Raw genomic sequence first — 143,049 nt, forward strand, 5'->3', positions numbered from 1 at the left:
ACACATACTCAGCATGCTGTCTTCCTGTCCCAAAAGTTTGGGCACTCAGTATTTCCTTGTTTATAGTGAGGAAGCAGGAAACATGGAAATGTAAAGCATATCTACAAGCTACAAACACCTCCAGCTGCCCTGCCCCTGCCCCAGGCTGGACAGATGTGATCTGGGAGCTCCAGAAGCCCTCGCAGCACCTGAGACACCCCTTCCCTACCAGAGCAGGCACACTGGCTCCGGCAGAGCAACGGCTGGCGGCCTCCCAAACCCGCTGACACATCGAGCCAGTTCAGAGCACGCACAGAGAAAGCTCCAGTCTCTGCAGACATGCCCAAAGGGTCTTGCTCAACACAGGAAGGCTGTGATGGCAAGAGGTGATGCCAGCTCTGCATCAGAGGACCACAACCTCATCTCATCCCTCAGACATGGAAAGCCCCTGGATTTATCACCCTGGCTGTATCACCCTGTTTAAGCTCTGCAAGTGGGTTGTGGCACACACCTCGCCGGCAGGACCGGACCATGCCAGAGACCTTTAGGCTCCAGTCTCAGGACAGTCTACCTGCAACATGCAATTGATGCTCCTTGTAATTTTACCAGAGCTGGTGCCATTGCAAATGCCATTCTTATCTACCTAAGTACAGATCCTCTCTTGAATTGTTAACAATGTAATGTAGCAATTTGTTACATAAGCTCATTAAGTTTTTTAATGTATCTATGTTAATAGGAACATAAATATGGAAATGTTTGTTTCAAACCTGTTTCTGAAAGCATTAGCTGGGAAACTAGTCTAAGAAAAAGCAAACATGACCCAGGAATACCCAGGGATTTATTCAAGGTTTACGTATCACTGTGATGGATAGAGCAGGAATGGGGGTGTCAGGATGCCTGGGTTATGCTCCTTGCTGATCAGCTCTGTGACCCTTCAGAAGCACACTCTCAACAGAAAATCTTTAACTGAAGATTTGCACTGTTCTTCCTGTCCTGCCACACTACAGTGACAGTCTACTTTTATTTCTATTATTTTTTCTCTTCTTGCAGGTGCACGATTAACACAAATAAAACGACTTTGGTTCTCCAAAGAAAACAGTGACATTGACTACAGCCCAAGCATCCCCAAAATGCATTAAAAAAGGTTCAGTTGTATTTAATCCGTATTATTTTTTGCATAATTTATAGTAGTAACTGCTTTTTCAGTGTATTCATCTTTGACTTAACCCCTTTAATTTGGTGGTGTAACATGGGAGTACATTCACACATCTCATGATCCTGCTTCACAAGGAACAGGCCGGTTACCGAGCTCTCAGACCAGGCTCATCTGCTCTGGTGTCTTCATGATGGCTTCACCAGGAACAGCTGTATAAGGTATATTCATTATATAGGCACATGAGATACATTTATACTGCCATTAATACATCACCACCACACTCTCAGTGCCTGCAGATGGAAGTTAACGTTAAATTACAATGCTATGAAGTTAGCTGCTCCATATTAATTCTCCATGTAAGGCTGTGCTGCCAGAAGATGCCAAGTCCAGTCTGAAGGCATCTGGGTGCCAGATGAGCAATTCCATGTCCACATTGAAGCAAATTCCCTCCGTTGGTTCAATTTTATTGTAATTTTTAAGGAGTGAATTGGCTGGGGTAGTGGTGAAGGGTGTACTATAGCAGGACAAAGCATTGTGCTACACCATGTGCTCCATCTCAGCAGAGATAAATGTGTTCTTACGCTCCTGGTGCTCATCAGGTGCATGATGCTGGAACACTGGGGCAGTGTCCAGATTCACTCATAGTGAATGTAGCTTCAGGCTGCTCTTCTGCAGGCAGCTGCACCAGTGCAGCTCACCAGTGCCAAAAGCAGAGGAACTTTCTCTTTCTTCTCTTCCTTCTCCTTTTTTTGGGCTCCCAGCAGCAGGATCCAGCTCCTGGCATCTGTTGGACCCCTCCATGCATTGCTTCTGTTGTGTGAATTTTCTGCCAGATTAGTGACTTAAAGTGGCTGGGGGAGGGCTCCCATGGAGACCAGACACGCAGCAGCTAGACCCAGCCGTCAAGCCTTCTTGCTCCACAGCAGTTTCTGCATTGCTTTTCCACGTCAGCCACCCAGGATGATAGAAAGCACTTCCCTCTCCCATTGCCTTCCTTGTCAGGTGGAGAGGGAGGCTGTTTCTAAATCTCAGCTTTTTTAACAAACCTTTCAACATGCCACAAACACTGTAAAACCCCTTGGTTAAGGAGGGTCCTTCACAAGAGATATTGTATGGTTTTTTATATATATAAGGCACATCATTAGTGGCAGACTGTCCTGACTGACAGATGCGGGTGGGTGAAGGACCAGGAATTGCTCCTGCTCTCTCTCGGCCCCTGCCAGGCTAAGAAGACCCCTTGGCTCAGCCCAGCCTGGTGTTGACTCAAGCCAAGGATTCATTGTTTGAGGCCAGAACCCGTAACAGGGAGGGAATGGGCCGATCCGAGCCCTTCTCACTATTCCCAGCTTTATAAGCTCTTTCTGACAGTGTGGCACCGGTTGGAAATACCTGACCTTAAACCCAGCCATTTCTAGACATTGTATTTGTGATCAACTTTCTTCTCGGTGTAAGTGGGTCTGGAGGCACCACTCCGGAGCCCGGAGGGTGGGAGCAGCAGCAGCACCCAGGCATGCACTCGCCTCTGCATCTCACTGCCAGGCTTTCACATGCAAATGCTGCCAAGTGCTCTGCAGCCCCCACCCCTAAAATGGCCATCTTGTGTCATTGACATCGATTGTGAAATATTTCAAGTTGTTAATTAGGCAATAATGACCAATGAGAAGGGCATTTCCTGGCTGTTAACTGGAGACTCCTGACCTCGAGGTCAGTATCAGTCACCCAGGAATTATTAAAACATGGAGGAGGAGGAGAAGAGCAGGCCAAGGAGAGCAAACCCCTCACCTTTTCAGGTGGTGAGTGCTCTCCATTGTACAACCCAGCAGGGAAGGGGCAGATACCTGTGCCTTACCTGAACCCAGGCTCAGGCTGCAGCTCCCTGTGGTGTTCTGGGCTCTGCCCCTCTCTTCCAGTTACTTTCATCCCAATTAATCTCTGTGGTCATGAAGAAATGGGACATTAAATATTCAAGGATTTATTTTTTTTTTTTAATACGGCTAAAATGTGAAGACACAATTAGCAATAAACTGGGCTCCTGCTGGGCCTGTGTGTACTAATCCCTCCCCACTTCTAAAGGGAAGATTTACACCTACTCTTCTGGTTTAAAATTGGGACCTTTCTCCCACTTAACCCTGGTGCTTGCTCTGCTCTCCCTTACAGGTGGCTGTATTTCAGTACAATGGCTTCTCAGGGTTAATTAAACTAATGTGAATTACTGTATTTCCTAAGGGGTGACCATATGAAATAATGTGTTTGTGTTTCTACAGAGAGAAGCACCTGAGTGCAAACTACCTCTGGTTAGAGGGTTGCCAGCAACGCATTAACCTCTTCAGCCTGGCCCTGGGCCAGAACTCTCGGGCCAGGTCTGAAGGACAAGTAGCAACAAAAATCAACATCCCCATGCCCTACTTATCCACCCAGAATCTGGCAAATGTACACCACTCTAAGTATACTTAGAAGCGAATGAAGAGCCAGAAAGGAGCAAAGAACCAGTCAAACTGACACGGAGTGGGAACCCCCCCTCTTTTCCTGGCAGGGAGGATGCTGTTGCTGCCTGGGTGGTGGCCCAGTCACTTGTATTGATACCGGAGTCACCAGCTCATACAACCGCAAAGGGACAGAAGTCTGACACTGCGGCTGGGGGACTCTCCCTCCCTCCTCCAAATCCTGAATATATTTCTTCAAATTTTTCTAGGTAAATCCCCTTACGATTGTACCTTGGTAAACACAGACAGTAAAAATAAAACAAATGAGAACAATTTATGAGAATATGTGCAATTGTTAAAGGCAGAGCTGCTGCATCTGTTTTGCTCACATATGGAGTTGGCCAGAAACGTTTGCCAGTTCCTGAGGACCTCCACAAGTGACCGCTCTGAGACCTCTTCTGACTAGTAGTAGTAAGTGGTCATACACAGGCTATTAAGGAGTAGATAGGGTGTTTTAAATTCACATCCTTAACCCAAAGTAGCCTTCATGGTGAAGATTAGCTTTTGGCTAAAGAAACAGTGGTAACATAATGATATAGAGGTAATTGTCAGGCTCAGACCTTTGAACGTTCAGACTTTTTGGGGAAAAAGATAAAATTACCTAAAAGCTCAGCTCAAAGTTTGCAGGTTTTTTTGGTTGACATATCCTTGGCAGATCTACAAATAGGCAAGGATTACTGCACCTTGCTAGAAGCAGGTAGAGTTGGGCAGCACAAAAACTCCTCAACAGCCTTGGTGAGAAGATGACAACCCAAGGATCTACAGCATTGCCAGCTTTGGCCTACAGCCTTAGCTGCAACTCCATGCTCCCAAACCAAGCTACCATCTTGGACAAAGGAAGAGATATGAACACAGAGAAAGTCCATTACAAAACAAGCAGCTTAGCACCGGGTACCGCAGCTGCTTCCTACCTGTGGACAATTGGACAACTCTCCCTAGAACATCTCCCACCAACCAGTAGCCAAAAATAATACTGAAAAATTAACCCACCAAGCAAACATTTTTTTTTCCATAGTATTTCCTATTCCTTTTTGCCTGAGGCATGCTCTGAACAGCCCTGTTTAATATGCACCGTATCCAAATGTTCCGTCAGATCATCTCACCTGGATGCGGGCGTGAGTCAGGGTGTTCCTCTCCTTTCCTGTCCAGCTTCATCTCCCATTCCTAGAAAAAGCAGGTAAGTCCTGTTATCCTGTCTGGTGAACCTTGATTATTTAGTGTGATTTTTCAAGCCAATTGTGATATGTTGGCCTCAGAAGTACTAGAATACAAGTGGCTTTTTCTGGAACACTTCTTGGGGATCAAAATTCACTCACCTTTTTTCCCTAGGTGATATTATTCCCTTGGGTGGATGTGTTAAACCAGCAACACCAGCAGCAGAATGAAAGGACTTGTTATAGTCTGGTGCAAGGACGTTTTCCCATTCTTCATGAGGAGCTTAAAGCCCTTGAAACTTATTAGGAATCATACAATGCAGGATTTATATGCAGCCTACATTGATGAGCTATGTTATGCTACCTTTTAAAAAAAAATCATAAAGCGATCCACACCCAGCACAAATCAGGGGAATAAAGGCTTTTAACAGACAGTTGCTGCTTGTGAATTCTTTAAAAAATATTCCATCCTGTCTCTACAAAAGGTTGGTGAGGAATTTACAAACGTCTTAATCCCCCTCTAATCCTTTAAAATGCCGAGCTGTGATCGCACATGCTGTTTTGTGATTATGTGTCTTCAAGGGCTTGTTTAGATACTTATTAAGAGATACCAACTCACTTCTGTCATAGAAAGCCAAAATTGCTTGATATGTTTTCGTTGCACTTTACATTCTTCTGAAAAGAAACATCAGACCTGCTTGGAAAGGCAAGCCATCCCCATGCTGTCTCATGCCACTGCCACAGCTTCTGGCTACAACCAGGAGTTCTTCTCCATCGAGGAGGCCACATCAAGTTTGTTGAGGATGCAAGCAAGCAAGAATGCTCCTCTCCTTGCTCTCTGCCTCAGCTTCTTCTCCTTTTCAAGTGAGGATAGCAATGGCTCATCTAATTTTTTAAAACATTTTAGGACCTACATAGAAAAAGCTCTAGAGAAAGGCACAGCATATTATTACATTGTTTGGTGGTGCCTTTAGCAAGCACTTAATGGAGTCTATGACTGTTTTAAGTTGTGTGTGATATTTCTATGTGCACAGATAACCAGGGCAGAGCCGACTCTTAACTGCTCATATGTGTTTAATTAGAGCTGCATTTTTAATCCTTTTAATTTGTATCTCTTTCTTAATAACCTCAGCTTGGCAGAGGTTGAAAAGGAGTAAGTTTCATTTGAATATTGGGTAAAACTTGGTAACAGCAGAGCAGATTGTTTAGCAAAAAGGTTACAGCATGTTCTTTAAAGACTATGGGTAACAGTTTGGCTCCATTAAACTCTATAGCTAGCTAAGCCTGGGTTTTCATCCTTTGAAAATCATTTCAGAGAAGCTTAATAAAAATACACGGAGCTCAGTATATCATCCAACCTTGCTATGGAAAGTTTAACTATATCAGTGGGGTGTTATTTGCCTGTAATCTCAAGGCAAGTAAGATCAGAGCAACATTGATTATTTTTTGCAGCACAGTTCTGAAAACTTAATGCAATCGTGTTATAAATTAATGTTTAACTTTTGCCCAAAAGGAGAAAACATCATTGCAGACTATTGCAATACCTGCAGATGAAAGGAAATATCCTCAGATGCTTTCTACATCCCCAGATCATTCCTACAGGAATGCTCCAAGCTGAGTTAGTGAAGATAGTTTCAATAATCTCCAAATCTTGAACCCAGAGCTAATAGAGAGGAATGAACCTATTTCTCAAGCACTTGCTGCTTTGTTTCAGATAAATTTGAAACTTAATTTCAGGAAAAAGACCTGTCATTAAACACAGTGTAACTTTAAAAGATGAGCAGATAAAATCAGCAAGTTTTAGTTGTAAATACTATCACGAATCTTACCCAACATAGTGGTGGACCTCAGCCCTGTCAATATCACAGGAAGACAGACCAGATTCCTCAGCCAGATGGCTTCTGGTTTAGAAGAAACAAGGCAAAGAAATCACATAAAACCACAATGACTTTCAAAGTGACATTTCAAATGTATTTTGTGGCATAATCTGTTTCTTGACAGTTTTGCTGTGCCATCAAAATCCAACGTTTTGGTGTTAAAAATGACCACACTGGAGAATTGTCTGTGCCCTTCAGACAACAACTGTTCAAACTCCATCTAGAACACACAAATAGGTATTTGCTGGTTTTGGTCTATCTGACTAACTATTAATGGAGGCCAGTTCTCAGCATGTTTAATTTTGGTGATCTCCAGACACTTTCCAGCAGATGCTAGGGATCACCACATAGTGAATAAGAGTTTATTTTTCTTTGTTATCATGCACAGGTCACTTGGAAATAGCCCATGAGCCCCAGAGGCTGCTGTAGCTGGCTGGAATGCAGCAGTGTAGATTAAAAAAAGGCCAAGTGTAAAAGCAATGGCTTAATTTGTGCTCTGGCAAATCGCAGCATCCTTATCCTCAGGACAACTATCACGCCGACAGCAGCAACACAAGCTTACAAATAACCTCATTTTTCATTTCTGAAGATGTAAGGAGATAGTCCAGGTCATAGACAATCCTCAATCCAAGTCCCTGTACTGAAGCTGCTCACCACTCCTTCACTTTTGATATGATTCAATATGAATTCTTGTTCCAGATGCAGAAGACACACTATTACTTTCAGACAGCATTCCCTCCCCTGCGAGTGCCTATGCCTATACTTAAATATAAAGGCATGTCTCTGCATGAAGCTTGTTGCAGCTGTTGCATATCTGCATTAAGTGATCTTCAACAGTCATTGTGTGAGCAGCATGTCTGCACCACTTTGATTCTCTCTGACTACTCCAATTTTGTCTCGGATTGTTGTGGCCACATAGCGCTGGGATGTTTTGAAATCAATAATCGGTGCTCTGGTCAAACTTCTTGCTCAACATTGCTTCACGTCTGTGCTGTCCTTGTTTGATGGGATATTTCATGCTGGGTATTATATGATACTTCCCAGAAGGCATCAGACTTCTCAGACAAAATTATATAGTTTTCATAATTCTTTTGTTCATCCCATCACTGTTTTTTTCATATGGACCATTTTCTGACATTGTTGAAGAACAAGGATAATCCTTGTGATCATGAAATGCCACCATCCTAGAAAAGCATGCAAAGCTTACCACACCAGCGGAGGGTTGCAATGGCTTTGTGCAGAGGGGTACAGGGCTATTGATACTTGTAGATACACTGCTTCCACTTCTACTAGGAAAAAGCTAATGTGATACTGAGAGTTCAGCTGTCAAGGAGAACCTTTTATCAGAGAGACAAATCTCAGAGGAGGGTTTTCACAATAAGACATACTGCTGCAACGTGGATAGGGGCTGCACCAATGAATATACTTTCTCAGGAGGCAGCAGGAGGTATGGCCCCATCTGATGTCCTTGCGTTGGGGTGCAAAATACTGTGTGACACAGAACTTTCAAAATTACACATTTGCATGTGCAGGGGGGCTCAGAGTTGTGTCCTGCCTTTCTAAGTACAGGTGGTGGTAGTTTGTCTGATCTTCCGGAGTGAAACAGCAAAAGATTTCATTATTCTGGTTGTTTGGCAGTGGAGAAGTCGTCTGTCTCTGGCACAGCTGCACTGATGAGTGTGACCCCAAGAGGAGTGTCCAGTGCAGAGGTAAACTGACAGCGACACGGGCTGTCCCTCCATCACACCAGCAGTTGCTCCTAAGGACCTGCCTATGTCCTTTCTGCTGTTCGCCTTTTCCACTGTACTTCCAAAATCTGTACCTTAACTATCTAACCTTGTTAGTGATACAAGTTCTCTGGATACCTACCTGCCTTGAATTCATTTTCTAGCAATATTTTTTAGACCAGCATTCAAGCCAACATTATCAACTACACCTGCGTCAGAGCACAATGGCAGCTGTTAGGAAAGAAACATGAGAGGATGACATCTACTGACTCGCCCAGCCAACAGTGCTAAAACACTGGGTTTTCTTAGGTTTGGTTGTTAGTGGGTTTTTTTTAAAGTAACTCAGTGCTGGGTGCTGGAACCTCTCAAAGACACAGCCCAGCTTCTGGTAACAACAAATTCTACAAACTTCCCAAAGTTTGACCCAGAACTGCGCTGATGGTAAGCACCTCTACCAGAGCTGCAAGTGCTCCTCATCTCCCCGAGATACACACACTCCTACTTTCCTGCTAAATCAATGCAGCTGAAGCCCATTTCCAAAGCAGACTGATAACACGTACTCAAATACAAGAGGCTCACATCAAGCATTGCTTCCAGATGCAAATGTCTGTAGTTTGAGCGAACACAAAACAACCTTCAACGATGGGAATGGAAGCTAATCACCACTGACTGTGAGAGGTATGGGCAGTCCCAGCAAAAATGCAGTCTGCTTTCAGTGGCAACGTGACTGCCATCAGGACGGCAGCTGCTGGAGAACTGCCCTTCCAGGATTGCGCTGTGCCGCCGCTTAGCAGAAGTTTGCTCAGGCCTCTAACGCCAAGAGAAGATAGAAGCAAAATTTGCCAGACTGTACCATGACAGGTTATATCACATGTGGTCAACATGACAGAACATGGTAAAAGCAGAGCAAGTGCCTCCCTAATGCCCTACTGCCTGAAATGGTCTGAAACCGTGCGACGATGCCAACAGCTTGAGTAGGATGTCAACCTGGCAAGCAAGCCAGATCATTGTGCCATCTTCTCAAAAAATCCTTCTCTGCCTTTGATATGTTAATCCTGCATAAGGCAAATTCTCCCATTAGAATATAGTCCATTCTGGTCTCTATGCAATCTGCATTATCCAGTTCAAAGTTAAATTAAAAATCCCAACCTGTGTGAATGTTGCAATCATATTATGAAATCTGTAAATCTATTTTTAATGTCTTAATGCTGCTCTAGTTGAACAAGGCAAATAGACTGGTGCATTGCATTTGCTTTCCACTTTTTTAGATTCTCATGCACTAGTTAAATATTCACTCTGCATTGTTTGCATTTCCAGTACTGCAAGACCCTAAAATAGAAGACAAGTTTTTCTTTCCCTCTTTTGTTTTTAAAATTCCAACTACGGGCAACTTGACTTGAGGATCTCTCCAAATCAGATGTGGAATACTAAACAACATTGCAAGGAGAGCTGCTGAAAATGTTTCAATGTGATACAGATGTCAGAAAATAGGATTTAAATCCCAAACATGCAGCTATTTGCAGTGGTTTTGGGGGTGACAGAACCAAATATTTTATTTAATTTCAAATTTAAGATATATTAAATGTTAATTCTATGAGTAGCTTGTTTTTAAGAAAGAAAATATTTGAACATAGCTGGAATAATTCAAGCAATGGGCCCAGCTCAACTATGCCAAATCAACAATTTTACAGAACATTACTTTGGGGAGTAGTTTGCACTTTTAATTCTGATCTGGAATGGAAACAAGTTCTGAAGCACTGGAATTTTCTGTGGAACAAAACCTTTATTTTCTGACCAACCCTCTTTGAAAAATCAGTGTATTAAACAGTCAAATAAATCCTGCTGTTTTCACTTGAGAGTCATCTTATTAAAAGACGGGCACTGTCTCTCCACTGTCTTCTCACTCTAGAGATGGTTTCCCTCTTTTTCCAGTCCGTCTCTTTATTACTATTAGTATTTCTCCACTCATAATTATGATGCATTCCCTGATATCAAGTGCATACAAACTACATACGTATGAAAACAACTGAGAAAGAAAGAAAGGACAATGGAGACAGTAGATTTCTTCTGTGATCACAGAGTCTTCAGGGCAGACACTGCAGCAAACGTCTGTTACCCAGATCGTATGCAGCAGCTGGACCCCTGTGCAATGCTGTAACATCATCTGCTTACTGTTACATGGGGAAATTAGTGCACATTTCTGTAGGTGACAGAAGGGAAAGCTTCAGCCGTGCTGTTATTATCTACAGCCATTTATTAAGCTTGAAAAATGAAGATATTTACAGCACAGGGAGTTTCAGAAACTCTGGGCAGCAGAGAAAGCGAACAAGAGCGTTCAGAGGGGAAGGAGTTCAGCTTTGGATTTGCCGAGATGTCACACGGGGCGCTGGGCCGGGCCTGGCTGGGCCTGGCCTGGCTGGGCCGGGCTGAGCAGCTTCGCGCCTTGGGCACCGCCGCAGGTCCCGGGTTCAGCCCCCGCCTGTCTCCGGGCTGGACTTCTGGTGCCACCGCATGGCCAGTGCGGCCAAGTGCAGCTCGGGTTTAGTCGCTGCCGTGTTTTGGCCCAAAGCCAAAGAGCGGGGAGGAATTAAAAAAAAAAAAAAAAAATTAAAAAAAAAAATCTTAAGGAATAGATGCAGTTTAGCGACCCAGCCTACTGCAGTTTCAGCTCAGCAGCTCGTCCTTCAGTTGGACGTCGATGCATTTACAGCACCAGATCCCCCGCCCGGGGATGCCACGGACGCGCCTCGCCCGCTCGCTGCTCTGGAGGCTGCGTTCGCCAGAAGCACGCCCTCGTATGCATTTACAGGCACTTGTTCTCAGGTAGCTGGTGCGGGTGACACTAAATCTTCACCCGTTGAGCCAAATTCCAGCTCTTTCCTGCGGTTTTTAAGCACGGGAGCGCTCGCATGGTTCTGCCTATCGACCTTGCCCTGCGCAGCTGGCGGCAGCCGCTGCAGCCAGTCCGACGGGTATGTTTGAGACTGTTTAATGATTCCTTAAAGAATGGAAACATGCAAACCAAATGAGCTATGAGTAGCTTAAATCTCAATAGGGAAGTAAATGGCTACAGCTTAAGAGATCCAACCAGCCCAGCATGCCCGCTGCTGACCACAATTCAAATGCAAGCAGATTCTGTTTCACTGAATTAAACAAGAGTGCTTGTTCAAATATTAGGAAAGCCAAGAAAAAACGTTCTTGGAGAAACAAGTCCTGCTGTGCTGGATCAACTCCATGGACTAACTAATCCAGGATTCTGTCCTAGGAGCCACCAGCACCCAATATCTCTGAGAAAGGTGCAAGGTACAGACACCTCATCTCACCTCCCAACCGTAGGGATGTTAACAGTTAAGGGAAACATTTACAATAATATACAAGAACTAGGTAGTCTTAAGTGGACTTGAACAGACAATGCAGTTCTAATGACTGAGTTTTCATCTTTGTTAGTGTAATTTATTGGTCTCAGTCAGATCCCAACAGGGCAGAGGAAAGACGGCTTCAAAGGACAGTTACGGGCTTACTAAAAAGACATGTAATCACATTAGGAATACCCTGTTCTCACAAGTAACATGTGATGCAAAGCCTGACTGGCAGCGGCTGCTCGAACAGACGGGATGGGAGCTGGGACGTGGCACTCTCAGCACTGGACCGGGAAGGGGAGTCGCTGGGGGGTGAGAAGAGCATATGCAGATACTGCGGTTGGCCTCGGCCAGTGCTAATAATCATTTCCATTCATAAGCATAAAAGAGTCAAGTATTCCCACCCCCCCCATGCCATTTAAAAAGTATCTGACCTAATTATTACTATCCCTGTTGTGTAAATTCAGCACTTTGTCAGTCTGAATAAATGTACATTAGCCTTAACATGAGTTAAACAAGTTTAAACAATGAAGGAAGCTTTGTAAAGCTCCCTTGCTTTTTAACTTATTTGACACCACACTAAAGAGCCCATTTAGACTAAAGAGTTCAGCACATTTTGGGACACATTAAATACCCAGGTTGAGACTAGATATTCCCTTTTTCTTTTTTTAATTTGTCCTACCTAGTTGCTAAAGTCAGCATAATTGAGCAATAAGCTGCTTTGCATTTCTTAAGCTTTGTAGGCAAGTTGAAGAAAGCTACACCCATCCCGTTCAGTGCAGCCCTTTCAATGCTAATCCAATAGAAGTGGATACTAAGTGATTCCTCAGAATTACTTTTAATTAAAAAAGAGGAAACTCATGGCATAAAAATGTGACATGCATGACTGTTAGGAAAACTTACACTGTCAAATTCTTTCTATTCCAGGCTAACAACATATTTCTTTCCAGAGTCAAGTCAGCCTTTGACAGCCCACAGAAAAGCATTCCTTGTCGTCTGTTTACAAATTACACTGTACCCTGATATGGATATCTTCTGTCCTCCAAACCTAATAATCAAGTCTTAGGACATCCTCATACAGTGGGGAAATAATTTACATGGGAGAGAAGGAAGTGAAAGGTTGAACATCCATCCAAGATCACAGAAGGAAGAGGGAAACACCTTCCTACCAGTAACATGGAAAAGAAAGAGATTGGACATCTTGATGTTCTCCACTGTGGATACAACTCTGCTCTTTAAAAACTGCCACACAGAGAGCAAAACAGTAATCTGTACAGCAACAAGCTCCGAGCCTGTCCTGACCCAAACTGCCATCAAATTCAGGACGTGGCCTGGAAGATGGAGAAAGTTCAGCTGGGTGAGGCAGCCTGTCTTGGCTGCATAATAAATGCAAATCAGCCCCAAAGAGCAATCAGGGCTGCAAAACCAGAGCATCAATCACCCTGATCATTCTCTATTCCCTGCTCTCCTGATCATCATCAAGCAAAGCACTGTCTGATTTCTGTAGGCAGCAGAAAGGAGGAGGCAAATGAGAAGAAACAAGGGAAGAAGTGGGTGGAAAAAGTAGTAGTGCAGTCTGACAGATGAATGCTTCTGCAAGGGGAAGGGTTGTTTTTCACCAAGCCACTCCCTTAACTTTTGAGAAAACCTCTTAGAGATGTCATGAATACTACACAAAGGTGGAGTTCTGCTGGATGTGCTACAAAGAGCTGGTAGTGCAACATTTTAAAAAAAAAAAAAAAAAATTTAGTCAATGTCATAGTGAAATTGGTTCTTAACCAAAAAAGGTCTGTGGTCAGTCTGCAAATTGAATTCTGTTACTGACCTGCAAGAGATTTTTCATCCACATGAAGTTAAGTGCTTGACAAAACCACAGCTCTGAAACTGCTAGCAGTACCTCCACAGTAACTGGGCAGTTGGATGGGTATTTAGATTAAAATCCTGGTTTATAGGCAGAATTCCCATCAGTTGCAGATGGATTAGGATTCCATCCCTCTTGCTCATTTTGAAGGTTGGTAAAGCTTAAAACACAGAAAAAAACAACTCAATTATCATTTCTAGCTGTCAGGAAGGAATTATATCAGTTCCATCTTACAGAAGGAAATCTGCGCTGTCTAGCAGTAATCAGTTCCATATTTGTGAAGCCTTCCAACAAAACACTTTTTGTCTATGATTTGTATTCATTTTAGGACATACTGATTTCAGACCCTCTGTGGATTGTAACGTATAAACAGCCCTTTTATTTTTAAATGCAACTAAGAAACTATTTGGCAGGGTCACTGCAGTTCTGAATCTGGAGCAAAATATACCAACTGCAACTGGCGTCTAGGCTGCAAAGCAAGCAAGACAGGACACTTAAAAGACAATTGTGTTCGTTCAGTTTAGCTAAGAATAGGACATTAATAAGAAATATTTTAATCTAACAAGCATCATGTTTTAAAGGGAACTTTAAGCTTTCTTTGGTCAATTTGACAGGCATGTGATGATCTCATGGCATGGAAGTTGGAGACTGAAGCAGAGAAGTTCTGAGATTCCAATAAAATCTCCCAACCATCTTAGCAAACCACATGAATTTTCCCACTGTATGCCTCTTAAACTTTATTCCCATTAGGGAGAAGATAATTCTACGATTACTTCTTAAAAAATAGTCAAAGGAAATAAAATTTAGCATATCCTTACCAAATGAACTCTGTCCCTTGAAGTTTACTATTGGCTAACTACAGAGTTACCAGCAGGATGTCACTAAATTCCCGTCTTTCCAGAACAGGTACTACACGTCCCTCTGCTTCAACTCTGCCTTCCTGATGGCTGTTGGGGGTACTGCTTTTTGTCTGAAGGATTTTAGTCGAATTTTCTAGAGATTCAAGGCTGCTACACCCTCACTTGTACCAGCAACGTTATAAAACATTGTTTAATTTCAACTAAGATTCACAGAGATATAAAACCCCTGAAGACACGCCGGTTTTGGGGGTCTGGTGGAAAAAATGGCCTGAGAGTCAAGACCTCCAACAGCAATGGCCTTACAGAGGGACAGGCTGCAGAGCTTGGGCGCTACCTGCCAGCAGGTTGATCAGCACGTACCTCCAGCCTAACTGCTTGTAAAAACACACGGGAAGGAGCCGATGGCGGCGGCAGTATGGCGAGATCAGATGTGCAAAGACTGGAGGTACTAGAGGTTAGGGAGTAAAGGAGGGAAGTCACCTTTTACTGTGGTGTGCAGGAGCCAGGAAAGAACAACCCACCCCAAACCCACCTTTGTCAGCTCCAGGACGGTAAGTGTGCAGGGTCAAGGCGTGCAAGGTTCACTGTCCTCTGCGAAGACGAACAGCCACAGCGTCAGCACCTCCGGTCCTCTGCCCAGATCAACAGCGGGCTCGGGCCAGCACAGGCTGCTTTATCAGCGGCAGCAGCGCAGCGGAGCTGCTCCACAGCCTCTGCGGCGACAGATGCTGTTGTGGATCACTGGGACAAGGGGAAAAGGTAGTTTTTTGATATCACGTGAAACAGAAATATCACATCTGATTTGGTGTGACTAGGGAATAAAGCTGCGGTATTGAACACCGGTACCAGGCTGGTCGCTGCCGAGTCTGAATGTGTGAACACCCTCAGGTTTTCAGTTTTAGAGGTGCCGATATCAGAAGGACTGAACGCGCTGCAAGTGTGCAGGAAGACAGACAGTTCACAGGACTGTAAATCAGGATACACAGCTTTACAGTCCCTTTTCACTAGTGCATTCTGGGCCAGGTTTCACGACCAGCATTTGATTATTGGGCTATGTGAAGGAAGTTGATGAATTTCAGTCCAGTTCCCAGTGGGCAGGTTCCACATGACAAAAAAAAAAAAATACCCGTATTATACAATTGACACTAATTGGATCCTTTTTTAAGCTCTTCAGAAGAGAGGCCAAGGCTTGAACATCATGGAAACAGAACTAACTGTTCTGTGAACTCCCCAGAACAGAGACACATGGATGCAATGCTGTGGGAGACTTATGTGGCATCTCAAAAAATATAGGTTTCAGATTCTAAGACTTCTGCAGTCTTCAACTTTCACCAACATTCAATTCACCTACATTAAAAGAAAATTAAATGGCCCTCCCCCACAAAAAGCAAACCACAACAAAGCAAACATCCTCCAGCAAACTATTCGCTTGAATCTATTAAAACCTGCCAAGTCAACGTTCCAGTCTCAACTGCCTAACCCAGCCTGCCAACAACAGAAGTCTCAGTTTTTTGCTCCTCTATTTTACATTAACAAAAGTCAATTGTGGCGATGAATTGCATCACATGCCAACAATATATCACATTCCTTCACAGCTGTTTTTTGTAAAGGAAGGAAAAGACCTCATCAGTCACTGACAACACTTCTATAAACCATAAACATTTAAAGAACACTTAAAGTTAAGATGGTCAACTACCAAACAAAATCCTAACGAAGTGGCATAGCATGAACTATCAATTCCAGATAATAAACCCATGTGTATATGAAGAATCTCTACATTAACCAAATCACGGTAGTCATGAACTTATTTTAATAGAGGAGCAGGTCAGATTAAAAAAAAAAGTCACTATTATGCCCCAATGAGCAGGAAAGCCTGTTATCAAGGCAGCAGGCTGGACTTTGCCTGACGTATTATCAAGAAAAGGGAAGCAAACCTGCATTTTATGTTTTCTTGTATTCTTTAACTAAGTAATAGCTAAATCAAAAGCATTAAGTTAATTCCCCTGAGGATTTATAACTGATTTAAATAGAAGAAAAATGCACTCCTATAAAACACTCATACGACTTTAACATGTATTGTCAAAACAGAATTAGACTGTAAATAAAGGGCCTATTATAGTATATCTTTTAGTGCAGTAATTTCATTATCTGTAACTAACAAATAATAAAGGATAATAACAAAGAGGGAAAGAATACGGAACAGGGAGAACAAAGCTGATTACTAGACATGCATACAAAATGTGGCCGGGTGCTTCCTGGAAGCTCAAGTAAACCTCAGACTGTTTGATGTGATGTATATATTCATTCACATCTTTAGAAAACAAAAATGCTTACCACCATATAAATTCTACAACAAGCTAATTTTTAATTATAGCTATCAAAATAATAATAAAACCCTAGCAGTTTCATTCAACATGCTTCAGTCATGGAGACCACCTATGCAAATATAAACACAGTATTTGAATCCCCAATTAACTATTGCCAATTATAAATGGGGACACTTTAAAAATAAATTATGAGGATAATTAATCATTTTCACGCACAAAGGTAACAATGTAACATCATGCAGTGGTTTTAAAAGCCTCTTACTTTCTGTATTTCTGTTCTGGTTAGTTTGGCCAAGATTATAAAACATTTTAATTTTAAAAGAGGAAGAGAGGAAGGTGAAAAGCTTCCATCCCTCCCTCTTAATTTCATGTAGATACTATTGGATTAAAATATTCAGCCACTAAATCATTGCTATGGAACGTTAACATTTTAAAAGGACTCCTGCATTTGACAAAAACCTGACTAAAGGGGCCAAAGGAAAGCCCATAAAAAGTTATTCTATTCCATCACTGACAAAATAAGCACTTGTCAACTGAACATGAAGTGTTATGGTCACATGGCAAGAGGAAGTTTTATTTAAATCAACATCACAGGAATAAAAAGCATAAATATAAAACCAAAACTGAGTAACATACTATGCTTAGCATCTTTCTGTAACAAGCAATTAACAGTCAAATAGTTGTTTGCTGATAAGAATTTTATGTCAGAAAATAAAACAACGTGTACTACAGATGCTGTGAATGCAGCACAATTCATTTGCCTGCAAAGTGAAAGAGAAACATTCTCAGAAGCCAGCTCCAGCCTTGCAGGGTTCCCTCCATTAGCCACCAATAGGTTTGACTCGCAGGACACTGGTGCCCAACCATTTCTCCCTAAAAAGCCAGTTAAGATCTGCTTGCTTCTATTCTGTGACCACTCATTTTTCTCTCACCCTGTGCAAATGCTCGTATTTTCATGTAAGCTGCTGAATTCAAAATGGCAAATTGCTCCTCAGAGACATACACAGAACCTTACTTTTTCAGCAGAAAAGTAAAGTCATACTTTTGTTCCACTGTATTCTGATCCTCCAGCAGAAGAAAGCAAGCTCAGACCTGATGCTTCTAACTTTAACACACACACCCACAAAGAAAACCCCCAAAACCCTTTTGGGGAAAACCAGCCTTACGTTACAGGGTCATCTCCATAGATAATGATTTACAAGTGAATACTCTGTTATTAAAACCAGGCTACAACAATACGTACAAGAAGAATGTTGTACAAACATTTTTGTGATTATGCTTTCAAATATTCCATCAAGAGGTAAATTACTTGACAATACCTACAGAACCTTTAAAGAAACATAGTTCTACTGAGGGCCCAGTGAGCTAGTACAAAAGAAAAGCATTATTGCTCTTTTTACTGTCAAAAAGTTTCAAAAAGTTTGAATTTCTGTACTAATACATTAAAAACTATCATTACAGTTGTGGCAAATATCAATACAAGAGGAGAGTAGGCAGATCCTTCTGCCCTCACTCCCACTACTGAGGACACTGGCTAGTGCGACTGAGAACGACAGCATCCTGCTGGGAGAAGGAAAGAAAATTTTTTGTGCAAATAACCAATCATTTCAGAATGAGGTCTGCTGATACAACATGGATTCTGGTGATCTATTTCCTATTTAGCAGAAGTTGCAACTAACACAAGTTCATTAGTTATTCACAAGTTTATAAACAACTTACAAACTGAGTAATTTCAGATAACATCAGATTACAACAGAAGTTCTGTATCAAGAGTTGTACAGAAAAAGCCTTAGGGAAGGAAAGCAGTAATGAATGTTACAATCAGGCTCATCGTTTCAGAAATAGTATGCTGTGTGAGTAACCCAATTGGAACACTCTTCCTTTGAACGTTTTGCTGAGCTGTGTGATGTAAAAATAGATTTGTATGCCTCAGATTTCTCCTCACTGTCTGCAATGGATCTCTTCGTAGTAGTAGAAGAAGCCTTATTGACTTTTCCTGGTACAGATGAATTTCCATTATCTGACAGAGAAAAGGGAAAAGAATGAAGCATGCATAACAGCTTACAACTGATAAAAGTATTTAAATAAAGACAGAAAAGAGTATTTAAAAATAATGTGTACAGAGATGAAGAATATACATTTTTTCAGGGCTATTGCAAATATATCCCATAACAGTACTCAACAGCAAACATGTTCCTAGCTTTTAGAATTTATGCTCAAAATACATTTAGAAATCTTGGAGAGGGGCATTCTTTCCTACTTGTGTAAATCCCTTGCACTGTAATTCAGTATTGACAACATTTATTCCTCTAAGTGAAAAATGGCTCTGAACTCTAGTCTTAAGAAAGAAACATGAAAGTATTCCACCACCCTGAAGTACTGTTTAGAAATTAGCTACCAAATGACAAAAGCTAAACTTGTGACATACTGTCCTCAGAGAATCTATCTCCTCCCTTTATTCTTTCCAGAGTCATTTATGACCAATAACAATGGTCTGCATCATTTTATATTTGGGATAGGAAAATGCCCATCCCTCTGTTTCTGATACCATCGCTCTCAGTGTATTATATCTACTGCTACAAAACCCCACCCCTTTCTTAACAACTATTTAATCTTCTCCAGAGTTGAAGGACAGTATTTTAAAAAACACGTGCCAAGTCTCTTCTGCAAAGAAATTAATACATAGAAGTCTGCAGAAACTCTACATATTTAGTTTAACTCCGGCACAACAGCATGTAAATAGCTAGTGGGGAGCCTGTCTGAAAATGCACTTAACTGATTTCTGCATGTAGTCATAGGAATTATATGTACAATCCTAAATCATCACACATCAGTCCCTTTTTATATTTGGAGAATGCTGCTTTTAATGGCACCAATAGTTGTCTGGAAAGAATTACCAAACACTGGATTTGAAAGAATGAGTATGTATGCTGCAAGTCCAGAAACCTTAGGGTGCCATGTTCACAAATTAATTCCTATGCTACTGGCAGTCCTCAGTCCATGGATATTCCTTTATTTTCCTTCTCTGCTCTTAATCTCTTGTTGGTCAATATAACTGCTGTCAGAAACATAAACCAATGACCTGATATTTCAAAAGGCGTATTTTTTTTTTTTTTTTTACACTCTTGGAAAAGAAAAATACATCAAACATTATTAGAATTACTAGGTTCCTGAACATCCAAGAGCAACTAAAATCATCTGGAATTAAATATTTTTAAAAGTCTATCCTTTACAAAAACAGACAGTAGGGGGCAGGTAAGTAATTTCTGATGGAAATTCTCCCAGCTTCTCACACAGTTTATCTGCAGTTCATCATTTAACTATTCTCAGATTCTTCAGACAAATTATACTGATTTTTTCTGTGGCTGTAATGTACATGATTGAATACTTCGTACAGAAACCTCAGACTGACTTTAAAAATGTACCCATTCTTACAGTTCGGTATAAAAATACCAGTATGAATTGGAGACATTAAGTAACATAATATGTATCACCTAAAGGGCCCTATCCTCTGAACTAAAGGACTGACAAGTTTACTCATAGCTGCATGACTTCTGTAGCTACATCAGTACATCCTGAAGTTATACTCCACTGGTCCCAGTGACACACAGCAAATTAGCAGCTAAAATGGAGGACTAAAAGTCAAGTCATCAGCTTGGGAAATTTTAATACACTTCACTGAAATAAACTGCCATAACAGATTTCTTGACCACTTGTACTTCAGGAAAACAACCACTAATTCTCCTCACACTGCCTCCTAGCCAATAAAACAGATATACCAAACCCTCAACTATATCACTGGGTGAGTAAGACTCTCTCTCATTCAAGTTGGTTCACACCAACTTAAAGCAATATTGGAATGACATAAAGAAGAAAATCTGGCTTGTTTCACAGTGAAAAAAATGCAATGTGGTGAAAAGTGTTTATTATTTTTATTAGTTATCTGCATGACTACAGCACTTGTCAGTCACAAGTGTGAGCAGAGACCCTGTTTTCTGTATTTTGAGAAAGTGACTGGGTAGCATAAGGAAAAACGGGCAAACAGAAGCCCTCACACACTTTCAGTAGAGTCAGTTTTGCAGATTGAAAAGCAAAGCTCTGTTTTAGGAAAAAGTTAAATAGACTACAGTTTCTGTTGAACAATGAGATTTGTGCATGTTCATAATGCAGCCTCCTACTCCAGCTTGAAAAGGCAGCCTTTTAGGACAGACTTTTGAAAGAGGGGGTTCTTTGAAAAAGTGAGCCACAACATTATGGCTCCCTTGAAGGCAGAAATTGACCTTTTACTACTGAGAAAAAAGGAGGTGAGAGGGTAGCTTCCGAAACCTACGGTACGAAAAGCTGGAGAAGGATCTCTCCTACAATATTTTTCAAAGCAGAACTATTTGTCCACATTTTTTGCATTTTAGTCTAAGAATCAACACCAACCTGAACTTTTGGTGAAGATAATCTGCCTCTTTTCCCCCGAACTGGAATTGATACAATCCTTTCCATTCTTAGCCTTTGATGGACCTGGACAATCTAGGAAATTAAAAAAAATTAAATCACGAATCTGCTTCTTGAGTCAGAAGGCTACACATTATTTGTAGCTGTGACATTACCTTCAGCGGTATCTTGCTGAGAAGCTGATTCTGCTGGCTTACATTTCTTTGACTTCTGAAACAACACAAACAGAAATCTGGTAATGTACTGAAAGGATATACAATTCCCAACATATATGTGATAGATACACAATTTCATTTAGTGCATTTTAACATCTTACACAGTGGAACTCTTCCTTCCACAATATTGATCCACACTTTTCCTATTATTTCTATATGAAAAAATAACAACCTTGGGAACCCTGAAGTTACCTTAAAGAAAATCGTGCAGGCCAAAACCAAACTGTCTGGATATGGTATTTCAGTTTGTATACTTTGCAGAGGGTGTGTGTGTTATCATGATACTCCGAACCCACATGGCAGGTCAGTAAATTGCACGACATTAAACAGGACACAGTTAACTCTAATCAATAAAGACATTTTTCAATAAAAAAAATTTCAGAATAATCCTGCCTCTCATATCCACTTAATTTTATTTAGTTAGTAAAAAATATCCCTCCTGGGTAACTTTCAATAACTGGGCTCTTTGTGGCAGGATTGCTTGGGAACAAAAGACGCAAATAGTTAATCTAAATATTTTAAAAACATCTGTGGACCAGATTTTCCAAGTTAATTTATGTTTGTCCAGATTAAAAAACACAAAAAAACCCAAACAATAGCAACTAGAATCCCATTAGTGGCTTTGATTATATAAATGCCAAGCTGAAAAAGAAAAGATATATTAGAACAGTCATTGCTGTCATTATCACAAAAAATGACTCTGTATACATTCAGAATGGTGTACGTATTTCGAAAAAGCTACACAAGATCAAAGAAAATAAATATATTTAAATGTGTTGCAAAAATTAGGAGAACCCGTGCTCTCAAACATATGATTAATGCTTGAGAAAAAAATGCCATACCACATGTTGCTGCAAAGCTTAGCCAGAAGGTGGTGGCAGAGGGTTACTATTCTAAAGGCAAAACTTGGCTCTCCTGGTGTTCTTCAGTGTACAGGAAAAACCTCTTTTCAGGGTGCTTCCTCCTTTTTTATGGGTGGATTTACAAAGCGAAGTTACCTCCCAGTATCTGGCATCTGAATTATGAGATGTTTGTAAATATATGTATGCATATATATTATACATAATAAATATATATTATACATATTTCATTATGGGCACATATGACAGTTGAGCTTGAATAATTTTTTATACTAGTGCTAGCTGCATCTTCCTTATGTTTTGTCTCATGGGTATAAAGAAAGGGAGTTTGTGCTTCCTGCTCCAAATACAGTAGGTCCACTCAGACTGCTCCCCTAGCTGAAGGAAGAGGCTGATGCAGAGGTCTGAACAGCAGTGCCATCAGACCCCAAGCTAGAAACTGTCTTCTGATACTGGGAGCTCACAGATCTCAGATTAGAGCAAATGGTGCCAGTGATAGCAAAGACTAGTTCTAGCTGCAAAAAGATCAGCTGGTGCAGAAAAGCAAAGTAGTGTTGCAAAACCAGATCAGAACTTGAGGATAAATGCAAGATGCCTGCTGAGAGATTTGCAAATGCTGTACCTGCCTGTATTACAAGTCACCACTAAACAAACAAAAAATATTTTCATATTGACCCAAGGCATATAGACCCCAAAGACCAAAGCATGATTTCCTTTTGTCTGCCACCACAAGCGACTGTGCTGACACCGTCAGAGACAGAATTGCTCAGCACACTTGGGTACTAGTTCTTTGTTGCGCAGAAGTTGGGGACAGCACCAGCTTTCAGACTATTTCGGATTATTTGAACCAAAGCTATAGATGCTTTGTTGGGGCCACCCTCCTAATGGAAATAGAGTGCAATCGACCACTACTTTTGGGGCTGATGACTCATCTACTGAGATCTGCAATATTCTATCATAAAATGATCTGTAAAATTCTTTCAAACATTTAATTACAAAGTACTGAACACCCTGCAAAATAAAAAATCTGAAAAAACAGCACGAGATTTACAGCCAGAAGCTATAGGGCACTAAGCACAGAGGCTATGAACAGAGAGGAAACAGAATAGCAGGATTTGTATGGGTCTCTTGTTGTATTGCACAGGCCCAGTGATGCTGTATGGGTGCAGATGAATAAAGACACTATGATGAGAAGGAATCATATGCTCACTGGTAAGTAACCAAGTATTTGTTTCAAAACAGTCTAGGAAAACATTTGTATGACATCTAATCCTACAGGAAGACAAAATTTTGTGCAGTAATAAGGGTGAGACGATCAACCTTCATCTAAAGTCTCAGTTGCTGAAAGTGTCAGACAATGATGATTCATGCTCTTGAGATTCAACTAAATCTGGGTGCACTCTGGACTGAGTCAACACTAAAGTTTTTGCTTGCTTTGTCATCCTCCAAAATAGCAATGCCAGTTCAGAAAAAAATAGCAATGCTGAAAAAAAGTCCCACGCGCAGTACCACAGAACTACTACTACTTCAGAGAGTAGTAGTATACAGTAGAGTATATAAGTATATAGTAGAGCTGCAGTGACTTTATTTCCATGGCATTTTGCCTGGTCAGATTTAAAAAAAAAAAAAAAAAGGCAAAGACCTCAACAGTATGGTTGCCAGTAATCACTCAGGTCTATAAGAATCACAAAACATGACAAAATTTCCAAACAGCGTTCTTACGGATTCAGACTAGGAATCTACATATCTCAATATTGTGTTTCTGACAGTGGCCAGCAGATGATGCTTGGAGATCAAAAAACTAATAACCTGCTATCAGGAATTACATGAAATACAGGGAAGATTTTGTTCATTACTAGAATTAACTAATACAAGCTCTTTGTTCGAAGAAAAACCTAAAGTATAGGTGGCATGCTGTCCATTTTACCCATAGCATTGAATTCTGTGATTTTCAGAGCACTATGCACTGCCTGCTAGTCAAAAGAAAGCTTCAGTACATACAACTTCAATATGTTATTAACAAAATATGCACACAATCTCATTACTTTTGAAGTAACATCGACGTATAACAGAGCTTACTGAGCAAATCCTTCCGTCTGTATAAAGATTAGCAGACAAAGCTATGCAATCTAAGAGCAAATTGCATTATAGACAAGAATTCTTTCAATTTTGTTTTAAACAATGTATAAAAATATTACCTTTTCTAATTTACTTTTAAGTCTTCTATCCTCCATCCTCTTCTTCAATACTTCCACATCTTCTTTATTACCATTAAGGATAATCACATCTTCCTCTTGAAAGGGAACACCACACTTCAGGAATAAAAAAAAAAAAGGACAAAACTAGTGTTTTTTTCAAGATCTTTATGCTGGTGAACCTTTGTTAGAATTAATACTGTGTTTAAGCTCTCCAAGGAGCTCTCCAATCCTTCCCCTTGCTGCTACGTCTTTTCCAATAGTTCTTTTTCTTTTAATACAGTATAATACATCTTCTCACTGACAGCATCCCTCTTCACAGAAAGGAGAGTAAATACTCATCTTACTAGTGAATCATGAACTTTTGATAAACACATTTAAAAGCAGCTCACATACCAGTCTGCACAGCAAATTCTAAAAGAATTTCAGAAATATTTAAATATTTTGTTCTTCTTCAAAGCCCTATTCCATGCAATAGGGCTATGGAAATTGCATATTTATTTCACTATCAGTCCCTTATAAACAACACTCTTAACTAATTATTTTTTTTCTTTAAAGAAAAGGTCCCGTTGTGTATTTTCTGTTCATGGGTACCTTGTTTTACTAGCATAAAATGTACAGTGACTAGATTAAACAAAGTAGTCCTAACTAGAATCCACTGATTTTTCTGAACCCCACAGCTAAACCCCAAAACATTAAAGTACTTTCTGATTGTTTTTAGTCATGAATGCATTTGATTAAAATCTAAGCATTATGCCCTTCTGCTCTAGAATCTGTCTTTCAACTTAGAAGCAGTTCCTTTACACTGACTAGGAACACCACCAAAGGTGTTATTCCTCTACATGTAGTACAGACAGCACCAGGGAATTTTTCCCTCCAACAGCCAGACAGAAAAACTTTTGTTTGGGATTTTTAAAAAATTGTTTTTTAAATTTTTTATATTACTATGGGGATAAAAAGGAGTCATAAAAGCAGCATTATTCATTAACCCAGCCTTGCCATCTCATTGTCCTTCATCTGATTTATTAAAGTTTCAAAGTATATTTATAAATTAATCTGGATAATGCATGTAATGTGCTTCATGTGATTCCACATTTGTTTTCCGGTTGAAGACACAGATGTTTCACTGTGCACTTTTTCAATCATTTGGTGAAGTCAGCACATTGATTATGATGTTTCCTAAGATCTCAATTTCCATTTTTTTTTGTCATTTTGTTAAATCCAGAAGCTTTCTGTTAATCTGCAAGATTAGTTTATAATCCTGCCTCTGTCATTACTCTTCTGTTTTCTAAACAAATGTTTAGAAAGGTTACTCATGCATTTGCAGTAGGAATTAAACAAATGAAAGGACATATGGGACAGTACTTTGACTAGAGTCTGCTCAAGTGATGAACACAGTTTAAAAAATGAACCTGAACACAAGTGGTCAGAGAGATTATGAAGGAGAAGCAAGGGCTACAGAGATGCATATTACGTAAGTCCGGCAGAATAGTAAGTCACACACAAGAAATGGGTGAGTAGCCCAAATTTTTCCATTGCTACTCAATGAGCTAGTGTTAGAAATACCAGCTTGGTATGATCTCAGACACTTGCGAGTGAGAAGTCTAGAAAACCAAGACAGACAGTCTTCGTACTAAGGGAGGAGCGACTGGTAGCTGTCTTGATTCTAAAGCAGCCCTACACATTCATTTCTAGTGGGGTGTTTTCTGAATACAGCATGAAAGACTGGCACCCCCCTACAGGCTAGTGATTTAAAAAGTAATTTCTGCAATAATTTTTAAAAACATATTCTGTTAAGCATACAAAAATAAGCGGACATTTTCTCCAAGTAAAAGTTTATATCAAAGGACTCTAAATTCAATAAATGTTGCCTTTTGAAAAAGCAAGCAAATCCAGGTTCCCATCTGGAAAACACAGGTGGAACTGTTCTAAAATGAGAAGTATTTACAAGAAACAGGGAAATAAAAAACAGTGTCCTCCTTCCATTCACTGAAACAGATAATTTTTTGCCATGACAACAGCCAGATTATATTACAGAGACCATACCCTTCCAAACATACTTCAGTGCAGCAAGTTATAGGCATAGAACCAACTCCACCTTCCCAGCTTTCACTAACTCCAGTGGGTATGATTTGTTGTTGCATCATACATGTTCAAACATTTTTTAATTGTCAGTACCGTTGGATGCAACGCTTTAATTCTGATTTTTTTTAAAAAGCTCACTATCGCTTCATGCAAAAAAAAAATGAAAAGATTTTTATCTCGACATTTTAAAATGTCGAGATAAAAAGCAGAAAGCAATTTCAGTCTTGCAAATTCAGAAAGATTGTTCCTTCAGATTAAGGTCTTCTGGGGCAGATGTTTGCTTTATGATATCACACGGTCTCCCTTGCTGTACCTTGTTTGTATTGGGACTTTAAATACATATGAAGGTACTTGCTGCAGTTCCTTGATGTTTTTGCAGCATCTCGAATAGAAGACATTCCTAAATGAGATTGAACTTGAAAACTATTCTGAAATGGACAAAAGCATTACAACAGCAGCTTGCAGATCTGAATGCAAGATTCAATCTGTAATTGAAGAAGAGCTGGACATTAACCGAAGTAGATGCTGACCAAGCAGCATAATTTTTGTCTAAAAGCCCTTTCAGGGTCCAATTATAAAAGCGTGTTCAAAACTGTTTATATCTAAATGGCTTAACATGCTTGTATGAAAGCAATTATTCAAAGGGTGTGCAGGTATGATCAAAAAGTCTTCAAAGTCTGATACTCGTAAATTTACATACCCTACATACCCCATGGGTACGTACATACACACACACAAAAAATCAACTTTACAAAAAAACAAAAAACCACCAGAAGACTTAAAACGATAAGAACAATGAAGGTATTATGTGCTGTAAAAGACGTTTGTTTAGGCATAATCTTTTAAACTTAAACTAGTTAAAGAAATAGAGAAATTACTTTTTCAAATAATGAAGACCTTCCGAATTTCAAGTAATTTTAATATGGTAGGATAGTTTCTTATTTTTGAGAATAAAATACAAGAGGTTTTTTTTAGTAATAATGAAATCTTAGTTTAATGTGATTGCCTGAATTCTAACATTTACAGTTTCTTAATAAGTTTCAGCTATGTAAGACAATGGCTGTACCTTACTTCTTGCTGTAAACTGCTTTTGACAGTGACTTTTTTTTTTGTGCAGCATCTAAGACTACTCCAGTCATGATACAATACAAATAAACAACAGGCAAATATGTTTTCATATCTAAATGTTTCCATCAATGTTACAGTTTAATGTCTTATGGGAAACCTGATACCTCTTTCCCAAATTATAAATAGTAAGCTAATTCCTGCAGTCCACCCAAATATGACCATTACTAGGAAATGCATAGACATGGAATACTTTTCCAAAACAATTCCCACCAGATTATGGAACCTATATGACCACAACCTGACTGTCCCTCTTTAAACAGGGTAGTACTCAGAAAAAGGATTGAACAGACATCCTATTCAACCAAGGACCATATCACTGTTCATTTACCAGCTGCACAAGTTCATGTATTAAAGATTATCGTCTCTTGTAACAGTTAACTAAAAACATGTTTTGAGATACCCTTCCAGAGATTTATTCATTAGAAGTTCAGTAGTGTAAGATTTGATGAACACAATTTTTGACATTGCCACCCTACTCAGACATACAAGGGGTCAAACAGTAGAGTGGAAAGTCTCCTACATACTAATTCACAGAATGTGAACTTTCAGTAGTTGTAGCACCTACTAAAAAACCCACTGCCCAATCAGAAGCCTCTATTTAGAGAGTTTCCTTTAAAGTCAGTGATAATTTTTTATCAGTCATACCTGCAGCTGTGCCTTAGTTTACTTTGAGGTTTTCTTTCTATGTATTTCTGACCAAGATGCTATTTTTATCTGAATGTGTCGAAAATATATGAGCCTTCTTACTTGTTTCTAGAACCCCAAAGCTTCCTAATTCCAGTAAATTTACGCTGCTAACTTTTCACTTATTAAAAACCCCAAGAACCTTTATAAAAGTAGTAGCACAGTAAACATCCAGTTTCAGGAGGTATTTCATTGATTATCTTTTAAGCTGCCAGCTATTAAAAATGACCAGAGGCAATTCTTTGCTATTCTTACTTGCTGCAAATTGGAAAGTTTCAGCAGGCAAACAGTTAAGAACTGGAGGAGGAGGAGGAGAGGGTTCGTTTCCTTTCCAGTTCTCATCATCCAGCATGCTGCCTTAGCAGTGCAGAGGTTAAAGCCTCTGAGGTAAAGCAATACTATTTATAATCATCAGCAATGTACTCTACATATTTGAAAGTCTGATTTCAGTCCTTTAAAGGCTGTCTCAGAAAGAGTGGCAACAGAATTTGGAGAAGCTCAAGTTTTCTCTCATTATTGTGAAGCAGAGGACATTTCTGAAGCCAAACAGCACTACTGCAGAATAAATATGCTAAGCATTGCGGGAAGCCAGATGAAGTCCTAAATGAAAACATTCACGTTAATATTTAACCCCTTTCACTTACACGAGATCTCCACACAAGCAACAGAATGAAGAATGCTGTCTGAATTCTGCTGAAGGACAATGGGACTCTCTATTTATTTTTATTATGCTGCCGTCTCCTGGCTAATTTTGTACAAGGTAAGACTGAATAAATTAGATTGTAGGACTTCGGGTTTTTGCTTTGCCTTTATTAAAACATAACACGTTTTCATTTTTGTAAAGTAACAAGTATTTTCTCTTCAGAAAGTCCATTTAACTTAAAAAAATACTCAAATCTGCAATAAGGTTAATTTTTCTCTTTTTTACTTTGTCAGATGTACAGCAGGCTGGAGGTCATTACTACTACTGTTGTTTGTATTATAAAAATCACAATACTTATGAATAGTTGTTATGTTCTGTTGCAAGCAACTTAATTTTTTTACAGCCCTATAACTTAAGGGTTTAAATAGCTTTCATAGTATTTGTTTTAGACTGTTGAGGTCAAATACACAAGGAAAAAAACTTTGACAGGAAAACCAGACAAAAAATAGCAAAGATGAACAATTAAACCTCCACAGATCTGTTGAATATGTATCAGTAAATGCCAATGCAATATTTTAAAGAAAGAACGCTTTAAAATTTCTAAGGCATTGGGTTTGACAAGGAAATTTTTTCTTTTACTTGATGCCTGTCACAACACAGAAGCAGAATCGGCATCATTACCCAGGCTTAAGCAAAAAGCAAAGCAAAGCAAAAAGCAATTAAAAGCGTTGATTTTAATATTAAGTTTTTAAAAGACTGAATTAGCATTCACTTGTTTACAAAATGTCTACACTAATGCCTGCATAAACACCTTTCAGACAAAAAAACAGACATGAAAAGATTTGGAAATAAGGAGTTAATGTCTTCTAACCATTTTATTAGAAGATGGAATATTCCCAGGTCATACAAACTAAATTTTATCTAAACTTTAATATTAAGCAAATACAAAGAGTACAGACAAAATAGAATATTTAGAGGTGCAATGATGCAGTCCAAAATCCTACTGCAGGAAGAAACAGTGAATTGTGAAATGATTTGTTACTATGAAATACACAGCAAAGTATACAGCTAATGGGGTCTTGATGAACTGAGATGATATTTCACAGGCTTGTTTTCAGGCATGAACATAATTCCAGTTTTCTCTAGAGTTTATCTTTTTAACTGAGATGGAGGAGCTTAGGCTTACAACAATTTTCTGTTAATATCCATAAAAGAAGCCACAAAGGTGCTTGAAAATCCCTGCAAGCAGGTTGATCTTTGAAGAATGTCAAACACTACTCTCAGCACTTCTGAAAATTAAGACAACTGCATCCTCCAAATTTAGAAAACCTACCCACAGAAAAGGTTCAGTTTCAGAGAGCCATTCTGATAACAATAAATACCTGTAATGGCACTCTTGCATAATAAAACTAAAAGCTAAGCTAGTCACAGACTGGGGTATGCCTGGACAGTGGATCTTCTCAACAGTATGACATCTTGCTCTTCAAGGGCAGGAGAAAATACAGTAGCATAGTACTTGACAGCAGACAAGAGCACAGGGGCTAGAGGATTCTTCTAAGTGGCAAATTTCATACACGATGGGACTAACAGCTGCAACCGTAGCTCTAAATCTGGTAAAACACTAACAGGAAGTCAGTGCTTTCATTCTATAATATACCCCGAAGCTGAAAGATGTCAAATTCTCTTCTCATAGGCAAGGCTTCATCATTTAGTCATTCCCCAGAAACATGTTAACACTGCAGAAGGAATTGTTTCTTCTTATCTGATAATGGGGCGTTTGTATACTTTTATGCTGCCATATAAAATATAGCTTCTAGATGCCACAGAGTTCAATAGGAAAAATCCGTAGTAAACACTTAACAACCTGAAACATCCCTGGAAGCTATTATTTGAAGGGTAATAAAAATTTAAGTGTATGAAACGAACAGGTTATAGCTTGGTTCCCTAGGGAACTATCCTTTGCAACCTATCCACAAAGATGTATTTAAGGAAAAAACCTGACAAGTGTGCACGTATAAAGTCCCAAACATTTCTAGAGCTGCCCAGTGTCTTCAGTGTAATTCTTGTGTCCAGAATGAACCTTCCCTGTGACATACCATTGAGATCTCATCACATTTACTGATTCAGAGCAACCTCAATGTTCCTCCTGTAATTATTCAGCCAGAATAAAAAAGTTTTTCCGACTCTAGGTCCGCAAAAATCAGTGCTTCCCTAACAGACACTCCCTCTCCCCAGCTTCTGCTATTGGGTACATAATGGCCCTCATGCAAATCTATTCTCAGCCCTGGTAGTCAGCTGGTAGCAGGCTACAGCACTGGCGTATTTCATTTTTACTGCGAAAACCCTGGCTTTCACCTTTCAGTGGCGTTCCTTTTCTCCTCCTTTCTGCACAGTATTGAAAGCTTGACATGGATTTGATTTGCTGAAGTTTTTCGTTCGAATGGATGAAAGACTCACATCAAGGTTGTTTACCCAGTAAATGTATCCCTTAGGAGCTGTGACAAAAAAATACTCTGCTGGGATCTGATTTCCTAATGTTTTTCTTTGGCCTATGCATTCAATGCAGACTGAAGAGCACTGCTGACAGAACATACAAGCAAAATGGATGACCCCTCCACCTAACATACAACACCACTTTTTGGAATGCTAAGAGGAAAAGCGGCATTCTTCCTGCATGAAATCCAGTGCATACCAGTAAGGACAATAAGATAAATACATTCTTTCCCAAAGGCCTAATAAGATTTTTAAATTGTGGTAATATAAAGTACCCATTCTCTTGGTTCAAATTCTGTACTCTTAATGCCGTTTAAATTCTATGCCTCATTTGTACTTTAACTACAATGCCCTCTTTATTTTCAAGCTTCTAAGACAGATGTATACTGAGTTTTCATTAAAAAGTTTTCTAATGAAAACCTAGAGCCTTCTAATCACAATAGCATTCCTATAAAGAAGCTACCTTTACAAAAATATGCTTTTTCTCTGTTCCTATGTAAAACCAAATACACTGTGATGTTGACAGATAGAAAGTGCGAAATATTTGAAGGTGAAATACAAATTTTGTTAAAAACAAATTAATTGAAACAAAAATAAGAAAAATAATTAGCTTTAAAGTAAAACCTTTCTTAATCTAACTATTAAGCTTAATGGCAGTTGATGGAGCCTTCCCCTAGCCCTAGTATTTTTTCTAGGATGTTACATACCAAATGCTTCAAGGATAAAGACTTAATATAATTGCTGTGGGATTCAGGACTGTTGCACTCATTCTGCTGACTTTTCAACGACGTATACATAAGAAAAAAAAAAATCACAATGGAAAAACTCCTGTGCCAATACTGATGTAAATTACACAGTTATCTCTGAATGCTAATACCAGCAGCAGTGTACTTATCTCAGGATATGCACATATGCTAAAAATAAGAAATGAGCGTTGTCCACATGTTCTGTTTTCCAAAGCACTAATACAAAGATGTCAGAAGGGGAAAAAAAAAAAAAAAAAAAAAATATCTCTCAAACACTCAGAAACACTTCCTGACTTTATAAGGATAAAACCCAGTGTATTTTGTGGATTACGTTTTGTTTAACAGTTTTTCTGCTTATTTAATTTACTGAATTCTGGTCCTCTGTCAGAACTTAAGGTTTCCCAGGCCTTAAGGAAATCTCAGCAGCAGCTGTCCCTTAGCACACAGTGCTCACACATCTTCCCTGTTCCAAAACTAGACCTTGACCAAGCACTGGACTCACCTACTGACACATACATTGCCTCAAAGTAGAAGAAACTTCTATCCGATGGACTAGCCCCCCCCCCCCCGGCTCAAGTAATACAGTGTACAAAGTCATTCTGAGTTCTTTGGATAATTTTGTTTGTCCTAGAAAGCCTGCTTCATGGCTCTGCAAGTACATTTCCAGTGGCTGAGTACACTGCAGCATGAGCATGGACAGAGTTCCTCCTAGTAACTGGAAAGAGTACTCAACATTTATAAATGCATCACTAACATGTCATCTATTAAAAAAAAAAATTCAAAAAGGTTGTCTCCCTGTCTTTATCTCCCTTTTCCTTTCAGATAATCTGAACGCTTAATTAAACTATGATGAGAAGACAGTATCTGGAAAATAAAAGATGAACCCACTTGATGCAACAAAATCAGGATTTTTAGTGTGCATTGCTGTCTGTATGTTCATCTACACTTTTATCTACCTAAAGGATACACTTTCTGAAGAGCCCAATGAGCAAAAATTTAATGAAAATATAGTAGAGTGTGGTTTTTACCCAGATGAACTTTGTTCAGCTCTTTTTGTGGGGAAAACTGCTGCCTTTAAAATTGGAAACTTCTGTCAGAATAGCTATCAACCTAAAACACTCAGCTGCATTCAGACTTCATGCAACTGCTCCATGGTTTTGAAGACTCTGCATTTTATCACAAGACCACTCTCAGATGAAGAAGGAAATTTCTCATTGGCATACATTATCACAATTCACAAGGAGCTAGAAATGTTTGTAAAGCTGCTAAGAGCTATTTATATGCCTCAGAATATTTACTGCATACATGTTGATGAAAAGTCACCAAAAGATTATAAAGCTGCTGTACAAAACATCGTTAATTGCTTTGAAAATATTTTTATTTCCTCAAAAAGAGAAAATGTTGTTTATGCAGGATTTTCAAGATTACAAGCTGATATTAATTGCATGAGAGATCTAGTTCATTCCAAAATTCAGTGGAATTACGTTATTAATCTATGTGGTCAAGATTATCCCATTAAAACAAATAAAGACATCATACAATACATCAAAAGTAAATGGAATGGTAAAAATATGACTCCCGGGGTAGTTCAACCACTTCATATGAAACACAGGACACAGGTTAGTTACAGAGAATATGTACGTTCTGGAATGTCGTATGTGTATCCAACAAAGAATATAAAAGCTAAACCTCCATATAATTTGACAATATATTTTGGTAGTGCCTATTACATACTTACTAAAGAATTTGTAGAGTTTACATTGACTGATGCACGTGCAAAAGATTTGCTTGAATGGTCAAGAGACACGTACAGTCCGGACGAACACTACTGGGTCACACTGAACCGTTTAAATGGTAAGATGTATCTTATTTCTACTATGAATAACCCCTGGACCAACAGCATTGTAAGGTCTCTGACATGGAGAGCTGGTGAGCCCCAATTCAGAGCCTAACAGTATCACTTAATTGAGTTGCGTTGCATAAATATGGTAATTTCTCCAGCCTTGATGCTGCCCTTTCAAGAAGTCACATCTCCCGATGGCTGAGAAACGAAAGCTTGATTCCAGAAAAGTACTACTTATGGTGCAGACCATTAGCTACAAGGCTAGAAAAATGTTGATTAAAAGAGTAATTTTTTTTTGCTACATGAAAGCTCATGCTCTCAAGGAATAAAAAAAAGCAGTAAAACTGAGAATTGTCTGTTCTCATGATATAAATATCTGTAGATAAATACTTAATGTGGCTACATTTAAAAAGTCTTCAGCAGTGAGAATTTTCCCTGTAATAATTAGAAAGAAATCTTACCAGAACCTTATGTTTTTAAAGATGCTCCAGGGGCTACACCCAATGCAGACTGGGAAGGAAACATACGAGCCATTAAATGGAAAGATCAAGATGGAACCATACACAAAGGCTGCAAAGGTAACGTGGATTTTGATCATGAACTCAAACTTCTGACTAGCATCCACTGCAAATTACGTATTACACTTTAAAGTAGCTATTAAATGCGCCTCGGTGGTCATATATATTTTATTTTGGAAGTACCAAATAAAACAGAAAGCCACCCTACTAAATTACTCCTCTGTATCCATTCTAAACAGCTTCTGATATATTCCTGCAAAGATTGTCACAGTACCCACGTACTGATAACCATTCTTTCAACCTCCAATTACCAATGCATTAACTTGACTGTCAGTTTTCAGTGAAGAGTAAGGGGTTTACTTGACAAGCATGTTTGTTAGATATTTTCATCAACATTAGGTTAAATCTTTTCAATTTGAACAATAATAAAAAAGGAAAAAAGTGCTGACCACACGGAAAGCACACAAAAAATATTTAAAATATGTAACTGTATAAACCCAGCACAGTGAAGTACTGCATGAGAGTGACACTATTTTTTAAAAAATGAGTCTGTTCAGCTTTCTGCTACTTTCAGATACCTTCAATTTGTCTTTGCAGGTCATTACATCAGAGACATTTGTGTCTACGGACTAGGGGATTTACAGTGGATTATTGAGTCACCTCATTTGTTTGCCAACAAATTTGAGCCTGCAACATATCCACTTGTTATGGACTGCCTAGAGAGACGCTACAGGCTTAAAGTACTGCTCCAGGCAGAAGTCCCCATTGAAGATCACTGGCGTTTTCAGGAAGAGAACTACTTCAACATGAAGCTGAATGTTTAACTAACATCTAAACAAATGTTCAAAATACTAACAGAAACCATTAACATTTTTAGCCATAGACTCCACTTTGTGCATTACAGCATGAGGGTAAGCACAATACTGTACTACCAGTCTGCCAGTGAAATTTATTTATTACAGTAAGATAAAGAGCAACAACTGCTAATGGGTTAATTCTCAAAGAAAATGACATGTTTAAATCTATAACTTACTGAAGAGATGGGGGAATTTCAGAATCCTTTAAGTGACTTATTTAACTGGAAAAATACATATTCAATGTCTGCAGCCAAAAAAAGGACTAATTGGTATGAAAATAATAAAATGGAAGCAATGACTGAACAAAGATAAAAATATGAAGAGCACAAGCTAATTAAAGTCATGTCTACTGTATGTCTTATGAATTATTTTGAATAACGATGTTCACACTAAAATACGAGAGCTTGTAGATAAGCAAGTGAAAACCAGTTTCAGATACAGTCCATTTCACTGTCCTTTTTTTGTTTCTCCCCATGGCCAGCTGCATCTCTAATTTCATTGTGTAGCATGGCAACATCACTCTTGCACGACCCAGGCTTTGCTCCTAATGAAAAGGGTGTGTGTGCCAATAACAGTAGCAGGGATCCTGCAATATATGTTCACCTTTAAGTCCCTGTTTCTGAGTCTCTGCAGGAGTTTAGGGCCAAGGAACAAAGGAAAACTGAGAAGCCAACTTTCAATCCCAGTATACCTGACTGAGGGAAACAAAACTTCCCTGAACCTTGCAACAGTGTGCAGCGATTGGAGTTAACACCTAGCAGCACCAGCACAAGCATCTCATTTCTCAAACCCTCTGCAGACCAAAAGCAGCACTGGCTGGTAAGGAAGTGGCTTTCAACACACAACACAGGCAAAACCAGGGAACAGTAATAAAAAAAGAACAAGGATCCAGCCCTTTTCCAGGCAAGAGCTGCTTCTTCCTCTTCAGGACTCTTTAAATTTACAAGCTTACTTGTTTAGAAACTACAAATTATAAATAAATGTCTAGGAGCAATTTAGATGTAAGTTTCAACATGTACCTAAAATATCACTGTTTTTATAAGAAAACTGACTTTCAGATTAAACATTCTTCCAAAAAATCAAATGAATCAACAAAACAATCCAACAATAGAACATGAAAGTTGCTTATTACAAACTTATTCCCAGGTTCCTGTAGTGCTCATTTTCCCACATGAGTTTCTTGGAATCGTAATTTCTTTCAAATGAACTTTAACCTAAAGAAAGACCATCTGTTCCCTATTTATTTACAGAAACTTACAAACTCAACCCTAAGGCCTGTACTCAGTTTCATGTATAATTCAGGATTTATCTTGTGGCTAAATATTGTGGGAGATGCTTTTTTATGGAAGGAAATAAAGGAAAAAAAAGGCAGCCATGCAACATGTTGAGCTTGTTGAGAGTCCCTCTGAAAACCATTACTGAAACTAATGGGTCTCTGGCATTTATTAATCATAGCAATATTCATAATTAATTTCTCTCCAAACCACACCCAGTCCACTGCAGGGCACTGCCAGCACTTATCCACTTCATGTTGTCTTTTAAAACGTGAATGGAACATATCTTTTTACTGTCACTCCAGCAAATCCAGTATCTTGCTTTCACCTTTTGTCACCATCACAAAGAACAACTGTTGTGTATCACTTCTGAATTGAATTAAAATAATAAATTCAATAGCAAGGCACTATATAGCATGGGCTTGTTTTGCAGAAACTGAACTACTCAAACTGGGAAAAAAAATATTTGCACAAAAATCCCTCTTAAAATATAATTTAGGTATGACTTTACCCATGTCAATCCAGGAATATCATTGAAGCGTGATCTTTCTTCCTTAAAGGATTTAGTATTTTAAACAAAGTGTTTATATGTGTAAAACTCCCAGGAAAATCGTAATTAAACCAACCCATTCTCAGTCATTAAAAAACAGTATTCTACTTGTTATTCTGAGTGGCCAGAAGTACATTATATTATTGAAAGATTTTTCTACTTCTAATAATGGTAAAAAAATAAGTAATAAAACTGTGAAAGCTGAGAGCATTTAAACACACAAAAAAGTGTTCATTAAGTTCTGTATGCATTATGTTATGAGTAGATCGATCACAACTTTTAGGTCTCAGCAACCAATGTTTATGAACTTTTGGTGACTGCTGATCTAAGAGCATATAGTGTCAATGTGACCTTGTCCAAGGAAACACTTTGCTCTATAACATACTGCACACACATTAACTCTGTATCTGGAAGATGTATGCATAATTTCTGTTTCAAAAAGCCTGAGGCACATGTTCAGTAGCTCTATATCCAAGTTAAACATTTGATTAAGTGTTTTATATGTCAGACTTTACTAGTTAGGGTACTGTTTCAAGTGTGTATTAGCCTGTTGACTCTGAAAACAATTGCAAAATAAATTTTAAAGTGATACAAGAAATTACATTTTAAAATGTAATCTTGTCCTTAACTTCCAGAGCGACTGCCTGAACTCCCAGAAGGACTTCCACCACAGATTCAATAACCACTATGCTGTCTCCAAACTACATCTAGCATACTATTACACCAATAGTAACTTCTTAGACAGAAGAGTCAACATCAAAAACTGGCAGTGGTGCCTTTTTCAATCCACTAAAAGTGAGGTAAAGAGACACTATACACTGCTAGATAATTATTTTATTCCATCATTTCCAAAACCATCATTTTTGTCAAACGGCAGACTTCCAAACAAGAAGGCACCAAAGATTGCCCATGCAAGAATCAGGAAGCCAGTTAGAAGTTCCAATTACTTTGGGCCCCACCAAAACCTACAGACCAACACAGCTTAGCACTAATCTACAATCTTCAAGATCCCACCAAATACAAGAACAGTGAGTAGAAACAGTCTTTCTTGTTCTTTTAATTTTAGTAGTCTGTTGGAGAATCGATCACAACAATGAATGAGAACATCCTATTCGAAAGTGCAAATTTTAAACTGACGGTTTTCATGTCACATATTCTTCCAGAACAGGAAGCAGGAGGAAGCAGAAACCTCCTGATCTTCAGGGCTTCTGCTACAGAATACAAATCACCCAACTCCATTATCTGGAAGCAAAGTTGTTTCTCTTCCTGCTGATTGAGTCCTATCCTGAACAATTTAGCATGTGACTTAGTACTGATAGTTTAAATTTTCCCTTCTCACTATACAAAACCTCAAAAATATGGCTCAAACAAAATACACTTCTGTGTACAAAGGTATTATAAGCTTTATTTGTATTTGTAAGTTGCTCTGCTTTAGACAAAGCTCTTTTTCAGCTCTTTTCAGTCTAAATAGTTAGAAGCTTCAAAATTCATCCCAAGCACTTCATCTAACAAGCTTGCTCCCCACTAAACCACCACTAAAATATTCTTACTGCTGTTTCAATAAAATCTCTGGCCAGGGAGTTTTATATTTTGGCAAGACAGTTCAAAGCACTTACCATGCAGGCAATAAGAGACAACCTCTCTCTCTCCCAACACTGCTATAGTGTCTGTTTGTTTACCTTACAAGTTTTCACATTTTAATGTTATTTTTTTAACTTGACTCCTTCAGTGTACTGCTACTTAAGATGTGAAGCAAGAAAGAACAGTTTACTTCCAAGGGAGGTAAGTCACTTTACAGTTGCCTTAGTAAAAGTCCTCCATCCATGACAGTTTCCTTTCACATTCTTGCCCCCTTCCCTAGCACCAATACAGTCTTTTTAACAATTCCAGTAAAAGCAGATGTATTTAACATTGTCAGCTCTTCATGTAAAGTTTCTATTGTGGCAAAATATGTTTTTTTGAAAAAGAACTCTTGTAGAATGACTGCTTCACCCTCCCTGTACCTAGACTCCATAAAGCCTTTCAAACCTAGTACTACAGCAAATACTGTCGAGATAAAGCAAGGAACGCTGAATTCTTCATCTTGGCATTTTCCATTTCCTTGAATTAGATGAAATCTGCATATGCATTCATTTTTTTCCTAAACACTTATTTCAAGATCTGCCTATCACTGGACAAACAGATTGTTCTATTTCTTGTATGAGCTGCCACAGAAAAAAATTAGAAGAAAACTGAGCAGTGAGACAGCTGTCCATGGGACGTCCCACAAAGTGGTAAGCATTCCCATGAGCCAAGCTAGAAGGCCTGGAAAGGAAGCAAAACTCTGCTCTGAGCACAGAAAAGTAATTTCCTACAGTTCATGAAGCACAACATTTTGTGATATGCATCTTGTGGCATGTAAATACATGTTCATTATCTAGTTCAGATGATCTAGTTTAAAGTATATGAGTTTGAAGGTGAGGACTGCAGAACTGTTGTTTGGTCTGCTGAATATCTGTATTCTCTGGTGAATCTTTTCACTGCATCATTATAGCATCTGTTTGACAAAGTCCTTTGGGAAACCGTTGCTGTTTACAATTTAGCAGACTATCAAGAATGCTCTGTAGGCTCACAGGCAAAATTAATGCACAAGAATAGCTTGTTTTGAAAGAGCTTTCTTGAATTTCACAGTACTGCAGAAGAGAACTGCCACACAGCTCCTAGACTGACACTTCTCCAGTCTATCCATGCTATAAACCTCATCCCCTGGGATGATGTGAAAACACACATTCTGCTAGCTGAAAAAAAGAGACTGAATACACAGCATAAACAAGCAAATACAGGATTATTCTTTTTGAACTACTCTCATCATGTCACTCTCTGAAGTCACACAACAATGCCTCCGCACAGACGTGGCGGGGGCACACAGGGTTGGGCATCTGGGCACGTACTGGCAGACAGAAGTTGGCAGTGCCATGAAAAAAATGCTGTGGCCCACATGGATCCCATAGGTTGGATTTTGGTTCAAAAACCATACTGTAATTCTTAAAATACAGCAGTTAGCACCAGTAGAAATAGTATAAATACATATTATAATATAAATGTAATAGAAATAGTATAGTATGGCAATCCACAGCATTCAAACATTCTATACTTCAGATATTTTCTGTGTTTTGAAATAACATGTACCAGAGGAGGATTCTATTTATTAATAAACAATTTCTAATCAGAGCATACGTACAATACTTATTTTTTTTTCCTTCTTCATTAGTTCTAGTTCATTTTACTATATGCCCCATTGCTGCATAAAGGTAGAATGTGTTGGGGGAATGCTGCTAATTAATGCTTTGGATATAAACAAACTGTTAGCTACCAGAAAGCGTGGCAACCAGTTCCCTGTCATCTTATTTAGAAGAGTTCTGGTCCTCTTCTTGATTCTGAATGCAGAATGAGAATATTATCAGTATGCATCCAAAGATCTACCAAATTGCTCTTTGACCTGAATCAAAGGAAACATGTACTAAAACATGTTCTCCCAGCTGGTTACCATGGTCTTTGTGCACCAACTGGATTATATTATATTCACTTCATGATTTCTAGAAGCATCCTTCTGAATATTGTGAAGAATTCACACGAATGTGGAAACAGTTGCTATGATAAATACTGATTATGAAAAAATCCTGAAAACATAGGATTAATTTAGTTTTTATAAGATTATCAGACTGACCAAGCCATAGACAAAACACCTCATTCCTGCATTTATCAAGTTACATCCATCTATCAGCAAAATTTTAGAGACAAACAAAAAACCTCATTAAAAATAAATTAGTATCTGCCAACAGGAAAGCTGAGCTATTAGAACTAAACCAGTATTCTATAAAAGAAAATTAGCATTGAATGCAACAATATGAGGCTAAACCCAACTAACAATATTCCACATCACCTGCAACAACTTACCAAGAAAGTTTTTCCTTCACAGGTCTTGTTTCATAAAAATATACTGTTGTTTTATCAAATACCAGAGTGTTTGCTGAAACATAACTCTGCCTAAATGTGGCAACTATCACCACAAATCTCACTGATAATAAAAGCAGTGATAGGAAAACTTTTATCATTGCCCCTAACTACAAAGAAACCGATATAATGAGATCAAACTAGCACTGTAAAATGAAATGCAGTCAGTATTTTCTACAATAATTCATGTAATTGCTGAAAATTCTATGAAGAGTTGCCCAAAAATACAACAGCAAATGTCCTTTAAAAATACAGTGATCAAAACATAACCTAAAAATGTAATCAGTTTAAACACATAAAGCGGACACTGATAAAACATAAACCACATGCATTCAGGAAAAAAATCCCCAACCAAACCAAACACCCAAAACCCCAAACCAAAACCGATCACCCTTTCTTAAACAGAAGTTATAACCAAATATTTGAAAACATTGAATTTCTAAAGTAGTTATTGCAAAATCAAACTGTCTCTGAGAACAAAAATGTTCATTTTTATACCTACTTAGAAATACATTTTTATTAAAAAAGGCCATATAGAATTACTTCAGGCCATCATAAACCAGAACTTTTACAAGTTCCATTTCAATTTGCATATCCAGATAAAAAAACCTACTTCACAACAGTGGATATGAATGCAATTGTATATATGTACACACAGGCATTACCTATATCTGTATCTCTATCTGTGGAGGTCATGTATGACTCCACTGCTACTAAAGCTAAAGAAAAACTCACCTTGTGACAAACTTCTGATTTAATTTCCTTGAGAGCACGTTCAGAGAACACACAGCCACAGTTTCTCAAGAAGCAAAACCTTCAAACAAAGGACAAGACATACAGTCATTTTTAAGAAACCCTGCATCTCAAAGATATATGTGTAGTTCTTATTTAACACAGAAGCAACACTACAATGGCCTAGCAGGACACAGCTAACTTTATAAATTTTTGCAGCTAATCAAGGTATCGGCACCTTTAAGTAGACACTTACTAATTTGCACAATGTTAAGAACTGAATGAAAAATATTGGGTACATTAAACCACAACACTCACTTTGTTATTTCATTCTCCGTATAATTCAGCATAGGTATATGACAATCTCTCAAGGGGATCTTAGTAAAACAAACTCCTGAGATGTTGTTGTACCTTTGCTACAGGTATACACAGGCTTCTCTGGAATCACCACTACTATCTGTTTTATTACAGAGTTATCCTATTTGAACGGTTCCACCTTCCACCAAGCTTACTAGTTTCACTTTACTCTGACTCAAGCTCTCACAAGTGACCCTAGCCAAGGTCTGTCCTCCCATGTCTCTCCTGTCCACATGGAAGATTCCTGCAAGACTGTGAGAAACAATTATGCACGCAGTTCATGTGACCCCCTTTCCTGAGAGCTACTGTTAATCCCCTCTTCTCTATCACACTCAACTGAATTAAAAAATAGTAAACTGGCTCTGATAAAAATGGGTTTACTTTCCAGGTTCTCTCTTTAATTCCACCTGAGTACCTCCTGGCTAGTTACTCTCAGGAAGAAGAAATACTTTGCAACTATCAACCTGTGAACCTGGCCTCACTCATCAGGGTTAACATGCAGAGAAAAAGAAACTGATAATTTGCCCAAACCAGGATGCAAAGAAATGCCCCTCTTCAGCCCAATAAAAACAGATACTATTGCAGGATTAGAATAGACATACAATCCATTTCTATTCTGATCCTAACACAGGGAGAGGTAGAATTGCTTGATGTGACACAAAGAGAGGTCTCATCCAATATCCCTCTGCTTGCCCATACCAATCTCCCGTGGGTTAGCCCCCAAACAACTTTTAGTCACTTTTTCTCTGCAAACACTGCCCTCTCCTCCTTTATTATACATATAAATTCATTTAGGAGAGGGTTAACTTTTTATCCTTCCTCTTGAATGTGAAATGAAAGGACACTTAGTATTCTCCCAAACTTCCTCCGACAGGACAAATATTCCCCACAAAGGCTTGAGTAAGTACAGGAGTCGCAACATTATTGACTCAAACATTTTTACTTGCTCTATATTCAGTTTAGCATAGTACTCACTTCTAAAAACAAAATCCAGAAACTTACTGACCTATGTCTTCCATTCATTTCCAATCCCACCACAGGGCATATAAAGCGTGCAGACTGGAGGTCATCGTATTTGTCACCTTTTATACTCTCTTTATCACCACTCCAAGCTGGATTATCTGCAAGGCTTAGTTCTGTTACATTCTGCAAAATAAAAACACAAACCTTAAGCTGTTTACTAATGATTTTTGAGCCACGATAACCTTCCCTAAGATTTTTTTCACTGTGTTTTTTTATTTTTAATATTTTTAGTATATACTGAGAACACAAGTAAATTGAGGTTTTGTAACATGTTTTAACTTTCATGGCACCTGTTTACCTTAATGCTCTTGATATGTGATGCAGCTTCCATAGGAGTTTTATCAGATGATTTGTCCAACAAAAATTCAATGATGGCATCTTTGTTATACAACCTGTAACATAAAATTTTTAGTAGTCATGTTTGATTCTCATAACATTCTTTTATTTATAGATTAGTACCTTTTAATATAATGGTCTATATAGAAACATTCATACCTGCCTAGCTCACAAGCTACAATTGGCCGACATAACTTCTCTTGACTCAGAGCACAGTAGTACCATCTTGCCACCAACTCAGCACTTTTGTCAACCTGAAGAAAAAAACATACTCATGATTTTAAAATGGCTTTTAAATTTACAAATTATTTAAACATAAAATCAAGTAATACTTGAAACATTAATCAAATCCCTGGGTATCTCACCAAGCCTACTTTCTGCATCACATCCAATTTAATAAAACCTTCTAGCAAAATTCATGACCAGTTTGAGGATCTACCTCTACCTATTGAACAGATTTCTACATCATGGGACTTGGGACCTATCTTCCTAACTCCATTTTCTTATTTTTTGCCACTTCCACTTGTGCCCTTCCCTCTTCATTCTTTTTTGTTCTTCATATGCTCTCCACTAACTTTTTCTCTCTAGTTCTATGTCTTGCCCCTGCTTGGGTCAACTCTCAGTTCCACTCCCTGTAAGGAACAAGATAATAAGAAAAGCTAATTTGTGGATGTCAGGACTGAACATCCAATTTAAAAACATAAATTTTATGACACGTTAGGCCATAAAAGAAAGGCTAAGGTTCACCGCTACTCTGATAGTTTGGTGTGGGGAGGAAAAATATTTTATTTTATTTATTTATTTTACATCAGCGAGTGTAATTTCCCTAAGTTTTCTGACACTTTCTGTGATATTTTTCCCAATCTTCATCCACCTATCAACACATATGATGTCCCTCTATATCTATTATCCTAAAATATCCTAAAAAGAGAGCCCAAGCAACGTTCAGAATGCAAGCAAATAGAATGCAGAAATAGACAATGATCTGGTCACACTATTAAACAATCTATAAAGTGTTGTCAGCAGACACCATATCCCTAAGGTGAAAAAGGCCCCCAAAGCCCATGCGTTCAGCAGCATGACTTATGGCCAAAAAGCCCTCCAGAAGACAAAGGGATCTCCACTGTAGCTGCCACCAGCGCCAGGTAGTCACCCTGAAGCGGTACCAGCAGACCGGCCCAGTGTCGCACAAAAGGGCGCTCTCCTCCACCCTGCCAGCACCAGAAGCGCCACGCGCGGCTCACAGGCACTCCGGGACCGGCAGGACTGACCAGGCCTCTGTGGGGCCTCTCTCCGCCGGGCCGAGGCCCACAGTGAGGGCCCAGGCTCACGAAGCCGGTCCGACAGCCCCCTGCCGCGCTCCCCGCCGCCCTCACGCAGCCCCCTCCAACCTTCTCGATTTTGCGGGGCCCCTTGACCAGCTCGTGTCGCTTGGGGATGGTGCCGCCATCGCATCCCATCTCGCTCCCCGCAGCGCTACTTCCGGGCCCGCTTCCGCCGCAGGGTGCACACTTCCGGGGGAGGGAGGGACGTCCGGTGTGCCCTGAGCGCGTCATCGCGGCTCCATGGCAACCAACGGGCTGGGGGCGTGGCTACAGCGAGCGGCTCCATCTGGCCGGTGCCGGAGGGGCGCGGAACGTACCACTGCGCGCGGCGGGAGGAGCCGCCGCCTCTCCTGCACCCGGCCCCGCTGCAGCGGAGCAGGGTTCCCCTTTTTTTTTCTTTTTTGTGAGGAAACCCCGCCCCAGGACACCCACTTTGGGGGATTTATGGCCAAATGAGGCGCTCCCGGGTTGGGCCGCGGGCTGCTTCCCGCTGAGGCGGCGCCTCTCGCCCTTCCCCGGGCTGTTGAGGCGGGAGGGGGCGATGGCAAGTGACAAACACTCGGTAGTTCCAGGAGTGAGTTTAATACAAAACGTACAAAGCCAACGTGAAATGCAGTTACTGCATTTAACTGTGCAAACAGTAATATTTACAAATATCGACGTTTAAATAACGGTATAAAACATGGTGACTGCCAAAGTAAAAATAAAACAGGAAGATGAGGGAGGTGGTTTTTCCTCAGCCACAGGCGCGTGGGCACTGGCGCAGTGCAGGTCAGCTGTAACTACTCAAACCTAATTGTCCATTTTCAGGGCAAAGACACAGGTACAGCGCTGCCAAGAAAGGCTAGACTTTGAAATTTCATATAAAAACTTTAAAATAAATTAATTAGAAAAAATACAAGTAACACAGGTGTACAAACAATACACCTGTACAGGGCCTTCATTTGTTGTATTTCAGGTCCAGCAAATCTGGGGATAAAGTTAACGAGCTACCCAGACCCAGGGCGGTAAGGGCCTGAGCAGCCTCACAGCGCTGGTGCTCTGGGGGCCCAGCAAGAAATAAGGTCACCTTTCCAGTTGGTAGGAAGAGCTTGTCCAAAGCCTCTGCGTATTTAGTGACTAAAATAAATTCTGTTTCAGTTGGAGCAATGCTCTGAACAGCTTCAGGCTGCGACAGAGGATGACCGAGGTGTGCTTCTCGCAGATTTTCAGAGCCAGGACTCCTCCAAGTCAGTTTTCCTCTGTGCTCAGGTACCAGCCGGAGCATTTCCCATTAACATCTAAGGCTACATGTAGTACCTGCCAGATTTTGTCTCATAATACATTCATCACATTTCTAAATTAAAACAAAAAATTAGCTTTGCAGCTGTTTAAAAAAAAAAGGTAATTGCAAATGTTGAGTAAAGTCCTCAGGAAACAATTGACGATGGGATATCATAAGTTACAGCACACTGTGCAGCAAAATTTAAAGAGAAACTTTACATACCTGAATAGAAAAAAAAATATTTCTCTGACCTCTATAGAAATTAAAGAATAAGAAATCAGCCAGATAATAAAATAATTTTGCTCTAATACACAGCAAACATTCCTGCCCAGCTACTAAGATGACATTTCCAGGCAGGATCTGAACAATGGAGAAGAAAGTACTGATTTAATTCTACAAATCCTCTTCCACATCTGCTGTTGTGGGGATCTTCACCTGCTAAAAGTGCCCCAGCACTCAGGGAACTGCCCAGTTCTTAGAGGTGACTGCAAGTTGGTGTCACTGAGCTGCTTCTGCCCCCCCTTGGCTGCCATGTGCCAAAGGAGCAACAATGGAGAATTTGTAAAAACAGCAAAGTGTCTTTCATTCCATCATTGCTCTAAACTGCTGTGTGTACTTAGACAGCTCCTCAGTTTGATCCTGAAGTTCCCTCATAGCATTTGCATTTGGATATTGTATTGCAGCATTTTTTGTGGCGAGAGCCAGATTCTTCAAGAGGCTGCAAAACCGGCTGCTGCTGTGGAGAATGTCATTCCGAGCATCTCTTTCTTGAGTTTCCTGGCAGAGGGAATCCACTAACTTTTGTCCCACCATAATGATCAATTTGCTGTGGGATATGAAGACTTCGGGTGGCTGGTTATTGCTCAGACTATTAGTAAATACACCAATTGCCTTGTGAAGTGCACTGAAACACAGCTTACAGTGTTCTGGGAGAGTGATTTTCTTTGCAGAGTCCTGCTTGCTTTGAATTACAGTCTTTTTTGCAGATGGCAAAACCTGGAAAAAGGTTAAAAAAAAATCAGACTCAGGTTGGTGGCACACTGATTGTCTCTTTATTTACTCTACCCTCTATTCTTCACATGTTTCTTCACTTACAGGGAGTTTTGTTAGTTAATAGCCTCCAAATTGCCCCAGCCCATGATTCTTTTACAATAATTTCTCTTTCCATAAATAATGGACTTCAAAGTGGTATTTTCTCCTGATTGCTTTTTTTCCCTAAACAAATGTCACTAAACACAATTTCAATAATGCATAGCACGCAAAGTGCTGTAGCTAAACATGAATCCTTTATAGAGTCTGGACTTCAAGCTTTCAGATAGTACAGAACATTCAGACTTGATCTTTAATAGTGCTGACTTCATGAGGATTATGAATGATTAAAACTACAATAACAAAAGAGTCAATCCTTATACTACTGCCTGACAATATATTTTGAAATACTAACTCTCACAGCCTTATCCCACATGACACACAAAGGCAAGCAAATAAATAGTACTACTTTAAACTAGAGTGGTTCAGGAAAATAATTGTTTTGCACAGGTTTTCAGCAGTAATTCTAAGAACTAGTTCTGCAAAAATGAACTATGAGAGAACAAATAGATCCCTATGTACAGATATGTGTGTCCAAATGCAAATTATTTTGAATTTTAGCAAGCACAGAAATCAGGGACTAGAAGTCCTCATAAGTAATAGTTTTCAAAATCAGAAATACCTTTGGTTTTGAATCTGTACTCTTCTTTGCTACTTCTTTCCCTGAAATGATTTTCTGTGCCTGTTACAAATCAAAATGAAAGCAAAGTTGAAATGGTTTACATAAAATATTGAAATATAAATGTGTTTTTCTCTTATTTCAGGAGAAAACAACTCCTTGCCATGCAGCCTTCATGTTACAGACAACAATGGTACATTTATGAGAAGCAACTGTAGGTTTTTTCCTACTAAAAATTTATTGCCTGATCCTACAAGATCTAAGACTGAAACCAACATCAACAAAACAAAACATTTTCTAAATTTTAAGGACAAGCCAGCATTTCTTTGTGAAACCAAGAAAGTTATATTCTTAGTAGACCTTCAGTAATTCTAAGGAGAATGATTCTAACAAACATCCAAAATTATTCTAACAGATTTGATAATTCACAGTAAGAGTTTAATTTGTTAAATGAAAATTTTCTATGAAAGCATGCTTTCCAATACACCTCATATTAGAAAGTTAACATTTCTTGTATAGTTGTGTCAGAGTCAAACAAACAGTACTGGCAAGAAGAGAACTAATAGTCAAAAGAAAAGAAACAAATTGCTAACCACCAGCTAAAAGCTGCCTCTCAAATGAATTTAAATGGGCAAGCTAAAGTTTTTTTCTCAGTGCTGGCTGGCTGGGTAAATTCTCAAATGCCAGTTCTTTTTATTACTTAAAATTACTGATCATTCTACATGTGCCACCTAGCACTCTAACAAGATCCTGAATTCACATGAAGTCTGGAATTTGCCACTAGTGCAAAGGTAAAATAGTGCCAACAGCTTAACATCTGCAAATGATCAAGAATATAGATAGTGAAATCCAGTTATACTGACCTGTAGCTGAACATAATCACAGTCCTCAGTGACATTTTCTTTTGGTTTTTCAGAAGAGACCTGAGTTTGGTTGTGTTTATCAGGACTATTTTTTTGAAGTGAATCTATTTCTGTTCTTCTTGGCACTGTGATTTGTTTTGCCATTTTGTGTTCTGGATTCGCTTTTGATTGCTTCAGTTCTTGTTCCTTCTCATTCTTTTTGAAGAGAAGCTTTCCATTGGCAATTATGATGGATACAAACCTCTTGATATCATCCGGAATCGTGCGGGCTACCATAACAAAGCGATCAAGATCATCTGGGTTGTTCTGAGGTTTCCTGAGGACCAAAGCCTCTAGTGACCAGTTGCAGCTGTTTAGAGCTTCTCTTGTTTCTGTTAAAATTTTGAATGAGTTCATAAGGATTTCTAGCTGTTTTTTAATTCTGGTCTGAAGGTTGTTATCAGTGAGGTAAGAGGCATTTACCTTTATGGCTTGAGCAAAGGCCAAGAATTCTCCCAGTGATACTTTTATATGATCAACTGCTCTACGGATTTCTTCAATGCTTTTCTCTAGGTGTTCTTGTAATCTCCATTTACTACTCACAAAGATCATTAAACTTGCAACTGAGCTGGATACACTGTGCTGCAATCTAGTCAGTGTCTCTATTGCTACATCAAGGTCCAGTTTAATTTCTTTGACAGGCTCTTCTGATGATGACAAAGAAAAAGACTCAGCAGAAGAGTCTGAGGATGTGGAGAGCGTGCTGCTATCCACACTAGAAACAGATAATCTGTCTTGTTCTAATTTTAATCTTGAGAGCTCTGGAGGAGCACTGTATGCTTGGTCTCCAGAAATATCGCTGGCTTTTTCCATCTCTTTCTTGGACTGCACAGCGGTGGGCAAACCTTTTGGAATATCATAAACATTCTCTTCAGAGATCTGAGTCTCAGTCTTTGGCGTCAGGAGACTAGGGGATACATCACAGCTACCATTTTGTGGCAAAAGGAGCATGTCCCGTGACGATGGAACATCATAAAGATGGATATCTGGAAATGTTAATTTCCGTTGTGTTGGTGGAATATCATATAATTGTGGATTTACAACTTTGGCTTCAGTATTTGTGGTTAGCGCCTTGTATCTGGCTGGTGGTATATCGTACAGCACCTGGTTCTCCACGGAATGGCCAGAAGGGTTTTGTTTTAATCCTGTTTTTTCGGGTGATACTGGAATATCATAAATCCATTCTGACTTTCGAGGATTTGGCAAGGTATTGTAATGGTCCCAGCACTTTTTCCAAGATGCATTTTCTGAAACATCAGTTTCTCTTTTGGGAGGGACATCATATAACTGCAACAGAGCACACAGGATTTATAAACTGGGGCTTTAAACAAGAAAGGAAAAATAAAACTGAATTCTCAGAGCATGTAAATATATGCAACTCCAGTAATGTCAATGGAACTGCACCACAAAAAGGCTAGCCTGTATTTTTTATTTTCTTTCTAAAATGCACAAGCTGCACATATGAAGGTTAAAATATTTTGAGCACAGGTGATTAAATCATACAGCAATGTCCCCAGCCAATGAGATCTGTAGGCTCTCTCTGGCTCCTTTGGGGTGGGAAACTCATAATTTTCTGGAATGGCTACAAGAAAAGTGAAATGCCAGTTTATTAGTAGCCAATGTTAAGCACTCAATTTTACAGAATGAAGGAGGTAAGATTTTATTAGCCTCTGCATAAGAAAACATTTGATTTTGCATTATCCCCACCCCCATTCATATGCATACCCTGACAAAAAAATAAATCACCAACAGACACCACAGACTATTCTCAAATAACTGCAATGAGTTTAAATTTTAACTTGATACAGGTTTGCTAAGATGGATGCAAGTCTTGCCCAATGTCTTAAAAATATGCGTATGTACAGCTGAAGTCTAAGCTGGAAAATGTGAAGGCAGGACCACTTCTTGTGTAAGAAAATCCAGACTAATACCAATAGGCACTTCAGGAGAGTCTGCAGCATCTGGATGCCTTACAAGCATGAAGCACAAGCATGAGGGAGTGCAAGGAACTATAGGAGTGTGCAGCAACAAGAAACAACTGAAGTTACTGCTGTGTAACAAAAATTTTAGAAAGAACCGGCCAGGTCAGCTTCCCCATTTGCAAAAAATATGTGTGAGAAGGAGAGCCCAGACAAGGGTGTTTCAGACCAAAGCCAGAATTTTCTAAACTGCCCATGAACAAAGAATTCTAAGAAAATTTGATTTTGGAAGCAACGATAAACCCTGTCTCTGAAAGGAAATCTGTTCCCAGGCTGTTGCAGCTGGTTGGTACAGTTACTAACAGGCATGACGATGTTGGGAATACCAGCTTCAGTCAGCAATTGCTCATCTGCCAGCACCCCAGTTCTGGGTAGCACCAGTCTTATTGTCACTGCTGAACAGGCTCTGTGCAAGACTGGCTGCTCCAGTCGTGGGGCAGCGGTGAACCTACAGCACTTCTCTTTAAATCCACAAAACCAGGAAGCCTCAGATTTCCTGTGCTGGGACGGTCTGCCCTGAGATCCAGCACCTCAGTCCTGGGCCAGTGTGATAAGGAGTCTGTCAAAATTCTCTTGGATCCTAAAACCATTCAGGAAACCTGAAATATTTGGCACTCAACTAATAAAGAGTTTCCATCAAGGCATTTTCTTTGTTGTGAAATTTCAGATCAACCCCTTCTTCAAGGATGGTACTTGTCAAACAGTGGGGAAGAGATGGGAAGCCTGACCCCCCCAAAGCCAGGTGTGCTTCACTCCCAGAAAGGTAGCAGGAGAGTGCTCGATGGAGTGGGGACAGTTAGTTTCTATCTGCTTAAATATTACAAAGGGTCATTCAAGAATGTAGGGTATTGAGTTTGCTTTTCACACTGTCATAAAAAGAAGTTCAGGCAAGAGATCTTGTTGCCTGCAGTCTAAAAAGCAAATGCAAATGCAGTGGTAGCCCTAGTCCTAGTCGGTACCCTAACTATCCAGGAGACAGGTCGTATTTGTCTCTTTAATATGAAGGACAAAGTACTGCGCTGAAGATGTGCTGGTCTTATCCCCGTGATCACCTTGAGGGAGGTTCAGCACATATGCCCAACATCATAGCAATGAGAGATTATTCTCTTGTATTCAACAAATCTTACTTACGTTGCCCACTGGTGAGGCTTTCTGGATAACAGCTCCCGCTTTTTCTGAGCTGGATGGGATGTTGTAAAGCTGCTTCTGCTCTTCCTGGAAACACTCGGGGGATCTGACCAGCACAGAGCCCTTTCGCGCAGTGGGAGGAGTGGCACCACTCTGGTCAAAGGGGGAAAAAAAAAAACAGGTTGACTTCAATCCTTTTTAGACCCCACTGAAGACTTCGGTGGAATCAAAGGCTTTCAGGTCACAGACTGCGTAGCTCCTAGTTTGGACAGCGTGGGTCAAACAGCCTGCTGAGAGCTGCTGGAGCGCCTGTCCGCAGCGCTGCACGGGGGGCACTAGGCAGCCGCATCTACACGCCTGGCTTTGGTCTGAGCAGGGATCACCCCCTTGGACAAAGTGGGTAACACAAAGACGCTTGTGGATAACTTGGTAATAAATGAATTAGAGCGGGCTCAGCCATGCACTGTCAGGTGCTGCCAGGGAGCATAAGGTGCACGGGGAGGCTCCGTGGACGTGCTCCAGTCCCACACACACCTTCACGTGTTAGGTGATGGGCTGGGGCCTGGCATCTGTCCCATCCTGGTGACCTGCACAGGCTGCAGTGAGACGTAGAGGAAACGTGGTGACATTCGCTCTCCCCAGGGCAGCAAGAGCAAGATCGTGCAACAGGACACTTCAGCGGGAAATGCAGTCAACATGTTGCCCTTACCCTGAGTGCATCATGGCTACATGATCTAATCCCTTGCCTTTTGTTGCCCAGGACATTTAGTTTCTTTTTGTACGTGCATTAGTGACTCTTCTGTAAACATCTTGAAACCTTCCTGATAGAATGACACAGAGACAAAGCACATTTCCTGATCGATAAACCAAGGCAGAGTGGTTGACACTCTGATACTGAGAATTCATCTGTGCCCTGGAAGTCAGTAATGGTAAAACTGAAAGTGTTTATTAGAAACGTACCAAATTTTAGACATGCTTCTCTAAATGTCTAAAAAATTCAAAAGAGAAGTGCTTTAGGTTTTGAACTTCCCTAAAAATATATGATTTTCTGCCAAGTTTTACAAAAATCAAAGAGGGAAACAATAGAATTTACCTTAAAGTCTATTTTAAGGTCCTACAGGGTCCTGGCTGCAGAGGGGGGACCATGGCAGGACTCACCTGTGTGAGCAAGGACTCCCGGCGCTGTGTGGAAGGGACATCATACACCTCGCTCCTGATATTTGGGACTGAAGCTCGGCATGCTCTTGGGAGAGTAAGCAGGTACTTAGAGGGGGAGAAAAACCAATAATGAGAAACGTGCAGTGAGCAGTAAGCTCAGGACATCTTTGAAAACTCAATTAGTTGAATAGGTCACCACTGGAGTAATCACTTTCAAGTGATTAAAAACCTTTCAGCTTTTCACTGATGGTGAGAGACCAGAACTAACCTTACAAGAAGGCATGGTACTTTTTCCCTATAATTCTCCTTTGCCTGCGTTTCTGCTTTATTTCAGATAAGATAAGAATTGGCACATACAAATCAAAGATGATTCGCCTTACTAACCAAGGGAGGGAAAAGATTTGGAGAAAATCCAGCTTCAGTTATCACTTAAATCTTTAGACTACCCAAAAGCAGAACCACTAAAAAATGAAGGTGGGGGAATTTCTACTTCTCCAGTCTCACAGAGCCATATTTAGTGGGAGTAAGAGCAGCAAAAAGGTACAGGCTAAGGTACGTTATTCTGTAGCTATGGTATTATTCTGTACTGACTTATTTGGTAGGAATAAACATAATTACCCTGATGTCCTGTCCTGCTCTGTAAACAGAGAAGACCAACATGGGAGTTACATTATTTAGGTCAATTACAGACTAATTCTCCTGTTTGCTTAAAACATAATTTTAAGAGCTATGACCAGATGTGTGGGACAATTAAGATGCCAAAATATGAATGTTGGGAGAGAACTTTTTTAAAAAAATCAACCCCAAAACCATGGAGTTTTGTTCATTTAGCATGGGTTTAGCCTGTCTCTCTGCAGCTGGTTTATAAATGGAGTATTGTAAACTACTGGCCCACAGAAACACCACTGTATTACAGTAAATTACTTAGAACTGGAGATAGTGTGAGTGTTGTAGTGACTGAATTTAGGGGAAATATGGTAGAGGAACAAGACTCCTGCTTTACACTGCTTGCTTTGTCTTTGTGAAAGATTTTAGCTCTCATCTGAAGAAAGGGAATGAGGAGTAGACACCAATCCCCTCACTACTCTGCGATATGAGCTATCTTGCTTGTAACGGAGGCAGAAAAGAAGGGACTTTCCTGAGCAGAAAGAGTAAAAAGTAAGTGGTATCAAGAAAGCCATCCTTAGCCCAGGTCTGTTTTCAGATGGACAAATCTTACTCAGTATACAGCAAAAAGTAGAGTCACTGAACATCATACCTTACTGTTTTTTAAAGTACTTTCAGTCACAGTAAAGCAAGAAGGTGCCCTGTGTATTAGGCAGAAGTGAGGAGGCTTTTCTATGGGGTGAAAGCACACAGGTTTTGCAGGATTTTGTTTTGTTTTATTGCTTTCAATCAGCTCCCTCAAAGACTTACAGTGGCTTTACCCAGCTGCTCAGAGGACAGCTGAGTATGCCAGGATCTTCGCCAGTTGTCCCATAGGATCTACACAGGGCGGTCCGGAGCGCTGCGGTTCATCCTGCACTCGCACAGGCTGTTCCCCCTGAGCCTCCCTGTGCATCTGCCTACGGGTTGTGACCACCGTGGTACAGCTGGTGCAGCAACAGCTGTGATGTTGTGCACGAGGCAGCTCAGGCAAATCTGAACTTTTAAATAATAGAAGCAGGCTAGGACTTTTTTTTTTTTTTTTTTCCTTCTTCCCCCTTTCTCTGTTAGAGTAAACAAGGCTTAAGTATATAAACTCATGAAATAACAGAGACAGAAATAGCCAAGGAGCTCTTCTGTTGAGCCATTCATTCACATAAAGAATAACAGATGACATCATCAGCCTGATTTGCTGGCACAGCATGGAAAATTTGTATCAATCTCATTCAATTTGCAAATGCCACCTTTAGGGTTAGGAATGTGGAGAAATCAGATCACAACAAGTGCAAAAGGGTCTTTTGTAGCTATTACTCAGTTTGAGCTTGCAGTTATGCTAACTGTACACAAAGGCTGAATGTGCAGCTGCAGCACTGAAAATTCAGTCACCAGAGGTGGACCAAGTTTGTCTGTTTTCCAACACCCGTTTGCCACACAGAAGGAACCAGCACCTCAGTTTCCGTAGCTTGCCTTTCAACACAGTGAAAGGAAAGGTGGCCAACTGAGCCCCATAAATCAAACGGCCATTAAATCAGCCTAAAGGCTATATCGTTCAGGGCTGAATTTCTTTCCTTTTCCAATTAACATTTCTAACATGATTTTCATTCACGGAATAAAGAGCCACCCAGGGCTGAAGAGCTCACGGGACTGAACAACAACTTGTACCTGAACTCCCTCTCCATCTGATCTATTTACCTTTTATTATAAAAGATTCCTCATTTATTTTATGCTGAAGAAAGCACAAGGTTTCTGATGTTAAGACACTTGATGCAACATTTAGTCAAATTAGATGTTCCACGTACATGGTCCATTTGAACGCCCAATGCAAGGAGTGGGGAGAAAGAAGAGGCCAGGCCAGGCAGCTGCAATAAAACCCTTGGCAATCTTGGTTTACAACTCCCCTCAGTAACTGGGGGAACTGGTGGCTGCTCTCATCCCTTATACCCTGGTCACTGTCTCAGCAGCAGCAAAAACAGGCTGGGAGAGAAATTGATTCAGGCCACCCATCCAAGTCCTGTGCCCTCCAGCATGTCTACAGTATGTGCTGCTACTTTGTGCAAGTGCAGTGACAACCTTGAGTAGCAGAAGAGAGAGGCAGCAGCACTCTGAGCTTGTTGAGGTGCTGGAAATAGTAGAAACTAAACCAAAGGCAGCAATCACACAACAAAGGGTGTTTATGTGGTGGTGTTTTTTTTTTTAATTACAAACCATCTTCCTGTGCAGACGGGTGCAAAGACCCCACATGTGCCCAGAGGACTCTGGATAGACACATGCTGTAGACCATCAGAGGAGAAAATTCTGTGTCTTATTTTAACTTTAGGGTAGGTTTGTAAATAATTTCTAGATTCTTCTAAACAAATGGTGTATTCTTTACTTCCTGCCCTATTTTACAGCTGCTATAAACTGTCAAAAGAAGTGAGGGACTACAGAATATAGAGACTCATCTGTTGCCCAGAGCAGCATTTCTCACATGCTATAAACTGTAGTAGAATTGATGGGAGTTTCCTAAACACCATTTATTTGAATGGCTTTGCTGCAAATTCCACTGAAACGCTCAGGCCAATAGCCTTTATTATTTTCTCACTTCCAATGATTGTTTTAATAACAAAATTTGTTACTTTTACAGCTGCTTATATTCTTACCTGGTTTGTTGAGCTTTGGGTCCTTTCACTGAGCAGCTGTGCAGCCAAGGCTGGTACCTGATATACTCCTTGGGCAGACAGGGTAGAGACCCTGCCTGGAGATTTAACCCACCCCTCCATCTTCTCATAGGTAGACGACAAGACAGTAGACTTGGGGACAGAAGGAACCTGGTAGATGTTTTGTTGGGCCACTGGCGATTCTGTGGAGTCACCCCGGGTGGAAGGAGGCAGCAGGACAGCCTGAGAGGCGGTGAGGAGCTGGAGGCGGTTAGCGGGGGCCAGGCCCTGCCTGCCGTGGAGGGAGCATTTCCACCAGCCCTCACTGCCAATGACGTTTTGGTCCAGAACCGTCAGGATGTCTCCTTTGCGGAAGGCCAGCTCATCTGAGCACTCCGCTTTGTTGTCGTACAGTGCCTTTGCCAAGGTATTCTGCAGAGAGGAAAAACACCGGTGTTGCACTGTTACACAAACGAAAGTGGTAACTGGTTTCCAGTTTGGTGTTTATCTCCACCGTAATTTCAATTTAATTCAAGTACACCTGTTCTCAAACATTTCTCAGAGCATCGGTTTCAGAGAGTTAAATGTTTGTAGCCTGTCTCTGCTATGTTCAGTGCGGTAAAGAAACAGATAATAACAGTACTACAATGTATTTCTTCACCACCTTCTCCCCCCAAGGCTCTTGAAGAGCGCTACTAACATTCATTACTTAGACTTATTACTTATGAACATCACTATATGAAAAATAGGTGTTTTTCCCATTGGCATTCTGTGAATTCTTTGTCAGAAGCTGCAAAGAAAATGCATCAACCATCCAAAAAAATCAAACTCATGTCTTCCCGCCTGCTACCCAATTTATCAGAGAACTTCAAATGTACATGAAAAAGGCTAATTATTTCTTACTGGAAAAAAAACCAAACACCCAACCTTGTTTATTTTCCTGTAAACATTTTCTTGTCTCAGAGCCTTATAAAGACAGACCTCTCAGTAACATAAGGGAGTTAGTAAGTGTCCAGTGTAACACCAGCGGCAGAAATACTGCTGAAGAGCAGCAGTGGGCTGCAGTACTTGTGAAGACTCAGACTCCAGCTAGCTGTGTCCATGTCCACCCCAGACTGGAGAGTTGGATCTTACTGATTCGGAGAATCCCAGGCTAATGATCTATGTGACACATTAGCTCAGGAAAAAAACTGATTATGCACACATTGACACCAAACAAATAGCTCCCCTGGCTGGTAAGCCTTCATAGCAGGTCTGTGCATTTGTGAGCTTATCTTCAGGTAAGCATACCTGAAACAGTGTCTGTGTTTCTTCTCTCCATCACCTGTATCTGGATACTTCTGTCTCCAGTATATCTTTCAGCATCTTCATGGAGTGCTCTTATTGTAATTTTTTTTTTTTTTTGACAGAAAACCAAGGAAGAACAGAGCAAACTACTTTCCCAAGATCACAGAAAATCTGTGAGATAGCAAATATTCATATTTGCCAGCTTCTTCACTACAGGGCAACCCTACCTGTCTCAGCTGAAGTCTATAAATTTCTGGCAATCGTGTGTAGGTCACCGCATTTCATTTTTTGCATATTCGTTTTGGGTATTTGCTTACTCATTACAAGATGACAGTTAAAAAGAATGAAAAGTAGGAGCAGCAGGTAGCTTTATTCACCCGAGGCATTTCTGCAAAAGGTAGAGAGCTGTGGTCATAGTATTTTTCAGTACAAGATACCATTTGCTTTCAGCTTTAAAATAAGACTGACTGCTTCCCAGTCAGTGGGACACTGACTCTGTTTCAGTAGTAGTTTCTTATCAGAAAGTGCAAGTAATGTCCAAAGAGATAGTACCCAAATAGGAAACATGATGCCTTGTATTTCTGTCCAAGGCATTTGCTGTAAAGCAACAGCTGGCTTGAAGTTGCAGCAGAAGAAAACCAATTTGTCAACTCAGCTGATGAAAATGGCCTGTTGTTAGGGTGGCCACGAACAATGGCCTTTTTATGATACACTGGCTTGTCCATCAGCAGCTGCCAGAGATGGACAACAGTCCCATTTACCTCATGTCCTAGTCTGGTTAAAACAGTCTTCTTGCCCTTCTTGCCTTGAACGTGGGAGTTCGCTTTCTATTTGGACAATGCCAAATGCTCTGAGCCACCTGTGTTGAAGTCAGGCCTCCAGGAATCCCACCACAGAGTACAGCCTGGGGTGGGCTTGGGCTTCACATGTGTTGCAATTTTAAAAAAAAAAAAGTAGAGGAAACCCTAATTTTCCTATTATTCATCAGCAACACTTCTAGATCTGGCTTAACATTTGATCCCATGTTGCCAGATGCTGTACAGACACACTGAAGGACAGACCCTCTTCTTCAGACCTGAAGAGGATGGGCAGAGGAACACTCCCCCTTTTGCAAACAGGCAACTGAAATGTGAAGAGCCTTATCCACGCACACTCAGGAAATCAGTGGCAGAGCCAGGAAGCTTGAACTCAGGAACTGAGCCCCTGTCTAGTGCATTAGACAAGACTGTCCTTCCTAGTCGCACCAACACGAGTAAGAGGAAAATTTGGTTCACTGTGTGGTTTTAAAAGGCATCGAAATGTCAACATTCCCCCAGCTAAGTCTTTCTTGGGGAAACTAGACACATTGTTGGGCCTAATTTTTTAATCAACCCATGTATGAAACTACACAAATCTATTTTTAAATCTCATTTGTTTTGGAGTAAATACACTGATTTTCACTAGGTTAGAATTTGGCCTGTACACATCAGTGAGGATTTCTACAAATCCTAACTGTAGGGTACAAACTAAGTTATGCAGAGTGAGGAGATACTCTTCCTATTCACAACATTCAAACATGACTGCAGCAGGTATTTGCAGGAGAAATAATTCCAACTATTCTCTCATCTCTTTGCCTAGACATTGCTAGGTCTGCTTTGCTGCAAAACAAGTGAAGCGAGAGAACAGCCAAGTCAGAGAAAGCAACAGGGAGGTCTAAGCTCCTTCAACAGCCAAGCTATTCCACAGAAAGGCTGTCAAAACTCAGCTGACCAACATTTAATTTGACAAAGTCAGATGTGTATATTCAGGGGCACCCACACTGAATAAAAAGTTAAAATTTAAACTCTTACCATGGAAGTCCCAAACCTTTACAACTGAGGGGTCTCTTTGCTTGAATTGCAGCACACATTCCTTTGGTTTTGCCAAAAAAGCTGTGCAAACATCCAAGGGCCAGTAGCCCACAGAGAGATACCAATTCAAAGCAGAACACTGTGGTTCAAATTTTGAAAGGTGGTCCCCGAATTATGGAGCTCAAATTAGGGCATGTGGGCTCACATCTATAGGTGATATGAATACCCAGGAACCTCTGAAATCATCTCAGTTGCAAGCCAAGCAGAGGATTAAAAAAGAAAAAAAAAAATAAAAATCATAGGACACTTGAAAACCTGACCTAGCTAGAACAAATCTGTTCATAGATCATCCAATATCCCATCCACAGGGCTGGAATTTAAAAATTTAAGACCTTAAATAGAGAAGTGATGGAGACAGGCCCCAACCTCCAGACTATAGAACATGAATGAATTGGAAGGTTGTCAGACTCTGCAAGTCAGCAGAGCTCTCAAACAGGAGAGGGAAAAAAAGAAAAAAGAAAAGGTTCTTCCATGTAAGGCAGTGCTAAATTAAATTTCAAGTTTCAGGACACACAGCCAATGCTATGGGGTTGGAGAGCAAATCTTTTCCATCCACTCGGTTCCAGTATTGCATAAGTGCACAGCAACATAATTCAAATTTTTCAATATTTTCTTTCAAGAGTTCCAGCCCATCACTGACATAATAGACCAGCCACTGGTACAGATACAATTCCAGGTGACAGTGAAAGGCATTAGTGATCTAGATGGCTAGCAGCCCTTGGTAACACTTCTTAATGCATTTTAAAAAGGATATAGAAACTTAGGAAGGTATTTTAATTAAGATTTCTCATCCTTTTGACTTGGAACTTGTCTCTGAAGGAATTTATAAAAGGTAGAAACATGTGTAACACAGAGTATATTAGTAATTTGTAACTAGCAAGCAAACTACAGGAAGGTCCCAGGGAAAACTTTCAAGGACAGCCTCTTGTTGCAGTGCAGTATGAGGATGGGGAAAAAAAAAATATATCCAAACCACCAAGACAAAACAAGACATCCCTACCAACACCTTCCCTGAACAGACTCTTCTGTGTATTTGCAGTTCCCACAGTCTGGTAGAAAGCCACAGCAATACATTGAAAAAAACCAATACAAGCAGCACCACACCACTGAAGTAACTGATTTCTGCTCAATTCTTATCTCCACAAAAACAGAGAAGGAATATTTTCACAAGGTGTAAAAACAAAAGGTCAAACAGGTCTGCCTTTAGATTTTACTCTGTGTTCTCCTTTCCTCCTCTATTTACAGGACTAGTGTCCCCTTTATTTCTTGTTTCCTTTCCAAGCATTCTGGTTGCTCACCCAGTCTCTCAGGACCTGGCTGCACCAGGGCTGGTGTGGAAGAGACTGAAGCATTTCTTTTTACAGTGTTATTACCACAGGAATGTAGGCAATACTGTTCATATAAGCTTCATTAATTGTTAGGAGTCCCAGCTGTGGATTCAACAAGTATTAGCCCAGGATGCTGACGCAGATGTTGAAGATCAGCCTAATACTGGTAAAACAAACAGTAACGAACTCTTAAGCATAGCATGTGCTGATGTGTTTAGCTATTTTATAGGATATACATACAAGCAAGCGTTGAACTAGCTAGCTTTGGTACTGGGAAGTGCTGTAGTTCTGGCAGCAAAGAACTTGCTATAGGGTAGCTGATTTTGTAGTGGAGTTTGAGGTGATACCGAACCCCACAGCGCTTGAAAAAACCTGCTGGAGCCACTGAGCTGGGTCAGTTATGAAAGCTAGATGAGTTATATCCACGTTCCACTGAAATTAAACCCCTAGCAATACTTGTATGAGGAGGGTATGGGCCATGCTGAGTAAACCAGAGCACTGTGAGGTTGGGTAAGGAACCGCCACTCTCCCGTCTGTGCCCTGTTCCTTACTGGCATCCAGCCCATAGCCAGCTCCACAGCTCAGCATCCTACGGGCTCCATCTGCTCATGTTAAAAAACAGAATTACTGAGAAGCCACTGGATATCAAATCTCTTCCAATTTGCTTTCCAAAGAAATCTCTTTTTCTGAGACACTTTTAAGAGAACTCATCCCAGCCAAATGATTGTGATCCCAATAACAGTAGGAACAATTTTATAGACAAAAGTTGCAGGTTTATGGCAGGTGAGCGCCTGATCCAACAGCACAGATAGCTAAGGTCTACCAAGTCTCTCTCCAGTTACATGGAGTGAGGTTATTTGTAGTACAGGCTCTGGCTCATCTAACGTGGGGCCATTTGTCAGAAATTGGGCCCTATCTACACTTTCTAGGACATACGTAAAGAATCACTGTGGCAGCCCCTTTCTATCATGTAAGCAGAAGGAGCTCTGACCTGCCATTAGCTATAAACAAATACTGCATTCCCAGGATCACAGAGACCTTATGGGATGCTTAGCTAGGAGGAAGCTGTGCTTTGGGGCTAATGGGATCTGCATTTTTTCTTTATTACCAGAGAAGCGGAAACTGGCTGTCTAACACTATCATCCACAAAATGCCATCTAGGGCCAGCTGTGTACAGTTCTTTGTTATTTTATGTGATCTTGTTAATGTGTCCTTACAATAACCAACATGTAATAAGTACTAAAGCAACACAGATGAGATCAAAGTGTTTTTCCTTCTTTGACATTTGTTGCTCCTTCCCCATCAGCAGCCCTGAAAAAAAAAAAAATCTAAGACAAAGAACATCTTAAAAGCCAGTTCATAGCCCCATGAGAAAGCACCTCATCAGACAGCACTGTTGCTTGTCTCTCACTGAGCAGATTTTACCAAGACGATGACAGAGCACAGACCTAGAAAACAGAGGTTGCACCCTCTGCAGCCTCTTCCTGAGACACTGTTCTTCCCCATACCTTGAGTCCCTGACCTCGTTACAGCAATGCAAGTTACTCACATATATTGAGCCAACCATACTGAATAGATTTACAGCACAAAACCTCTGGTAACACAGGTTCAGTTAACTTAGGTTTGAAGACAAGTTTATGTGTAGCTGGAAGTATGTCTCCTTTTATTGGATTGTAGATCAGATGTTAAGATAGTAACTCTCCCTACAAATCAGACTTTTTACATCTTTATTGTTTTCATATCTTTATCCAGCAACGCTCCCACCATAAAGCCTAACAGCCCTTGGGAGTCTTTGGAATGAAAGCTGTTAACTCATGTTTATTAACGAAGAGAGGGAAAATTTTAATTAAGAGTCAGTAAAGCTGATAATTACATAAAATTGTACAATTCTATAATATAAAATTCTATAACCTCAAAACGGCAGTACTCAGACTGACATCTGTGCTCTATATACACAATAAATATCTAAGGCAAAAAACCCCCCACTATTACTAAGATCTCCTGATCCCTCTCCTATCCCAGTGCTTATCCTCAGCCTATAGTACTATGCAACAGGAAAAAAACCCATCCTTATAAAATATATGGAAATGTTGCTAGAAAAATCCTTCATGTTATCAAGTGATAATTTGAGCATCTTGCCTCCAAGCCTGCCAAAATAATTTCTCTACCCTCCCTTCCCACTCAAGTTTGTATTTGGAAATGTCAATTCACTACTACATACTATTTCACATGATACAGAGGTACTGTAGTACTTCACAGCATTTCAAATAAAAAACCCAGTATTTTTTATCTTCTGTCTTAAATTTGCTTCTTAAAAAAACTATCTAAAAAAAGAGGTAGTTTTAATCATGGGAGTTTTTGTGGATGAAGATAAATATTTTTCAGCTGCATTTTGCACATTAAAAAATATCTGTAAGTACTATTACTGCAGGAAAATGGGCCTTAAAATACTTGAGGAGAAGGAAAAGATACTACTAAATGCAGTGGGCTGTGTTTGCTGAAGTTATGCTCATGCATCAATGACACCCTCTGACATGTTTACGGAACTGTTCCCAGTTAATCTCTTCACCTCCCAACAAAGCTGAAGAAATAAACATTCTCCGTTGCCCCGTTAGCTGGGAAAATGCTTCTCAGAGGAGTCCCTTTTAAATAGCAGGCCAAGCTGAGCCAGTTTAAGTTTTGCTCAGTCAGTTAACAAGAGACAGAGTTCACATGGTCAACATACACAGAAGAAAGACTATCTTAAATATTCGGATCCTTCATCTACATGCATGTGCCTTCCTTCTAGCCATGGGACTTGCACGTCCCATTATGTGCAACCGTTTCTGTGACTTGCAGAAGGTCCTTCTATGGTATTTTTTGTTTTGTCTGCATATTTTGGAAAATCAGTGTTCTGGTTGTACAAAAATTTCACATCTTTTTGTACAAGCTTCAACAAGGAATGGATATCAGGACTCGCTTTTATTGCCTATTCAAAGTGTTAATTGGTTTTTGTAAGGTGGAACTGGGTGCTAATCATTCAGGTTTTAAACTCTGAATGGTCAAATCAGTTTTTCATAAAGAACAACCAGTTTTAAAACCAGGCAGAACCACTTAGATGGAAATTGTGCAGCTCCACATTAGGCAGTGATGTAGGGGTGGGAATTACAAGCTGGTTCTGTTACTTTTCTCCACAAATGTGGTTAATCAAATCCTAGCTGTGTTAAAACCAGCAGAAACTCCCACTATTTTCAGTGTGATCAGGATTTCACTCCCATCCATAGCATTTTCACATGTGTGGCCCAAGTTAAAGGAAAAATAAACTACCATTTCCTGATATTTAAAGAAAATAGGTATTTCTGGGTTTTGGTTCCTCCTGCTAGCCAAAGTTTTTTTCCCCATATACACCAAATTACTTTTTTGGCTTTTCTAAACCTTTTAGCATCTTTGCTGTATTTTACTACAACACTTATTTCCAAACATGGATTTAAAGACGTGGAAAGCTGCGGCGACTACAAGCTTTCTCCTTCTGCCTCCTAAGCAATAGATGCTTCACAGAGAGTCGGGAGAGCAGGGTCCTTGCTCTCCTTCCCCTGCCTGCCCAGGGAACAGGCAAGAAATTCCCAGGACAGGTTGTCAGGAGCAGATTGGTTCACTTGCAGTGACTGCTGTATATTCTTGCTCCTGGGTGCACAAGCATGGCAGGATGTGGCCCCTGCATCCCATCGGACCTGTGGCCCAGCTTCTGGAATTCCCTGGACGTGGCAAGGTGACAGCACCGCAGAGGTTGGGGGTAGGTGTGCTCTGGTTCAGCAGCAACGCCACAACTCCCAAGCTTCCCTCCAGCTCTCTAATTGCCGTTACCTGTCCCAAAACACTAATTCTTTTTCAAGACCGCTCTTTTGGACCAAGTTGCGTTTATCTGAAATTTTAATATTCCTTTGGGAAGAGGAGCGGATGGTGCTTCACCTGCCCTGATCACTAGCGAGCATCACCACTCCCGAGCAGCAGCTGCCCCTTCCCTGCCATCAATCCAGGGACATGGGACCACGCAGACCCGGCCCCGAGTCCCAGCTGCCAGACATCAGCTGTAACGCCAGGCTGACAGATTCAATTCGTGCCACAGCCAAAGAAATTCTGCTTAGCACAAAGCAAGCTAATGCTATGTGTCTGTACGCAGAAGTCTGGGCAAAAACATTAACATATGACTATAAAATTTATTTGATCCATCCACTTACTCCCCCCCTCCTCCCAGAGGAAAGCCGTATTTCCTAAAAATGAACACTGCCACCACTCCTTTCCTCCTCTGAGCTTCAGTTCTCTTTGTAAAGACCTCCAGGACGTGGTCAATCATTATCCTAGAGCGCACAGACTTTCACAGACTCATACTGAAATTAGTTGACGTTTTCTTCATCAAAGAGTGACTCAAGTTGTGAAACATTTCCATTACCCGTTTTCTAGTAATTAGTGCAAAAAACATCATCTTTTTTGAGATAATGTACAGCTCAAGTGTTAATCATTTAAGCTCATTATTTCCAAGAAAATATGGGGTAAGAGATATCCTAACAGCCAGCCAGGGTCAATTGTGGTTAACTCTTTTAATAAAGCATATTATTGCCTAATATGCATAGTACAAAACCACGCTACTGTTCTTGATAGAGCATTTTTTTCAGTTTAACTCAGATTATATTTTTAAAATTAAGACCATGTGCTCTGTTAATAATGTACAAATAAAATCAACAGCATGCTCTGAAAAGGGACCCTGGCAAATACAGATTTTACACTACATACGTTTCCTCTACACACAGAGTAGGTAAAGCCATTAAATTAACTGCAACAGAAATAAGATGATCTAGTACTTACATTGACCTTCATTTTGTTGTCACCTATGTATTTCCCTGTTACTCCATCACCTAAGGAGGAGGATGTGATCTCCCCCAGCCCTTTCTCTCCAAGCCCAGATCAGCAGATGAGGCAGGAGCACTGGAGAGTCTGGCTAGAAGCCTGAAGAGCAAACGCCCAGCCTCCTTCCACCTCCTGCTCCCTTTACTGGGAGCCCCAGAGCAGAGCAGCTATTGGGAACGAAGGGAGCTAATTACATAGCAAAATTATCTCCAGGGTGCAATTGGCCTGCAGCTGCTGATGCTAATGAGGGCCTGGTGGAGGACAGACAGATGTCCCTCCTGCAGACACCCCCGGGGAAATGCCTGTTCTGCTTTGCAACTGCCTCTTCTTAACAGGAAAACGCAGGGCAGTGGGGCAGAGCCAGAAAGCGAGGATTGTATTTTGAAGTGCATTTTCCACCTTTTGTGGCACCATTTTTTTACTCCTTTTTTTTTGTACTTAAAAGTGGTTTGTTATTCTTTGAAATTTTCATGTTCAGGTCTCTAGAAACAGATCTCCTTTGTAGTTGTAGTAATCCCTGCAAAATAATCTCGCTTCAGAGGCAGAAAACCTGAGGAGGAAAGCTAAACATTAACTCAGCTGAAGGATTTTGTTTCTTTGATTATTTAAAAAAAATCTTTACTATTATTAAATAATAGCATTATTTAAAATTGTTTGTAGTTGCTATTTACTCAGCAACAGCTCTGCCCAGGTTATGCTTAAGCAAATGCACAGGTTTTAGCGCTTTGTACTTGTGAATATCTTGGGGTTTGCAAACTTGTGCTGGTTTTGCCTCTGTACAACACTGCCTTTTCTCTGGCAAGTGTCTTTTCCTTCCTCTTTCCATGGTAGCTTTAAGGCAAAATTAGACACTCACTCCCAAACCCACAATCATGTAACTAGAAAAGCAATCTTGAAGATAAAATGCTGAATTGAAAATGCTTTCTCAACAAAATCTACACCTCTGGGGTGGGACTAGGAGCAGACAAGCAGCTAATGCAGTTGTTCAAATGGGAAAGAACTCCTGGCACCAAGCAGCTCCTTTGAATGCCTTCGGGGTTTTTTTCTCTCTCTCTCTTTTTTTTTTTTTTTAATATTACAACCAGCAGTTTTACTAGTTTGAACACTCCACGCAGATGATAAAGATCAGCCATTCACTTGCTACCCTGGAATTTTTCAGGTGCTACCAGCATTTGAAATGATCCAGAAATACAAGCAACAAAGCCACAACTTGCAGCCACAAAACTACTTTCAAATACAATTAAATGTTCTCTTAAATTAATCCCAGACAGGATGCCTGCCACGCCGGGGTAGGGACACCCTTCGCAGACCCTGGGTGTCCCACGCCAGGGCAGGGACAGAGACGTGGAAGAAAATGGGCAATAATCATGAAGCAGCAGCAGCAGCCAGAGAGCTTTTCCCCCAGCCCCAACCTCCTGTGCCATCATCACCTCCTTGAAGGTACTGGGGTGGACTGAGTGTACCCTGCACAAAAATAAGACAAGTTGAGACTAGGAAGGGGGAGAAAGGTGCTTGCTTCATTGTTTATGGTTTATTCTTTCTCAATCACCCAAATCCCTGATTAGAAGTTTGTGTTAACTGGCAATAAATTAAATGAGGTGAAAATTCCCTGGGTCTTTTGCCCATGACAGAGCTAAAGTTTTAAGATTTCCCCAGGAAAGCTGGGCATCTAGTCCACTTCCACCTGACTGCATCCCTGAGAATAGCCCCAAATTTATTGTTTGAGGCCCAGGAAAATGAGAACTTCATCGTTCTCTCCAGTAATTCCTCTTGGCTATTTAAGTAACTCCTTGCTCAATATATTAGCTCTGGCAAATCCTATTTTTGCTCCCAGGTGTTTGAGATGGCAACTGGGGGGTGACAGCAGGCAGCCTAGAGCCACGGGACTGTGGGTGCACACATCCCTGGGGTGCAGAGATGGTTACAGAAACAAATCTCTCATTGTTCTTCATGCACTTGTTTGTGGACAAGATGGGAATATATGAACTGGGCATTTTGGAAGGACAGACAAACTTCAGATCAACTTAATGTCTGTTTAAAAAATGCTCCTATTTTTCCTTTGGCAACAGCACAGAAAATGTTGTCAAACAGTATGAGAACTATTTCCCAAGCACAGCCCGTCATGCTAACTGTGTTTTAAATTGCACCAAGAGGTGCAATGTTTCCTGTGCAGACTGTGTCGCAGGTGTATATGCAACAAGAAAGAAGTAACATCTTTTCTCAGGCTGTGCTCATATTCTGAATTCATTTTCAGAAACAGTTTTCCTTGTGAAGGTGGAATAGTTGGGGCACAGTGATAACTGCAAAGCGTTACCTGTCACAGTAAAGCTACCGATGGTTGGCACATGGTGCTTCAGGAAGTCCAGACAGTAGAAAAACCACATCCTTACTGTTTGCATATATAGTATAACACTCAACTATTATAATAAACAGTAATGCTAGGGTAGTAGGAACCTTATGAACAGTTCATAAATTATGCAAATGTATGTAATAAATTTATATAATAAATTTGACTTTCAGTTGTTACTGAGCTGAATTTGTCTGGGTGCTGTGGCTGTGTCTAAAGATCTCACAGCAGAACAGGAAATCAGCTTGCTGCCATTACATTTACTTAGCCATTGGCAACCCATTTAACAAAACTGAAAATATCATACCTGGGAATAGAAAATATCTTCTCTTTATGGAAATTAAAAATGTCTTGCATCAATTGCTGATGACTGAACATGAAAATAGTCTCTTATCTTTATATGCCTCCATGGAAAATTTTGAGTGCAAAAGAATGACTCATGGAACTTGTACTAAGGTTCCCCCCCACACACTATATTTTGTATCAAATTTCCTGGAGGCAGTTTATTTACAGTAAACACTGAGATCATAATCCAGGATGAAAATAATAATCCCATTACACTGCTTATTAGACTTGCAGACAGTAGGACAATCAAGGCACTGACTCTGAATCAAGACTTCAGCATTCTCTAACCTGTATAGCTGTAGCAGGTTATTTTATCTATGTATATATATAAAATTATACTAGATGCAATATGAATACACAAATAAATGTAAAAAACCTTATAAACTAGGTCCAGTCTTTCAAAAGAAACAAATATAGTACTTCAAAAGTTCTTCTGTTTTACATGTAACATAGGGAAATTATCTGTCATGCAACGGGTCACCTAGACTGTCAGTGAAAGTCTTTGACAATACAACCATGTGTAATGTTACTACAGGATAGCAGTGAGACGGGTGGAACCTTGAAATTATATATTTATTATTTCACAAATGTGTTTATTCACAGGTATTGGCTATCTGGGGATCCTGCTTTATTCAGAGTCCTCCCAAAGAGGACATTTCTTCCAGCTAATAGTTTTGTCACAACAAAAAGCGCGGGGAGACATTAGGTACATGAGCATCGAGACGGGAACACCAAGCATTTGCAACATCACCAATTTAAACCATCATGCTGAATTTAAACATCAAACCCTATGCTAGGACACTTTTTTTCTTAATTGTTTATATGCTATACTCAAAAAACCACACATACCTTGGCAGTTCTGTTGATTCTTATGTTTTTATCCATTGTTGTCATTCTCCAGCAGCGTCACTTTGAGCAATACAGATAATTATGGCAGGATGAAGAGACTTCAGCTTTGCACAGCCACGGTGTGTTAGGAACTATGTCTCAAGAAAGCACATCGACAGCTCTAACCCGAAAAGCATTTAGGAGTTTGTAGAAAAGATTCTCATGAAAGATAATTTCTGTGACAACAGGTGAGATTAAAAAGGACAGAATGAAAAACTGAAAAACCCTATTGGTGTCTGAAAGTGAGGAGAAAAAAGTCTGTCTGCAAGTGGAATTTTCCTTGATCTCTCTGTCACCAACTTGTCGCAATTAACCGCAGTCAGAAGTCTCACCCTTCTGTTTTGCTACATGTTCCTGTATTTCCTCTTTTAGAAATGTAACGAATACAAGAATACTACGTACCACAAGGGGCTGCACAGTGCTTGATAGAAATAAGACTGCCACAATCATATCCATTCAGGATTACGAAGCCAACATTTTTCATGCCTTTCAAAGTCTCAACTTTTAAGGCACCAATATAACTTTTTGTTAAAAAGGGGCTTTGCGAAAACCTGATGTATTATCATCCATACCTGGGGGTGAATGCTGTGTGGAAGGTGACTCCTGGCTGCACCAAGGCTTAAACATGTACACAAGGAGATGCGTGGGCTGTCCGGCAATATCCTGTGCAGTGAGTAGAGCAGTTGTACTCAGCGTGTTTGAAGGGTCCCTTACAGCCACGCGGAGAACTTCCTAACCTGAACTACAATTATCTTAACCACTTTTCCTTTACTATACTTCAGTTTTTCCTGGGATTCAGTCTCACGGGGCATCTCTGGCGGAAACACAGCTTCTGTGTCCAGGAAATGAGAAATATTTATCCCAGACCAGTACCCCCTCTTAAGTAGAAAGCTTGAAATCTGTTTCAATGGGTGGCAAATAAGCAAATAATTCCACAAGTGGCCTTTTAGGAAAGACTTTCCCTAGTCATGTGCTAGTTACTGACTGCCAAGTTCAGCAGGAATGCTGAAGGCTGAAAGATACAAAACTGTAATTATGATGTCTCCAAAGTTGCTTTGCTTTCACGTCAGCATGGCTCGTTGGCCTAACGTGTTAGCTGTGGCATCACCTTGCCATGTTTCTGTGACAGCTTCTTCCGAGGCCAGGCATGCCAGATGGATACAATGGACTCTAGACAGGTGATGGACTTTCGTAAGGTGGTAAATCCTGAGTATGACCGTGCTTCTCTGAGCAGAGCAGCTTGCTGGGGTGTAGCTACCGAGAGGTACAGACTGCAAAACTTGAGAAGAGCAGGCAGCTACACAGGAATTTTAATTGATCAAATACAGCTTCTAGGTGTGAAGCTTCTCTGACTGTAGCAGTAAGCATGATCACATGGAAAATGTTTACTTAGGTACTTCAACTTGCACGGTGAAAAGATGTATTCCCCTTCAGTCAAACACAGATCTAACAGGATGCTACGTGTGTGCACAACCCTGTTCTTCAAGATGCAGCTCTGGCCCCTCGTTACTGTGCTTCCACGCCTGCTTGCTCTGAATGCCGTGTAGCTGCCTTGCCTCCTCTCCTGCTTGTCCCCAATCAACCACCTTCAACTACCAGAGTACCACTGGGATGGTGTAGTACCAAACTAAACTATTTCACTCCAGGGTTGCATTATCTACCTAAATAGGATGAGTTGTTTCTTCCAGCCCTTATTTCTTAAACAGAACCCCCCCCAAACTTCCAGCCTCAAGCAAGATGATATAGTGTGAAAAGAAAGGTAGGTGCCAACGTCAGGATGTTTTTGCGTTAAGAGAATAAAACTATTTCTACACTGCAAGTTAAAAGACCACAGAATTAAGGAAGCTTGAGGCAAAAGCTAGCATACTGTGAACTTATCAACCACAGCAGTAGCTTAATACATAAAACACAGTGTTTTAAAAATACAAGAGTCCAAACACCAGTAGCAAATGTGTTACTTATGGACAGCTTCTTTAACAGAATTGAAAAAACTGTGGCACTCTAAAAAAAAATTGCCACTGCTATCAATTTAGCAGGCTGGCTGTAATAGCAGAGCGAGTACAGCACGCATTAATAACTGTGTGTCAGGACTTCCCTTTTCCCTCCCACCAAGCTCTGGTTCTCCTCATCCCTCCACCAAAACTGCCATCTCATGCCTCCTACGTTTCTAAAATTTTAGAAACTTGAAGGGAGGCAGAGGCAAAGCGAAGAGGATTGCTAAGCCGAAGAAATGTTTTGCATAGCAGTAGCTTCTAAGAGAAAATTAAATTTAATTCTCTAAGTTAAAAAAAAATCCCACATTCTATACTGTAAATCTATAGTTGTATCCAATTCAGATGTAACACAACAAACGAATTCATCAAGATTTAACATGTCCCCAAAGACACAGCCTTCCAATATTGTTAATTTCTCCTTTTGTTATACAGAAAAGAAAACTAATGCATTTCCTTCTTTATATATTAAATAACTTTTTAAAAGGTAATCTTTATTTAAATACAGACAAATCCGGCACCTTCATGAGCCCTTGACAAGACATTTCATCAGTGGTAGCGGAAAGTTAATCCGGCAGTGAGAACAATCTTACATTTAAAAATCCTCATGAAATCAAGTGCTGAATTTCTGACTACAGGAATCCTCCCAAATGTGAAGCCCAAGAGCACTCTATAAGGATGCACAGGCAACTATCTGTAAAAGTAAGTAGTGAGTTTTCAAACTTACAGAAGGTTTAAGCACAGTTTCTTAATGATCTGCACTTCTGTTGAATAGGATGAGGTCTGGGAAACTTGGACTATTAGAGATAACAGGGAGGAGAAATGGTGAGTCTGGATTTTTGAATAATTAAAAAAAATGTAATTCAAGTTCTGTGTAACAGACATAGAATGAAAATTCCTCAATAAAATGAAGCAAAGTGACATTTCTGAGGTACATATATAGAAATTAATATGCACAACAGTTTCTTTGAGAGGATACTAAAGGTCTCTATGGCAAAATTATTATCATTTTCACATGCTGCAGCACTGTCACATTTTACAGTTGCAATGTGGATACTCCTTGAAAATACTATGAATTCACTTTGAGGTCCCACTTAAGATAAATTCAAAAGAAGACAAGATTTCAAGTCTGAGCTTTAATACCAGAACTAGAACACCATATTTCTTGCATTCATCTAAATAGTTTAAAATCCTGTTTCAAATTCTTATGGCACAAGACTGGCTCAGAATTGAAGGTCCACTTGGCCAATTAAAAAAAAAAAAAAAATTCCACCAAAAAACCCCCAGACTAAAAGATACAAAACAGAGCTTTACAAAGAATAAATCAGAACCGAAGGCAGCTTAAGGCTTCATTAAAATATTTGCCAAGTTCTGCTGTTACTTGTGTAATCCATTCTTTAAACAGACTTCAGTGGGATTGCACAGATACAATGCAGAGCAAAACTGGCTCATACTGCCCAGTTTGAGCAAGATACAGTCACATTATCTTTCGCAGGATTTAGAAAGACAGGAGAACAAGTTTAATCCTTCCTGCAAGGATCATTTTATTCTCCCCCCCACACACTCCTTGAGTACAATTAGAGATGACTTACAAAAATTAATGCCACACACACTATTAAAAAAATTAGCGTGGGGCAAAACTTAAGTCTCAGTATTTTGATATTTATCTGCCATGTTTGACAGAATTAAAAACCAGACACAGCACGGCTTTCATCTAGGCATCTGTTGGCAGTACAATCAATACAAGATGATATAACGAATCTGGATAATCGCTGTTTTATAGAGCTGTCCTTAGTCTGTTGTTGACCTTCTGTACCAAAATCTAGCCCTGTAGTCGTCACTGCAGGTCATGAAGCCAGGATTGGTAGGAGAATGGACAATACAACGGACAATGCTGTTGTGCCCAAGAGAAAGAAGATTTCTCCGTTCAGCAGTTCTTGAATCCCAGCAGCAGAGACTGATGGTCCTTTCATCTGGAAGCAGCACATAATCTTCTGTGTGGTTGAAGACAGCTTGTGTCCTGTGTACTTGTCGTCCACTCAAACCAGCTCCTAAATATATGCAGCAAAGTATTAACCCAAATAGGATCAGTTTTAGGAAGTTTCCAAAGACCTAAGAATAAACCTCCCATAAGTATAAATTTCTGCAGTCTACAAAGGAGCCGTATTTTCTCAGTCTACCACTTCCACGTAGGACAGGTGAATAATCTTTTGTAGTTATATACATGACATATTCTAAAATTTCTTAGAGGACAGAAAGATTAACTACTCCAACTATGTCAATCAAGTCCAACCACTCAGTATGAGTCCAATCACTCAACTTTAAGAGCACTTTTGCCTTCTACTTTTTGTATGAGGCTTACAGCTATAACTAAGGGGAAGGACCACAAATACACAGATTCTCATTATCAATGACAATTTGTTTTTAATGTACCTATTACGTGGCACATTATATGACCCACCTTAGCCACACCTTCCCTCCATACCCTTCAAATAAAATGTGTTTCATACGTAGACATTTACTTTGCGATGCACACACCTGCACATTACCTGATACTTTGGAGAAGTTTACCAGGGAGGTGCTGCACCCTGCTGGTTGAGAGCAAAATAGAGCTAGCGTACAAAAAAGGAACTTGCACATCCCCAGAGCTGATATACAAAATTTTCAACATCCTCTCCTCTTTCATACTATGACTCCTAATGCTTAAGCACATTACTGCTTGACCTAAAAGCTTCCCCTGTCACATGGCTGCTATCAAATGCAAAGCTTTTACATCCTTCACCATTTCTTAAGCCCCGCTGAGATCACAGCATGGTATTGTCTGCATGCTCCAAATAGGACTACCTTGCACACAATTGCATCCTTGGAAAAAAAATTAGAAAAAAAAAAAAGAAACAAACCAGCTGTAGCTATTTTTCAGACTACTGCCATATGCCAGTAGAGACATCTTTTGCACAAGAGTCTAATCATTAAAACAACTGCCCCAAAGTAGGTTCAATTCCCCCTGTCTGGGCAGGTACTCTGCAGGAACGCAGCTGACTCTAGCCAGAAACAGATTAGGTGTTAGCTTTGACCTTTCAGTTTAAACTGTGCCCCTAGTCTAGCAATAAAAGTCACAAAATCAAAATGATCACCAGCAAGAAAAGCGATGATGCTATTTTAGTAATTACTGTTTCTAAACACTAAAGATAAACTAGAGCCTCTGCACAGATGTCCTAGTCCTTAGGGCAGTGTTCCTTTTTACTTTTCCCTAATTTAGTGGTAACTTTACTCCAAAGCAATGGAGTAATCATGTCAGAAAAGTCTCCAAAAATCTACTCTGACTGAATACGTTTACACTGGCTGACATACAAGAATCACAGCTTTTCTTCTGGAATTAGTCTACATTGAGTGTCTTCAATAATTTGGGGGAATTTATCCTCAAAGCAGCAGTCGCCCATTGCCTTTAAGAATTACTGTTCTTTTGACAATATTACCACCCCTGCTGTGGTTCAGTACCTGCAAAAGGTACTGAAAGGTACTTGGAAGGTCACCTGCCACATACCTGTGTATTTGACCAGTGTTCGACCAGTGGAGATCTCCCATAGTTTAGCCACAGAGTCTTTTCCACTTGACAAGATATACTTTGAATTTTTGGAAAAAATAGCAGAACAGACTTCAGCTCCATCATGTGCCTTCTCAAAAGTAGTGATACAGCGATTTGAAACACCATCCCACAGTTTGATGCATCCATCCTTACTTCCTGTTACATACATGTTTGCACTTGCGTTGTAATTTACTGAACATATAGCATCAGTGTGCTGATCTTGAGGATTGCAAGACACAAAACACTGGAAAGTATTGATATCATACAGTCGTAAAGTAGGGTGCTGGGTACCAACAAGTATGAAATCTCCAGAAGGGTGAAAAGAAATTGAGCGCAACATCTCTGCTTCCTGTTTGATCAAAAATACATAATTGGTGTAAGGAGAAAAAAAAATAAAATCTGAAATGCAAGTGTCAATTCTGGTGGCATTAAAGTGCGAAAAAACTAGTTAAATTATCAGTTAGCACAATGTTCTGTTTTTGCAAAATAGAAAATGCTTCCTACAGGATTAAAATGACAGGCTACCTTTAAATGTATTGTAGTTTTTGTCCTAAAGCAGCCTGCAGTGCCCACTCATTTTTGGGATATCACACAGAAGTGACAGGAGGCTTTGTCAGCCAGTCACACACCCCAAAGCCCACCATCACATAATGCCACCCTCTCCTCAAAACCAAAGATAATATAATTGACTTCAAAGTTACTCATATTAGATTTGGTCTAGATTAACAAAAAGCAGACAGGCACCAGATTTAAAGAATATAGGTATCCATTATGCACAAATTCTTAATACGTAGTTACCTTAATGTCTGCAAATTTTGTAGCTGCATACTCCTACATACACCTAACCACTCATCACAACTCAGCTCACTGGTACCTCAGTACTTATACATTCAAGCTTTGGTTGCTCTGAACTGGTATTGTATCTAACCTGTATATATTTGAAGGCTCTTTTGGCAGAAGGTTTTGAATAATCAAACAATTTAAGTGTGTAGTCCCTTGAACCAGATGCTAGGATCTGTTCTGTTGGATGAAAAGCTAAACATGTAACTTCATCCACGTGATCATAGAGAGTCCGAATAACAGGGTGATTTTCCATGTTTTGCTGTGCTGTCTCATTCATCATGACCTACAAAGAACATTCAACAAGTTAGAGTGTTAGAAACCAGAATGTGCTTTTGACAGGAAAAGTAGGTTTTATGCTTGCCAGAGTGGCCAAATAACAGCTATGTTTCTGACACGACTAGGCACATAATCACTATTATCTTAATTATTTGAAGGCCCACTATATATTGTTATAAGATCCCTGTATCTTTACAAAGGTCAACTGACTTGCTCAAGGACAAACGAGTTTCAGTAGCAGAGAACTGGTGCAAGGAAACATATCACCTTCATAAACAGTCCAAACCAAAAGACTGTATTGCCGTAAGGCTTAAAGGAAGTTGTACCAATTGCAACTTTTACTCACGCAGGATACTGCTGAGAATTTGGTGTGCACTCTGTGCAAAAAAAAAAAAATCCCACTTCTAAATTGCTACCTGATAACTGTATTGGAGAAAAAAATGAAGCAAATAAATATGGATTCTGTGAGACAGTTCTGAAACACACAGCCACTGGAGGCTGTAGAAGCCAGAAGTGTGAGTTCAAAAATGAACTGTGTTCATATAATATAGCAATTATCAGCAACTACTTGAAGCAATTTCTGGCTCAATTCTCTAGGCTGCTGCCAGAAGTTACACAGGTATACTTGCCCTATTTCTTCTTCCTTTTCTTCAGGGGTACTTTATGAGCCGCTGTTGGAGTAGGAAATACGGTGAGACAGATATTTAGTCCAACCCACTGGGCCAGCCACAAGGCACAGACATGGCATGAAACTGACAGCACCTCAAGAATTCACAAAGTGGTTACGATTCAAGTCATATTTTACCTCAATAGGCATAGCACTTTTGGCCAACATTCTCTCTGTATCAAGAATTTTTATTGAGGCATCAGCAGATCCTGTAGCTATTAACTGTCCATCTCTGCTATATGTAGCTACACGACACGGTCCTTTATGAGATGTGACATAACAAGTCTCATATTCAGAAGCCTCAGGAGACATGGTCTGTACATCTGCATCAAATTCCAAGTCAATTCCTGTGCCTGGAGCTACCGTATCTGACCGTCCAATTGCATATTGAACAGCACTGTCATCATTCTCCATTCCTGAAAAGAGAGAAGTTGATGCACTTAAACCAGGTTAACCTTCTCCTTAGACAGGTAGACTGTGGCCAGATCTATGCTACAGACTTCTGGACCAGCTATGAGTCAGGTGTTGAGAGGCATGAGAGGCAGCCCCTGTTGAACAAAGCTAAGCTAGCAGAACAGATTTAGTTATACAGCAGTAATTCTCGTGAGAAATGAGAGATACTTTGGCTACACTAGAGCAGAACTGTGGAAATACAACCAGCAAATATCATAGAACGTTAAGTGCTGATAAATGCACTGACAATCAGTTACTGAAGCTATCGACAGGCCTCTAAGTCAGCTTTTCACAGAGGGAGAAACAAGGCCCAACACTATTACATGAGATTTAACTGAAGCGTTTACTGGTTCTTTTCCTTTCTGTTTTATTGCACTGAAGGAAAAAAACCTACTTCACAAACAACTATCCCAGCATTGCAAATTAAAATTTTCACTCCTCTTCACACCCACTCTGCAGATTTTGATTTATATATTTTTTTTTTATTTCCAGGATGCATCTACAGAACAAAGACAGTTCAGCACTGGAAGCGGTAACAGGGCAGACACAAGAATTTTTCAGCTATGTGCCCAACGGTGATCATCAACCGATCAAACACAATCGAGAAGTTTTTGTTGCTTTCATCTACAAATTACAAGTCTAGCATTCTTATTTCAAACAGACACAAGGCTTCACATATTTATACCCTTGGAACTCAACTAGTTCAGGCAGCAGAACCAGTTCAGTTACAATATAGAGAAGACATGATGTTACAGCTAGACCTCTTCCAGTAACTTAGTCAGCTTGTTTCAACAGCAGCTCAGGTATTCTGACTACATCCTGCGGCACAGATATACTTTCAGAGAGAAAGATACACAGAGAGAATATGCAATACCTTTGCTGAGACCCTACGCTGTGAAGCTTATTTTCTTGACACTGATATATAAAGGCTAGCAAAGATTGCCAATGGAAGGGCTTGGATTGCTCCCTTTCCAATCTGTCAAGAAGAATCATATAGAAATATTTCCAAAGTTGGCAGAAAACTGTGTAGGTCAATTTCCTATTACGTCTGTGGACTCAGTGATCCCATTTACTGGAGCGTATTTTTAGAAGGTTGCCAGTCACCCAGGACCCTGAGCAGGTATTCTTATGTGTTACAGAAATTCAAACAGATTTTGACAACACTCAGCGATCTGTTTTGCTTTTAATACATACTAAAGGATGAAACGCAGAGCTAGAATGCCCTTCAAGAAAATATACAAAGTTATGCTATTACTAGACATAACCTTTGCATAAAAGATGTCTTTTCAGTAACGCTAACCTCTTAATTCACAAGGATTTAAATCAGGGATTTAGAAACTGGATTTTTATGGTAGCTTTTTATTCCAGCTTACCTAATTTAATTAGGTGCAGCAGTTGTTCAGATGGTGCACAGACTGATTGTGGTTTTATCTCATTTATCAAGCCATTGGCAATATTTATATATCCATCATATAGCAGCTGACTAATTATCAGTTTATAAAGTTGCTGACGGTCTTTCAAACTGACTTTTGTTCTATACATTGTGAGCAAGGAATGCCTTGGAGGGGCCTGAAATAAATAAAGAAAAAAAAAAATCAAATACAAGAGAGTTGCATGAAACAACCACAACCTTTAAATAAAGCACATCCAGCTGAATTTCAGTGCAGACACCAAATACCACCATATTTTAGGTAAGAATCAGACACATAAAAATGAAAGACAAAAAAAAAACAGAAGGAAAAACCTGTTGCACTTGTTTGCTGTAGAAATGAAAATCTCGCCAATAAACACAACACAAACTGTATTAAGGAGCAATAGAGAAGACAGCAATAATGCGGCATTAGTTAGCAAAATGATTCTGTCAGTATGTCTCGCTCAGCCTCGCTAGCGCCGGCGGACCCGGGCACTCGGCAGGCGATTACGGTGGAAGGTGCAGGGCAGTCAGACGGCTGGGCAGCCTCACACAGCTCCGACCAGCTCCCTCCCTTCCAGCCCGGCAGAGCGCATCCTCCCCGCACCTCCTCCCGGCCGGCAGACGCCGGTCACCCGCCCCTACACCCCCTCCCAGCCCCGGGCTGCAAGCCCGGTAACCGAGTCTGGGGACCAATAACCGGGCAGGGAGGGGGCGTGGGGGAAAGGGACTGAATGAGGGCGGGGAGTGCTTAGCCGGAGCACAGCGGCCACAGAACGCGGGCCTCCAGCGGCAAGGGGGGCCAGGCAGCTTCGGGCGGGCGCTGCGGAGGGCGAGACCCGGTCCCGGCAGCGGAGCCGAACGCGAGGGACAGCGCGGAGCGGCCCCGGTACCTACCGACCCTTCCTTCTGCCTCCCTCGCTCTCCCCCTAAAATGGCGACCGGAGCCCTGAGCGCATCGATTGGCGGCGGCGGCAGGGGAGGAGGCGGCGGCGGCGGCCGGGACCGAAGAATGCTCCTCCGCGAAGGCTGCTGCATCGAGCGCCCGCAAATCGATTGGAGGCGACTCTTGAAGGAGAGAATTGCAGCATCACATGACCGTGACACCTCGCGCGCGCGCCCGGGCACTGGCAGGTCCCGCTGTGTCACGTGACTGGTGACGCGCCGAGGGAGCCCCGCGCGGCGGGAGGGGCGGGGGCGGGGGGGGAGCGCCGGGCCGGGCCGGGCGGAGCGGGCAGGCACGGCCACCGCCGCGGCGTCCGGGGGGCCCTCTCCCCCTTCCCCTGTCCGGGGAGACCGAGGCCGAGGCCGGCAGAGCCGCGCTCAGGGCGGGCTGTGGGCGGCAGGCCCCGCTGGCCGGGCAGCCCGGGGAGCGGCGGGGGGGCCGGCTCCTAAGGGGAGGGTGGCCGATGGCGGGAGGTGGGGGCCGGGGTTCTTTAGTGTCCCAGCTGCAAAGCTCCGGAACGCCCCTTCCGCTGAGACACCGGGATCCCCAGTCACGGGGACGTGAACGGGCTGTGAAATAACAAGTTGCTGGCACTGCTGCTCAGCGCCGCAGGCCTGCCCGGCGATTTCAGCCGCTCGGGCAGCACTGTCGCAAGCACCCACACTGCCACACTGCACGGTCTCTCAGCTGGCTGAGAGCCTGTCCCAAGAGCACACCACCCCCCTCCCAAAGTCCTACTCACGTCAGCCTCAAGAAACGGCAGTCGAAGTGGACGCGGGTCAAGGAGGGGGGATGCCATGCTACCCATGCCCCGTGGCAGCTGACGTCTATCACATGCTGCAGCGACACGACGACCTGACATCTTCTTTTTACCTATCCTGTACCACTTGTAAACACCAACACACACACCAGGGTCGCCTTCGCACTTGTTTTCAGCACCGCAGAGACAGTTAAAAGTTGCCTTCAATCACAGTTCTCCAAAGGCCCGAAGTACTGAACCTAGTTTTGGCTGCCGCTTATCACTCAGCGGCCGAGGTCCCCTCACAGGCGTGAGCAGGACCACGCAGGCAGCCGGCAACCGAGATGGCACAGCAGCCTCACGCTCCTTTTACGCTGCTACTCACAAACTGCACTCACTGATTGTCCACTGCCAGCGTTGTCCCGCTGCCGCTCAGCGTCTCCTCGAGAACCTGTGCGGTTTTGGAAGCTGCCACGGGCTGCGGGCCACGGCCGGCGTGACGCGAGGGGTCCGCGGGCTGGCGAAGGTACCTCAGGCCAGGCGTCCCCCGGCACGCTGCGCTGTGCCAAGGCAGGCGTCCCCTTCGCACTTGTCCTCAAGAGCCGACGGCACGTGGAGCGCTGCCCTGGGCCACACGTCCAGGCGAACGCGAGGCAGAGGCCTGCTTCACCCCTCCGCCCGTCCTCCCGCTCCGCGGGGCTGCGAGCTGCCACCCGGGGCACCTACCTCGCCGGTTGGACACAATGGCCCCCGGACCCACTCGCGCTCGGCTCCACGCGAGGTGGCAGCACCGCCTCTCCCTCGGCCCGGGTCGGCGGGTGGTGTGTGGAGGAGAGGGAAGCGGCTGGTGCCTCGCAGGATGCGGGACTAACCTGACGCCCTTCCCCCCGCCGGCGGCGGCACGCTCCCAGGCCTCGGTGGCTGCGCGGCAGGGATGGGAGTTGTAGCGTTGCCACAGGTGGGTGGTCTGGGCGTACGCGGTTTGCGTAACGGAAGACCCGGCCAGGCAGAGACTTTGCGGAGAAAAGTGTGTAAGCGGGGCGCCGATCCACGCAGTTGGAGTACGGAAGGAGCCAGCGGCGGAGGGACGGTACGTAAAATACGCATGTAGCGCAAACACCGCCCTCAGGGCGGGCGGGTTGGACCTACTCGGGATACGCAGCAGGCCGCCGTTGCGCATGCGCCCCAGAGGCTGGCGGCGACGAGGCTCGGCCTCGCAACGAGCGGAGCGTGCGGAGAGCCAATCGGCGGGCGGGACGGGTGAGAAGGAGCCAATCAGCGGGCGCGGACGGCGGGAGAGGGGCCAATGGCGAGCGGCGGTAGTTTAAAGGGGATTTAAGGGAGGCGGTTTGAATTCAAACAGCCGCGGCAGCCGGAGGGAGCGGAGGCTGGGGGTGAGTGGGTGGCGGAGGGGCGCGGGTAGGGCCGCGGTACGGGGGACCGTGCCCGCCGGAGGTGCTGGCAGAGACAGGGACGGGCCCGGCCGGGGCGAGGCTGGCGGTTGCGGGGTAGGGCCGTGAGGCGGTGAGCTGCGGCGGGACGGCAGGCCAGGCCGTTCCGGGCCCTGCCTCGGGGCCTTCCGGGGTGGGTGGCGGGGAGCGTCGTAGAGAAGAGATCCAAGACATAGTGTTTTCTGTGGAACTGACCCCTGTTTGCTACGTATCGTCTGCAGATTAAGCTATATGTAGCTGTTCTTTTCGGGCACTATGGACAAGAATATGAAAGAGAACCATTCTGGATATCCCAGTCGTGCTACAAAGGTAAAGGACTTACTAAGTTGGTGGGTGCGTTTCTCCTGATCACGCAAGAGCTACAGGTTTCAAACTGTCTGTGGTAACGATTAAATGTACTAAAGAGCAAAAAGGGGAAAAACTGTCGTGAAACAATGTTTTCCACGTGCAGGAAATAACTGCCAATTTAGTCTTTCAGGAGCTTTCTGTTGGAGAGAACAGTGCCTGGGCCTGGCTTTTTTTTGTTGTATGTCATACCCGAATTGGGAAATCCTCCTCATATGTTAAGTATAATATAAGATCCCTTAAAAAGAGAACAAATGTGTGTAGTCAACTTATTCCAGATATGGCTTCCAAAAGCAAGCAGTGTGTTAATGTCACTATTGAAATGCTCGTGCAGTGGTACTCAAGATCACCCTGGATACATATTTTTTTCTATATAGAAACACAGGCACTTTCTCACTATTTTGACTTAAAACCAAATAGGTCCTGGTAAGGTTTCAGAATAGCCTAAGCAAAGATTCTTTTTAATCAAGCTGTCAATATGTTATTTTTAGTGAACTGAACCAGGAGACTAAATAATACCTAGGGGAAGGAAAAAAGTACAGATTGTTGCATAGGTATCATTAGAGGGTCAAAAATGTGAGAAGTTAATCTTCAGCATTTGAATTTAACTGTAGTGAAGTAGCCTAGAACAACAAAGAATTTCTTAAAATATAAGCCTAAACTACCTTCCCGTACTGGAAGCAAAAGATTAAAAGCAGATAGCTGAACCTTTCTAAATAACCTTGCTTTGTTCTGCTGAACTCTGGTTGCAGTGCAAGGTATATTGAGATGAACAGCATTAAAGGAAGCAATGACTCAAAGCAGTGTATGTTTTTATAGTAAGGATCTGCTGTCCTAATACCTTTGATGTTCTTCAAGATGTGTATGGAAAAGTTCTTCTGCTAGCTGTAAATAAACATGCTGCTGAAGAAAACTGGTAACTTTTTGTCAGTGTAGAAATTTACAAATGTTTTATGAATAAAAACATAAGATAGGACTACCCTAACATCTCCTGTTAATGTGCTTTGTGTTTTTTCCTGCTCTACTGAATGGGGCCAGAAAGGTTATAGTATGCTATTCTACAAGTAATATGTAATCTTTTCTTTTTGAAGGTTGCTAATCCCATTGGGGATGGCCCGAAACGTGTCCCTGTGTCTCAGCATTCTGCCCAGAGCCGGTTACTGAACAGTGGAGTTCAAGCACAACGTGTTCTGTGTTCTTCAAACTCTGCCCAGCGAGTTCCTGTGCAATCACAAAAACCTGTACTGTCAAACCAAAAACTGTCTAATAACCAGACAACGCAGCAGCCCCGGCCAAAATTTTTGGTCCAAGCGACTGCTAGGCCTCAAGTTCCAAGCAAGAACAATGAAAAACCTCAACAGGCTCCAGTACCTGGTAATTCTGAAGATGATGTACATGTATTTATACACTTGTGATGCTTCTGTTCTATGGAGCAGAGTGCAGTGCGTAAAACCTGATGGTGGTGTGGGGACAGCCTTGGAGGGAAGTACTTGGTTGTGCTCTGAAACAGAATAGCAGCACATGCTTCAGCTTTGCTGTTACTGCACTATCCTTGTTGTCAGGATTACCCATTTAGAGCCCTTACAGGTGTTTAAAAATTTCCAGATGCTCACTAGTCAGCTGTGAGTTAATGTAATTGGCACTCATACATCACAGTTTTTCCAGTATTCATGTTAATCTCATACACAAGAATACAGTGGTTTTGGGGGGAAGCTTAATGGTTGTTTTGATTTTCAGGAGCTTTTAAAATTACGTTTTGATAGCACTGATAACTGCTATGCTGCTTTGCCAATAATAAGTTATGCTAGGTTGTTTAAAATGTCAAATGTATTGAGAACTGTTTCAGATACTGCACAGAGGTTAGATTTGCTCCCATGTGAATTTTTGCATTGTGTTCATGGGTCTGGTTCATAAAGTTGATCTACTTCTCTATACATAGCAAAAAATTCTGAAGCAGAAAGCACCTCTAAACAGAAAAATGAAGAGACTGCTAAAAAGAAAAATGAAGAGACTAAAAAGTAAGTTTTAAGCTTAAGTTGTTCTAGCTGACTTTGTTGGATTAGGCTTACTTCTAGGACTTCATGCTGCAACTAAGTTGCAGCTAAGCTGAAGGCTACTTCAGTCCCTTGGTTTTGGAGACCAGGGGCCCTACACTTCAGAGACAACATATGAAACTCTAGGAAAGCTTACTTTGACCTGGTAATTCTCAGGAACAAGGACTTCCTGTAATCTAAAGAAAATTTTTTGGCTAAATGAGTAATAGCTCTTCCCATGAGAGAACAGCGATAGCCACTGCTCCGATACCAAGATGAACGCTTGAAAACAAAGCCTCCCTCACACATGCAAGAGACTGGAGTTTAAAGATGAAGTTAGATTTGTAGTATGGCTACCTTAAACCGTTCTGACACGCACTAGTAATATGTCTGTGTTAAGTGCATTGAAATGAGCCTGGCTTGGTATACATAGCCTTGATTTTGTAGTAGTGTGGTTGATGTCAGTGTCTCTGTGCATAAGTTTTTAGAAAGGAAGAATGTAGCTTTCAGAACTTTCTTTTGAAAAGCCTCAATACCTATTTTATCCTCTTGGTGTTCTCTTAAAGACTAAAAATTAGTTCAGATCACTAAGTACCTATTGAACAGGAAAATTATAGATTGTAAACCTAGGAGTCAAAGCCCACACAAGTATTTGCTTTTGTAACTTTCTCTTTCCTTTTGCAGAAGGCAATGGTCTCTTGATGATTTTGAAATTGGTCGTCCTCTGGGGAAAGGAAAATTTGGAAATGTGTACCTGGCACGTGAGAAGCAGAGTAAATTTATTCTTGCACTGAAAGTGCTCTTTAAAACACAACTTGAGGAAGCTGGTGTAGAACATCAACTACGAAGAGAAGTTGAAATACAGTCTCACCTTAGGTAAAGTTTAGTGACCAGTTACACTTTGCTTTGCTCGTGTTCAGATAAACAGAGTGACCTTGTTCATGATAACATACCCTGTTGAAGAGGAGTTTCTTTTTAAACACAACACCTTGAAATTGCTAGGTAGGATTCTTGCCTTTCTGCACCAAGATTTACCTTTGTCTACCTTGCAATGAAGTAACATCTGGTAACAAATATTCCTATTACTAAAAAAAACCCCCTTGTCTGCTGCTTGGATTTACGTGGGTAACTGCAATTTCTCAAGTCTGAGCTTGTTTCTGGTATTATGCTTCCTTGAAAATAAGCCCAACTTGCTGAAGAAATTGGTTTTCACAGAGAGCGTTTGAAGTGTTTAAGCTTAAATTCCAAGACTCGTAGGAACTGGCACCTTTGGTAATTACTCTTCCAGCTGCTGTAGAAAGGTATGTTCAAGAAGATAAGAATTGGCCAAAGTCTTAGCTAGTTGCTGCTTTGATAAACATCATCTGTCCACTATGAAGTGCTCTTAATGGAAATGTTGTGAATGCTGAAGGAATGCTTACAAGATGTTGAAGTTCCTATGCTTGCCTTGAAAGGGGGGAGGAAGTAACAGGGAATTAAAGTTTCATGGACAAATACCTTATTCAGAAGAATATTTAAATCCTTTTGCAGGCACCCCAACATTCTCAGATTATATGGCTACTTCCACGATGTTACAAGAGTCTACCTTATTCTAGAGTATGCACCTCGTGGAGAAGTCTACAAAGAACTTCAGAAGCTCACCAAGTTTGATGAGCAAAGAACTGCTACTGTAGGTTGTTCTACCTTATACATTACTTGTTCTTCATATCTGGAACATGAGCAGCATAAAGCTAGCTCTTCAGATAAAAGTTCTGTATTCTGTTGTGTGAAAACAAGATTCCTTAGATGCTACTATGTTCAGCATTGCTTAATATTGCAAGTGCTTTGTCACTTCAGACAGAGCCTGTATTGACAGACTTCAATGGACTGAGGAATAATTACTCTAACTTAAAACTACTAATTATGCCTAGAAAAGCCTATACTGTAGCCAGATAAGCTAAAGCAACAATGTCTTTATACTTTAAAGATTTGTTTTCCTTCTAAATACAGTACATCACAGAACTAGCAGATGCCCTATCATACTGTCATTCAAAGAGTGTGATTCACCGAGACATCAAGCCAGAAAACTTGCTGCTTGGCTCAAATGGAGAATTAAAAATTGCTGACTTTGGATGGTCTGTGCATGCTCCATCTTCTAGGTGAGAATGCAAGATGTATCTTATGCAGTGAAATACTTCTGTAGTGAAAATGTTGGCTTCCTTGTCACAGTTATAGTTATGGAATGGAGGTAAATGTGAACTTCCTAAAATACTGGGAAAAAATCCTTTAAGAACTGGGCCACTGCAGCAAGGGGCTATAATAGTCAGCTGGTGTAGCAGAGAGGGAGTGTTATCCTATTTTTTCAACTTGTACAGTTCAAAACTTGCTGAACCTGAAATAAGTGAAGAAGGTTGGTGCACTGTTGCAGGGTTATAGTGGTCCCTAAGATGACAGACCAGCACTTGTGTTCAGACATCACACTAACAATATACTTAAGACTTTTCCTCAATTAGTCTCAATCACACCTGACAGAAGACTGTATTTGATCTAGCAAGTGGGATGAAAAAAGGAAGGATAAGACTGAATGCAGTGACTGAGATACTTTAAAGCACAAATAGATTTACTGCTGGCACTTCTTTACCAGGTATTCTGGTGGTGCTGACTCTGTCCAGGGTAGACTCCACCAAGGTACAGATGATTGCCAGCATTAGCTTCTGTCTGGCTCTTGGAATCGATCTTGTAATTGCCATAATCAGTAAATGATTAACTTGGTCTTTTCTTCAGGAGAACAACTCTCTGTGGGACACTTGACTATCTGCCTCCTGAAATGATTGAGGGAAGAACACATGATGAAAAAGTGGATATTTGGAGCCTGGGAGTTCTGTGCTATGAATTCCTTGTAGGGAAACCACCTTTTGAAGCGGCAACATACCAGGAAACCTACAGAGCTATTTCCAGGGTATGTGCCAACACTTATTTGGACTAGCTGAATTGTGCTGCCTTTCAGTTCTGTTGTGTTACTGAAGCTTCATAAACGGTCATTTTGAAGAAGGGCATGTATTGGAACTAGAACTGTAGCAAGACATAATGATATGTATAAAACTAGATCCCTAAAACTGTCTTCAGTCATTCAGTAGCATTCTTGCCTTACTTCCTTGGGTCTACCCTGTTTCTGCCTGCATCTGAACTACCTCTTTCATAAAGCAACTAATCTCTGCATCTTTCCTTTTCTCATTTATAAAATGTTAAATATTCAGGGTGTTACTAAAAACATATAAGCTTAACTTTTCCTGCTGCATATCCTAGAAAGGTTCCAGCAAACTAATCTTGTTTGAAGTACATTGAAAAATACACTAGCTTAACTTCTATAAGCAGTGTGAACCTTGTTCAGGATTGTGATGAAATTCCTTATCTCATCTCAATAGGCGTAAGTTGCATAGCCCACAAGGCTGACACAGCTTTCCTTTCTAGATCTACCTTGGAGGGTGGAGCCCTTTGTCTTTCTAGTTCAGTTATTGCCAAAGAACTTTTGCATCATTAGTGCCTTTCTTTTTCCTTAGGTGGAATTCAGGTTTCCTCCATTTGTAACAGAAGGTGCGAGGGATTTAATTTCAAAGCTTCTGAAGCATAACCCATTCCATCGATTGCCCCTGAAGGATGTCCTTCTTCATCCCTGGATTACAGCAAATTCTACAAAGATGCCCAACAGCAGAAAGAGTGATGCTGCTGCCCCATCCAGAACATAGTCTTAGCAGGGTAACCTCGTGGGATCAACAAGAGGAGTCTCGTACTGTGACTACTGTAATGCTTACAATAGAAAAGGCAGTTCTTGGAATCTGATGGCAATTAGAATGCAAATCTTTGGGTTGGCTGTCTTCTTAAACTCTAATTGCAATGTAAAATTATTGGCCTTTTTAGCTGGAAGTTGTGAAATATTTCATATACTTGAAATCCAGTTACATGTGGGCCAGGTTTGACCTAAGTATTAAGCTGTTCAAGGCTCTTATGTGGTCTGTCCAGGTAATGGTTTGTTCCAACAAGAGGAAGCTGTTGTTCTAGCGTATTGAGCAGTGCAATATCCTGGAGATACCCGCCTCTGAACTGACTGGGCTGCTAAGGGTATCATAACTGTGGTGTAATCAAACTGAGGGAGGTGAATTTCTCTTAAGTGTCCTAAAAATGATGTGTGCATTTTTGTCTCAATTTTGTCTTAAATGTGAGCATCTACTTTTCAAATAAAAATGTTATATACTGCTCCCAGCATGGTGATGTTCCTTATGGCATTATCACTTTCCCAGGCTGTCTCTAACTGCTTGTCTTTACCATTGCTACAGCTTGACTCCTTGTCTATGATCACTAAAAAACTTACTTCCCACCTATCTTGAAGGAAGCTGGTATAAATTCTTGCTCAAAGTGCTGGTACCACAACATAGGTGTTGTCACTTACTATTCTACAATTGCAGCACAGGTTTACAAGGTAAGTGCCAACTGTTTTGCCACCTACCTTGTGGGTTTTCTACAACCACTGAAACTGAGGCCTGCTGCTTCCTTTTTTTAACGCAGTTATTCAAAGACAACATGGTTTGAAAGCACTTCTATGAGAAAGGTCTGGAAAGTATTGTTACCAAATGGGATATGTAAGAGGGACTAATCTTAGCATTGGGTGGTATAAGATGTTATTCCCTAAAATGTAGCAACAAAACATACAAGCCAACTATTCTCCAATAAAACACTTCAAGCAAACTAAGAGAAAGCAATTTATTGTATTTTCATTATAAGACTTTAAGACTGTCTTTACTATTTTACAAACCATTTTAAAAATGATCCTTTTACAAACTGAGGGTTCTAGAATTCAAAATATATTCTCAAATTAATTTAAGATATACTTTGCAAAAAACCTTCATTTAGCAAGTTGCCAGTAGTTTATACAACCATATTTACCTTAATAGGTTATCTGAATTCTGGTTGTAGTTTAAATGAAACTTTCTTTACAGCAAGAAAATATCTAGTTAGTGCTGGTGATTTTTTAATAACTTTTAGGTGCATTTGCTTTAAATGATTCCTGCTTTACAGAAAGACTTTTTTTGAAAGTTTGAATATTCCTTTTCTGCTAACTTTAAGATAAAACAGTATCAGAAATGACTGATTAAATGAAGAAAACAAGGCTGCCTTGTGACTATTCTGGAATTCTTTTATTCTCTGTGGTAACAGAACACTACTCTGAACTGATATGAAGAGAGAGGGCATGTAGGGTTGAGTTGGAGTTCATAGGTTGCTCGTAACAAAACTACTTGTTCTCTCCCACATCCTAACCCCATGATTCCTTCCTCTTAATTCACTAAAATTTAGCAAAAAACCCCATGATCACCAGGGTAACTTCCTGCTATACATATTCCTGTATGAACAGATCTGTGTCAGAGCCACCTTGGGGTAAGACAGTGTAAAAAGAGCAGCCCTGGAAGGAAGAACAGGGCCAGAAGACTGACAGATCTGGCTCAAGCTATCTCACAGAAGTACAGTCCTAAAACCCAGGTTTACCACAGAATGTTACAGACTACCTAGTTTTAGGATCCAGTCTTTAGGTTAACTGAAAAGCAGTATGTGAATTTATGGATGTGCAACTACATTCTAATAGGAATAGTGTCCAACTAAAGCCATGAAAAGCACCTCTAATTGGTACATTCAGCAGTCTGCCAGACAAAAGCACAGAATTGCCCTTGAGAAGCTATGAATTGTGGTGTCTGGACTTCAGGTGCAGATTTGACTTTCATCCACAGCAGCAGAAAACTGCTAGGGTTAGTTTTCAGATAAAAAAATGTTTCCAGTACAAAGCCAGATCTCAATACATGAAAAATGCACAGATACCTTGCCTCTGACTTTATGATCTTTGGAATATGTTCACACAGGAGGTAATTCTGGTTACACTGATTTCAGTAGACTCAGGATTCCTTCTGAGTCTATAGGTATAAAAAAAAATATTTTAAAAAAGGACTTTAAGGCCAGTTCCTAACCTATAAATAAAGCACACTTTCAGACAATAAAATCTTGAAACATGGAAGCACCACAAAGGAGCTGTAGTTTCAGAACAGTGCATCACCTATTCTGGCTAAAACAATTATCACTGTGCAATAATTAAGCATGGGGTACTCCCACTTAAGTTAGTTCAGCATGTGTGTTGTACTGGAAGACTGGGGTCATAATATATGCCTTCTATAACAAAACCCCCACCCACCTACCCCCTAGATTCCAATATATACAGTTACCAAAAGAACTATTCACATAGTAGGATATTGTTTATTCCACAGACTATTAGGAAGAGAATCTTACTCTGTTTCTCAGCTACACAGTAATAAACTGATGCTGCCACTTTATTTCAACAAGAAAAGAATTCAAGCCCAAAAAGCTAGATTATAAAGACCCAGAACTGTGTGTTCTAAAGAGCATTTATATTACCACTTGCAGTGGAAACCAGATACCATTTCAACAGGTCTTTCTAAAGAGGTGGCAAAAGGGAAAGAAGGGCAGCACTTTTCACAGTGTAACATTTACCTGAAAGAGCAAGAAATACAAGAGGAGGTCAGCATTAACATGAATCCAAATAAGTCTTTTAAAGAAATTTATCAATCTGAAAATCTACATGGATATAGAGCATTTAAGAAACAGTAAAAACCAGTAAGGAATCATGGATTTGAGGCAGGAGGTTTGAAGACACCAATCTTCCGGCAGTATCGGACAATAAATGGCACAGAAACTATAGTAATGCTGATTCGTACTGGAGCAAACAATTTGTGAATAGCATATGCCAGCACAAATGTGCTTGTACCAGCAGCCATTTTAGATTGCAACGATGATTCACTGAAACCAAGTTTGAAGAGAACTGCAGTCATATCGACACCACTGGAGAAAAAGAAAACAAAGATTTCTGTAGTTTATTTTAAGGTTGCACACTAAAAAATATAAAGTGTTATTTTTTTCAGGGAATTTAACATGGCACACTTCCAACTCTGGAATTTATGTTCAAATTGGATGTTGTTAAATAATAAGAACAATTATTTATTTCAGCAGTAACAGCTTAAGTTACTTCTGTAGCACAACACATGCAGTATTTTCAGATGCACATTTTTTTTTCTTAAATTGATAAGTTCCCTGTGAAGTCAAATACGTTCTTAAGTTTTACAACTGCACAGCTGCAGCATGTGCATGGAGAATACTCAGCCCCATGCTCAACCTTCAGAGATTAAATAATCTGTATCTCTACTTCTGAATTTTTAAAAAGTTAGAAATTTATGAATTTGTGTTGGAAATTCATCTTCACAAAATTTACAATACAGCATATTCTGTGTCCTGATAAATTTTATCATCTAAATATAGACCAACCAAACCAAATAACTGAACCTATTGTTAGGCTTAGTGTTCTAACAGAGGAGTACAAAGCTGTTAAAATGACAAGTATCTAAAATCTAGCAAGTGAAGGAAGTATTATGGATTTCAAACAAGCGTTATCTACTAAATCCATTAATATTTTAGTTCTCTATAGACATAGCAGCTTTCATCAAGGTTCTTACGTTTGCAGTACTTTTCCAAAAGAAGTTGTTACTGTAACTTTCCCCCCTTCACTTGCCAGTATCTGGTAACTGGCAGTTAAATCATACCCGAAGGAAAAAGTTTTCACGGTCACTCTGTGCCACAACATAGTAAACAAGAGAAATCAGGCATTCACATATTCCCACTGAAGTCAAGACTAAGTGGCAGGGAATGTTTTGAGAAACAACATGTTTCCCTGTCACCTCAGCTGAAATACCTCATGCTCAACAGACATACTTAGAACTGATGCATTCCCACCAGAAGCCACATACAGAATTTCCCGCCCGACTCCTATATGGTTATCTAATATTTTATTTTTCAATCTAATCCTGTTTCAGTGGCTGTTGCCTTCTGCAGTTAAACTGCAGAAACCGAGTTCAACAACCAGAAAAATAAGTTTATCTCTAGGCTCCAGCTCTTCTGTATGGCTCTATCTCTACAGACCATACTACTGTTTGAGAACAAAAGATATCTCTGCAGAACAAAAATAAATTCTCTTATCTGGTTAGTTACTCTGGTGCAGTCTCTACTCTACTCTGTTTTGACCTGCCCACCGTGGATTGTGAACCTATGCAAAAAAGACCATTTTCTCTCACGCCTGATGGGAGATTAGACCTATTTATGGATCCATCTATACTCAAAATTCAGGAGATTACTGTGTCTAGATAAAACAGGCAGAGTACATGTCTCCTTCCAGAAATAAGCACAATGGCAAGATATTTTTCTTGGATAAAACATTACCTAGAGGCTACAGACAACTGTACAAACCTCACCTTGACACAGCCAGGTAGAAGATTCCTAGAGATACTAATGAAATTCCAACATGGAATGAAACCCCTATAGCACCATATTCTTTAAAAACTTGTTTCAGCTGCTGGGATTTGTGGAGTTTCTTGTTTTCACCACTGGAATCTGTGGCTGCCTTTTCAGGGGATCCACCTGCATCCTAAAAAGAAAACAATTAGAAGTATTTATTAGGATTAAGCACAATATCATAGTCCAGTCAGTGGAACCGATCTGAAATAATGAAGGAAGTGGCTTGCATACAGTGCTGTTCAGAATGCTTAGGGAAGACAGTAACCACTTGCTCTTTCACATCGGGAGAGCAGATGCCTGTGGCAGAGCCCATGCAAGCTCCCTTTTCCCATCTATTCATATCAAAGGGCTGCATCAAGCTTGGTGCAAGTTCTTACACAATGCAAGTTTCATAATTAAGAGGAGTTATTACAGTCCCAGTCTTCCCTTTGATCCAAATGTGTGCTAAGGCACACCCACACAGCTGCCTGAGAGACGAGACTGAGGTGCCAAAGAGGTCTTTGCTTACATCCACTGCTCAGCTTTACACACTGAATTCTTGCCACACAGCTTTCTGTTCAGGGGCTAAGCAGCTGGTGGCACTGGAAGCTGACACGATACTACACTGATGCTGGCTTACAAACAACTTACTGATAGAAGAGGACCAACATTTAAGTTCCTATAAATCACGCTTTGTAGATCAGCTGAAAAAAAGGAAGAACCAGGGAACTGCTACCGTTGACAGCAACAATCAATACTGTTGCCATGGTGTAGACAATAGCTACACAGACACACCAGCGGCGGTGTAAATAGCCTAACTTCACTGAAAATTTTCATCACAGCAAAACTTATTGACAGCTGTTTATCTGGGTAAATTTAAAGTGCAGAACTTCATACTAAAATATACCCCAAAGCAATCTGATAGTGCAATGCAGGCAAAGAAGGGCATATATGCTGCTAGTAATAAGACAGCCTTTGGATACCTCCTCATGCTTGCCATAGAAGAAATACTCACTTGGAGAAAGAAAACGTCTCCACAAAGACCTCAGAATTTTTCCTCTAGTTAGCAAGCAGGTGTCAGGAAAGATTAGAAGACTCCTTTCTTTTCAGCTGAATTCAGCAGCAGTTGTGACAATATGACAGCTAGACTAAAGGCCACTGCTGCCCACAGGACAGGTACAGCTACTGAGTGCCTGGCACCACTTTGTCCTACTGTGGATTGGTTTCAAGGTATGCAAATTAGAAGAAAAATACTTTTGATTAATCCTTGGACATGGCGAGATTGTAAATTAGGATACAAGACAGGCTCTTCTTACAACACTCACAGTAGGATGCACTTGTTTTAATCAGTGATTTTAATTATACCAACCATCCCCCCCCAAACCCAAAAAACTATGCCCCTGTTTTTCTCTTTTTTAATTGTTATTTGTGTTATTTTGTATTTCATTTTGACAGGAAATCACATTTATCCATAAATATATACTTAGGGAATTGTATAGCTCAACTTATTCTGATTCTTGTATTTTTAAAACTTTCAAACATAATGGATGTTAGGGTTTTTTTCTGCTCATGAGCCAAAGCAATATTTGAATAGAATCTGAAACTTGACCTAGAAAGAAAAATGCCCAGTAGAAGAAATTTTTTATTGCTTAAAAACCAAGCAGTTTTAATATTTGAAGGTAAATAAGAAAAAAAGAGATCATATATATTTTTTAGGCACGCTCATTAAGCAAAAGAATGGATTCTTAATTAGATAATCTAATTACTTTCAGTCACCAGAAGTCATTAGATTCCATTCATGGCTGTATTACATGGCTGCTACTTCACCATGTTTCAAGAACTCATTCTCTTACTCTTCAGTTTTATTATAGGAAAAGGGGGGTCAGGGTGGAGGAGGGAAGAATGCTGTTTTATCTCTCAGTCTGTAAAATTGAAATACCGAGGTATTGAATGGAACTAGCTGAATAAACTGAACAAAATAGTCTCATAATACCTTCTGCCAAAAGCTATCCTAACAATTCAATCAACATCACATGCTTAGTCAAGAATACTCATTTATTCAACAGTGTGATTTTCTTAAAAGCCAAGCATGGTTTGAATAGTATTTTAAGATTTAATAGCTTACAGTGAATTTTTCATCCAAACAAAGATGATCATTATCTATTTAAGGAGCCAAACATGAAGATTTTCGTCAGACAGCTGTCATGAAAACAGGAGCTGACAGTCTATAGAGATACATAAGCCTCAGAGGAACTCTGGGTCTTACAGCCACGCTTGCAAGACAGATCATAAGGACTGAAAAATAGTTTGTTCCTATCGTCCAAGTACATTTCAATTCACTCATGCTCTCAGGCTTACACGCCAGGAAATTTCTGAATGGTATTGATGCAAGATGTTGAAGAAGTACCACTTCAACAGATGTTATTTGGAATACCCAGCGTGGTCATGTCCTGAATAACGCACAATTGTGTGAAACAAGGTACCCATTTTCCACATAATTCTGCTACAGTATTTCTGCTAAAAAGCCAATTTTATTCACATCATTTGGGCAAAGATTCAGCTTCTGGATGAACTAAGGTATGAAAACAAATCTGAGACATCATGTTTTGTGATGAGGCTGCAGAAATTAACCTGAAAAATAAGCTGTAGAAATTAAACTGTAAATGAAGCTTTGTATGGAAAGCTCACATTCACAATCTTGGCACAAACAGGTGTTAAGCCCGTCTCCTACAAAAACCCAGCATAAACATGATTTAATCATCTAATGCAGTGTAAAAAAGTTGCGTGTGAGGCCTTCATTTGCCAATTCAAATTTAAAAACAGAACAATGCATGAATGAATTGAATGATTTTTTTCTCCCCATCTCCAAAAAAGTCAGCTGAACGGTGGAAGCCCAGTGCAGCACGTTATTAGCCGTGGTATTTTGCACGTTGGTATTTTCTGTCTCGGCTAACGAGAGGCGCAGCCAGGCACGGGCCGTCTCTGCAGGGCTGCCCCCCCCGTGCCGGCCACTGCCAGGGGCTGGAGCCCACGGCACCGCCACCAGGAACACCCGGGCTTCTCGGGGTCTGCGTGAATTACTGAAAACTTTTTTTGTTCTTCATGACTCCCCTGAAGTGCTCAAACCCTGCAGTCCCCAGGGCAAACATACACACAGCCGGCCAGCTGAACCCCTAATCTTAAAGACACCCCCAAAAGCTGGAAAACACTCCCAGGTCAGGCCAAGTTGGGGTTTAACCAGAGCTGCGATCCGCTCCCCACCAAGACCCCCCCCCCTCCAGAGGCGGGCCCTGAGGCCGCGCTGCCCCCCTCCCGCAGCGCCTCACGGGGGGGCTCCCACACGCCCCCCCGCCCCGCGCACATACGTTGGCGGAGCTGCCGGCGGCGGATCGCAGCGTTCCCGGAGGCAGCGGCGGGCTGAGGCCAGCCCAGGCGAGGCGGGGAGCGCAGCCCACGGCGCGGGGGACCGGGGCGAGCGGGCCCGGCCGCAGCGGGCCCAGCCGCACCAGGCGGAACATCCCAGCGGCGCAGCCCCGGCTCCGCGCGCCGGGCGGGGCGGGCGGCCAGGCCCGACGAGCCGAGCACCCGCCTCCTCCTTAAAGGGGCAGCGGCCCCGGGGGCGCCGGGCGGGGCGGGCGGTGCCGGGCGGGAGGGCGGCGCCGGGTGCTGCTGCCGCTGAGGGGGAGCGAGCGCTGCGCGCTTTTAGGCTGAGGGGAGAAAGGCGCGGAGGGCGGCGTGTTGCCGCCGTGGTCGATTCTTCGCACCTCGTCTGCTGCTCTTTCCTCCTCAGGGGGAGGGCTCTTCACACCGTTCCCCTGCCCCAGCGTGGGTCCTTCCTACAGCAGCCAGTCCTCCCTGAACTTCTCCAGTGTGAGTCCTTCCCACGGGGCTGCAGCTCTTCACGAACTGCCCCAGCGTGGGTCCCTCCCACGGGTGCAGCCCTTCAGGCACAGACTGCTCCAGCGTGGGTCCCCCGCGGGGTCACGAGTGCTGCCAGCAAACCTGCTCCCGCGTGGGCTCCTCTCTCCACGGACCCACAGCTCCTGCTAGGAGCCTGCTCCAGCGCGGGCTTCCCACAGGTCGCAGCCTCCTTCGGGCACCCCGCTGCTCCAGCGTGGGGTCCCCCCCGGGCTGCAGGTGCGTCTCTGCTCTATCATGGGGCTCCATGGGTGCAGGACACAGCTGCCTCCCCGCGGGCTGCACCAGGGGCTGGGGGGGAATCTCTGCTCTGGAGCCTGGCGCAGCACGTCCCTCCTTCTGCACTGACCTGGGTGTCTGCAGGGCTGTTTCTCTCACATATTCTCACTCCTCTCTCTGGCTGCAATTTCCGTGGCACAGGTTTTATTTTACCCCTTCTTAAATATCACGGAGATGCTACCACTGTCTCTGATTGGGTTGGCCTGGGCCAGCAGCAGGTTTGTCTTGGAGCCACCTGGCATTGGCTCCATCAGACATAGGGGAGGCTTGTAGCAGCTTCTCACAGAAGCCCCCCCTGTAGCCCCTGGCTAACAAAACTTTGCCACGCAAACCCAATACAGGTGTGCTCCCAAAGTCTGCAAAGTTAAAATGGAGAGGTGGTTAAAGTGTCATCGCAGGTTCAGTTAGGGTGCATGGGCTCACAGGACAGGTGGTTTATGTCATTACTGACTTTATCTTGAAGAGCTCCAGTAATTTGCCAAGACTTCATGGTGCAGGGCAGAGTGCAAACACAGAGCTTTTCCAGTCCCAAAGGGTTCACAGCATCTCTGAGACAAGAAGCCTTCCAACAAACACTGAGGTCTTGCATTTATCATCTCGTTTCTATATTAAAACCACAACAGAAAAAGTAGGAATTAAAAATACCATTGAAGTGCAACATCCCCGTGGGAGAATTGTAGATGTTGTGGGGGGGATATTCCTGGCAGGTGAATCCCAGTGCCCTGGGGAGCTCTATTTCAGCCAGTAGGGCTTTGGTTGGTAGGAAAGATTTGTCTGTATTGGTTCATTTTCAGGAACAGGGCATAACTGTGGTGATTTCCAGACCTTTTGTGGTGTTTCAACAATTTGATGCTAATGCTCCTGAACATAGTTTAATATCTGCAAGTTGACCACTCTCCTGCACAATGCCAAGGCTTTTCATAATTGCAGTCACTGCAGTTTTCTGAAGTGGTGGCTTCTTGCCATCACAGACAAGGCTGCTCACTGAGGGGGCAAGGGTAAATATTGCATAACTATATTAATGTACTGAAACAATGCATCTGAACGCTAAGCTCCAGCAATAAAATGCTTCTCTTTTCCTAGTTGCTAAGCCTTCCCTCTTCAGAGATATTGTTGGTTTTGCAGTGATGTAAGCATACAGGGCTGAGTACAATAGGACAACTGTGTCAGATAAATAGGAGGTTTTCCCTCCAGAAGAGCTTGCAGTTTAGGAGCACAAGCTGGAACTGCACAGGACAACAGTGAATGGTACAATGTTGAAACGGCATGGTGGGTGGCTCTTGTTAAGTGCAATGCACCACAGAACAGATGGGTTTCGAGGAGTATCTTGGAGGAAGAAAGGGAGAGAGCTTTGCATGCATTAAAATAGAGTCTGTTCTGGGCATAATAAACAGCACTGCCAATTCTAGGGTGTTACACTTCCTTTAGTTCTTGCTTCATAAATCTACTCTCTCTCTGTATGCTTTGTAGAAGAATAGTTTCTGAGAACACAATTTCACTTATTTATTATGTTCAAGTATTTATTATATTTACTGTTCCAAAGCAGTTTGTTAATGTGTTCTCTGTGACTATTTATACACCAGCACCAGCTGAGTAGACAGATGATATTAACATGGCAGTGCTCTAATTGTAGCACACTACAATTTTGTAGATTTTTTTCTGAATTATTAAAAATCCCAGGAGTTAATTCTGGTCTCAGTAAAGGAGATGTCAGTCAAGTTCCACTGGCATGGACCACCACTGGGCTCTGCACACATACACAGGACACTTCTCTGTGTTTGTCTGGCAGACCCCTTTAGAGCCACTGCGTGGTAGAGAACACAGAGCTGCTCCCCTGTGGCATATGTGTTATGCCGCTGCTGGACATCTAGAAATCCTGGGCAAGTGCAGAGGAGAGCAGGAGGTCAGTTAATGAGGCATAAAAGCATTAGGACTGGCAGTTTTATATGTACAGTCTGACTGTCTGCTGTCTCCAAAATCTCAGTTGGAGATTTTGCTTAGAAGCAGGAAGGAATAATATGATAAACATCAAATGATATATGCTCATTGAAAAGCAAGCAAACACCTGGGCTTAAGATACCTTAATGTGAAAATAGTTTACAAGTGCAGGGAAAAAGACATTAGCTCCATCCTGCTCACTTTAACTAAGACAAAGGTACAATTTTCAAAGACAGCTCAAGAAAATGCTTCTGCACAGACACACATTTGTGTTATCCTGGATATGCAGGTCCCTCTGTAATATGTACAATGTTTATTCCTTGCATGCCACTATATCTTCCATTTGCAAGTCCCAGCAAGTTGTTATTTACTGCCTGAAATCTTCAGGCATTGCCAGTACATCTAGAATCTTACCTATAAACCTGGAAGTACAAGTAGTCCTGATGGTACAGCTGAAAGGGAATTTGACGAGTAAGAAATTAAAGGGAAGACCGATGAGCTTGAGAATTCACTTGCAATTCAAAGAATTGTTTAGGTTGGAAAAGACCGTTAAGATCATTGAGTCCAACCATTAACCTAACACTACTAACTCCACCACTAAACCATATTCCTAAGCACCACATCTACAGGTCATTTAAATAGCACCAGGTGGGGACTCAACCACTCCCCTGAGCAGCCTGTTCCAATGCTTGATAACCCTTTTGGTGAAGAAATGTTTCCTAATATCCAGTCTTAACCTCCCCTGGCACAACTCGAGGCCATTTCCTCTTGTCCTATCACTTATTACTTGGCAGAAGAGACCGACCCCCACCTCGCTACAACCTCCTTTCAGGTAGTTGTAGAGAGCGATGAGGTCTCCCCTCAGCCTCCTCCAGACTAAACAACCCTGGTCCCCTCAGCTGCTCCTCACAGGACTTGTGCTCTAGACCCTTCCCCAGCTTTGTTGCCCTTTTTGGCCACACTCAGTGTCTTTCTTGTAGTGAGGGGCCCAGAACAGAACACAGTATTTGAGATACAGCCCCACCAGTGCTGAGTACAGGGGGACGATCACTGCCTAGTCCTGCTGGCCACACTATTTCTGATACAAGCCAGGATGCTGTTGGCCTTCTTGGCCACCTGGGCACACTGCTGGCTCATATTCAGCCGGCTGCTGACCAACACCCCCAGCTCCTTTTCCACCAGGCAGCTTTCCTGCCACTCTTCCCCAAGCCTGTAGCATTTTATGGGGTTGTTGTGACTCACATGTAGGACCTGACATTCAGCCTTGTTGAACCTCATACAATTAGCCTTGGCCCATCACTCCAGCCTGTCCAGATCCCTCTGCAGAGCCTCCCTACCCTCAAGCAGATCAACACTCTGGCCCAACTTGGTGTCATCTGCAAACTTACTGAGGTTGCATTCGATCTTCTCCTCCAGATCATTGATAAAGATATTAAACAGAACTGGCCCCAGTACTGAGCCCTGGGGAACACCACTTGTGACTGGCTGCCAACTGGATTTAACTCCGTTCACCACAATTCTTTGGGCTCAGCCATCAGCCAGTTTTTTACCCAGCCAAGAGTACACCCGTCCAAGCCATGAGCAACCAGTTTCTCCAGGAGAATGCTGTGGGAAATGGTGTTAAAGGCTTTACTAAAGTCCAGGTAAACAACATGTACAGCCTTTCCCGCATCCACTAAGTGGGTCATCTTGCTGTAGAAGATCAGGTTAGTCAAGCAGGACCTGCCTTTCATAAACACATGCTGACTGGGCTTGATTGCCTGGTTGTCCTGTGCGTGCCACATGATGGCACTCAAGATGATCTGCTCCATAACCTTCCCCGGCACCAAGGTCAGACTGACAGGCCTGTAGTTCCCCAGATCCTCCTTCTGGCCCTTCTTGTAATGGGCATCACATTTGCTGACCTAATTTGTGGGGCGAGTGGGAGAACAAGACTTTAGGCCTAACAAGGTACTGCCTTGAACTTGTATTTACTAGCTGTTAACATGCTAGATCCCATGGGAGGACGTGACATTGCATCCACCAGACTGGGCACAATAGCAGTGCAATGTGAAGGAGAGATTCACTTTTTGGTTACTGAATTTCTCTGTTACATTTGTACAGTGATTTTATCTTTCATGTAAATAGACATGATTGCTAGTGTTAGTGAGCAGAACTGACTAGTAATTTTCATTTTTCTAAAATTAACTCAAATTGTCCTATTGGTCTTTGATAATTCAAATATCAGTCTTTATAATATGTCCATTTTTCAAGCAATACTTTAATACTTTATCTTATATAAATGTACTTCTTTCTCTGTCATTCATTTTCTCACAAGCGCTCAGGTATCGAAATGTTTTGGTATCTATACTAAATATAAGATAAACTGAAGAAATGGGTGCTACAAAATGCTAAAATATTTACAGATCTCAAAAGTGTGTTCAGCAATCCTGAAACAAGAGCACAGTGTGTTGAGATGTGAACCCCAAATCGAGATGGCTTAGGGATCTATTATTTAAAAATAGATGTAAGATTGATGATGCACTTGATCTACTGCCTTTGTGTCCTGTCTGAACCACTGCTTCATCTCTCAGCCTGTTGCTGTGTAGATTTACTATTATTTTCCTTTTGTAATTTTCCAACAGCCAGACAGCGCTGCTCTGGTTTTGTGTTATTCATGTTATTATTGCATAGTTACTGTTTATTGTCAGTAAGAGTAAAGCTGGGAATTAAGATGAGAGATTGCCAAAGAGGCAGTAAGTAAAATGTTACCAGAAGATGCATTTGGATTCCCGTGAGGCAAATACTTTTCCATAATGACCATTCTCTTATAATTTATCAGAAATGCTTGTCGTGCTTTTATCAAAACATTTATAATGAAGTAGCATAGGAGATACCCTTCATCAAAATATTTATTATAAACCCCTTACATAACACTTTCCCTTCCATAATTTGATTTTTGAAGTCAAAATCTTTCTTGGTTTTACAGCGCTGTAGGAACAGTGACAGAGCTGAAATATGCTGGAACGTGCAATTTCTGTAACTAGGAACCCATGTTGCAGAATTGTTCAATATTTGGTTTGCCAAGAGTGCAAGTTAAGTACTGCCGTTGATGCTTGTGGGACCCTGCAGTGAGCTAAATTAATTTGTAACGATAAATGTGATTAGTAGTTCAGTAACAGCTTACCTTTAGTAATGTCTTAGTCAAAGTACAGTGATGTTTTGATGATGAAGAAATCTTCGAAGTCTTCTAAGTTTTATAACTTGCATGAGAGCGAACTCATTACATGTTTTTCAAATCATTTCATCTACAAATAATTCAGGGATCATGAATGTGATAGTTCCAAAATATGATGCTTTCTAATGGACAAGTAGGAATTGGTTCCTGAATGACAATGAGAGGCAATTGTTTATGTGTGATGGAAGCTGTAAGTCATGGATGGAGTCATGCACTTCACTGGCAAGAGAGAAGCAACAATGTATTTTATTGATATAAAGTAGTGAGTTAATGAAGTTCAATGGTAAATGTGACAGTGGTTTAACAAGGTTTGATGGCAAGGTACGCTTGATTATTTACTGCTCAGAGGACAGGGTCAGACAAAACTATCAGGGAGAGCCTCCTATTGAGTCATAGGGTTCAGAAAGGACCCTCTTGTGTTCTAAACTGCTTCTCAGAGGGGAGTTTAGGTGTGGCTGGATCCAAACTTAGTCCCAGACTTGGTCAATGGTTTATGTCTAAAGGACTGTATATGTGCAATCAATCTTTTATATCACTTAGCTAAGATTTCAAAGTTTCAGTGCTCTTATTCTCAATTCACTTACTGAGTGTCTGACGCGATAAGGATTCTCTCAATCTCAAGGAGTAATCTTGAGAGGCATCCCTACTCGAGGGGTGATCCTGGCATGCAGCCTGCTGCCGTGCGGGAGAGCTCAACGGGCCCTGGGCTGTCCACTATTTATGGAGTAAGATGATTGACTTATAGTCATATTTGCATACCAGCCATATTTCGGTTGGCACATGCTCAACTAGCCCTCAGCTACTGTGTTGTTATCTGTCTTCCCTGAATCCACTTTGAGCCAGATGCAGCCATCATGACCAGACACAGCCATTATGACTGCCACTGCTGGTTATCACTTAAGCAAGGTTACAAGAAATAAAAGTCAGGTTGGGGGGGAGTACACTGTCACACTGTATCATTTAGTATTATTACAAATGTAGTAATGCCATGTACATAAATATAATGAAAGAAGTTGGGAACTGATCATGAACCTCATTCAGAAAAGAAGCTAAGGTAATTTTTTTTAATATTATAGAAAATCAGGGGTTTGGCATGTGATCTAGCTTTAAGTGGTCTAGTTCTTTAGTATATTGGCTTTTTCACATCATGTTCCAAGGGTGCTTATTTATGACGATGAGATAATGTGGGTAGTTGGGAAGATTAGCATTAATTAAAATGGTATCAGGAAAGGAATATTAGGAAATTTTATTTCCTTGAAATTAAAATTTGTATCTGTGCAAACTATAACACAGTGCCTGTTTATTGTTTGAGGAATCCATATGCAGTTTATAAACATATTTAGTAGGAAATTTCTGTGTCATGAATGCTCGAGTACATACAGTTAGATTTCAGGGATATCTTCCTTCTCAAGCAAAAACAGTGGAATATCATTAAAACTTGGTATCTTCTGTTCAAATGGGAGAAGTCTGCACTGCTAGGACAGCTAAATCCAAAGGAAGCCAGTACAGGTATTTTCGCCTGTGAGATGAATTTAGAGTGAGAAAAAACTAAAACAGGACAGCAAAGAAGGTATTATTTGTGTTATTTACCTGCAGATCCTTGAAGAATTGGGCTGTGTGGCCCTCTTTCATTTCAGTGCCCTGGAGATGTGTGGGAACTTCCACTGCAGAGCTCTGGTTGTCCGAGCAAGGAGAACTATGACTTCATTCCAAATCCTTCTAAAAGCTATTCTGGCAACTTATGTGATGACTTGTGGGAGCCTCTGCAACAAAGATTAATTTCACCTACTAAGCATATCTTGCTCTTTGTCTTGTTGAGCAAAAAGGGGTGTAACATAAAATAGAAGTGAAAACATCCATATTGCTTGTATTTCTGTGACCTGCTGCTGATTTCATGTGCCCATCCTTGGCATGCATGTGAGTGAGCAGACTGTCACTGTTGAGCAGTGAAGGTCCCTCTCATGGAGGAAGCATATTTTTTTCAGGATCTTTGTGCCTTAGTTGATACAACAAGTCAGCGGCATTAATTCTACACTCCACAAGAGTCTTCTCCAGTAATCTCCTGATGAGATGGTTTTTCATTTGGATGGTGTGATGTATAGCCATTTGGATGGGTGAGTGAAAATCACATCCAATGTCTCCTGCTAGGTGTGGGATTGATAGCCCTAGCAAAACAGGAAGGTTATTTTTTCAAAGAACAGATAAACTACAGGGAGTGACAGCAGAAGCAGCTTCCTTGGCACCCACTAATGTGTTTCACCCTAATGTGGAGGGTAACTCAGTCTCCGTGTCCAAACAGCTCTTGGCCTTTTTGCCCTGTCTCTGTGTAATAATGCTGCACTGAGGACACAGACAACTTACTTCATAGAAGTCCCTGGCTGTTTTCACCTTTCAGTAACTATTAACTTGGGTTACATTTGAAGCAGCAATAACTGCTGTACCACTGCTAGTTCCTTGAGACACGTTATCATGTACCCACTCACAGTTTGGAAGACATTTAACTCAAGTCACCTTTTTTGGTATCCAGCGAAGTTTCCATTCCTCATGTCTGTGAAGAAGCTACCATCTTCTACCCTTAGACTGATATTTATTTTGCAGTGAACGGCAAACAGTTCATTCAGGTACCTGGAGTTTGGCATTCTGATAAGATTTCAGATGGCTGTTTAATTTATCATTCAGTGCAACCCACTCTGAGGAGAGTTGTCTGCTTTAGACCTGTATCTCTGGAAAAGAGCTATCAGACTTTTAAAACAGATGAAGTCAGCTAGCCCAGTGAAAGTGCAGTGCCTTGTGCTCATGAATATAACACAGAGAAGAATGCAAAATGATGCTGTTTAGTGAATTCTTTTTAATGTCTGCTGCTATTAAAATGGGTAAAGTGGTTATTCTGTGAAGTGAAAATTATAGGGCCAAATTTGGAAGCTGAATGTTTAAACTGCTTTGCCTCCTCAAGCTGTTTTATACCTCTTCTGATTCCCATGGACTTTCAAATCTGCACAGACTCCTTTAGATTTATTTTTTGTTCTGTCTCACTGCTGTACTGATCATAATTTAGCTTTGTGAGAATTTAGGAAAAACTAGGCAAGAGACATGTTTTGTGTTTGTTTTTCTAAATGTTCAGCAATTTCAAATTCTTTTCACAAATAAAAAAGCCAGTTGTCCTCTTCCCCTCAGGCTTAAAAGCTGTGTAAATAGTTGGTAATATTCTGTTGTAGCGGCCCATGACTCAGATTCTCAAGTGCAAATTTTCCTGCCCTTTGCTCCTTACTAATATTGCTATAAAACAAATTGTCAGCCTATTTAGACGAAATAAGTAACAGTCAAGGCCAGATTCCCTCTTTCCTACCTCTCACTGCATAATGCCATAATGAGATTCTGGCCAAACAACTCAGCGCAATGCAATATTCAATCTGCAGTGTACTCAGAAAAGGCTGATGTGAATTTCTAAACACAGTCATTAGCCCCTATCTGTATGAGGTTACTGGAAATTGTTCCCACATCTTTCAGCTGGTTATGCTGCTGCAGTGGGACACATCCTTTCAAAGTGAGTGACGCACCCAGTCTGTACTCTTAATACATGCCAGTGGGTTTACCTTGCAGCTTTTGAATATACACCTTTAGTTTGCCAAAGAGATTCTGACGTGACTGGCCATAATGAAAAAAACCTGTGAACCTTCTTAAAAGCATGGGTAAAGGGGCCAAGGTGGTCCTTAACTCCTGCCTGCTCTACAGAGCCAGCACTCAGGAGCAGTGCAACAAGAGAGCCTCTTGCAGCAGGGTAGGTCCCCATGCTCGTACCTTACCACTGCTCGTGCATCAGAAGAATTCCATCAGTAGGTTTCCTGAGACCAGAAGAGGATCAGGTGCAGGAGAGCGTGCCTGCATTTGGCATCTTCTGCTCTTTTTTTCAGCCACAATTTGAGATACACCTAAAATTGTAACTACTTTGAATGACCAAACCTTAAATAAGAATAATATTACTTGCATTGATACAAGATGCAAGTAGTTTATAATATAAGCCCATAGCTGGAGTGCATTGTAGATTACAAATCAGCCTTATAAGCAGCCTTTAGGTCTGCTGACCTTTAACAATCCCTAACAATGAGGAATATTATTTTAAAGCATCTAACCTATCACTTAGAAAAGATTTATTGCATATTTTCAAGTGTGATTTGGTAAAGTAGGACCAGTATAAATAGAGGCATTCTGGATAAGGTTGTCAGCTTTGAGATCTTACAAAATAAGGAGCCTTCTCTTGGGCTCTGGGCATGTGATCACGCTGTTACTAGCTGTATTACTAGTGTCATGTTACTGTACCTGGTTCTGATCTTGCATTATGGTGGTGCTTGTTATATGATCTCAGTGGGAGAAAAGAAAAGAGCCTGTTCTTTGGCTCTGGGCATGTGATCACCCTGCAATTTGTCATGTTCTTCTTGTGGCACTAGTTAGCTGGCACCCATCTGTCACGAGTCAACAAGTGTGAACGCAGATATTCTGTCTGTATGAGTGAAGTCTTTTAACATGTCTGGCAGCTGGTGCTTGAGAGCAGGCATTGTAGGAACTTGTTTGGGACCAGAGTCCAATGTATAAAGACTTTCTTCAGCAAAATATCTGCAATAGCAAGAAGGCAGCATGGAGGGATGTTGCTTGCTCACTGATTTCTCCCCTGCCAAGCACATGCCTTACAAAATTTAGTCAATGGATGGCACTGCTGACTTTCCACAGCTGGGCTAGTTTTAGGAGCTGGCGTGTGCAATCCATTTATGACTCATTGTTCAGTTTGAACCATGTCTGAAAAGTCGCTATTGCAAAGTGGTTACTTCAATAGTAGTCATGCAGCCAACTCCCCTGGAACAAAGAGGGAGTAGATGTTGTGGGCCATTGAGGAGCTATATTAGGGAAACATAACTGAGTCCCCAGTCAGTCCTCATTCATCACTCCCTAGTTCTCATTAGGAAAAAGGCTTATTGCGCCTCATCCTGTGTGGGTACAGAAAACAGAGTGGGATTTTTTTTTTTTATTGAGAAGGCCTACAGCACTTTTACTGATAGGAGCTCAACCTGCTTGTGCTCTGAGATAACCAGAAGTCATGTAACTGTTCTGTTCTGTGCTGAGCTAATGAGCTCTGCTGAGAAAAAGCTGTATTCTTTCAGGCCTGATGCCATGCTAATGTGGTTACCTGACTTCTAAGAAAATTTGGAGCTGCTGCCAAGTATGAGCATATCTGCTGGGAATATGGTCAGATATTGACAAAATTGCTGAATGTTTTTTTACTGCTGCAGAAAGTTCTTTACTTGTTTTTCAGATGTGCATCCAGTTGCCAAAATATTTTTTTTCAGAGGCCACTGTATAAAATTTACAGTAGCAAGTCTGGAGGAAGGAGGGCTCAGAAGGTATCCTCAACACTAGGGAAAGAGGGAAGAAAGCCATTCTGCTGTATTACTTCCCATTATTCATTACTTCTTATTAATAATGAATAAGACATTCTTCATTAGTTGTTATCCTAAGGGATAGTACATGAGAATTCACTTATTATTCATGGATTTAGCAAGTTTATGTATTTATTATAGGCTACTTCTCACTTGAGGTTACTGAGGCAAAATCTTAATTATACTGTTGTAAACCCAGAGTTTGTAAAACAGGAGAGAAGAACAAGGAGATATAGCAATGTGAATTTAAATGGAGAATCAGAAAGGAGACCTGAAAAATGGAAAACAATAAGTATCTTGGATGTTGTACAAAGGTTATTAAGCATTCAAAGAAAAGAAGAAAGAAAAAAAAAAAATGGAAGGGGAAGGTTAGAAGAAAAGCTGTCTATGAACAGATCCCCTTATTCCAGAAGCCTGGATGAGTTTTGAAAAATAACCCGATTGTAAAAGCTCCCAAAGAAACTCAGCCTGATAACACTCTGTTTAGCTGGATGCAGTAAAGTGAATAGTGTTGCAATAGTTTAAGACCGACGTAAATCAAAGAGTGATCTGTGCCTTAATTACCAGTCTGCCATAACAGCAGATTCAGTCCTATGGAAACCCCAAGAGGTTTCCATGGTACATCATCCCCCACATACTAATAGGTCATTTGCCTTCTAGAAATTCGTTAAGTAAGAAAAATAGATATTTGGTAAATTGGTAGACCATTTTGCTTCTATTAGGGATCAGACATATTGAACCCTTGAAAATCTGAAGGTTTTGCTAATAATCAGAAACAATCAGCTTTCTATGGTGCTACCTGCTTTGTTCTTAGTTGTGCAGTATCAGATTTTTAATGGGTGCAACATGCACCAGAGATAGCCAAGAGACTATGCTTTTGGGGAAGCTGCTGCTGCCAAACTGAAACTGAATTTTGCTGGCTTGAAAATAAGGAATTTCTTATCTTTGGGGTTACAAAACCTAATTTTGCCTATTATTAGAAAAGCCTTCAGCTGCCTCTGACGGGACTGCAAGCAAAGTAATGGGACTGGAGAAAAAGATCTAACAATATACAATTGTCTGCTAAAAACTTCACTGGGTTAAGCAGTTCTGTTTTGTATTGACTGATGAAATAAATAAACATCAGTGTTTATCAATTGCTGACAATGGTCCATATGAATTCAGCTTTTTAATGCGGCCCTTGGGATTTGGAGTTGTTCCTGGATAATGCTTGAATCCACAAACATTAGGCATGTGGTTGTAAGCAGTTTCCATGGGAATAGCATTAAAAGCTATTTCAAGAATGAAAGAAAAATGAGCACATCTTTTGTAGATTTTTATGCCAAAATAATTGATACTAAAAGCTAGTTCACACACTGACACAATGGTGCACAGAGACGTTTAATTCTGCTTTTGTTAGGGGTGAAATATTTACAAGTACTTGTGACAGGTGAACACTGTGCAGACAGAAGTTACATGAACATTTGCAATTCTGCTCTATCTTCACTTTATGTGCAGAGGAACTGTACTGATGAACACTGAAGTCTTTCCTAAACTAGTATTTAATATTAGTATTTAATTCTCAGTGAACAGAAAGAGCTCGGGCTTGGTTCAGATTATTTCCTTCTTTTTTGTTATCAGAATAAAGTCAGGAATTTAGGAGGAAAAGAAAAGATAAAGTCTTTGGTCTTTTTTGAAGTTGAGGAGCTGGCACTGGAGTAACAAACCAGGGCATTCAGCACTCACAGATACCCTAGAATAAAAAAACAGCATGTAAACTGACAGTGAACAAAAAGTGGGAAAACCAGCCTGTGTAGTCCTGAGTAACTCTGCTTTTACAGTGGGTAACCGCGGGGTGCAAGGAAGGGAAAAAAGAGAGTGGGAACAGGGCGAAGAATCGATTCGAGAAGCAGAATCTTGTTACAGGCTTCTAGGGAACAGGGGCTAACAGAAGATGTAAATGATTAATTCAACAAGATCTGAAAAATGCCTTGTCAGTGTCATTTTGAATTGGGTCACTGTTGCTCTAGTGCAAAATCTCCATCAGTGCTGGATATGATGAAACTAATAGAAACTGTTAATTATGAACCAGGTCAGCCATCTTTTACCATTAGTGAGAGTGTCATCCAGCTGTGATACCTGAATAGACTTTTTCACACGCCATTGGCAGGCACTAATTTTTAGGAGCTGATAGACCCCAGATCAATAACTTAATACATTTTCTGAGCCACCTACAAGCAACTTTACACATGTGAGATTGGAAAGAAATAGTCTTGAGTTTATGATACCCCATTCTCTTACAGCTATTTCCCTTGGAATAGGGTGTTCTCCCCAGGCATCAGAGGGGGCAGGTGCAGGACTGCCTTTGCAGAGGTGCAGCTTTGGCTGTGCCTAGTTTCCATGTGCCCAGCCATGCAGGCAGCATCTCCTGCCTGCTCGTTTGAACTGCTCTGCGTTGAGCACCACCATCAGCCTGGAACTGGGCCAGGGAAAATTCACTCATTTCAGAGTTTCCCTTTTACAATGGAACAGATATAAAAATATGACCCTTGAAGTACATGCTAACATTTGCCTCGGTACGAGTTGCCAAACAGGGCAATTAGGGCCTGACCTTGTGGCAAACTCAGCATATACTGCAAGAGATGCTTAAAAAACCTTGGAACTTTTCAGATCTTTATTTAGAGGAATGAGGAGATAATCAGTGAGCAATATCAATCAAATTGAAATTCTAAGCTGTATAGTCATGCTTGGCAATAGATTTTTTTCTAAATTATGTAAAATGCTAGCTAGAAAAATGGTTTCCATCTAGGTTAACAATAGGAGCTCTTGCATAAGCCACTGGCGCTTAAAAATTGCTTAAAAATAATTTCCTGAAATCTTCTAAATGGAACTGACTGATGATAAAATTTGGAATAATTTCCTCTGGATCCTACATTACTTTTAACTTGTTGTTATCAACATCCGAATTTCTGAGGCAGCAACCATATGTGCTCACAAATTAGGACTTGTATTGCATGCTGTTATTTTTGTAGATAGAAATGCTCTAAATGAAGGAAGGAACCTTTATTATTAGGAAAAATACTTCATGATAATTAAAACCCCCCACCTTATCTAGCTTGTTATTTCCTGCTGTAGACTACCAGGTGCCAACCTTATATTTTAGTTCTGCAGTTGGAGCATTTGTATATTAGTGGGGTACAAGAATGTCCAGCAGGGAAGTTCTTCAACTTTCTGGAAATTTGTTGAAGATCATGGAAGATTGCCAAATATTTTCCTCTTCTAAACATATAGTTGTACGTTTCATAAATATTACAGATTTGTAACATTACCATCCCCGTATCTGCCTTAAGGTTGCACATTTCCATGCTCAAAGGTTAAGATCCTTGGCAACTAGATGAATAGCCTGTAATGAATACTGGGGTTTTTTTGTGTGACTATGGGAAGAAGTCTGATTAACAGATTGGTCCTCTGATTTCAAAAGGATTCAGATTTCTTCTTTACTTTCTTTCTTAAACTATAGTGTAAGACTCCTGTGTGTTTTTAGGCAGATATTTCATTGTACCTCAGAAGAATTTGGGGACTTTTTGCACATTCCTTACAGCATGTAAGATAAAAATAATTATATTGGTGAGCAAGTACTTTATAGCAGTATTTGGGGCTCTGTAAAAAAAGAAACAATACTTGTCCACCATCGTAAAATGAACTTAGTTGCTTCCTCATTCATATGAAATTTTATTCTTATTTAAAAAAACAAGTTGGCTTTATAATGTGCGCTCTGGGCTGTTTATAGCGCTGAGTTACTTTCAACCTGCTGCTTTAACATGGGGATGTGGGACAGTTTCTTGCTGGCTAGCTGCTTCAGAGAATTGATTCAATATGCGGATCCTGAACTTTAATGAAAGACTAATTATCTGGTAGTGGCTGAGCCTCAGGACCCTGACTGTACTTTCAGGCTTTTGACTCCAGCGTCTGTGGAAGGCAGCTGCCACTTTCACACTGTGTTTTATCTGTTGAGGTCCTGGCTTAGTACATGCACACTCTTGTTACCACGAGGCCCAGAAGGTGAAGCAGAAAAACATCAATTTCCTTTAAAATTCAGTTGCAGTTCCATGCGAACTTTAGGAGATATAGTTGCTAATGACCTAGAGGTGATTCATCCATTATCAGATAATCTGCCTTTAGCTGAAAATATTTAAATACAGTGAGTTGAAGACAAAAACCCAATCTCCTAGAACAGAAAGCACTTCATGTAGAAATGATTAAAGTATTTTAATTGAACACTTTCAAAATTAAAAAAAAAAATCAGTCTGCTTTGGACTGCTCAGTGAAAGCAAAGCAGAAGAAATCTTATTTACCATGCATTTAGATGGGCTTTCCAGCTGCTTTATTAACCAAGTGCAAAGTAGCAGGCTGAGGCTGGTATATCTGGCTGTTAGTTTTAACCTGACTTTTCCTCTTTTTTCCCTTCAAAAATAATAATTATGGAATTATAATTTCTTGGACTTCTCTTAATGTTTAAAATAAGCAGATGCTCACCTAACATGGATTGACATCTATTGATTTTAAATTTTGTTTCTGTTTCATCAGTTGTATCCTGATTAAAATGGCATGGACCATCTTCTGATGTTTGATGTTAGAACTTAAGTTTTGTAAAATCTCTTGGGTTTTAACACTCAGTAAACCAAGAAGCAGAGAGAGCTAGTAGCCTGAGTGCTGAGTGCAGTTAGTAAAATCTGTGGACCAACGCAATAGCTTTAATTGGAAATAACTAGACTTTACGTGGCTTTGCTTTGGACCCTAACATTTATTTTTCAAGGATTTCTCACTAATAAGGTTTTTCTTTCTTTCCCTTTTGGCTTTACATAGAAATGTTTTCTTTAATGGATTTGTCAGCTTTCCTGTCCTGTCAGAAATCAGACAAACAGCCACTCATTTATAATGGAAGATGTAAGGTGAAGAAGTGGTTTATGTATTGATATTCTGTGCACCTAAAATATCTTGAGGGAGAAAACAAGTTGAGTGTCTGATCCTGCAACTCTCTTCACAGCAAAGCTCATATTAACTCCTAATTTTCCATGAAGTCATAGTCTTACAGAGTATTAATGAATAAATCATCTCTTTGTCTGGATGAGAAGTTTCATGTCTCACCTGATGTATCTGGATGAGAATGTAGCCTGGAAAGTGCTCTTAAAACTAGCTTTACATACTGCTGAAGGCAATTCTTATCATCTTGGTTAGTTTTGTATTTATAAAGGAATACATTGATGAGAAACTTTGTAAGCTTTTGGAAGAACCGGTGATTATTGTAATGTGATGCTTTTTTCCAGGAACTTGACATCTCTCTTTTACATGTTCTGGATCTGAATCACCCTCAGTCTGAAGTTAAATATTACTGAATAATTCTCCCTTGTATCACTTGTATATTATTTGTTTCTTTGTCTATAGTGTTTGATTTTAATCTTGCATTGATGAAAACTTGCACTAGCTCTCTAAGGGTGGCTACCCCAGTACCAAATGAACATAGAGGATTCTTCTCACTTCATGTATTTGCCATAAAAGAATGCACAAGTGGGATATAACTGTCAAATGATGACTCCTTGACTCGTCCACATCCATTTTTTGTACCCTTCCTCCATTTTCTGTGCTGTCTGTACTTTTGTACCCTGTGATGACAAAAATGACCTCAGCAGGTTGCCTGTTCTGGAAAAGTGCTTAAAAATCACTTGTGTGACTAACTAGAGAGAAATTTCTGCCAGTAACTCCTTGCTTACCAGCCTGTCTGCACAGAACAACAGCCTCTAAATCCTGGGACACATTGATGTTTGGTGCCCTGGTGGCAGGGAAGAATCAGAAGAGGTTTTGAAGAGGGATCCTTCCCATGAAGAGAGACCAGTCCATGGCCACAGAGAGAGAAGGCACGAAGGAATTTTGCTAAACTTGAAATGATGACTGTTTCTTTGAATCAAGGGGTGAAGTTACCCTGAGAGGTGAGGAGGAAAGAAGAAAGAAATCTGTGGATTTCTTCCACCCACCCTGACACCACCACCAGGATCTCTTTTTTGTACTTTCCTTTTTAGAATGTTTCAGTGATTAAAAAAAACAACAACCCACAACAAAACAACATACAAAATTTCTCAACTAACACCCTCTACTAAAACACCTACTTTCTTGCTGTTACGCCTTTCTAGGACTGAGATTAACCATGCAGCTGAAAACTTGGGGGAGATCTGTATGGGTTTGGAAATTTGGAGGGCTGTATTGCAGAAGCATTCAGTCTGGAATCTGCTCCGGAGAGTGCACTCAAGGGACCAGAAACCACATCCAGGCTCTGCCAAGGCCACACCAGGGCTGTTTACAACAGCCAGGGGCTATCCAGAGAGAACTGAGTCAAGAGGTGACAAGAGTGGGTGAAGAGAATGAAAACATAGCTGCTAAATGACGGTGCTGCAGTCAGTGTGCGCACAGAACATCGGGCATCGTGTCATTTCAGTCATACAAGTAACTTGGCAGTCCTCTAATAGTATGATGTATTGCCATATAATTGCTTAGCTAATTTGGCAGCAAGAGTAAATGAATTCCTTAATGTAGAGGTCTGCAAGATACACTAGTTTTTTATGTTGTGTTTCCCTCAATTACTCTGGAAGGTAGCCAGATAAGCAACTTGTGATAATAATGGTGTAAGTGTTCTCCATCAGATCTTGAATGTTAGATAGAAAGGGCCCAGATTTCCTGTGCTGCAGCCAGCCAAAGTCGTCACTCTCTTCCATTCCACCAGGTGGAGAGGCTCACCAGTGCAACTGAGAGGAAATGATGCTAAGCGAACTGTGCAAAACAAGACTGCTCCTGATCAACAAACCCTATGTTTTATTTCGAGCCCGAACCTACCTTTTTTTTTTAAAAAAGAAAAAGGAACTGATCAACAAAAGTTTCAAATATAACGTTATTTTCTAAGGTAGGAAGATGACTTTCACATCCAAAGCAAGCACCATTTCACAGCCCTCTCCCAAAATAACATTGCTTATTACCAACACTTAATAGCTTTTCTCACCTATAATTCCAAAAGCACTTTTCAAAGTTGGGTAAAATCTTTAACCCTCTTTTATAGATGGAGAAGCAAACAAAGGCTGAGCAGCTTTCTTGAGATACACTATAGATCCATAGTAAAGACAGTGAATCACCCAATTTCGAGTTACAGCTAATGAGACTAGAAATACCAGCACAGGAGAGCTGACTAAATCATAATCCTGTATGGATCTATAGTGAGTGAAAACATGGATCATGAACACTCCTCAAACTGAGATGCCTAATTTCATCCCCAATTAGGTGACAGTACACTATTTGCTGTTGCTGTTTGAATTGTGGGCAGAGATTGTACCCACTGAAAGAACATCCTTTGAAGACTTTACCATGTTGTCTGATAAGCCCAGTGGAGGCTGGAGGTTTATTGGAATTAAGGGATAAAGGCTTGTCTTTGGTGTTGAGACTGTGTGTTGAGCAGGGCAGCCCTACAGAAGATCCAATCCCAAAGCTATCCTACTTGTACAAGTGTGGGATTCTGGATGCTGAACTGAAGACATACCAGCTTCGACAGGAACAGACAGATGTGACGTATCTCTGGTTACGTTAACCCTCCAACTGCAAGTGCAGGATCATTTGCACCAGGCTCTTCTGAGCTGCAGGACATGAAGCTGCCTGAATGCCAGGTGATTGAGCTGTCCTAGCCCAGGGTCAGGGCTTATTAGCTAAAACACAGCATGAAGCTGGTGAGAGTGCTGTGCCAGCTCCGTAGGTACAGCATCTCTGTGAGTTACCCACTTGCATTATGTCAGATCCCCAGGACTCAGGGCAGTCCTCTCCACGGGGAGCTTATGGGTTTATGAATCAAAGTTCTCTTCCAGGTTTCACTGTCTTGAGAGAAATGTTTGACCTCAGTTATCTCAGTTTACTTAGCTGTAGGACGGATTTTACTGTAACCACTTGCTGTAGTCCAGCTGGACAGTTTAAGGATTAAGTGAAGGGTTAAGAGATACAAGAAGTAACAGATGATCGATCCATAAGAATTTCTTCTTTTGAAGTATAATCCTGCTTTTTGATATAGGTTGACTCAAACTGGGAAACTGGACCTTACCCTTACTCCTAGACTTTCAGAATGTAGTGTCTATCAGCATTCTTCTTGTCTGAATCTTGCCTTCTGCGCAGACCTAAAAAACTGAGAACATGCTAGAGCGTGGTAGTTTTAGGCTGTATCAAGATGAACTCTGTACTTTCAATCTATTATAATGTTTGATCTTTCTGACCCCAAATCAAAGCTATTTTCTGAAGCATTACCATGGTGATGCACAACACAGTGTATTGTCATTGCCAGTGCTTTTAGAGCTTTATTGAAATGGTTTTGAGCTGAAGAAAAATATGTATAAGAAATAATAGTACATTATGTCAGAGGTTGACTTACAATGGGTTGCTATATAAAATATTTAATAGAATCTCTAAAATTATATCAAGACAAGTTACCAGAAAATTAAAAATACCTAAGTATATAGAGTTGCAAATGTAGACATTAGTGTGTGAGTACAACCAAGCCTCTCCTTACAAAGCACTGAAGGAAGAAATGTTTGCTAGCAAATTGAGTAATTGTTTCTGAAAATTGGCAGCTATCTAGTTCTGGGTAAGCCTTCAGTATTACCTGTTCCTAAGAAACTTCTTTGGATTCACGGAGTGCTTACTATTGTGAAGCTAATAGATACGTTTTTGATGAATACATTTTTCCATTTGAATTGTGAGAGCAGTAACCTTTAGTCATACACAGACAAGATAATTTCAATTCTAGGCTTAGTCCAGCAAAATTGCTTGATTCAGAATCTGATATGCGCATTGGCTTAATTATTTTTCCGGGTTTTTTTTCCTCATTGTGATGAATTTTATATGATGATCAGATTGTGAAGTTTATTTTACGTGTATGATGAAGTCATCTTAGGTCTGATTAATTTATTTCTCCTCTATTTTTCCCTGCTCTTTAAAAATATGCAGGATTTCTTTTATTGCTCTTTAGAACACCCTTTGTAAACATCATATTCTGTAGATCTAATCCCATTTTCCCTGAAAACCAGCAAGGGGTGTTTGATATGAAATCCTGACCCTATTCAGGATTCAACAGGAATCTTAAACCATTAACAGGTAGTTCAGACTCCACTCAGTGCAAATGAGGGCTAAACCCCTCTCATTTTCCTAGGTTAGGCAAGAGTCCTAAAGCTCTGTTGCCCGGATGTGCAAGAGTTGACCTATCTTGCTGTGTGTCTGCTCTGATGTAGGCTGGTAAACGTGCAGTCAATGATATATATTTTACCTTGTATGTCATTCATTTTAACATATTTTGTAATTTCCTCTCAAAATTCATTAATGAGAATAGAACCATTACATTTACATGCATAAATGACTAAGCAGTTATGTTAACTGGATTGTTAGAAACATCAATATTACTTGGAAGTAGGTCTAATTATATACTGCTTCACATATTGGGCGTTATTTCTGTCTGAGTTGTAATGTGGCTAAATTATTATTTTGATTAAGCTGATGAGTTCATTCTCGTTTATCTCCTTCATGCTGATTGATTTCATTCAGAAACCTTTTAAATCTACATAGCTGTCCCATTCTGAGAAGCTTTCCACTAAAGGTCAAGCAATACAGTGCTATTCTTTGCAAGGACAGAGTTATTGGAAAGTGGGAGGAGGAGGAGAGTGGGAGAGGATATTTTAAGTCATAGGACTGAACTTCCTGAGTTAATCTGGGAATTACTCAAGAAGTTTAAGTTAATGCAAATCAATGCAAATCAGTTCAGCTTTGCATCCAGAAGCCCAATAAATGGGTTGAACTAGCAGACTTGAACTTGCTTATGCTAACAGTCACCCTGATTAGCTGCCTTTTCCCAGCAGGTCCTTACCAAGTCTGGAAAAATTCTTTTCCAAGGATTTTTATTTACCATTATGTGTGTCATTTCCTGAGACTGATGTTCTGCTAGTTGGTAACTGCTGTCTCTCCTGAAGTAGGCACCTGACATATTCGTGAGGCCATTTCCTAAATAATGGGAAAGATTGCACAAGCTCTTTCAGAATTAACTAGAGCTCTAAGTGGTGGGCTCTTGCCACAGAAGCCGCGAGGCTGACAAGGCTCTCCTGCTGGTTCTTATCCTCTCCCCATCACAGGAATAAGGGCTCCATGTGATTGGTAGGGAACAAAGGGTGAAGCTGAGTGCCAGAAGACTCTCCAATCCAACACATAGTGTGTTTGTCTTATCTAAAGAGGTGACTCAGCTCTTCATTTCCAGATCCATTTATAAGGCTCATTAACACTTTGTTTACTAAGTAATAATAGAAAAAATGGAAGTACAACAGTCAAAAGAACAAATTAGGAATTATGGGAATTGTGGCTGAGCATTAGAGCTCACTTGGTCACTTGCTTGGACAGTAGCCAATCACTGCCCCATGTTGTAAGTACTGTGATTGTAGTTGTTAAGCTAAAGCTTTGCAGACATGGTTATGGGTAAAGGACAGCTCTTGTACATAACTGCTGTTTGGGCCATATAGAGCTTCATGTGTTATTAACAGGAGACAGGTTACCAGAGGTGATGCTGGGTGGTCTACCTGTGATAGTGCTGCAGATTTAAAGGACAGTGGCTTTACGTGTTACTGTTGTTGTACTGGGTTGGTGCTACTCTGATTTGTAACACCGACAAAATGCTTCAAACATTGCTAATTGTTTCTGAGCTTTGCCAGAGCTCTCTTATTTCCAGCTGTGATGTCCAGAGCACCCACTAGCAATATACTACCGAAAAGTGACGCAGCTACGCTAGCTTTCCCTTCCACACTCCATGTCTGACCTTTGCACATGCAGTAGGAAAAAAGGAGGAGAAATATGTTTAGCAAGTAACTACTCCATTGTTGGTGAACCACTAGCTTAAGTGTTAACTACCAGCAGCAATAACATGTTAAATAAACCAATAAATGGATTAAATACTGCATTGCTTGTATATGGAGAAAATGCTTCAGATAAGCAAATAGTGTTTTGATTTTGTCTGGATATCTTAGGCCTAGTCCTGCTCCCAGGTTAGTTATGGCCCGGTACTCTGTGGCTGTAGGCTGTCTTCTCCCACAGGAAGACCCATGCCTACTGCATGGGCGTTGCCATTCCCCAGACAAGCCAGCCTTTGTTTCTGGCTTCCTCCTTGCCTAAATGCAAGCTGTGCACTGACTCTAGCTCCCCATCCCTTTGCAGAGTAATTTAATTAAGGATGCTCTGTGGGGAAAAGAGAAGGCTGAGGCAGCCAGAGGCAGGACATAAAAGCAGAGCATCAGCTGCAGCTAAATGATCAATTGTATTGCAAAAAGAATAACAGACACTGTGACAAGTTAGAAAAAAGGCAGTTTATACAAACTCACATGGATCCCATGGTATGCTCAGAATCAGGGCACAGCACGTTCTTTTATGAGCTATTGCAGCAGGCAGTGTGAGTGTTGTATCTTTGTGTATTGCTTTGTTTTTCTAACTGGGCCGTGACATTTAATGAAACTGTGATTTCCTCCCCCTCATTAATAATGCAGAATATTTAAACAGTATCTAGCATTACCTTTAGAGGTTTTGCTGATAACTTTTGTTACTCTTAGCAGGACTGGTTAGCCTCAGTAAGAGAAAAAAGATGGTCTGATCATTTCTATGTGAGTTTAGAAAGTGCGGGGCTCCTGTAGAAGAACCTACAGTTCTGTTTAGGGACTTAATTTTCCAACATGTTGTACAAGGAGCTTTGCTATCTTGCCAGCAGTGGCCAGCATCCTGGATGCAGAGCCATTTCAAAGGAAACCTCAGGTGGGAGTGCCCAGATGTGTATCTATGTTTCACCTTGGCACGTATTAACATCTTTTCTCCTTAAGACTTTTACCTCTGTATGTGGCACAGGGTAGTGGGTTTGGGGATTAACAAGTCTCCATTTTATTACTGCATCTCTCTTGTAAAACTTCCTAATTCCCTGAGGCTTTTAGAGGGAGAAAGGGCCTCATAACTTGTCCTTGGTTTCAAATAGAAAATCATTCTTCTCCCCACACTTTCTGTGGCAGTGTCAGGGCAACTATCATTCCACTGATGCTAGTGGAAAGAAACCTACTTCAGAGTTTCCCCATTGCAATGGGAATTTTGGGACTATTGTAATGCATAAATTATTTTGAAAGTCAAGTAATACATGCTGTTTCAGAAACTGGCTTAAAAAACTCTAAATCCAAACTCATTCTAATGTTAATTGCACTGAACTATGTACTGGACTAATTGCAAAGCTTTTAGCTATGTTGGTTGTCCATGCACTCCCTACTTCCCTGCCCAGGAGTCCCAAATTACATATAATGGAAAAAATTAAAGCATTAAATGGATACTGCAAGTGGCTTAGATTGCAGTCTGCCATAACATCTACGTCATCTGCACAGGAAACAAAAAGCGTTATTGTCTGAAACATTTCCATTCATCTAAAAGACATCAGGAAGGCCTAGTACTTGACTTTTACATGAAAAATTCTTTAGATGCTACAAAACAGAAAAGGGTTTTTTTTTAGAATGTATTTGTGATTCTGAAAGACATCAGAAAGTTGTACTTAAGGATTGTAGGTTAGTGAAAGTCTGAGCAAAATAACAGAAATTCCTCAGTTTTGATGGCTATGCCTTGATACAGTAAAGTGATACACTATAGTGTCACTTTATGGTGGAGGGGCTTGTCACTAGAAGAGGACAAGGATTCCTCCATGTCCTCCTCTAAGTCCTCAAAGGAGGGAACTCACATAAGTGACAAGGCCACAAAGCTATTTTTTTGTTGAGGCCTCTGCTGATGCAAGAGAAGCTGGAAGGTTTTCAGAGCAATAGGAAACATGTAACCACCTCTCCTTTTCTTTGGTGAAGAATGACACACATACTGCCTAGATATAGTCTGCAAAATAGGTCCGGACACATTCCAGAGCTCCACCACAACCGATCTCTGGCGCAGTATGAATGAGGTCTTCCAGAGTTGGTCAGACTGGAATGTCTTCAATATATTTTGCTTCCACCTGGCACTGCAAGTACCCACCTGATTTTCTTGTTGTGGAGGTCAATTACTTGTGCTGTGCAACAGAACTAAATGGCTGCAAATATTTACCCATCTTTAGTTTTTTCCATGATTATTGAAGTAGTACTTGACTTGAAGCTGCCATGAAGAATCATGTTTTCACTGTAATGAAAAACAATCTACACAAATGATTTTTCTTTGCTTGTTTCTATTTCCTACATGCTGGTAATGAACTGTGCAATCTGGCACCAGGTGGACACTCCAAGTCAAGTTCTTCTGGCACTGCAGCAAACCAGAAATGTTCACTAGAGAGTTATATTTAAAGATGATAAAAGCATCCTCAGCACCTGTCAGTGAGCAGAACAGTCCCTGTTGGAGGTCTGTGCTTGACTGACTGCATCAGCATAACGAGAACGAATGCATTTATGGTGCTCAGCAGGTATCTGAAAACAAGTTTTCCTTGCAAACACTGCTATATTATGTCCTTCAATTACCTCCTACTGCTGAAACTGCTGGGAGAAAGGTCTTTGCCACTGATAGTAGAGGTGTTCAAATCAAAACAAACACTCCAGGATTTTGCTTCCGTAGGTCCTAGAAAAGAAGGGAACCAAGTCTTCATGGTTCTTTGAATTTTTGGCCTCTTCTGACTATTCTACTCTGTAGTTATGTTATCTCTGTAGCATAGAAATCTCTTCATAAAACATGAATTTATCTCCTGGGTGAGAAGAAACAGAGTGAGAAGAAAGGGAAGCATTATGAAGTCTACTACAAGACAGTGTATGTGCTTGTCATGCTCACTCATGATCTGTGGCCTGCTACTGTCCCTATCTGTATTATAACTGTATCCAGTCCTGATGTAAAACTGCTGGTCTTTGACATGAGCTGCGTCATGGCATGACACGAGCTGCGTCTTTGACATGAGCTGCACCATCAATGATAGACTGGGAACAGTCATGCTTTCCAAATAGGACATAACCTGTTGGAACCACAGCTGTCAGGCTGGAGTTCATGTTGTCAAAGACAATCAAAAGCCTTGGGAAGGGGCAGTAAAATGGTTAATTCTTCAGTTTCTGAAGGGGCTGGAGGGGCCTGTTGCTTTGTGCCTCTCTACTTGCTCTAGTTACTGCAGCAGGAACTCTCCTGTAGCTCCTCTTGCAGTGGGCTATCTTGAACCTTTAGGGGAAACTGATGATCAAATTGGGCTGATCTATAACTGATCAGTCTACCAAACAATGTCATTGTCATTGAGAGCGTTGCAAAATATCCAACCAACAAACCAAAACCACAAAACCTACCTCCCCCCTCCAAACCCCTGAATTCATTGTAGCTTTTGCCTTTGTCCTGCAATGGAAGCTGGAACAAGATATTGAGGAAAACAGGTCTCTTAGAACAAATTCAGCATGAAATATTCACTGTCTACGACATAGGCCTTCCTCTTTTAAATTACCAGTGTCCTGAAGGTCAGATCTTGCCCATGCACCTGACAGTTCTGCTGGTCTCCCCATTCTACACTGTTCTCAGACATTACTGGTTGGCAGCAGTAATCACAATGTCCTTCTGTGTTGTTTATTTTAAAAAGTGTCTTATAATTTGGGAAACAGTGTATGAAGTCTGCTTTTGTCTACAGAAATGGCAGTATTTTTCCAGTCTTTCTTCCTTTAATTATCTGGAAAAAAAAAATCCCTTTCAAGTGCATTATGGCAAACCTTTAAGTGACAGCATCTCTGAGATGTGAGAGTGTTATCAGGTTGGCACAGTCTGAGTAAATTGGAGTGTGCTTAGATGACCTCTTCCCGTTGTTCAGAAACAACACCGTGAGCCTCACAGCATCTGTTTTTTTGCTTTGCAGGAGCACCCCAGAGAGAAAATGATCATCTATTGTCAAAAAGTAACACCTTTTCTAACAAGAACAGTAGAATTAGAAGCATGAATCTGGAATTATGGCAGCATGTTATAAACAAGAGCAGCCAGGAGACAACCAATGCACAAATCTTTGCTTCCTGAAAAAAGTACAGGAAAGGTACAATTGGTATCAACCAAGAGAGTAAAAGCTGCATGAAAACAAATTACTGATGAGTCTAAGAAATGCTGATGCACTGAAAATGTCTTTGCTCTCGTTCATTCTCCATGGACACTTCCTTCAACATACTTGGCTATCAACTGCAAGCAGTTTAGTTTTATTTTGAGAAAGTAGTTGTAGATACTTGCATTTTATCAGCCAGTTTCAGAAGAGTCTATAGGGAAATGGGCCACTTGTACTGCTGTAGTGTCTTCTAGCTGGTCCCACTCCCACTGGTCAGTGTTTCTGGGAGGGCTTCTTCCAGTGAGGCTTCCAGAAGCAGTCAGCAGACTGAGCCCTCTGGGAAGCATACTGACAGTTGTTAGGAGTGGTAGCATTTTCAGTAGTGAACTTGCTGTTTAGATGCTTAGATGGGAGCTGATCTCTTTTGAAAAATCTGGCTCAGCAAATCCTAAATGGCAAGACTCCCGATACTGGAGTGTCGCCAGGTTTGAATCATGACACCCTAGTTTTATGTGTCTCTCTCTAAATTCTTGCTCCTGTCTTTTGCTCTCTCAGAGTTTGACAGTCGCAGGTGGTTCATTGATGTGAGTCCATGTCACCACAGAGCCTAACTTGTTTATAGGTAGAGTTTTCTTTTCTTCATGGAACTTGCTGTGCTGCTCTGTGCGGGCAGAGTGAGAAGGCAGGCAGCTGCCTGCCACGCTCTGTAGCAGTGTAGGTCAATCCCAGATTCAGGCATGGAGCAGCCACAGATTGAGTTCTTTGGCAATGGGATGGAGAGGCCCCTGGCAGTGAGGTACAAGAACACCGACCATGATAATTTTTCCAGAGCGGATTAGGATTTTCCCCTCAATTAATAATTCATCCTATTGGGATTAGGTGACATTCTCAAGCATTTTTATTACTGTTATTGAAGGTTATTTGGAGGTCTGAAGCTGGCCAGTGTAATAAGTCAGGGCTTGAAGCATTTGCTTATACAGAATAGAAAAACCCCTGCCAGTATCTCACAATATGGTGTCAAGAAAGCCTTAATTTTCCTGTGCTTGACAGTAAGAGGTAATTGATTTGTAATTTGTATTGGGTTTGTGGCCTTTTTTTTTTTTAATAAGAAACTTCTCTAATTATCATTTAATGTACACTGTTGCATCCAATGACTATCTTCTTCCACTTGAGTGACTTTTTCCATGATGGTGCCTAACTCTGTTTAAAATTGAGTTTTTTGTCAATGATTCATGATGGCTCCATAACCTTCCTCCCTTGAAAGAAAGTAATTAATCATCCAAAATATATACACTTTGGTTATTATGTTAACATACCCACTTCCTGCTGGGTATTAAACTGTATTATTCCTGGAGTCTGGACTGGGAATATGATTAATAACAGGTTCTGATACAGAAGATGGCAAATGAAGGCAGAGTAATAGTAATTTTTCATTTGAATCACAGACAAATTGGCTGTTTTGCAGTACTTGTCTATGGCAATTATATGTTGTTTTGCTTCCTAATGCTGATTTCCTTCCACAGTTTATTAGCATGACTGTCAGGGAAACACTAGCATATTGTTTTTGTCTACAAACACTTCTGGCCAGGTGGAGAACGCAGCCCTGCCTGAACTGCTGATTAGATCTGTTTGAATTCAGGCACTCCTGCAAGATAGTGCTTTTGCTGAGTGCCTCTGATCCTGCCCGTGGTGTGGCACACCAAGCTGCTCACAACATCAACCTGCTCATGGTGGCCATCTGTGGATGGCCTGATTTGTGACAATCTGGGGAAAAGATGTGCAAACCTGCAGATGTAGTGTGTAGTGAAAGCCAGATCATCCTTCTCTAGCTTGCACAAGTCACCCCGCTGAGCTTAAACTGCAGGTTTGTGCTCTGCTGTGGAGCAGTAACTTTTTTTGTTATTCCAAAATAGGATGTTGAGCTCTTCAGAAATGCTGACCTGCTGAGTTAGATTTGCAATCAGACTTTGGCTGGATTTGCGCAGGGAACACTCAGCAGTTCACATTTTGTGGTGCTTATGGTCAAGATCCTGTACTCTTCCAGAACTCAGTGTTCCCAGCTCTCTGAACAAATTTGGCCCCTTTAAATACACAGAGTAACTAAAAGGGAAAAAAATGAAAAAAGGAATTGCTTTTGCTTTCTAATTTCTCCATTAGAACTGTTGTATGTTGTAATTCCACAAAATAAGGATAAAAATTGAAACAGCAGTTGGATTTAGTTGACAGAGGGTCAAGAAGAGAACTGTTGAGGTTTAAGCTTCCCACAAGAAGTAGGTAGTGATTCGCGGAAAACAGCCTCTACAACTCGAATAGAGTTATGAAGCAGGTATGTTTACTCTGGCGCCGGGGTGCAAGGGGATTTCTCCACAAAGCTTGCACACCAACAGCACTTTTTACCAAAAACTTATAGAGTGTGGATATACATATTCATCGGATTACATAACACAAACATACATATGCATGAGTAAGGCTGGGTTAGCTCGAGAGGCTGGTGTCAGCAGTTTATGTTCTCTTTGCACCTGCGCATTGCCTCCTGGGGACGTCTTCGGGAGGAAGGCTCGTAGTCTTTCTCACCTTGTTTTTTCCTCGGAGCATGCGCAGATTCTCTTAGCTAATTTATTGGACAACAAAAAATATTTTTCAGCCGGTTTACTCATCCTATCTTATTTAATGGAACCAATGAAACTTCTACAATCTGTATATGGCTATCTTTACTCATTACTGAGGCCCAACTAGTTAGACTACACCTGTTCTTCAAGGACAAAAAGGTGATTATTTTGCTGAACACTGCAGTTCTTGGTAGATTTTCACAGTAAACTGCTTTGTTTTGATGGACACAGTAGTCCTTGGTAAAATTCCACAGAACAGTCTGGGCAAGCAGGATTCTTAGCAATATTAAAAAATACTATAAGTAATACTATAACTTGTTATAAGTAAGGAAATAAGTTGCTAAGCAGTTTTCTATGAGTAAATAAGTCTTAAAACAAGTAATCATTTCTCTGTATCAGTAGGGTTAATCTTTCTAAGTACATTCTAGATTGCTTTGTGCCAGTTTGTCTTAAAATGTCCATTGTAAATCTGTGTATCATCTCATTTGTTTTTCACTTTTTAATTCAAACTATCTAGATGTAAAACAGGCAGCAGAACCAAGGATGCTTAACTTCTTACTAAAGGAACACAAATAAATAACACTTTCAAACATGCAAAGAACAAACATGACTGCAAAAACCAGTTCATTCCAGATTTTCTGTGAATTGTCAGTGAATGTGCTTTCATAAAGAAAATGAATATATGGCTTGTACACATACAGGTATAAAGGCACAGATACATATCTAAATATACATATAAAACTCATGGTGATGGGAAAGATGTTAACAAACTGCTATTTTTTACTGTGAGCTACTAACTGTAGGATGTGAAAGTACACATTTTAGCTACTTAGACACCATGAATGTACAGCCAATGTGGGTCTGATTACATAGGTGCTGACACGATGGGCAGGTGCTGTTGGATTCACAGTGTAAACAAAAAGATTTTTGAAAATGAATTTATTACAACATTAACATGATCATGCTAAGCAATATTTTTCAAATATCTATTTCGTAATGAGAATGTGTCATTAAGATATGGCTTGTTTCTAGACTTTTCCTCCCCTACAAAAACTACTTTTTGCTTTTAACACATGCTCACTCATTATGCAGATGGCTTAATGATCTTGTATTCATTGCTATATCAATGTGTGAACTGTATTCTTAGTTAATTCCATCTTCCTCTTTATTCAGAAAATCTGATTGCTCAAAGTTCTTTGATGTGGTGGTTTTGATCATGGAGAGCTTTCAATCACCATTTACAGAGCTGTCTTAATGTACTTATCTCTTCAGGAAGAGTAATGTTAAAACCTTGCGTTACATGTTCTGCTCTTACCAGTTACCAATAAAACAAGAAAGTGGGTAGTGTATGAGTGAATTAATTTTCTAAATAGCAATATTTGTGCATATGTCTAGGAAGCTATTTGCCTTTTCTGATTAGTAATTATACAACAAATTGTGAGTAACTGTCACATTAGAAGTAAAGTATTACTTCAGTATATCAGAATAAATTTTAATTAAGGAGAACTACCAAAGGGACAGCATTTAAGAAAACAAGACACAAAACTGTCACACAGCTCCAGCTATCCCAGAAAATTCTGTTTCCTGAGCTGTCTCTTGGCTATTACAATCTGGAAAATACTGTACCCTGAACTAAATATCCTCCCTGCCAACTTTGCTAGCTTCACTATTTGACATTAATTAAGAAATGGTCCCCTACATCTTTTCCAATCTCTTCCCTCAGCTTTACAGAACCTTCAAAGATGAAAACTTATAAGCAGCATGTTTTAGTGGCTAAATAAGAAATCCTGTTCATTTAGGAGGGGCCAACAGCAGGGAAGTACACAAAAGATGCTCCTGCCCACAGTACCAATTAAGTAGTATTCTGGTCTGTAAGCCAGCGACAAGGGAAAAACAAAGCCTCGTACTCCAGTTTTCCTTAAGCAAAGCAAACCAAAAGTGTCCAGTACAATATTCAGTATCTCTTCACATCCTGCTTTTCAGATAATAATTGAGATGGTTTTGGATACTTCTCGTACATTCTGACTGTCAGTAATTTCACTACTCTTAGACTGTGGTAAGGAGCTGCACTTAGGTCAAAAAATGATATTTAAAATCCAGCATATCTGAGAAATAATTAGTTCCACTTTGATTACCCTGTCTCATTAACAGAAAGTGTATTGATTTTCACTGTACTGATGTTATCATACGGAATCTAGATTGTGGATATTGCACTCTAAGTAACATTGTTATTTGGTCTTGGTTGCCTTAAATGTCTGTATTTTATAGGCTTTAAGTTTTAAAGGATATTGTTGGCTTAATTGTCATTTAGCCCTTACAAGTACAGTATGTTTTTAGCTAACACAAATTAGAATACCGAAATATAGAGGCCAAAGCTACGGGGCAAAATTTTCCCATATCTCTTGGAGGTTTTCTCTTTCTGTCCCTTTGTGAGTCAGCAAAGGTTAGGACTAATTCCCATTAAACCAGCTGGAAGCTCTTGTTTCTGGGTAAGATAACATAAAGTCTTCTTGCTAGCAGAACTGGGTGGAGGCAAGTGTTCCCTTGTCTCGTTTATGTGATTGCCTTTGGAAGTGTATGAACCTGCTAAGTGCATCTGGCATAGTTTCTTTGGAAGCCAGCAGAGAAGCTATTTTAATACAAGAGAAAAAAATCTTTACAACGTGAAGTCAAAGTGACATGTCAGCTCCTAGTGACACTACACAATAAATAATCAGAGGTGGTAGAAATCTAACCTAAACCAGTTTAAATTAATATTATATGAGATGAGAGAAGAAAAGGATGAATCGACACTCTGAGAACATCATGTTTTTCCACTTGGTGAATTCATTTTTAAAAAGAATATTTAGTAACTTATTTGTGCACCATCTGATTCCATGTATGTGTGATTTCATTTCAATAGATTTTGTAACTAGTTACAACCTACTTGTAGAAATTCTGAAAGAAAAAAAAAGAGAAATACAATATTTTTTCTCTTCATAGAATGTCACTGCCCTATGAAAATTTGCTTTTGTTTCAATGTCATTCCCATTTCTTCTAGCTTTTGATTTAAAATTTAGGTTTTCATAGTTATTAACTTTGTAACAGAATTTATGACATATCTGGTTTATAATTTTAAGATATGTTTTTTAACAACAGAAGAATATATGCATTTTAGGCAATAACAATATGATAGAATTATCAAATTGCATGCTAGATCATCCATAATAAAGCTGTTATATGAATCAGTGGTGGAAACAATGTTTGCATTGTTAATACAGCCACAGATCAACTTGTGTATGCTCTTAGTTGTATATGCTTGTATATGATTTCAGTTTCAATTTAGCATGCTTAGTCGGAAGAAAAAAGCCCGTGTTTTCTGATCTAAATGCAGTTAGCAGAACAATTGCTCATTAGTAAAAGCTTTTTAATATTGAAATATGCAACTGTCACTTCGTATACAAATAGACACATGGTTCCAAATTTAACATTCTCTGTGCACCTTTTCCTGCTTCATCTAGTCTGATTGTAATCAATGGGAACTTCTTTGATTTCATAAATAATCCAATATTGTGTCTTATCGACTAATTGCATTTACCTAAGTTGATTTTAAATGTTTACTTCTGTACTCTCCAAAGTATATTAGCCTATATGAAGTTTCTCGACTTCTGTGCATGCACCTGCTTTTTTTGCACAAATAGTAATGACACACCAGCATATGAACTCTAGCCACCAGTCATAGGTTTATTTATAGAAATGGCAGGTTTGCACCAGTTGTATATGTGGATTATTGTGGTTTTTTTGTTTAGACTTCATCCTGTGAAGTTCCCATTTGCTATGCATGGCATTAAACAGGGAGGTAGTGTCAAATAGTACTTAGGAAATAGGGTGAATTATTTGTCTGTTCAGCTATCATTTGAGTCTGTTTTAAGATCTGTTTTAAGACTGCTTTGGTGTCTGCTGATGGACGTTCTGCCCCTCTTTGCTATTCCCCTCCCCTAGAACTGAATGTTCAGTCATTGCATAATACAGGAGTTGGTATTCTCCCTTGTTCTGTGCTTTTAAGTAGCACCTGCGTCCATGATTTTGGTACTGAGAAAGACATTTGTGTCTTTCAGAAGAAACAGGCTGGGCTCATGGATATCTATTTAAAATGGGAAGACCTCTGGCCTCTGTCCCAAGACTATCTGTGTGGTATGTTCTGACTCCTGAATGAAAAATGTCAGGACCAACCTGGTCAGGGAATACATTTTTCTTAACCCCCCCATCTTTTTCTAGGCTAAACAGTTTTTGCTTGTGAATCAAAATGAAACTAACCACCACCACCATCAAAATCCAAACACCTCCCCCCCAGTATTCACTTATTAACATATACCCAATCTGTTTAGACATTCAAAAGCTTGTACCAGGCCTACCCAAACTTTCTTCTTTGCATCCCACCAACTTTATGCAATTTACATGGCTCATCACCATAAATTACATCATATGTTGATTTACTTTGCCCATGATCTCTTAGAAAAACTAGATGATTAATACCCTTTAAAGCTTGTTTAAGCATTAAACTTTCATGACTTTATGCAAATGCTTTTCATTACTGAAACTGTAGCACAGAAGTGTCATAGTTGGTTTCTCGAATGAGGGATAGGAAGGTGGTTAATGGTGCCTGTGATAGCTTTTGTGGAATACATGGCCACAGTTACTGATCACGCATTCTTGACTCAGAAGGAAATGAAAAGCTGTGTAGTCACAAAGCCAAGAACTAAGTCCCCCACCATACCTGGCCGCAAACCTGTAAATATAGTAACAGAGTCTACATAACACCACTTTCTTTTAAGTTTAGGAGCACCTTTATGTGTTAAAGAACAACCTTTGTGTTATATAACATGCCTTTCTGATTAAATAGATGGTCTATTACATAATCATAAAAATATAGTGCAGTACACTTTATTATGACAGTAGTACAGTGTTTGGTTTAATTTTTGTACATCAAGTTGTATATGCAAATCAATTAGTTGCTTTCTTAAGTATGAAGGTAAGTTTACTGCATGCCTCATGTTTAGTCCTGCCTCCTGATTTGTTTTACCAGAAGTTTTGAATTCCCAAGTCTACCTAAATTGCTTTCATGCAGAGAAATCTGAAAACAAAAGATTGTCTTTATTTACTGTCCTTATACCACTTGAGGGCTTTAAATTATGAGTCCTTGATTTCGAGCACATTTCCAAGTACATGCTGTACAATTTTAAGATTACTAAAGGCAGATCTTTTCACACGTGTCACATAATTGACTGCAATGAAGAGACAGGCAATAAAAGGCTACAAGGATTGGTCTGGTGTTTTGCCAAAATGAAGAATAAGTTCAGCCTCATTTTGAGAGATAAGTGTTTTGTGAAGAGGGGCTTTGTTCTTAAAGGCTGAAGACAGGAGTAGCATGTAGGCTTTGTGAATTAACACAGTAACAACAATACAGATGAAGTCTGTACTAATTAGCTGCAGAATCTTGATTGCACAGTTAATGGTTCTTATCTGCTGATAGACACCAAAGATATCCATCCTCAGATCTTGCCCCCTCTCATGTCTCAAATGTCACTACATGCCTCCAGTAGCTGTTTTGCACAGCTGTTCAGACTTTAATTTCCCATCCAACTTTCTCTTGCCTCTCTTTTTTTGCCTATTATTTTCTTAGAGGTGTTGATCCTGCTGGTGATGAAAATCTGAATTGCAATGACTCATGGAATTAGCTTGTTGCATGTTGGGACTCCTGCCTGCTGTCAGTGCTATAGCTCCAGGTCTCTCAGCTTTGGGCAGTCTCAGAACCAGATTTTCTCTATGATGTCAGAGGTGATGGCATAACTAGAAGGGATAGAGATGCCTCTGCCTGACCCTTTCCATCATATACACATTCCATAAAAATGCAACTTTGTAAATTTTCCACTATTTCATTTCAAATTTGTGAAGGTCAAGGTCTACAAGGTTGGGTAGAAATTCACTGTCTTTTGCTGAGGTAGAGATGAAAAGACTCCTTAGTTCCCCAAGCAAGTTATTTCAAAAAGTCATGCTCCTTCTCTGTTTTTTCCTGAATATAGAATCTTGTGTGGCTGCTTACCTTGACAAAACTAGAAATTAGGTAAAAACATTTAGCGTGCTAAGTTTTAGCAGTCCCTGTCAACTGAAGAAAGTTGTTCCTGCCCTATCTTGACTTTTCTAAACAGTGAGTAAAAGAACCTCATCCTCTTCAGTGACTGCTGAAGAGGAACTTCATCACCTGCAACATTAGCCTTTGGGAATACTCACCCCCATGCAATAAGGTATTATAAAAAGGGAAAAAGAATTAAATACACTTAGAGCTGAAGAAGTCCTGAGATGACCCTCACAGCTGTATGCTAATGGCAGAGGAAGTACTCTGTTTCTTAATGCACTTATTCTGAATTACGCTTTTCTCAGCATGCTTTAAGTCATACACACCAATGCTCATGCAAAACTCTGTTAAGGTGTAATATGAACCCTTAATGAAATGAGTGCTAATAGGCCCTCACTGCCTTTTCTCATCATAGGAAATAACTCTTTAGACTGATTCTCCCAGCTGTACCTTTTCACTGCCTTGATTATCAACTCACTTGGTATAATGGCCCCTTTGGGGTAGGTTGTTTCAGTAGCATGGCTTTTGAAGGTGGAGAGGCACTGCAATTGCTACCCGGCTGCTTGTATAAAATGAGATTGTGTTGAGTGAGCAAACTTGAAGGGGAACATGTGTAGTAGCAGGTGTGTATAGGCAGGAGGTCTGCAGTTGTTTTGCCTCACCTAGTTTCTTGTACCTCTGTGAATATGTAAGTCTAAAGAAACACTCGTTTCTCAGGCTGTCTGTAGGTTTACCTGTGCTTAAAGGCTAATTCAAGTTAAGTTAGTGAATTTGAATAGCTGGAAGTGTTTCTGATCCAGTGTATGGGTGTTTATTTTAAAAACCCAAGACTTCATCCTGTTAATTTAAACCATATTTCTTGTTACATCAATTAATACCTAGTTGTAATATTTATGTGTTAACAGAGAGTAGTCTTAAGTCCATCATGTTTGGCCTCTAACTTTGTAGTTCAATTGCTGCTTACTCCCAATGTGCATCCTTATAATCGTCATGATTATATCAGTAATGTGTTGAAAGTGTTGTGCTGCTTATTACACCCATTACAGTGAATGAGGACTGCTCTATATATTTTAACTTTTTTCCTAGAATGTTCATTTCTGACCTTGAATAAGTAATAGATAAAGAACAAACCAAAATTGCATCAGTTAGGTGAATACTGACTGTGTTTATTACCAATGGAGGCAGTTTGAGCAGTAGAATTGTGGATTTATGGATTTTCTAAGTAAATATCACTTCAGCAGTGCCTTCCTTGTTTGTAATCACAAGAGAGGAATAGCCTGAAATAAAAGCTGTGTGTTTTTTCCATAAACAAAGAAATGAAAAGTGTAAAACAAGAGAAAAACCCCTTGGAAATTCATAACTGCTTAGGGCAGAGACTTAGCTGTGGCACTATGAACATTCACACCAACAAAATAGTAGGTAATAAATAGATTTCCACCACCATCTCAGAAAAAGGAGGTATGTCTTCTTCTTGTGCAGCCATTTAAATGGGTAAGAATAGCTGGTAGGTCTAATCTTGTCATTAATGTTTTCAGAATGATGTGAACATTAATTTATCTTAAGTCCTAAAAGTCCTGGTTCAGGTTTTCCTGGTAAAGGATATTCTTCTGGACTTCTGCCCCATTAGACCAACACAGCATTGCACAAACATCAAATTTACTGTGTTCCAGTTTTTATGGTTTCTGTTTCAGAGCCATTTCCATTTTGCCTGTGATGTACAAGCCTCCCCATACCAGGTGGGTTTAGGGCTCCTTTGCATGGCACTGAATCAGTGAGTGGGATGGAAATAGCCCTTTTGCTCCAGTCAGCGCTGGTGCCAGTAGCAAGGTCCTGTGTTGGTACCTTACCCAGTGATTTTAGGTTGACTCTAACAGGTGTATATTATGAGAGATAAATGAGCATAGTCCTGTGCTACAATTTAAATTGCTTATGAAATACATAATGATTGTGATGATGTTAAGATGGTGGATGGTTATGAAAAGTGGGTTTGGAGCAAGCTTCCCTACACTTGTTTTTTTCTGGAAAAATTAATTTTAAACAAGAAGAATAAAAAATGCTTGCTTTCCAAGCAGATTTAAAGCATCAAAACCTATGTTTTTCTATTTGGAGTGAATCTGATAGAGCTTATTTTGATTCATCAGTGTAAAGTCTGACTTGAGTTGTGACCTCATTATGTGGCAGCCTAGGAAAGAACACAATGAAATGTTCAGCTGTGATGCTGTGCTGCTCCCAGTGCAGCGAGCTTCCCCTGTGCAAATGGGCTTCACCTGTAGCTCTGGCCTTAAGAATCTGCTTTACCTTCCTTCCTCTATGCCTCTGTCCACTTAATGTACATTAATAATTGAACTACTTAAAAACAAGGCTGTATTTTAACCTTTTAAGTTTTAACCTTCAAAACTGAGCAGAACAGCACTATCTGAATGTTCTTCATAGAGATATATATGGATGGGAAGTTTTATTAGTGTTTGTAGTGTTCTTTGAAGGCTGTTTCTTTCCTCTGCCATCCACCTGAAAGCTTATTGAACGTGGGGCATTGTGTTATAGCTGTGATAAAAAGTTAGATCCACGCCTGTACCCAGAGTTCTTCTGAAGAGGGAACACCAGAGAGCCCTATTGTGACTTGGTGGCAACATTTACAGTGATATCTGGAGCTGACCTTCAGATTGCTAATACAAGCGACGTGAGCCCCCCTGCCCTGCATGCTGTAGCCCACTGAATGCTCTCCAAATTTCTATGCCTTATTCAGAAGGGATCATCTTATATCAATCGGTCTGAGTGCAGCCTGCCTCTGTTCTTGGATGGTGGAGATGGGAAGGAACAAGCTGTTCTGGAACAGCTGTATCTGCTGTACCCATGGTGGGTGTCTCAGTGCCCAGGTTACCTGGTTTCTGTCATACTATCTCAGAGATGTGGAACTGAGATTGGGCTGGGTTGCCCAGTAAAGGGGTTTCCAGTGTATGTTGTGAAGCAGTATTCCTTTGTTGGTGAGCATCAAAATAACCTTAATGTGATTAAGGTATAGCTACCAAAGCAGACAGCTAACCCTGGTCCCAAACTAGGCTTCAACAAACAGAAGCATCTTATTTCAGTGAAGAGGTAATCAAGGTATTTGTACTAATGGCCCTACTGATGACCTTGGTTGACTGCATAATTCTGTGCTGACCTTGGTTGACTGCATAATTCTGTGCTGACCTTGGTTGACTGCATAATTCTGTGCCTGGTCTTTGTTATGTAGCCATTAGGCCAAATGCTTTAAATTATAAAATATTTAGACCCTTATTGATGGGAAAATTGCATGCACAGTGATGAATTTTATATAAAAGAAACAAATCTGACTGTAATTTGCAGAATATGCTGTGTTGAGATAGCAGGATAACTCATGCTCCTGTGAATTCAAATATTTGTCTGAATATATGAGGGTTTTCTAACCAGTCTTTGAGCTGTAATCTTATAGTGCTCATGAACTGCCTGATTTTCTTGCAGAAAAGCTGAATCAATAAATCCATATACATGGCACCTTTAGATGAAAAGGATATTATCTCGGTCTGCCATTTTTCATACTGTCTAGGGCAAAACTGCATATGTCTTGTTCAGCCCAGTACTCTTACCAAGGAAGAAACATTTCTTCTTACAGATTTTACATTATCCTTAATAATAACAACTCTGAAAGTATTCAAATTTCACTGCCATTATAAACAGAGGCAGATTCTCAGCAGGTAGAAATGTTGCTCTGGTTACTAGCATATGTTAAGGACTGCTGCCCTGTACTAGCATGTGTTGCTGTGATGTCTTTGTTCTGCTGTATGTACACAGCTATAGGGTGCACTGCTGGGAAATGATACTGTTTTGGGGGGCTTCTGCTGATGTTCCAGTCCTTGCATGTCTCTTAAATGAGTCCTGACTTGAGCTTCAGCTCTGTCACTGAGGACTGAGGATGGCTGCACACCAGTTCCAGGACTCCCTTCTCACTGAAGCATTAAGATCAGTCCCACAACTGATAGCAGTGGTATTTCCTTAGAGTGCAGTCCTGTTCTTCCCCTCCCTTCCATTTCACACCTGGAGCTGTAGCTATTAGTGTTCATTCCCTACCTCCTATTATGGGGTTCAGTCCCATGACTCTTCTTTCCCTTCCCATCACAGATGGGCTTGTGATGGCTACCATCCTGGCTCCATGCACAGGACTGCACCATAGATTTCCCAAGTATGAGTTAGATTTGGGAATCTGGAACTGGGGCTGGACAAACCCACCGTCCGTCTCCGTGGGTAACCTGTGGGGAGGAGCTGTACCTTCACTGGCAGGTGCCAGAAAGCGTGAGAGATCTTTGAGGGATTTCATGGATTGTTTTTCTATCATGTTTGCATGTGGGATGGAGAAGTCTGGCTTTTTTTGCTCATTTTTGTGTAGCTCTGTGGACAAAATGTAGAATTAAGAGGTTTTTGCCCGGTGTTAGACTCTATTTCTAGTTTTGTGAACCAGACCACCAGGATTGTGGTTTGACATGTCATGGTGCTCTGACAGAAGCAAACATGATTCTAAGTGATGTCTTCAGATTGTTTTATTCAACAGATGTATGTTTTGCTTAAAGGCAAAGCACAGTATGAATCAGTCTCATCTAAAATCACTTTTAAAAAGAGAAATAAGTAGGACATCAGGTGCAATAAAAGCTAAATACACAATAACCTGAGGCAGAATATCATGGCAAACCATGCTCCAGAGTATAAAGATACATAACACTGACAACACGTAGAGTTTTTTACAAGTAGGTACAGTCTTTTCACACCATGAAAGGCCAGTTGTGTGGTTTCCTATGCTGATGTTTCAGTTCATCTTAATGCGCCACATCAGGTGTTGCAGAAGTAAGACAGGCTGAGCTGACAGAACATTAATTTGTGAGACACAAATAAGGCTGAAAGCATTCACGTTTAGCTTACTTGGCAGTTGTTGGGATTTTCTCTCATCTCGACCTGAAATGTGGAGAATATTCATCTGTGTCTGTTCTGTCATGTGCTCCACAGTGACCTTGGATTTTTTAGTTTATTTTTTTTTTTAAATTAAAAGTTATGATATTAGGTAAGTGTTGGAACAGTGGGAGTGTTGGGAAGGTGGAAGTCTGGAGATGGGATTATGGGAGGAAATGAGAACTCAATTAGGGAATTTAGGATGTGATCAGAGGACAAGGGAAATAGGGAGCATGACGTTGGTTTGGGCTGATGGGCAGAGTATAACCAGAGCACAGGGAGAGATGTTTCTTGGCCCCATGAAAATTATACACTCCACAGGATTGGGAAGTTAGGTTGCTCCCCTACATAGATTGTAGGATGCTGAGAATAAAACCCAGTCAAACAGGGGTCAGTATTTGCAAACTGTGGGACATGTCTTCCCCATGGACAGTCAGAGCTGGGTTCTGGAGGCAGTAGCAGTGAAACACCATCAGTCTGGGTTGTACCAGGACTAGTGTGTGAATGCAGAACTGGAGGCAGAGTAGATTGGGAAGCTCTGGTCTGGATAACTGTTACTAAACTGACAAAAGGAGAACCCCAGAAATAACAGCAACCTAGCAATTCCACTCAAATAAGGGAAGGGGAAAAAAAAAAAAAGTCTTCAGTCAAATGAGATCTTTTAGTTGTTTGAAAGCATAGACAACCCCCCTGAGGGTTTCAGGTTACTGCCCCTCCTAAAAGTGAGATACCACAAAGGTGCTAAGTAGACTTTAGAACGGCTTAGCGTTTTCTTTGTCTGGCACTGTCTGTGATACTGCCCGTATGTTGTAATATATACAAATCGTGTCAGCCTTTGCTCAGTTACAATATGCTATTTGAAGGCCACTTACATGGTTTGTTCCTATAAAAAGCAGAGACAAAGACTAAATTATTGTAGCTGAATTTACGTGCTTTACATGCCATCAACTTGCACACAGAGTTTGAAAATGATTGCAAACAGCACGATGCTTTCCTGTTTCCAGTGCAGGAGTGTCCATCCATCAAACTCAGTGTATAGCTCTTTAAGTAAAAAGAGACTGACCTAAACCATATATTTCCCAATGCATAGAAGTCATATCTGCCATACACATCATATTTCTTCCAGGTACCTAACTTAGCCATGCAGCTTTTACACAAGGCTAAATACAAACTGTTTTGCATTTCATTCCTTATGTTTAGATCTGTGTAGTCTTCAAAATTTTCTAGGGATGGGTCTCATTGGTGACAATTTATCAAAAGGAGATTTCTGTGACTTATTTTGTTAACATACCAAGTAGTACATTGATCAGTGCATTCCAGTTTAAAAAACTAAAATAAAAATTCGAGGATATAATAGTCCTATATCACAATAAGTAATGTAAATGCCCTCTTCATATGAGTCACTTCTATCAGGCAGCTGCTTAAGTCACACTATGACTGATACAGTAGCTGTTCCTTTTCACTTAACTGATTTCTACTGAAAGAATATTTCCGTGCAAGAGGAATGTTTACTTTCACCCTTCAAAAATTTTACTCAGGATGCTTTATAGCAAGCAGCATAAATGTCAATCAGTTCTTTTAAAAGAAGGTGGAGGCATGGGAGTAAGTGTAGAGCAATGCTGTTATGTGTTGGTGTTTTGATTTGTCTTGCAAGCGAATAGCTTTCCACAGGAGTTACTAATGGAATCTTTTAGAAAACACTGGGCTGTTGATAGTGGCACATAGGTAAAGCAACAGGTAAAAAATAATGGTAGAGATATTATTTCAATCTCTATAAAATATTCCCTTTCAGGATTCATTTTTCCAGTAAGTTTCTTAAGCTATTTTGTAAGCCACTCTGGATTTCCATCTGTTATAACTATTTAAATAATTCCAAATAATTTAGTTGAATCTGGTTTTCATTTTGAAAAGTATGAATCAAGGCATCAAGTAGAAGGTTATTTTTTCTTTCCTGTGCCCTTCCTTCAAGCACTGCTTTTGAAGTGGAGCTGCTGTGTATCTAGATGCATATATATATTCATACACCTATTGTGTGTATCCTTTCTCTATTCTCAACACAAAGCTAGAGGTTTACAGCATGCACTGTCCCACACTCATGCCGTAACAGCAACACACTATTTCTTTGAAAGTCTTTCTCATCTCCAGACTCCGGAAAGCATAAATGAGTGGATCAATTACTGAGTTACACATTATCAAGACCAGATATGTATTGAAGTGTGAAGTGTAGCAGACGCAGTATGGATTCATTGGGCAAGAAATGATGAGAATGAGGTGAAGAAAGAAAGGTGCCCAGCAAACAATGAAGACACCAAGTAATATAGTGATGGTGACAGCTCCCTTCATGCAGGTACGTTGGTAGGGCACCCCGTCCACAGGGAGGGCTGCGATCCGCTTAACATGCAGGCGTGCGAACAAGAACATGTGAACATAAAGGGAGGCCATGAGAAAGAGCATGGTAAAGAACATGGTGATGAGACAGACAATGACAGTTTTGCTTTCCGAGTAGGCAATGAATATGATGCCACAGATGATACAAGCAATCCAAATGACCACAATCAGGGTTAATGCTTTCTTCACAGTCATGATGCTGTGGTAACGGAGAGCATAGAAAATAGTTATGTACCTGTCAATGGCTATAACCAAGAGGTTGCAAATTGAGGCTACCAAAGAAATGCAAATCATTGAGTCAAAAACATTGTCCATGTGCTGAATAAAGTGGTCATCAATGATCAAATAGCCGTTGCTCAGGATTGCAATCATGATAGTCTCCAAGGCATTTGACATGCTCACTAGCATATCTGCCACAGCCAAGCTACAAAGGAAGAAATACATGGGAGAATGTAGGTTTCCATTCTTCAGCACTGCAAGAATGACAAGGATGTTTTCCAGGAGGCTGATGATCCCTAAAGTCAAGAAGACCTCAGCTTTTATGAAGACCTGCTCACAAAATCCATCACCACTTCTGTTGTTCAGAATTGAGTCATTGAAGTCTTCAGTGACATTAAGCAGCACAGGCTGAAAGGAAAACGCAAAATGTGTGGTATTCATTGCCAGCAAAGGAGGTGAATTCACAAGAGATTACAGATCTGATAGAGCACAGGTTAAAAAAAAAAAAGAAAAAAGGGGAGGAAAAAGAAGAAAAAGGAAAAGAAGTCCTTCCAAGTTGTTGCTGTGCACATGGGACAGAATGAAGCAAGACTTTTCTTTAGTCACTTTTACAAGTAGAAACATAAGAAAATCTGCATTTACAGTGAGTTTTTTTGTCAGTCACAGGCTTCTCTTCTCCTTTATAAGAAAGTGAGCTTCAAGTCTTGCAGGCATCAAACAGTTTTCTCTGAAGGGAAAAATCAGCAGCAGCACATTGCTGGTTCTAGCTCTCCTGATGATTAAAAGCAGGGAGTTTTCTCATCTGCTGTTGTCTGCTGGGGCCAGTGCAGTTTTGTTGCCAGTATGTTGCAGCTCAGTGAAGTATCTCTTGCTATTTCTGTGTCAAGAAAGGAAAAGAGAACTAAGGGGTTTTATACATGCATGAAAGAAAAAACAACTCCTACTTAATCCTCCGTGAAGAGCATTGGCCATTAGAGAGCAAGCACCTTTCTGACTGACAGCTGCAAACACCAGGTACAGCATCCCCACCTCTGGCTCCACCAGCAGATCTGAAACTGTCTGGCGCCCTCTGCAGATAGAGAATAGGATGGATTTGCCTTAAAATTGGTCTGAAAAATGGGATTTTCATGCAGCATAACTTGATGCCTGTTCTCGGCAGCCGGGTCCTGAGCAGAGGCAGGCAGCTGAGGGTGGTAGGTGTTCAGGGACAGGCAGGATGCCCATGCGCTGTCCTGGCCTCTACTCCTCTCCTGTCCTCTTGCCTGGTTTGAATGGGCTGGCTGAGCCCTGAGTTGAGTCCAGAGAATGCCCTGCTTGAGGACATCCTGGGCTCACTTGGGCGTTGGACCTTGTGGTTAAAGACAACAACACGAGGGTGAGCTGTAGCACAGATGGGCTGTGGGTGCAAATAATATGTGCATGATATAGTTGCTGAGGTGCTCCAAAGGCTGTCATTAGCTGTATAACATTGGTTTCATCACAGACAAGCTCCCAGGGATTTAATTCCTTGCCCACAAATGGTTTGGGTTTTGTTTGTTTATGCTGATTTCTAAATTTCTTGCTCACAAATGAAGCAAAGTGCAGGTGTGAGTCTCACACCATGCTTTCTCTGTGTCATGACTTTCCAGCTCTGCTGAAGGATCTCAGTCAGCCTAAAGGCTTAACCAGCTCCTGTAAGATGATTTTTTTTTTTTTTTCTTCTCTTCCTTCTCCCTCTCTGCAGAAGTGTGCTATGTTGTACTGGCAGAGAAAGGTCATCCCAGGAGGACCAGAGGCTCAGCCTGTTATTAAACCAGTTAGATGGAAGTTAATCTGTAGCTGAATTCAACTTTGAAACCATCTCTGGCAGTGGTGGTTTCAAGGACAGTCCTTCAAGTTTAATTGCCTCAGTTAAACCTTCTCTCTCTCTTTTTTTTTTTTTTTTTTTTTTTTTTTTAAATACTATTGCCCAGTTTGTGAGAATGGACACTTAACGTTGGTCTGGTTTCCTTGGTAGCATCTCCAACAGCCTGAAGCCTTCTGACCTGACTGGTCTTGAACTTACTCATCATCCCTTAAATCTCTGAGGAGTCCTTTATTCCTAAGAGTAAATGCTGGCTACATGGGACTGCTCTGATATCAGACCTATTTTAATGAAGGTTCTTCTAGTAATCTTCATGGGAGGTTCATGTGAACACAGAGCTGTGGGATGAGTTGGTCTGACCCAGTGTGTTACTGGGTTGCTGGGCCTGTCTCCAGTATTTCAGCAGGCCCATGCACCCTTGACCACCTGAACTAGAAGAGTTGCCCAGCTAGACATCTCATCTGGAGAAATGAAAAAAATTTCCATGTGCCATTTCTTTTCTTTATTCTTTCAGAAGTAATCCTTCTCCCCAGCAGCTGCTTTTTCTCATAGGAGCCCACCATAACTGATCTTAACTGGAATTGTACTGATTTTAAGCCTATGCAGGACCAGGCAGATTTTCAGTTATCATATATTAACAGGCAAGTGTAAGGTAGATTTTCCTTGCACATTATTCACTCACACTATATCTCTGTCGTGAATTTTCTTATTTTGATTTTTTTTTTGAAAGTGCTCACTGATGTCTGTATACCTCATGACTTGTGTTTTGCAGAAGTACTTTAGAATCAAAGCCATGTCATGTATACTAACGTTTGGAATTTCTATTACAGGTTTGTTAGTTCAAAAAGTCACAAATATTTTCCAGTTTCATTCTGAGCCCACAGAATTATTATCGTGCACCCATAATTCAATATCAAGAGGCTACAAAGCTCAAATTCAAACTCCAGATGATACATTTACAAGGACAATAACCAGTGCAGTAATTTTAATCTGAAGAAATAGGTGGGGACTTGCCCACCAAGTTGTCCGCTTAACATTTTAAAGATCTTAATTGGTTTCTCAAAGTCTCTCCCTAAATTCACGTGATGTCTTTTAAAGCAGATAATTTGTTGTTTTAAGCTATCTCTCCCACACCTCTAATCTCACAGCAGGGAAAAGATTTTCCCTCTGTTCAAGTGTAGCAGTTATGGATTGAAGCCTAGAACAGCTGTATTTTGTGCAGTGAGCCCCAGTTGCTTCTTGCCAGCTTTCTTGAGCTGATAAAGTGCACACAAGATAGTGATTTCAAGACATAATGACTGTCACTGGCCTTGTAAACGTTGTCTTTCCAAGTGAGGAGGAGCCCATCGTTGCAAGGCTGGACAGATGTACCTCCCTGCCAGCTCTGTCCTTGGGTACTGTCTTGTGAAGTGGCAGGTGGAGGTTGTATCCTCCCAGGGTGAGGACAGGATCAGAGGCAGAGCTCCCATTCATGGAGGAGAGCTCACCCTGGAGGAGTAACATCCTCTGGGCTTGGCCCTGGATTAACTGCTGATGGAAGGGCACTTGTGTTTTAGGCACCCACATGTAAACCAATCCATAGAAGTGCTTTGCCATTTACATTCCAGTCCTGTCTTTCCCATCTGGTTAGTGTCAGCAATATACTGCATTAGTTCTGTAAATATCGACTCCAGAATGGCCCATCCCTTGTTGCCACACAGTTTCAAAAGATCACTGCAGACACCTTTCAGCTGAATCTGAGAATAAGAGGTCGTTAAATAAGTTGCATCATGAATTTCAAAATGTATCTGACAGCAGGAATCAAGCTACCATTTGCACTGAGCTGCAATTTGAAGTGGAAATTGAATGTTATACATCAAAGTGGATTAATGGCACTATTAGCTTTGCCATTAAGTGCTAAAAATAGTGGGCTAGGACCTCATGTATCTGATTGCAAGCTTAAACTGACTCTAAGGTCTTTGCAAAAATGGGAAGAATCTGTGTTTGCACAGAAGACAGCAGAATGTTAGGCCTTATTTTCAGAAGGTGTAAGGGGATTTCTCTGCTCAGCATGCTACATGATCTGGAATTTTGCAATATATTTTGCAATAAGATATAATAAGTTGCTGCCCCTCAGCTGTCAGTTCCTGCTTCATTTCCAGAGATACAATTAGCAATTGTGTCTATTGCAGTGCAAAATACACAGGTTGCTCTAACATTCACCACAGCATTGCAGTGGATTTGCATCCTGATAATTGCCACATTACATCTGAGGAGTGGCAGCTTATTAAAATACACTAAAATGATGGTAGATGTTCATATCATCCATCTCCTAGATAGCGAAGTCTGCTTGTCTTGGGTAGGGGAGTAAAATACCCTTCTCACTTCTTGTCTTGGGCTCTGCAGTCCATGATTAATGTTACATTTCAAAGACTTCTCTGAAAGTGTTGTGAGAGTATGTTTATTTGACACCCAGGGAGCAGTGTCATCCTTCTGCTGTGTTCTTC

At 40.7% G+C, this 143,049-nt stretch overlaps 7 protein-coding genes across 13 annotated transcripts; 2 read left to right on the forward strand and 5 right to left on the reverse strand.

The window, feature by feature from the left end:
* Nucleotides 1–17,330: 17,330 nt before the first annotated feature.
* RTF2 (replication termination factor 2) lies at nt 17,331–45,296 on the reverse strand. Its single transcript, XM_074888693.1, has 9 exons — nt 45,153–45,296; nt 43,921–44,015; nt 43,724–43,817; nt 43,409–43,548; nt 42,049–42,127; nt 24,503–24,616; nt 21,385–21,439; nt 21,212–21,304; nt 17,331–18,803 (listed from the first exon to the last, which is right to left on the reverse strand). The coding sequence occupies exons 1-9, from the start codon at nt 45,219–45,221 to the stop codon at nt 18,619–18,621; spliced, it is 924 nt and encodes a 307-aa protein (XP_074744794.1). The 5' UTR covers nt 45,222–45,296; the 3' UTR covers nt 17,331–18,618.
* On the forward strand, nt 28,728–35,848 carry LOC141951884 (putative beta-1,3-galactosyl-O-glycosyl-glycoprotein beta-1,6-N-acetylglucosaminyltransferase 7). Of its 2 annotated transcripts, XM_074888690.1 has the most exons (5): nt 28,728–29,156; nt 31,606–31,733; nt 33,101–34,132; nt 34,604–34,699; nt 35,237–35,848. In XM_074888690.1, exons 3-5 carry the CDS (start codon nt 33,157–33,159, stop codon nt 35,461–35,463), a joined length of 1,299 nt encoding a protein of 432 aa, XP_074744791.1. In that variant the 5' UTR covers nt 28,728–29,156; nt 31,606–31,733; nt 33,101–33,156; the 3' UTR covers nt 35,464–35,848. The 2 variants fall into 2 exon arrangements, with proteins under 2 accessions (XP_074744791.1, XP_074744792.1); XM_074888691.1 differs by lacking the exon at nt 31,606–31,733.
* A 356-nt stretch (nt 45,297–45,652) lies between the features above and the next one.
* Nucleotides 45,653–69,838, reverse strand: CASS4 (Cas scaffold protein family member 4). 4 transcript variants are annotated; one of them, XM_074888462.1, is made up of 7 exons: nt 69,436–69,838; nt 56,510–56,938; nt 53,226–53,330; nt 52,071–52,220; nt 48,922–50,247; nt 48,062–48,121; nt 45,653–47,346 (listed from the first exon to the last, which is right to left on the reverse strand). In XM_074888462.1, the coding sequence occupies exons 1-7, from the start codon at nt 69,478–69,480 to the stop codon at nt 46,933–46,935; spliced, it is 2,529 nt and encodes an 842-aa protein (XP_074744563.1). In that variant the 5' UTR covers nt 69,481–69,838; the 3' UTR covers nt 45,653–46,932. The 4 variants fall into 4 exon arrangements, with proteins under 4 accessions (XP_074744563.1, XP_074744565.1, XP_074744566.1 ...); XM_074888464.1 differs by lacking the exon at nt 69,436–69,838 and adding an exon at nt 65,853–66,014; XM_074888465.1 differs by lacking the exon at nt 48,062–48,121 and having other exon boundaries at nt 69,436–69,837.
* A 2,100-nt stretch (nt 69,839–71,938) lies between these two features.
* Nucleotides 71,939–81,476, reverse strand: CSTF1 (cleavage stimulation factor subunit 1). 2 transcript variants are annotated; one of them, XM_074887963.1, is made up of 7 exons: nt 80,390–81,476; nt 79,599–79,769; nt 78,664–78,859; nt 76,976–77,253; nt 75,980–76,177; nt 75,010–75,400; nt 71,939–73,516 (listed from the first exon to the last, which is right to left on the reverse strand). In XM_074887963.1, exons 1-7 carry the CDS (start codon nt 80,507–80,509, stop codon nt 73,257–73,259), a joined length of 1,614 nt encoding a protein of 537 aa, XP_074744064.1. In that variant the 5' UTR covers nt 80,510–81,476; the 3' UTR covers nt 71,939–73,256. The 2 variants fall into 2 exon arrangements, with proteins under 2 accessions (XP_074744064.1, XP_074744065.1); XM_074887964.1 differs by lacking the exon at nt 79,599–79,769.
* Nucleotides 81,477–81,699: 223 nt separating this feature from the next.
* Nucleotides 81,700–88,453, forward strand: AURKA (aurora kinase A). Of its 2 annotated transcripts, XM_074887966.1 has the most exons (9): nt 81,700–81,780; nt 82,059–82,146; nt 83,274–83,556; nt 84,122–84,200; nt 84,900–85,091; nt 85,746–85,884; nt 86,205–86,353; nt 86,979–87,153; nt 87,755–88,453. In XM_074887966.1, exons 2-9 carry the CDS (start codon nt 82,093–82,095, stop codon nt 87,938–87,940), a joined length of 1,257 nt encoding a protein of 418 aa, XP_074744067.1. In that variant the 5' UTR covers nt 81,700–81,780; nt 82,059–82,092; the 3' UTR covers nt 87,941–88,453. The 2 variants fall into 2 exon arrangements, with proteins under 2 accessions (XP_074744067.1, XP_074744066.1); XM_074887965.1 differs by lacking the exon at nt 81,700–81,780 and having other exon boundaries at nt 82,009–82,146.
* A 485-nt stretch (nt 88,454–88,938) lies between these two features.
* FAM210B (family with sequence similarity 210 member B) lies at nt 88,939–96,123 on the reverse strand. Its single transcript, XM_074888347.1, has 3 exons — nt 95,939–96,123; nt 92,552–92,724; nt 88,939–91,091 (listed from the first exon to the last, which is right to left on the reverse strand). The coding sequence occupies exons 1-3, from the start codon at nt 96,089–96,091 to the stop codon at nt 90,875–90,877; spliced, it is 543 nt and encodes a 180-aa protein (XP_074744448.1). The 5' UTR covers nt 96,092–96,123; the 3' UTR covers nt 88,939–90,874.
* Nucleotides 96,124–138,183: 42,060 nt separating this feature from the next.
* Nucleotides 138,184–139,236, reverse strand: MC3R (melanocortin 3 receptor). The gene has a single exon (XM_074888206.1). It carries the CDS (start codon nt 139,159–139,161, stop codon nt 138,184–138,186), a length of 978 nt encoding a protein of 325 aa, XP_074744307.1. The 5' UTR covers nt 139,162–139,236.
* Between the last annotated feature and the right edge of the window lie 3,813 nt (nt 139,237–143,049).

Source organism: Strix uralensis, chromosome 18 (assembly GCF_047716275.1).
Source record: "Strix uralensis isolate ZFMK-TIS-50842 chromosome 18, bStrUra1, whole genome shotgun sequence".
NCBI lineage: Eukaryota > Metazoa > Chordata > Aves > Strigiformes > Strigidae > Strix > Strix uralensis.

Excerpts from the sequence above, each read along its gene's own strand:
- MC3R (XM_074888206.1), bottom strand. The coding sequence starts at position 139,161 with ATGAATACCACACATTTTGCGTTTTCCTTTCAGCCTGTGCTGCTTAAT.
- AURKA (XM_074887966.1), top strand. The coding sequence starts at position 82,093 with ATGGACAAGAATATGAAAGAGAACCATTCTGGATATCCCAGTCGTGCT. Across the intron at positions 83,557-84,121 it reads TCAACAGGCTCCAGTACCTG|CAAAAAATTCTGAAGCAGAA; the intron begins GTAATTCTGAAG and ends CTCTATACATAG. Across the intron at positions 85,092-85,745 it reads GAAATACAGTCTCACCTTAG|GCACCCCAACATTCTCAGAT; the intron begins GTAAAGTTTAGT and ends ATCCTTTTGCAG.
- LOC141951884 (XM_074888690.1), top strand. The coding sequence starts at position 33,157 with ATGAACCCACTTGATGCAACAAAATCAGGATTTTTAGTGTGCATTGCT. Across the intron at positions 34,133-34,603 it reads CACACTGAACCGTTTAAATG|ATGCTCCAGGGGCTACACCC; the intron begins GTAAGATGTATC and ends ATGTTTTTAAAG. Across the intron at positions 34,700-35,236 it reads CATACACAAAGGCTGCAAAG|GTCATTACATCAGAGACATT; the intron begins GTAACGTGGATT and ends TTGTCTTTGCAG.
- CSTF1 (XM_074887963.1), bottom strand. The coding sequence starts at position 80,509 with ATGTCAGGTCGTCGTGTCGCTGCAGCATGTGATAGACGTCAGCTGCCA. Across the intron at positions 79,770-80,389 it reads TGCCGTTTCTTGAGGCTGAC|AGTCGCCTCCAATCGATTTG; the intron begins GTGAGTAGGACT and ends CTCTCCTTCAAG. Across the intron at positions 73,517-75,009 it reads AACACTGGTCAAATACACAG|GAGCTGGTTTGAGTGGACGA; the intron begins GTATGTGGCAGG and ends GCATATATTTAG.
- RTF2 (XM_074888693.1), bottom strand. The coding sequence starts at position 45,221 with ATGGGATGCGATGGCGGCACCATCCCCAAGCGACACGAGCTGGTCAAG. Across the intron at positions 42,128-43,408 it reads GAAATGAATGGAAGACATAG|GTTTTGCTTCTTGAGAAACT; the intron begins GTCAGTAAGTTT and ends CTTTGTTTGAAG. Across the intron at positions 18,804-21,211 it reads TATCTTCACCAAAAGTTCAG|ATAATGGAAATTCATCTGTA; the intron begins GTTGGTGTTGAT and ends TTTCTCTGTCAG.
- CASS4 (XM_074888462.1), bottom strand. The coding sequence starts at position 69,480 with ATGACAACAATGGATAAAAACATAAGAATCAACAGAACTGCCAAG. Across the intron at positions 56,939-69,435 it reads GAATCAACAGAACTGCCAAG|AATACCTTGGCAAAGGCACT; the intron begins GTATGTGTGGTT and ends TCCTCTCTGCAG. Across the intron at positions 50,248-52,070 it reads AAGCCTCACCAGTGGGCAAC|TTATATGATGTCCCTCCCAA; the intron begins GTAAGTAAGATT and ends GCTCTGTTGCAG.
- FAM210B (XM_074888347.1), bottom strand. The coding sequence starts at position 96,091 with ATGTTCCGCCTGGTGCGGCTGGGCCCGCTGCGGCCGGGCCCGCTCGCC. Across the intron at positions 92,725-95,938 it reads CCGCCGGCAGCTCCGCCAAC|GATGCAGGTGGATCCCCTGA; the intron begins GTATGTGCGCGG and ends TTTTCTTTTTAG. Across the intron at positions 91,092-92,551 it reads TTCTACCTGGCTGTGTCAAG|TGGTGTCGATATGACTGCAG; the intron begins GTGAGGTTTGTA and ends CTTTTTCTCCAG.